The sequence below is a fragment of the Idiotropiscis lumnitzeri genome, unplaced genomic scaffold (assembly GCF_059441095.1).
Source record: "Idiotropiscis lumnitzeri isolate Australia: NSW breed Sydney's pygmy pipehorse unplaced genomic scaffold, RoL_Ilum_1.0 HiC_scaffold_102, whole genome shotgun sequence".
NCBI lineage: Eukaryota > Metazoa > Chordata > Actinopteri > Syngnathiformes > Syngnathidae > Idiotropiscis > Idiotropiscis lumnitzeri.
In genome coordinates, this window is record NW_028283640.1 from 443612 (window position 1) to 587790 (window position 144179).

Below are 144179 nucleotides of genomic sequence, written 5' to 3' on the forward strand. Positions count from 1 at the left end.
TTTGCTATGTGAGGCATTATCTCATAAGGGAAATACTGGACAATCAAATTAATGACTTCCCAGGCTTCAGGATGCCCTTTTCCACTCTATAAATGTGGAAATTTTCATTGGAAACGTTTGGTTTAGCTGTTAATGAAGTTTCGTTTTTTTAGTGCTGAAAATTCATTGTCTGCTGGCGCTGTACACTTTTTCTAAGTGTTGCAATATCTCATGAAGGAAATACTGGACAATCAAATTAATGACTTTCCAGGCTTCAGGATGCCTTTCTACACTATATAAATGTGGAAATTTACATTGGAAACGTTTGGTTTAGCTGTTATAAAAGTTTGGTTTTTTAGTGCTGTAAATGCATTTTCAGCTCGCGCTGTACACATTTGCTATGAGAGGCATTATCTCATAAGGGAAATATTGGACAATCAAATTAATGACTGCCCAGGCTTCAGGATGTCTTTTTACACTATATAAAGGTGGAAATTTACATTGGAAACGTTTAGTTTAGCTGTTAATGAAGTTTCGTTTTTTTAGTGCTGAAAATTCATTGTCTGCTGGCGCTGTACACTTTTTCTAAGTGTTGCAATATCTCATGAAGGAAATACTGGACAATCAAATTAATGACTTTCCAGGCTTCAGGATGCCTTTCTACACTATATAAAGGTAGAAATTTACATTGGAAACGTTTGGTTTAGCTGTTATAAAAGTTTGGTTTTTTAGTGCTGTAAATGCATTTTCAGCTCGCGCTGTACACATTTGCTATGAGAGGCATTATCTCATAAGGGAAATATTGGACAATCAAATTAATTACTGCCCAGGCTTCAGGATGTCTTTTTACACTATATAAAGGTGGAAATTTACATTGGAAACGTTTGGTTTAGCTGTTATAAAAGTTTGTTTTTTTAGTGCTGTAAATGCATTTTCAGCTCGCGCTGTACACATTTGCTATGAGAGGCATTATCTCATAAGGGAAATATTGGACAATCAAATTAATGGCTGCCCAGGCTTCAGGATGTCTTTTTACACTATATAAAGGTGGAAATTTACATTGGAAACGTTTAGTTTAGCTGTTAATGAAGTTTCGGTTTTTTAGTGCTGAAAATTCATTGTCTCCTGGCGCTGTACACTTTTTCTAAGTGTTGCAATATCTCATGAAGGAAATACTGGACAATCAAATTAATGACTTTCCAGGCTTCAGGATGCCTTTCTACACTATATAAAGGTGGAAATTTACATTGGAAACGTTTGGTTTAGCTGTTATAAAAGTTTGGTTTTTTAGTGCTGTAAATGCATTTTCAGCTCGCGCTGTACACATTTGCTATGAGAGGCATTATCTCATAAGGGAAATATTGGACAATCAAATTAATGACTGCCCAGGCTTCAGGATGTCTTTTTACACTATATAAAGGTGGAATTTACATTGGAAACGTTTGGTTTTGCTGTTATAAAAGTTTGGTTTTTTAGTGCTGAAAATGCATTTTCAGCTCGCACTGTACACATTTGCTATGTGAGGCATTATCTCATGAAGGAAATACTGGACAATCAAATTAATGACTTTCCAGGCTTCAGGATGCCTTTTTACACTATATAAAGGTGGAAATTTACATTGGAAACGTTTGGTTTAGCTGTTATAAAAGTTTGGTTTTTTAGTGCTGTAAATGCATTTTCAGCTCGCGCTGTACACATTTGCTATGAGAGGCATTATCTCATAAAGGAAATATTGGACAATCGAATTAATGACTGCCCAGGCTTCAGGATGCCTTTTTACACTATATAAAGTTGGAAATTTACATTGGAAACGTTTGGTTTAGCTGTTATAAAAGTTTGGTTTTTTAGTGCTGAAAATGCATTTTCAGCTCGCACTGTACACATTTGCTATGTGAGGCATTATCTCATAAGGGAAATACTGGACAATCAAATTAATGACTTCCCAGGCTTCAGGATGCCTTTTTACACTCTATAAATGTGGAAATTTACATTGGAAACGTTTGGTTTAGCTGTTAATGAAGTTTCGTTTTTTTAGTGCTGAAAATTCATTGTCTGCTGGCGCTGTACACCTTTTCTAAGTGTTGCAATATCTCATGAAGGAAATACTGGACAATCAAATTAATGACTTTCCAGGCTTCAAGATGCCTTTCTACACTATATAAAGGTGGAAATTTACATTGGAAACGTTTGGTTTAGCTGTTATAAAAGTTTGGGTTTTTAGTGCTGTAAATGCATTTTCAGCTCGCGCTGTACACATTTGCTATGAGAGGCATTATCTCATAAGGGAAATATTGGACAATCAAATTAATGACTGCCCAGGCTTCAGGATGTCTTTTTACACTATATAAAGGTGGAAATTTACATTGGAAACGTTTAGTTTAGCTGTTATAAAAGTTTGTTTTTTTAGTGCTGTAAATGCATTTTCAGCTCGCGCTGTACACATTTGCTATGTGAGGCATTATCTCATAAGGGAAATACTGGACAATCAAATTAATGACTTCCCAGGCTTCAGGATGCCTTTTTACACTCTATAAATGTGGAAATTTACATTGGAAACGTTTGGTTTAGCTGTTAATGAAGTTTCGTTTTTTTAGTGCTGAAAATTCATTGTCTGCTGGCGCTGTACTCCTTTTCTAAGTGTTGCAATATCTCATGAAGGAAATACTGGACAATCAAATTAATGACTTTCCAGGCTTCAGGATGCCTTTCTACACTATATAAAGATGGAAATTTACATTGGAAACGTTTGGTTTAGCTGTTATAAAAGTTTGGGTTTTTAGTGCTGTAAATGCATTTTCAGCTCGCGCTGTACACATTTGCTATGAGAGGCATTATCTCATAAGGGAAATATTGGACAATCAAATTAATGACTGCCCAGGCTTCAGGATGTCTTTTTACACTATATAAAGGTGGAAATTTACATTGGAAACGTTTAGTTTAGCTGTTAATGAAGTTTCGTTTTTTTAGTGCTGAAAATTCATTGTCTGCTGGCGCTGTACACTTTTTCTAAGTGTTGCAATATCTCATGAAGGAAATACTGGACAATCAAATTAATGACTTTCCAGGCTTCAGGATGCCTTTCTACACTATATAAAGGTGGAAATTTACATTGGAAACGTTTGGTTTAGCTGTTATAAAAGTTTGTTTTTTTAGTGCTGTAAATGCATTTTCAGCTCGCGCTGTACACATTTGCTATGAGAGGCATTATCTCATAAGGGAAATATTGGACAATCAAATTAATGACTGCCCAGGCTTCAGGATTCCTTTCTACACTATATAAAGGTGGAAATTTACATTGGAAACGTTTGGTTTAGCTGTTATAAAAGTTTGTTTTTTTAGTGCTGTAAATGCATTTTCAGCTCGTGCTGTACACATTTGCTATGTGAGGCATTATCTCATAAGGGAAATACTGGACAATCAAATTAATGACTGCCCAGGCTTCAGGATGTCTTTTTACACTATATAAAGGTGGAAATTTACATTGGAAACGTTTGGTTTAGCTGTTATAAAAGTTTGGTTTTTTAGTGCTGAAAATGCATTTTCAGCTCGCACTGTACACATTTGCTATGTGAGGCATTATCTCATAAGGGAAATACTGGACAATCAAATTAATGACTTCCCAGGCTTCAGGATGCCTTTTTACACTCTATAAATGTGGAAATTTACATTGGAAACGTTTGGTTTAGCTGTTAATGAAGTTTCGTTTTTTTAGTGCTGAAAATTCATTGTCTGCTGGCGCTGTACACTTTTTCTAAGTGTTGCAATATCTCATGAAGGAAATACTGGACAATCAAATTAATGACTTTCCAGGCTCCAGGATGCCTTTCTACACTATATAAAGGTGGAAATTTACATTGGAAACGTTTGGTTTAGCTGTTATAAAAGTTTGGTTTTTTAGTGCTGTAAATGCATTTTCAGCTCGCGCTGTACACATTTGCTATGAGAGTCATTATCTCATAAGGGAAATATTGGACAATCAAATTAATGACTGCCCAGGCTTCAGGATGTCTTTTTACACTATATAAGGGTGGAAATTTACATTGGAAACGTTTAGTTTAGCTGTTAATGAAGTTTCGTTTTTTTAGTGCTGAAAATTCATTGTCTGCTGGCGCTGTACACTTTTTCTATGTGTTGCAATATCTCATGAAGGAAATACTGGACAATCAAATTAATGACTTTCCAGGCTTCAGGATGCCTTTCTACACTATATAAAGGTGGAAATGTACATTGGAAACGTTTGGTTTAGCTGTTATAAAAGTTTGGTTTTTTAGTGCTGTAAATGCATTTTCAGCTCGCGCTGTACACATTTGCAATGAGAGGCATTATCTCATAAGGGAAATATTGGACAATCAAATTAATGACTGCCCAGGCTTCAGGATGTCTTTTTACACTATATAAAGGTGGAAATTTACATTGGAAACGTTTAGTTTAGCTGTTAATGAAGTTTCGTTTTTTTTAGTGCTGAAAATTCATTGTCTGCTGGCGCTGTACACTTTTTCTAAGTGTTGCAATATCTCATGAAGGAAATACTGGACAATCAAATTAATGACTTTCCAGGCTTCAGGATGCCTTTCTACACTATATAAAGGTGGAAATTTACATTGGAAACGTTTGGTTTAGCTGTTAAAAAAGTTTGGTTTTTTAGTGCTGTAAATGCATTTTCAGCTCGCGCTGTACACATTTGCTATGTGAGGCATTATCTCATAAGGGAAATACTGGACAATCAAATTAATGACTGCCCAGGCTTCAGGATGTCTTTTTACACTATATAAAGGTGGAAATTTACATTGGAAACGTTTGGTTTAGCTGTTATAAAAGTTTGTTTTTTTAGTGCTGAAAATGCATTTTCAGCTCGCACTGTACACATTTGCTATGTGAGGCATTATCTCATAAGGGAAATACTGGACAATCAAATTAATGACTTCCCAGGCTTCAGGATGTCTTTTTACACTATATAAAGGTGGAAATATACATTGGAAACGTTTAGTTTAGCTGTTATAAAAGTTTGGTTTTTTAGTGCTGTAAATGCATTTTCAGCTCGCGCTGTACACATTTGCTATGAGAGGCATTATCTCATAAGGGAAATATTGGACAATCAAATTAATGACTGCCCAGGCTTCAGGATGTCTTTTTACACTATATAAAGGTGGAAATATACATTGGAAACGTTTAGTTTAGCTGTTAATGAAGTTTCGTTTTTTTAGTGCTGAAAATTCATTGTCTGCTGGCGCTGTACACTTTTTCTAAGTGTTGCAATATCTCATGAAGGAAATACTGGACAATCAAATTAATGACTTTCCAGGCTTCAGGATGCCTTTCTACACTATATAAAGGTGGAAATGTACATTGGAAACGTTTGGTTTAGCTGTTATAAAAGTTTGGTTTTTTAGTGCTGTAACTGCATTTTCAGCTCGCGCTGTACACATTTGCTATGAGAGGCATTATCTCATAAGGGAAATATTGGACAATCAAATTAATGACTGCCCAGGCTTCAGGATGTCTTTTTACACTATATAACGGTGGAAATTTACATTGGAAACGTTTGGTTTAGCTGTTATAAAAGTTTGGTTTTTTAGTGCTGAAAATGCATTTTCAGCTCGCACTGTACACATTTGCTATGTGAGGCATTATCTCATAAGGGAAATACTGGACAATCAAATTAATGACTTCCCAGGCTTCAGGATGCCTTTTTACACTCTATAAATGTGGAAATTTACATTGGAAACGTTTGGTTTAGCTGTTAATGAAGTTTCGTTTTTTTAGTGCTGAAAATTCATTGTCTGCTGGCGCTGTACACTTTTTCTAAGTGTTGCAATATCTCATGAAGGAAATACTGGACAATCAAATTAATGACTTTCCAGGCTTCAGGATGCCTTTCTACACTATATAAAGGTGGAAATTTACATTTGAAACGTTTGGTTTAGCTGTTATAAAAGTTTGTTTTTTTAGTGCTGAAAATGCATTTTCAGCTCGCACTGTACACATTTGCTATGTGAGGCATTATCTCATAAGGGAAATACTGGACAATCAAATTAATGACTTCCCAGGCTTCAGGATGTCTTTTTACACTATATAAATGTGGAAATTTACATTGGAAACGTTTGGTTTAGCTGTTAATGAAGTTTCGTTTTTTTAGTGCTGAAAATTCATTGTCTGCTGGCGCTGTACACTTTTTCTAAGTGTTGCAATATCTCATGAAGGAAATACTGGACAATCAAATTAATGACTTTCCAGGCTTCAGGATGCCTTTCTACACTATATAAAGGTGGAAATTTACATTGGAAACGTTTGGTTTAGCTGTTATAAAAGTTTGTTTTTTTAGTGCTGTAAATACATTTTCAGCTCGCGCTGTACACATTTGCTATGAGAGGCATTATCTCATAAGGGAAATACTGGACAATCAAATTAATGACTGCCCAGGCTTCAGGATGTCTTTTTACACTATATAAAGGTGGAAATTTACATTGGAAACGTTTGGTTTAGCTGTTATAAAAGTTTGGTTTTTTAGTGCTTAAAATGCATTTTCAGCTCGCACTGTACACATTTGCTATGTGAGGCATTATCTCATAAGGGAAATACTGGACAATCAAATTAATGACTTCCCAGGCTTCAGGATGCCTTTTTACACTCTATAAAGGTGGAAATTTACATTGGAAACGTTTGGTTTAGCTGTTATAAAAGTTTGTTTTTTTCGTGCTGTAAATGCATTTTCAGCTCGCGCTGTACACATTTGCAATGAGAGGCATTATCTCATAAGGGAAATATTGGACAATCAAATTAATGACTGCCCAGGCTTCAGGATGTCTTTTTACACTATATAAAGGTGGAAATTTACATTGGAAACGTTTAGTTTAGCTGTTCATGAAGTTTCGTTTTTTTTAGTGCTGAAAATTCATTGTCTGCTGGCGCTGTACACTTTTTCTAAGTGTTGCAATATCTCATGAAGGAAATACTGGACAATCAAATTAATGACTTTCCAGGCTTCAGGATGCCTTTCTACACTATATAAAGGTGGAAATTTACATTGGAAACGTTTGGTTTAGCTGTTATAAAAGTTTGGTTTTTTAGTGCTGTAAATGCATTTTCAGCTCGCGCTGTACACATTTGCTATGAGAGGCATTATCTCATAAGGGAAATATTGGACAATCAAATTAATGACTGCCCAGGCTTCAGGATGTCTTTTTACACTATATAAAGGTGGAAATTTACATTGGAAACGTTTAGTTTAGCTGTTATAAAAGTTTGTTTTTTTAGTGCTGTAAATGCATTTTCAGCTCGCGCTGTACACATTTGCTATGTGAGGCATTATCTCATAAGGGAAATACTGGACAATCAAATTAATGACTGCCCAGGCTTCAGGATGTCTTTTTACACTATATAAAGGTGGAAATTTACATTGGAAACGTTTGGTTTAGCTGTTATAAAAGTTTGGTTTTTTAGTGCTGAAAATGCATTTTCAGCTCGCACTGTACACATTTGCTATGTGAGGCATTATCTTATAAGGGAAATACTAGACAATCAAATTAATGACTTCCCAGGCTTCAGGATGCCTTTTTACACTCTATAAATGTGGAAATTTACATTGGAAACGTTTGGTATAGCTGTTAATGAAGTTTCGTTTTTTTAATGCTGAAAATTCATTGTCTGCAGGCGCTGTACACTTTTTCTAAGTGTTGCAATATCTCATGAAGGAAATACTGAACAATCAAATTAATGACTTTCCAGGCTTCAGGATGCCTTTCTACACTATATAAAGGTGGAAATTTACATTTGAAACGTTTGGTTTAGCTGTTATAAAAGTTTGGTTTTTTAGTGCTGTAAATGCATTTTCAGCTCGCACTGTACACATTTGCTATGAGAGGCATTATCTCATAAGGGAAATATTGGACAATCAAATTAATGACTGCCCAGGCTTCAGGATGTCTTTTTACACTATATAAAGGTGGAAATTTACATTGGAAACGTTTGGTTTAGCTGTTATAAAAGTTTTGTTTTTTAGTGCTTAAAATGCATTTTCAGCTCGCACTGTACACATTTGCTATGTGAGGCATTATCTCATAAGGGAAATACTGGACAATCAAATTAATGACTTCCCAGGCTTCAGGATGCCTTTTTACACTATATAAAGGTGGAAATTTACATTGGAAACGTTTGGTTTAACTGTTATAAAAGTTTGGTTTTTTAGTGCTGAAAATGCATTTTCAGCTCGCACTGTACACATTTGCTATGTGAGGCATTATCTCATAAGGGAAATACTGGACAATCAAATTAATGACTTCCCAGGCTTCAGGATGTCTTTTTACACTATATAAAGGTGAAAATTTACATTGGAAACGTTTGGTTTAGCTGTTATAAAAGTTTGGTTTTTTAGTGCTGTAAATGCATTTTCAGCTCGCGCTGTACACATTTGCTATGAGAGGCATTATCTCATAAGGGAAATATTGGACAATCAAATTAATGACTGCCCAGGCTTCAGGATGTCTTTTTACACTATATAAAGGTGGAATTTACATTGGAAACGTTTGGTTTTGCTGTTATAAAAGTTTGGTTTTTTAGTGCTGAAAATGCATTTTCAGCTCGCACTGTACACATTTGCTATGTGAGGCATTATCTCATGAAGGAAATACTGGACAATCAAATTAATGACTTTCCAGGCTTCAGGATGCCTTTTTACACTATATAAAGGTGGAAATTTACATTGGAAACGTTTGGTTTAGCTGTTATAAAAGTTTGGTTTTTTAGTGCTGTAAATGCATTTTCAGCTCGCGCTGTACACATTTGCTATGAGAGGCATTATCTCATAAAGGAAATATTGGACAATCGAATTAATGACTGCCCAGGCTTCAGGATGCCTTTTTACACTATATAAAGTTGGAAATTTACATTGGAAACGTTTGGTTTAGCTGTTATAAAAGTTTGGTTTTTTAGTGCTGAAAATGCATTTTCAGCTCGCACTGTACACATTTGCTATGTGAGGCATTATCTCATAAGGGAAATACTGGACAATCAAATTAATGACTTCCCAGGCTTCAGGATGCCTTTTTACACTCTATAAATGTGGAAATTTACATTGGAAACGTTTGGTTTAGCTGTTAATGAAGTTTCGTTTTTTTAGTGCTGAAAATTCATTGTCTGCTGGCGCTGTACTCCTTTTCTAAGTGTTGCAATATCTCATGAAGGAAATACTGGACAATCAAATTAATGACTTTCCAGGCTTCAGGATGCCTTTCTACACTATATAAAGATGGAAATTTACATTGGAAACGTTTGGTTTAGCTGTTATAAAAGTTTGGGTTTTTAGTGCTGTAAATGCATTTTCAGCTCGCGCTGTACACATTTGCTATGAGAGGCATTATCTCATAAGGGAAATATTGGACAATCAAATTAATGACTGCCCAGGCTTCAGGATGTCTTTTTACACTATATAAAGGTGGAAATTTACATTGGAAACGTTTAGTTTAGCTGTTAATGAAGTTTCGTTTTTTTAGTGCTGAAAATTCATTGTCTGCTGGCGCTGTACACTTTTTCTAAGTGTTGCAATATCTCATGAAGGAAATACTGGACAATCAAATTAATGACTTTCCAGGCTTCAGGATGCCTTTCTACACTATATAAAGGTGGAAATTTACATTGGAAACGTTTGGTTTAGCTGTTATAAAAGTTTGGTTTTTTAGTGCTTGTAAATGCATTTTCAGCTCGCGCTGTACACATTTGCTATGAGAGGCATTATCTCATAAGGGAAATATTGGACAATCAAATTAATGACTGCCCAGGCTTCAGGATATCTTTTTACACTATATAAAGGTGGAAATTTACATTGGAAACGTTTGGTTTAGCTGTTATAAAAGTTTGGTTTTTTTAGTGCTGAAAATGCATTTTCAGCTCGCACTGTACACATTTGCTATGTGAGGCATTATCTCATAAGGGAAATACTGGACAATCAAATTAATGACTGCCCAGGCTTCAGGATGTCTTTTTACACTATATAAAGGTGGAAATTTACATTGGAAACGTTTGGTTTAGCTGTTATAAAAGTTTGGTTTTTTAGTGCTGAAAATGCATTTTCAGCTCGCACTGTACACATTTGCTATGTGAGGCATTATCTCATAAGGGAAATACTGGACAATCAAATTAATGACTTCCCAGGCTTCAGGATGCCTTTTTACACTCTATATATGTGGAAATTTACATTGGAAACGTTTGGTTTAGCTGTTAATGAAGTTTCGTTTTTTTAGTGCTGAAAATTCATTGTCTGCTGGCGCTGTACACTTTTTCTAAGTGTTGCAATATCTCATGAAGGAAATACTGGACAATCAAATTAATGACTTTCCAGGCTTCAGGATGCCTTTCTACACTATATAAAGGTGGAAATTTACATTGGAAACGTTTGGTTTAGCTGTTATAAAAGTTTGGTTTTTTAGTGCTGTAAATGCATTTTTAGCTCGCGCTGTACACATTTGCTATGAGAGGCATTATCTCATAAGGGAAATATTGGACAATCAAATTAATGACTGCCCAGGCTTCAGGATGTCTTTTTACACTATATAAAGGTGGAAATTTACATTGGAAACGTTTGGTTTAGCTGTTATAAAAGTTTGGTTTTTTTAGTGCTGAAAATGCATTTTCAGCTCGCACTGTACACATTTGCTATGTGAGGCATTATCTCATAAGGGAAATACTGGACAATCAAATTAATGACTGCCCAGGCTTCAGGATGTCTTTTTACACTATCTAAAGGTGGAAATTTACATTGGAAACGTTTGGTTTAGCTGTTATAAAAGTTTGGTTTTTTAGTGCTGAAAATGCATTTTCAGCTCGCACTGTACACATTTGCTATGTGAGGCATTATCTCATAAGGGAAATACTGGACAATCAAATTAATGACTTCCCAGGCTTCAGGATGCCTTTTTACACTCTATAAATGTGGAAATTTACATTGGAAACGTTTGGTTTAGCTGTTAATGAAGTTTCGTTTTTTTAGTGCTGAAAATTCATTGTCTGCTGGCGCTGTACACTTTTTCTAAGTGTTGCAATATCTCATGAAGGAAATACTGGACAATCAAATTAATGACTTTCCAGGCTTCAGGATGCCTTTCTACACTATATGAAGGTGGAAATTTACATTTGAAACGTTTGGTTTAGCTGTTATAAAAGTTTGGTTTTTTAGTGCTGTAAATGCATTTTCAGCTCGCGCTGTACACATTTGCTATGAGAGGCATTGTCTCATAAGGGAAATATTGGACAATCAAATTAATGACTGCCCAGGCTTCAGGATGTCTTTTTACACTATATAAAGGTGGAAATTTACATTGGAAACGTTTGGTTTAGCTGTTATAAAAGTTTGGTTTTTTTAGTGCTGAAAATGCATTTTCAGCTCGCACTGTACACATTTGCTATGTGAGGCATTATCTCATAAGGGAAATACTGGACAATCAAATTAATGACTGCCCAGGCTTCAGGATGTCTTTTTACACTATATAAAGGTGGAAATTTACATTGGAAACGTTTGGTTTAGCTGTTATAAAAGTTTGGTTTTTTAGTGCTGAAAATGCATTTTCAGCTCGCACTGTACACATTTGCTATGTGAGGCATTATCTCATAAGGGAAATACTGGACAATCAAATTAATGACTTCCCAGGCTTCAGGATGCCTTTTTACACTCAATAAATGTGGAAATTTACATTGGAAACGTTTGGTTTAGCTGTTAATGAAGTTTCGTTTTTTTAGTGCTGAAAATTCATTGTCTGCTGGCGCTGTACACTTTTTCTAAGTGTTGCAATATCTCATGAAGGAAATACTGGACAATCAAATTAATGACTTTCCAGGCTTCAGGATGCCTTTCTACACTATATAAAGGTGGAAATTTACATTGGAAACGTTTGGTTTAGCTGTTATAAAAGTTTGGTTTTTTAGTGCTGTAAATGCATTTTTAGCTCGCGCTGTACACATTTGCTATGAGAGGCATTATCTCATAAGGGAAATATTGGACAATCAAATGAATGACTGCCCAGGCTTCAGGATGTCTTTTTACACTATATAAAGGTGGAAATTTACATTTGAAACGTTTGGTTTAGCTGTTATAAAAGTTTGGTTTTTTAGTGCTGTAAATGCATTTTCAGCTCGCGCTGTACACATTTGCTATGAGAGGCATTATCTCATAAGGGAAATATTGGACAATCAAATTAATGACTGCCCAGGCTTCAGGATGTCTTTTTACACTATATAAAGGTGGAAATATACATTGGAAACGTTTAGTTTAGCTGTTAATGAAGTTTCGTTTTTTTAGTGCTGAAAATTCATTGTCTGCTGGCGCTGTACACTTTTTCTAAGTGTTGCAATATCTCATGAAGGAAATACTGGACAATCAAATTAATGACTTTCCAGGCTTCAGGATGCCTTTCTACACTATATAAAGGTGGAAATGTACATTGGAAACGTTTGGTTTAGCTGTTATAAAAGTTTGGTTTTTTAGTGCTGTAACTGCATTTTCAGCTCGCGCTGTACACATTTGCTATGAGAGGCATTATCTCATAAGGGAAATATTGGACAATCAAATTAATGACTGCCCAGGCTTCAGGATGTCTTTTTACACTATATAACGGTGGAAATTTACATTGGAAACGTTTGGTTTAGCTGTTATAAAAGTTTGGTTTTTTAGTGCTGAAAATGCATTTTCAGCTCGCACTGTACACATTTGCTATGTGAGGCATTATCTCATAAGGGAAATACTGGACAATCAAATTAATGACTTCCCAGGCTTCAGGATGCCTTTTTACACTCTATAAATGTGGAAATTTACATTGGAAACGTTTGGTTTAGCTGTTAATGAAGTTTCGTTTTTTTAGTGCTGAAAATTCATTGTCTGCTGGCGCTGTACACTTTTTCTAAGTGTTGCAATATCTCATGAAGGAAATACTGGACAATCAAATTAATGACTTTCCAGGCTTCAGGATGCCTTTCTACACTATATAAAGGTGGAAATTTACATTTGAAACGTTTGGTTTAGCTGTTATAAAAGTTTGGTTTTTTAGTGCTGTAAATGCATTTTCAGCTCGCGCTGTACACATTTGCTATGAGAGGCATTATCTCATAAGGGAAATATTGGACAATCAAATTAATGACTGCCCAGGCTTCAGGATGTCTTTTTACACTATATAAAGGTGGAAATATACATTGGAAACGTTTAGTTTAGCTGTTAATGAAGTTTCGTTTTTTTAGTGCTGAAAATTCATTGTCTGCTGGCGCTGTACACTTTTTCTAAGTGTTGCAATATCTCATGAAGGAAATACTGGACAATCAAATTAATGACTTTCCAGGCTTCAGGATGCCTTTCTACACTATATAAAGGTGGAAATTTACATTTGAAACGTTTGGTTTAGCTGTTATAAAAGTTTGTTTTTTTAGTGCTGTAAATGCATTTTCAGCTCGCGCTGTACACATTTGCTATGAGAGGCATTATCTCATAAGGGAAATATTGGACAATCAAATTAATGACTGCCCAGGCTTCAGGATGCCTTTTTACACTATATAAAGGTGGAAATTTACATTGGAAACGTTTGGTTTAGCTGTTATAAAAGTTTGTTTTTTTAGTGCTGTAAATGCATTTTCAGCTCGCGCTGTACACATTTGCTATGTGAGGCATTATCTCATAAGGGAAATACTGGACAATCAAATTAATGACTGCCCAGGCTTCAGGATGTCTTTTTACACTATATAAAGGTGGAAATTTACATTGGAAACGTTTGGTTTAGCTGTTATAAAAGTTTGTTTTTTTAGTGCTGAAAATGCATTTTCAGCTCGCACTGTACACATTTTCTATGTGAGGCATTATCTCATAAGGGAAATATTGGACAATCAAATTAATGACTGCCCAGGCTTCGGGATGTCTTTTTACACTATATAAAGGTGGAAATTTACATTGGAAACGTTTAGTTTAGCTTTTAATGAACTTTCGTTTTTTTAGTGCTGAAAATTCATTGTCTGCTGGCGCTGTACACTTTTTCTAAGTGTTGCAATATCTCATGAAGGAAATACTGGACAATCAAATTAATGACTTTCCAGGCCTCAGGATGTCTTTTTACACTATATAAAGGTGGAAATTTACATTGGAAACGTTTGGTTTAGCTGTTATAAAAGTTTGGTTTTTTAGTGCTGTAAATGCATTTTCAGCTCGCGCTGTACACATTTGCTATGAGAGGCATTATCTCATAAGGGAAATATTGGACAATCAAATTAATGGCTGCCTAGGCTTCAGGATGTCTTTTTACACTATATAAAGGTGGAAATTTACATTGGAAACTTTTAGTTTAGCTGTTAATGAAGTTTCGTTTTTTTAGTGCTGAAAATTCATTGTCTGCTGGCGCTGTACACTTTTTCTAAGTGTTGCAATATCTCATGAAGGAAATACTGGACAATCAAATTAATGACTTTCCAGGCCTCAGGATGTCTTTTTACACTATATAAAGGTGGAAATATACATTGGAAACTTTTAGTTTAGCTGTTAATGAAGTTTCGTTTTTTTAGTGCTGAAAATTCATTGTCTGCTGGCGCTGTACACTTTTTCTAAGTGTTGCAATATCTCATGAAGGAAATACTGGACAATCAAATTAATGACTGCCCAGGCTTCAGGATGTCTTTTTACACTATATAAAGGTGGAAATATACATTGGAAACTTTTAGTTTAGCTGTTAATGAAGTTTCGTTTTTTTAGTGCTGAAAATTCATTGTCTGCTGGCGCTGTACACTTTTTCTAAGTGTTGCAATATCTCATGAAGGAAATACTGGACAATCAAATTAATGACTTTCCAGGCTTCAGGATGCCTTTCTACACTATATGAAGGTGGAAATTTACATTTGAAACGTTTGGTTTAGCTGTTATAAAAGTTTGGTTTTTTAGTGCTGTAAATGCATTTTCAGCTCGCGCTGTACACATTTGCTATGAGAGGCATTGTCTCATAAGGGAAATATTGGACAATCAAATTAATGACTGCCCAGGCTTCAGGATGTCTTTTTACACTATATAAAGGTGGAAATTTACATTGGAAACGTTTGGTTTAGCTGTTATAAAAGTTTGGTTTTTTTAGTGCTGAAAATGCATTTTCAGCTCGCACTGTACACATTTGCTATGTGAGGCATTATCTCATAAGGGAAATACTGGACAATCAAATTAATGACTGCCCAGGCTTCAGGATGTCTTTTTACACTATATAAAGGTGGAAATTTACATTGGAAACGTTTGGTTTAGCTGTTATAAAAGTTTGGTTTTTTAGTGCTGAAAATGCATTTTCAGCTCGCACTGTACACATTTGCTATGTGAGGCATTATCTCATAAGGGAAATACTGGACAATCAAATTAATGACTTCCCAGGCTTCAGGATGCCTTTTTACACTCAATAAATGTGGAAATTTACATTGGAAACGTTTGGTTTAGCTGTTAATGAAGTTTCGTTTTTTTAGTGCTGAAAATTCATTGTCTGCTGGCGCTGTACACTTTTTCTAAGTGTTGCAATATCTCATGAAGGAAATACTGGACAATCAAATTAATGACTTTCCAGGCTTCAGGATGCCTTTCTACACTATATAAAGGTGGAAATTTACATTGGAAACGTTTGGTTTAGCTGTTATAAAAGTTTGGTTTTTTAGTGCTGTAAATGCATTTTTAGCTCGCGCTGTACACATTTGCTATGAGAGGCATTATCTCATAAGGGAAATATTGGACAATCAAATGAATGACTGCCCAGGCTTCAGGATGTCTTTTTACACTATATAAAGGTGGAAATTTACATTTGAAACGTTTGGTTTAGCTGTTATAAAAGTTTGGTTTTTTAGTGCTGTAAATGCATTTTCAGCTCGCGCTGTACACATTTGCTATGAGAGGCATTATCTCATAAGGGAAATATTGGACAATCAAATTAATGACTGCCCAGGCTTCAGGATGTCTTTTTACACTATATAAAGGTGGAAATATACATTGGAAACGTTTAGTTTAGCTGTTAATGAAGTTTCGTTTTTTTAGTGCTGAAAATTCATTGTCTGCTGGCGCTGTACACTTTTTCTAAGTGTTGCAATATCTCATGAAGGAAATACTGGACAATCAAATTAATGACTTTCCAGGCTTCAGGATGCCTTTCTACACTATATAAAGGTGGAAATGTACATTGGAAACGTTTGGTTTAGCTGTTATAAAAGTTTGGTTTTTTAGTGCTGTAACTGCATTTTCAGCTCGCGCTGTACACATTTGCTATGAGAGGCATTATCTCATAAGGGAAATATTGGACAATCAAATTAATGACTGCCCAGGCTTCAGGATGTCTTTTTACACTATATAACGGTGGAAATTTACATTGGAAACGTTTGGTTTAGCTGTTATAAAAGTTTGGTTTTTTAGTGCTGAAAATGCATTTTCAGCTCGCACTGTACACATTTGCTATGTGAGGCATTATCTCATAAGGGAAATACTGGACAATCAAATTAATGACTTCCCAGGCTTCAGGATGCCTTTTTACACTCTATAAATGTGGAAATTTACATTGGAAACGTTTGGTTTAGCTGTTAATGAAGTTTCGTTTTTTTAGTGCTGAAAATTCATTGTCTGCTGGCGCTGTACACTTTTTCTAAGTGTTGCAATATCTCATGAAGGAAATACTGGACAATCAAATTAATGACTTTCCAGGCTTCAGGATGCCTTTCTACACTATATAAAGGTGGAAATTTACATTTGAAACGTTTGGTTTAGCTGTTATAAAAGTTTGGTTTTTTAGTGCTGTAAATGCATTTTCAGCTCGCGCTGTACACATTTGCTATGAGAGGCATTATCTCATAAGGGAAATATTGGACAATCAAATTAATGACTGCCCAGGCTTCAGGATGTCTTTTTACACTATATAAAGGTGGAAATATACATTGGAAACGTTTAGTTTAGCTGTTAATGAAGTTTCGTTTTTTTAGTGCTGAAAATTCATTGTCTGCTGGCGCTGTACACTTTTTCTAAGTGTTGCAATATCTCATGAAGGAAATACTGGACAATCAAATTAATGACTTTCCAGGCTTCAGGATGCCTTTCTACACTATATAAAGGTGGAAATTTACATTTGAAACGTTTGGTTTAGCTGTTATAAAAGTTTGTTTTTTTAGTGCTGTAAATGCATTTTCAGCTCGCGCTGTACACATTTGCTATGAGAGGCATTATCTCATAAGGGAAATATTGGACAATCAAATTAATGACTGCCCAGGCTTCAGGATGCCTTTTTACACTATATAAAGGTGGAAATTTACATTGGAAACGTTTGGTTTAGCTGTTATAAAAGTTTGTTTTTTTAGTGCTGTAAATGCATTTTCAGCTCGCGCTGTACACATTTGCTATGTGAGGCATTATCTCATAAGGGAAATACTGGACAATCAAATTAATGACTGCCCAGGCTTCAGGATGTCTTTTTACACTATATAAAGGTGGAAATTTACATTGGAAACGTTTGGTTTAGCTGTTATAAAAGTTTGTTTTTTTAGTGCTGAAAATGCATTTTCAGCTCGCACTGTACACATTTTCTATGTGAGGCATTATCTCATAAGGGAAATATTGGACAATCAAATTAATGACTGCCCAGGCTTCGGGATGTCTTTTTACACTATATAAAGGTGGAAATTTACATTGGAAACGTTTAGTTTAGCTTTTAATGAACTTTCGTTTTTTTAGTGCTGAAAATTCATTGTCTGCTGGCGCTGTACACTTTTTCTAAGTGTTGCAATATCTCATGAAGGAAATACTGGACAATCAAATTAATGACTTTCCAGGCCTCAGGATGTCTTTTTACACTATATAAAGGTGGAAATTTACATTGGAAACGTTTGGTTTAGCTGTTATAAAAGTTTGGTTTTTTAGTGCTGTAAATGCATTTTCAGCTCGCGCTGTACACATTTGCTATGAGAGGCATTATCTCATAAGGGAAATATTGGACAATCAAATTAATGGCTGCCTAGGCTTCAGGATGTCTTTTTACACTATATAAAGGTGGAAATTTACATTGGAAACTTTTAGTTTAGCTGTTAATGAAGTTTCGTTTTTTTAGTGCTGAAAATTCATTGTCTGCTGGCGCTGTACACTTTTTCTAAGTGTTGCAATATCTCATGAAGGAAATACTGGACAATCAAATTAATGACTTTCCAGGCCTCAGGATGTCTTTTTACACTATATAAAGGTGGAAATATACATTGGAAACTTTTAGTTTAGCTGTTAATGAAGTTTCGTTTTTTTAGTGCTGAAAATTCATTGTCTGCTGGCGCTGTACACTTTTTCTAAGTGTTGCAATATCTCATGAAGGAAATACTGGACAATCAAATTAATGACTGCCCAGGCTTCAGGATGTCTTTTTACACTATATAAAGGTGGAAATATACATTGGAAACTTTTAGTTTAGCTGTTAATGAAGTTTCGTTTTTTTAGTGCTGAAAATTCATTGTCTGCTGGCGCTGTACACTTTTTCTAAGTGTTGCAATATCTCATGAAGGAAATACTGGACAATCAAATTAATGACTTTCCAGGCTTCAGGATGCCTTTCTACACTATATAAAGGTGGAAATGTACATTGGAAACGTTTGGTTTAGCTGTTATAAAAGTTTGGTTTTTTAGTGCTGTAAATGCATTTTCAGCTCGCGCTGTACACATTTGCTATGAGAGGCATTATCTCATAAGGGAAATATTGGACAATCAAATTAATGACTGCCCAGGCTTCAGGATGTCTTTTTACACTATATAAGGGTGGAAATTTACATTGGAAACGTTTGGTTTAGCTGTTATAAAAGTTTGGTTTTTTAGTGCTGAAAATGCATTTTCAGCTCGCACTGTACACATTTGCTATGTGAGGCATTATCTCATAAGGGAAATACTGGACAATCAAATTAATGACTTTCCAGGCTTCAGGATGCCTTTCTACACTATATAAAGGTGGAAATGTACATTGGAAACGTTTGGTTTAGCTGTTATAAAAGTTTGGTTTTTTAGTGCTGTAAATGCATTTTCAGCTCGCGCTGTACACATTTACTATGAGAGGCATTATCTCATAAGGGAAATATTGGACAATCAAATTAATGACTGCCCAGGCTTCAGGATGTCTTTTTACACTATATAAAGGTGGAAATATACATTGGAAACGTTTAGTTTAGCTGTTAATGAAGTTTCGTTTTTTTAGTGCTGAAAATTCATTGTCTGCTGGCGCTGTACACTTTTTCTAAGTGTTGCAATATCTCATGAAGGAAATACTGGACAATCAAATTAATGACTTTCCAGGCTTCAGGATGCCTTTCTACACTATATAAAGGTAGAAATTTACATTGGAAACGTTTGGTTTAGCTGTTATAAAAGTTTGGTTTTTTAGTGCAGTAAATGCATTTTCAGCTCGCGCTGTACACATTTGCTATGAGAGGCATTATCTCATAAGGGAAATATTGGACAATCAAATTAATGACTGCCCAGGCTTCAGGATGTCTTTTTACACTATATAAAGGTGGAAATTTACATTGGAAACGTTTAGTTTAGCTGTTATTAAAGTTTGTTTTTTTAGTGCTGTAAATGCATTTTCAGCTCGCGCTGTACACATTTGCTATGTGAGGCATTCTCTCATAAGGGAAATACTGGACAATCAAATTAATGACTGCCCAGGCTTCAGGATGTCTTTTTACACTATATAAAGGTGGAAATTTACATTGGAAACGTTTGGTTTAGCTGTTATAAAAGTTTGGTTTTTTAGTGCTGAAAATGCATTTTCAGCTCGCACTGTACACATTTGCTATGTGAGGCATTATCTCATAAGGGAAATACTGGACAATCAAATTAATGACTTCCCAGGCTTCAGGATGCCTTTTTACACTCTATAAATGTGGAAATTTACATTGGAAACGTTTGGTTTAGCTGTTATAAAAGTTTGTTTTTTTAGTGCTGAAAATGCATTTTCAGCTCGCACTGTACACATTTGCTATGTGAGGCATTATCTCATAAGGGAAATACTGGACAATCAAATTAATGACTTCCCAGGCTTCAGGATGCCTTTTTACACTCTATAAATGTGGAAATTTACATTGGAAACGTTTGGTTTAGCTGTTAATGAAGTTTCGTTTTTTTAGTGCTGAAAATTCATTGTCTGCTGGCGCTGTACACTTTTTCTAAGTGTTGCAATATCTCATGAAGGAAATACTGGACAATCAAATTAATGACTTTCCAGGCTTCAGGATGCCTTTCTACACTATATAAAGGTGGAAATTTACATTTGAAACGTTTGGTTTAGCTGTTATAAAAGTTTGGTTTTTTAGTGCTGTAAATGCATTTTCAGCTCGCGCTGTACACATTTGCTATGAGAGGCATTATCTCATAAGGGAAATATTGGACAATCAAATTAATGACTGCCCAGGCTTCAGGATGTCTTTTTACACTATATAAAGGTGGAAATTTACATTGGAAACGTTTGGTTTAGCTGTTATAAAAGTTTGGTTTTTTAGTGCTTAAAATGCATTTTCAGCTCGCACTGTACACATTTGCTATGTGAGGCATTATCTCATAAGGGAAATACTGGACAATCAAATTAATGACTTCCCAGGCTTCAGGATGCCTTTTTACACTCTATAAAGGTGGAAATTTACATTGGAAACGTTTGGTTTAGCTGTTATAAAAGTTTGTTTTTTTCGTGCTGTAAATGCATTTTCAGCTCGCGCTGTACACATTTGCAATGAGAGGCATTATCTCATAAGGGAAATATTGGACAATCAAATTAATGACTGCCCAGGCTTCAGGATGTCTTTTTACACTATATAAAGGTGGAAATTTACATTGGAAACGTTTAGTTTAGCTTTTAATGAACTTTCGTTTTTTTAGTGCTGAAAATTCATTGTCTGCTGGCGCTGTACACTTTTTCTAAGTGTTGCAATATCTCATGAAGGAAATACTGGACAATCAAATTAATGACTTCCCAGGCTTCAGGATGCCTTTTTACACTCTATAAATGTGGAAATTTACATTGGAAACGTTTGGTTTAGCTGTTATAAAAGTTTGTTTTTTTAGTGCTGAAAATGCATTTTCAGCTCGCACTGTACACATTTGCTATGTGAGGCATTATCTCATAAGGGAAATACTGGACAATCAAATTAATGACTTCCCAGGCTTCAGGATGCCTTTTTACACTCTATAAATGTGGAAATTTACATTGGAAACGTTTGGTTTAGCTGTTAATGAAGTTTCGTTTTTTTAGTGCTGAAAATTCATTGTCTGCTGGCGCTGTACACTTTTTCTAAGTGTTGCAATATCTCATGAAGGAAATACTGGACAATCAAATTAATGACTTTCCAGGCTTCAGGATGCCTTTCTACACTATATAAAGGTGGAAATTTACATTTGAAGCGTTTGGTTTAGCTGTTATAAAAGTTTGGTTTTTTAGTGCTGTAAATGCATTTTCAGCTCGCGCTGTACACATTTGCTATGAGAGGCATTATCTCATAAGGGAAATATTGGACAATCAAATTAATGACTGCCCAGGCTTCAGGATGTCTTTTTACACTATATAAAGGTGGAAATTTACATTGGAAACGTTTGGTTTAGCTGTTATAAAAGTTTGGTTTTTTAGTGCTTAAAATGCATTTTCAGCTCGCACTGTACACATTTGCTATGTGAGGCATTATCTCATAAGGGAAATACTGGACAATCAAATTAATGACTTTCCAGGCTTCAGGATGCCTTTCTACACTATATAAAGGTGGAAATGTACATTGGAAACGTTTGGTTTAGCTGTTATAAAAGTTTGTTTTTTTCGTGCTGTAAATGCATTTTCAGCTCGCGCTGTACACATTTGCAATGAGAGGCATTATCTCATAAGGGAAATATTGGACAATCAAATTAATGACTGCCCAGGCTTCAGGATGTCTTTTTACACTATATAAAGGTGGAAATTTACATTGGAAACGTTTAGTTTAGCTTTTAATGAACTTTCGTTTTTTTAGTGCTGAAAATTCATTGTCTGCTGGCGCTGTACACTTTTTCTAAGTGTTGCAATATCTCATGAAGGAAATACTGGACAATCAAATTAATGACTTTCCAGGCCTCAGGATGTCTTTTTACACTATATAAAGGTGGAAATTTACATTGGAAACGTTTGGTTTAGCTGTTATAAAAGTTTGGTTTTTTAGTGCTGTAAATGCATTTTCAGCTCGCGCTGTACACATTTGCTATGAGAGGCATTATCTCATAAGGGAAATATTGGACAATCAAATTAATGGCTGCCTAGGCTTCAGGATGTCTTTTTACACTATATAAAGGTGGAAATTTACATTGGAAACTTTTAGTTTAGCTGTTAATGAAGTTTCGTTTTTTTAGTGCTGAAAATTCATTGTCTGCTGGCGCTGTACACTTTTTCTAAGTGTTGCAATATCTCATGAAGGAAATACTGGACAATCAAATTAATGACTTTCCAGGCCTCAGGATGTCTTTTTACACTATATAAAGGTGGAAATATACATTGGAAACTTTTAGTTTAGCTGTTAATGAAGTTTCGTTTTTTTAGTGCTGAAAATTCATTGTCTGCTGGCGCTGTACACTTTTTCTAAGTGTTGCAATATCTCATGAAGGAAATACTGGACAATCAAATTAATGACTGCCCAGGCTTCAGGATGTCTTTTTACACTATATAAAGGTGGAAATATACATTGGAAACTTTTAGTTTAGCTGTTAATGAAGTTTCGTTTTTTTAGTGCTGAAAATTCATTGTCTGCTGGCGCTGTACACTTTTTCTAAGTGTTGCAATATCTCATGAAGGAAATACTGGACAATCAAATTAATGACTTTCCAGGCTTCAGGATGCCTTTCTACACTATATAAAGGTGGAAATGTACATTGGAAACGTTTGGTTTAGCTGTTATAAAAGTTTGGTTTTTTAGTGCTGTAAATGCATTTTCAGCTCGCGCTGTACACATTTGCTATGAGAGGCATTATCTCATAAGGGAAATATTGGACAATCAAATTAATGACTGCCCAGGCTTCAGGATGTCTTTTTACACTATATAAGGGTGGAAATTTACATTGGAAACGTTTGGTTTAGCTGTAAGAAAAGTTTGGTTTTTTAGTGCTGAAAATGCATTTTCAGCTCGCACTGTACACATTTGCTATGTGAGGCATTATCTCATAAGGGAAATACTGGACAATCAAATTAATGACTTTCCAGGCTTCAGGATGCCTTTCTACACTATATAAAGGTGGAAATGTACATTGGAAACGTTTAGTTTAGCTTTTAATGAACTTTCGTTTTTTTAGTGCTGAAAATTCATTGTCTGCTGGCGCTGTACACTTTTTCTAAGTGTTGCAATATCTCATGAAGGAAATACTGGACAATCAAATTAATGACTTTCCAGGCTTCAGGATGCCTTTCTACACTATATAAAGGTGGAAATTTACATTGGAAACGTTTAGTTTAGCTGTTAATGAAGTTTCGTTTTTTTAGTGCTGAAAATTCATTGTCTGCTGGCGCTGTACACTTTTTCTAAGTGTTGCAATATCTCATGAAGGAAATACTGGACAATCAAATTTATGACTTTCCAGGCTTCAGGATGCCTTTCTACACTATATAAAGGTGGAAATGTACATTGGAAACGTTTGGTTTAGCTGTTATAAAAGTTTGGTTTTTTATGCTGTAAATGCATTTTCAGCTCGCGCTGTACACATTTACTATGAGAGGCATTATCTCATAAGGGAAATATTGGACAATCAAATTAATGACTGCCCAGGCTTCAGGATGTCTTTTTACACTATTTAAAGGTGGAAATATACATTGGAAACGTTTAGTTTAGCTGTTAATGAAGTTTCGTTTTTTTAGTGCTGAAAATTCATTGTCTGCTGGCGCTGTACACTTTTTCTAAGTGTTGCAATATCTCATGAAGGAAATACTGGACAATCAAATTAATGACTTTCCAGGCTTCAGGATGCCTTTCTACACTATATAAAGGTAGAAATTTACATTGGAAACGTTTGGTTTAGCTGTTATAAAAGTTTGGTTTTTTAGTGCAGTAAATGCATTTTCAGCTCGCGCTGTACACATTTGCTATGAGAGGCATTATCTCATAAGGGAAATATTGGACAATCAAATTAATGACTGCCCAGGCTTCAGGATGTCTTTTTACACTATATAAGGGTGGAAATTTACATTGGAAACGTTTAGTTTAGCTGTTATTAAAGTTTGTTTTTTTAGTGCTGTAAATGCATTTTCAGCTCGCGCTGTACACATTTGCTATGTGAGGCATTCTCTCATAAGGGAAATACTGGACAATCAAATTAATGACTGCCCAGGCTTCAGGATGTCTTTTTACACTATATAAAGGTGGAAATTTACATTGGAAACGTTTGGTTTAGCTGTTATAAAAGTTTGGTTTTTTAGTGCTGAAAATGCATTTTCAGCTCGCACTGTACACATTTGCTATGTGAGGCATTATCTCATAAGGGAAATACTGGACAATCAAATTAATGACTTCCCAGGCTTCAGGATGCCTTTTTACACTCTATAAATGTGGAAATTTACATTGGAAACGTTTGGTTTAGCTGTTAATGAAGTTTCGTTTTTTTAGTGCTGAAAATTCATTGTCTGCTGGCGCTGTACACTTTTTCTAAGTGTTGCAATATCTCATGAAGGAAATACTGGACAATCAAATTAATGACTTTCCAGGCTTCAGGATGCCTTTCTACACTATATAAAGGTGGAAATTTACATTTGAAACGTTTGGTTTAGCTGTTATAAAAGTTTGGTTTTTTAGTGCTGTAAATGCATTTTCAGCTCGCACTGTACACATTTGCTATGAGAGGCCTTATCTCATAAGGGAAATATTGGACAATCAAATTAATGACTGCCCAGGCTTCAGGATGTCTTTTTACACTATATAAAGGTGGAAATTTACATTGGAAACGTTTGGTTTAGCTGTTATAAAAGTTTGGTTTTTTAGTGCTTAAAATGCATTTTCAGCTCGCACTGTACACATTTGCTATGTGAGGCATTATCTCATAAGGGAAATACTGGACAATCAAATTAATGACTTCCCAGGCTTCAGGATGCCTTTTTACACTCTATAAAGGTGGAAATTTACATTGGAAACGTTTGGTTTAGCTGTTATAAAAGTTTGTTTTTTTCGTGCTGTAAATGCATTTTCAGCTCGCGCTGTACACATTTGCAATGAGAGGCATTATCTCATAAGGGAAATATTGGACAATCAAATTAATGACTGCCCAGGCTTCAGGATGTCTTTTTACACTATATAAAGGTGGAAATTTACATTGGAAACGTTTAGTTTAGCTTTTAATGAACTTTCGTTTTTTTAGTGCTGAAAATTCATTGTCTGCTGGCGCTGTACACTTTTTCTAAGTGTTGCAATATCTCATGAAGGAAATACTGGACAATCAAATTAATGACTTTCCAGGCCTCAGGATGTCTTTTTACACTATATAAAGGTGGAAATTTACATTGGAAACGTTTGGTTTAGCTGTTATAAAAGTTTGGTTTTTTAGTGCTGTAAATGCATTTTCAGCTCGCGCTGTACACATTTGCTATGAGAGGCATTATCTCATAAGGGAAATATTGGACAATCAAATTAATGGCTGCCTAGGCTTCAGGATGTCTTTTTACACTATATAAAGGTGGAAATTTACATTGGAAACTTTTAGTTTAGCTGTTAATGAAGTTTCGTTTTTTTAGTGCTGAAAATTCATTGTCTGCTGGCGCTGTACACTTTTTCTAAGTGTTGCAATATCTCATGAAGGAAATACTGGACAATCAAATTAATGACTTTCCAGGCTTCAGGATGCCTTTCTACACTATATAAAGGTGGAAATGTACATTGGAAACGTTTGGTTTAGCTGTTATAAAAGTTTGGTTTTTTAGTGCTGTAAATGCATTTTCAGCTCGCGCTGTACACATTTGCTATGAGAGGCATTATCTCATAAGGGAAATATTGGACAATCAAATTAATGACTGCCCAGGCTTCAGGATGTCTTTTTACACTATATAAGGGTGGAAATTTACATTGGAAACGTTTGGTTTAGCTGTTATAAAAGTTTGGTTTTTTAGTGCTGAAAATGCATTTTCAGCTCGCACTGTACACATTTGCTATGTGAGGCATTATCTCATAAGGGAAATACTGGACAATCAAATTAATGACTTTCCAGGCTTCAGGATGCCTTTCTACACTATATAAAGGTGGAAATGTACATTGGAAACGTTTGGTTTAGCTGTTATAAAAGTTTGTTTTTTTAGTGCTGTAAATGCATTTTCAGCTCGCGCTGTACACATTTACTATGAGAGGCATTATCTCATAAGGGAAATATTGGACAATCAAATTAATGACTGCCCAGGCTTCAGGATGTCTTTTTACACTATATAAGGGTGGAAATTTACATTGGAAACGTTTAGTTTAGCTGTTATTAAAGTTTGTTTTTTTAGTGCTGTAAATGCATTTTCAGCTCGCGCTGTACACATTTGCTATGTGAGGCATTCTCTCATAAGGGAAATACTGGACAATCAAATTAATGACTGCCCAGGCTTCAGGATGTCTTTTTACACTATATAAAGGTGGAAATTTACATTGGAAACGTTTGGTTTAGCTGTTATAAAAGTTTGGTTTTTTAGTGCTGAAAATGCATTTTCAGCTCGCACTGTACACATTTGCTATGAGAGGCATTATCTCATAAGGGAAATATTGGACAATCAAATTAATGACTGCCCAGGCTTCAGGATGTCTTTTTACACTATATAAAGGTGGAAATATACATTGGAAACGTTTAGTTTAGCTGTTAATGAAGTTTCGTTTTTTTAGTGCTGAAAATTCATTGTCTGCTGGCGCTGTACACTTTTTCTAAGTGTTGCAATATCTCATGAAGGAAATACTGGACAATCAAATTAATGACTGCCCAGGCTTCAGGATGTCTTTTTACACTATATAAAGGTGGAAATTTACATTGGAAACGTTTGGTTTAGCTGTTATAAAAGTTTGTTTTTTTAGTGCTTAAAATGCATTTTCAGCTCGCACTGTACACATTTGCTATGTGAGGCATTATCTCATAAGGGAAATACTGGACAATCAAATTAATGACTTCCCAGGCTTCAGGATGCCTTTTTACACTCTATAAAGGTGGAAATTTACATTGGAAACGTTTGGTTTAGCTGTTATAAAAGTTTGTTTTTTTCGTGCTGTAAATGCATTTTCAGCTCGCGCTGTACACATTTGCAATGAGAGGCATTATCTCATAAGGGAAATATTGGACAATCAAATTAATGACTGCCCAGGCTTCAGGATGTCTTTTTACACTATATAAAGGTGGAAATTTACATTGGAAACGTTTAGTTTAGCTGTTAATGAAGTTTCGTTTTTTTTAGTGCTGAAAATTCATTGTCTGCTGGCGCTGTACACTTTTTCTAAGTGTTGCAATATCTCATGAAGGAAATACTGGACAATCAAATTAATGACTTTCCAGGCTTCAGGATGCCTTTCTACACTATATAAAGGTGGAAATTTACATTGGAAACGTTTGGTTTAGCTGTTATAAAAGTTTGGTTTTTTAGTGCTGTAAATGCATTTTCAGCTCGCGCTGTACACATTTGCTATGAGAGGCATTATCTCATAAGGGAAATATTGGACAATCAAATTAATGACTGCCCAGGCTTCAGGATGTCTTTTTACACTATATAAAGGTGGAAATTTACATTGGAAACGTTTGGTTTAGCTGTTATAAAAGTTTGGTTTTTTAGTGCTGTAAATGCATTTTCAGCTCGCGCTGTACACATTTGCTATGTGAGGCATTATCTCATAAGGGAAATACTGGACAATCAAATTAATGACTGCCCAGGCTTCAGGATGTCTTTTTACACTATATAAAGGTGGAAATTTACATTGGAAACGTTTGGTTTAGCTGTTATAAAAGTTTGTTTTTTTAGTGCTGAAAATGCATTTTCAGCTCGCACTGTACACATTTGCTATGTGAGGCATTATCTCATAAGGGAAATACTGGACAATCAAATTAATGACTTCGCAGGCTTCAGGATGCCTTTTTACACTCTATAAATGTGGAAATTTACATTGGAAACGTTTGTTTTAGCTGTTAATGAAGTTTCGTTTTTTTAGTGCTGAAAATTCATTGTCTGCTGGCGCTGTACACTTTTTCTAAGTGTTGCAATATCTCATGAAGGAAATACTGGACAATCAAATTAATGACTTTCCAGGCTTCAGGATGTCTTTTTACACTATATAAAGGTGGAAATTTACATTGGAAACTTTTAGTTTAGCTGTTAATGAAGTTTCGTTTTTTTAGTGCTGAAAATTCATTGTCTGCTGGCGCTGTACACTTTTTCTAAGTGTTGCAATATCTCATGAAGGAAATACTGGACAATCAAATTAATGACTTTCCAGGCCTCAGGATGTCTTTTTACACTATATAAAGGTGGAAATATACATTGGAAACTTTTAGTTTAGCTGTTAATGAAGTTTCGTTTTTTTAGTGCTGAAAATTCATTGTCTGCTGGCGCTGTACACTTTTTCTAAGTGTTGCAATATCTCATGAAGGAAATACTGGACAATCAAATTAATGACTGCCCAGGCTTCAGGATGTCTTTTTACACTATATAAAGGTGGAAATATACATTGGAAACTTTTAGTTTAGCTGTTAATGAAGTTTCGTTTTTTTAGTGCTGAAAATTCATTGTCTGCTGGCGCTGTACACTTTTTCTAAGTGTTGCAATATCTCATGAAGGAAATACTGGACAATCAAATTAATGACTTTCCAGGCTTCAGGATGCCTTTCTACACTATATAAAGGTGGAAATGTACATTGGAAACGTTTGGTTTAGCTGTTATAAAAGTTTGGTTTTTTAGTGCTGTAAATGCATTTTCAGCTCGCGCTGTACACATTTGCTATGAGAGGCATTATCTCATAAGGGAAATATTGGACAATCAAATTAATGACTGCCCAGGCTTCAGGATGTCTTTTTACACTATATAAGGGTGGAAATTTACATTGGAAACGTTTGGTTTAGCTGTTATAAAAGTTTGGTTTTTTAGTGCTGAAAATGCATTTTCAGCTCGCACTGTACACATTTGCTATGTGAGGCATTATCTCATAAGGGAAATACTGGACAATCAAATTAATGACTTTCCAGGCTTCAGGATGCCTTTCTACACTATATAAAGGTGGAAATGTACATTGGAAACGTTTGGTTTAGCTGTTATAAAAGTTTGGTTTTTTAGTGCTGTAAATGCATTTTCAGCTCGCGCTGTACACATTTACTATGAGAGGCATTATCTCATAAGGGAAATATTGGACAATCAAATTAATGACTGCCCAGGCTTCAGGATGTCTTTTTACACTATATAAAGGTGGAAATATACATTGGAAACGTTTAGTTTAGCTGTTAATGAAGTTTCGTTTTTTTAGTGCTGAAAATTCATTGTCTGCTGGCGCTGTACACTTTTTCTAAGTGTTGCAATATCTCATGAAGGAAATACTGGACAATCAAATTAATGACTTTCCAGGCTTCAGGATGCCTTTCTACACTATATAAAGGTAGAAATTTACATTGGAAACGTTTGGTTTAGCTGTTATAAAAGTTTGGTTTTTTAGTGCAGTAAATGCATTTTCAGCTCGCGCTGTACACATTTGCTATGAGAGGCATTATCTCATAAGGGAAATATTGGACAATCAAATTAATGACTGCCCAGGCTTCAGGATGTCTTTTTACACTATATAAAGGTGGAAATTTACATTGGAAACGTTTAGTTTAGCTGTTATTAAAGTTTGTTTTTTTAGTGCTGTAAATGCATTTTCAGCTCGCGCTGTACACATTTGCTATGTGAGGCATTCTCTCATAAGGGAAATACTGGACAATCAAATTAATGACTGCCCAGGCTTCAGGATGTCTTTTTACACTATATAAAGGTGGAAATTTACATTGGAAACGTTTGGTTTAGCTGTTATAAAAGTTTGGTTTTTTAGTGCTGAAAATGCATTTTCAGCTCGCACTGTACACATTTGCTATGTGAGGCATTATCTCATAAGGGAAATACTGGACAATCAAATTAATGACTTCCCAGGCTTCAGGATGCCTTTTTACACTCTATAAATGTGGAAATTTACATTGGAAACGTTTGGTTTAGCTGTTATAAAAGTTTGTTTTTTTAGTGCTGAAAATGCATTTTCAGCTCGCACTGTACACATTTGCTATGTGAGGCATTATCTCATAAGGGAAATACTGGACAATCAAATTAATGACTTCCCAGGCTTCAGGATGCCTTTTTACACTCTATAAATGTGGAAATTTACATTGGAAACGTTTGGTTTAGCTGTTAATGAAGTTTCGTTTTTTTAGTGCTGAAAATTCATTGTCTGCTGGCGCTGTACACTTTTTCTAAGTGTTGCAATATCTCATGAAGGAAATACTGGACAATCAAATTAATGACTTTCCAGGCTTCAGGATGCCTTTCTACACTATATAAAGGTGGAAATTTACATTTGAAACGTTTGGTTTAGCTGTTATAAAAGTTTGGTTTTTTAGTGCTGTAAATGCATTTTCAGCTCGCGCTGTACACATTTGCTATGAGAGGCATTATCTCATAAGGGAAATATTGGACAATCAAATTAATGACTGCCCAGGCTTCAGGATGTCTTTTTACACTATATAAAGGTGGAAATTTACATTGGAAACGTTTGGTTTAGCTGTTATAAAAGTTTGGTTTTTTAGTGCTTAAAATGCATTTTCAGCTCGCACTGTACACATTTGCTATGTGAGGCATTATCTCATAAGGGAAATACTGGACAATCAAATTAATGACTTCCCAGGCTTCAGGATGCCTTTTTACACTCTATAAAGGTGGAAATTTACATTGGAAACGTTTGGTTTAGCTGTTATAAAAGTTTGTTTTTTTCGTGCTGTAAATGCATTTTCAGCTCGCGCTGTACACATTTGCAATGAGAGGCATTATCTCATAAGGGAAATATTGGACAATCAAATTAATGACTGCCCAGGCTTCAGGATGTCTTTTTACACTATATAAAGGTGGAAATTTACATTGGAAACGTTTAGTTTAGCTTTTAATGAACTTTCGTTTTTTTAGTGCTGAAAATTCATTGTCTGCTGGCGCTGTACACTTTTTCTAAGTGTTGCAATATCTCATGAAGGAAATACTGGACAATCAAATTAATGACTTCCCAGGCTTCAGGATGCCTTTTTACACTCTATAAATGTGGAAATTTACATTGGAAACGTTTGGTTTAGCTGTTATAAAAGTTTGTTTTTTTAGTGCTGAAAATGCATTTTCAGCTCGCACTGTACACATTTGCTATGTGAGGCATTATCTCATAAGGGAAATACTGGACAATCAAATTAATGACTTCCCAGGCTTCAGGATGCCTTTTTACACTCTATAAATGTGGAAATTTACATTGGAAACGTTTGGTTTAGCTGTTAATGAAGTTTCGTTTTTTTAGTGCTGAAAATTCATTGTCTGCTGGCGCTGTACACTTTTTCTAAGTGTTGCAATATCTCATGAAGGAAATACTGGACAATCAAATTAATGACTTTCCAGGCTTCAGGATGCCTTTCTACACTATATAAAGGTGGAAATTTACATTTGAAGCGTTTGGTTTAGCTGTTATAAAAGTTTGGTTTTTTAGTGCTGTAAATGCATTTTCAGCTCGCGCTGTACACATTTGCTATGAGAGGCATTATCTCATAAGGGAAATATTGGACAATCAAATTAATGACTGCCCAGGCTTCAGGATGTCTTTTTACACTATATAAAGGTGGAAATTTACATTGGAAACGTTTGGTTTAGCTGTTATAAAAGTTTGGTTTTTTAGTGCTTAAAATGCATTTTCAGCTCGCACTGTACACATTTGCTATGTGAGGCATTATCTCATAAGGGAAATACTGGACAATCAAATTAATGACTTTCCAGGCTTCAGGATGCCTTTCTACACTATATAAAGGTGGAAATGTACATTGGAAACGTTTGGTTTAGCTGTTATAAAAGTTTGTTTTTTTCGTGCTGTAAATGCATTTTCAGCTCGCGCTGTACACATTTGCAATGAGAGGCATTATCTCATAAGGGAAATATTGGACAATCAAATTAATGACTGCCCAGGCTTCAGGATGTCTTTTTACACTATATAAAGGTGGAAATTTACATTGGAAACGTTTAGTTTAGCTTTTAATGAACTTTCGTTTTTTTAGTGCTGAAAATTCATTGTCTGCTGGCGCTGTACACTTTTTCTAAGTGTTGCAATATCTCATGAAGGAAATACTGGACAATCAAATTAATGACTTTCCAGGCCTCAGGATGTCTTTTTACACTATATAAAGGTGGAAATTTACATTGGAAACGTTTGGTTTAGCTGTTATAAAAGTTTGGTTTTTTAGTGCTGTAAATGCATTTTCAGCTCGCGCTGTACACATTTGCTATGAGAGGCATTATCTCATAAGGGAAATATTGGACAATCAAATTAATGGCTGCCTAGGCTTCAGGATGTCTTTTTACACTATATAAAGGTGGAAATTTACATTGGAAACTTTTAGTTTAGCTGTTAATGAAGTTTCGTTTTTTTAGTGCTGAAAATTCATTGTCTGCTGGCGCTGTACACTTTTTCTAAGTGTTGCAATATCTCATGAAGGAAATACTGGACAATCAAATTAATGACTTTCCAGGCCTCAGGATGTCTTTTTACACTATATAAAGGTGGAAATATACATTGGAAACTTTTAGTTTAGCTGTTAATGAAGTTTCGTTTTTTTAGTGCTGAAAATTCATTGTCTGCTGGCGCTGTACACTTTTTCTAAGTGTTGCAATATCTCATGAAGGAAATACTGGACAATCAAATTAATGACTGCCCAGGCTTCAGGATGTCTTTTTACACTATATAAAGGTGGAAATATACATTGGAAACTTTTAGTTTAGCTGTTAATGAAGTTTCGTTTTTTTAGTGCTGAAAATTCATTGTCTGCTGGCGCTGTACACTTTTTCTAAGTGTTGCAATATCTCATGAAGGAAATACTGGACAATCAAATTAATGACTTTCCAGGCTTCAGGATGCCTTTCTACACTATATAAAGGTGGAAATGTACATTGGAAACGTTTGGTTTAGCTGTTATAAAAGTTTGGTTTTTTAGTGCTGTAAATGCATTTTCAGCTCGCGCTGTACACATTTGCTATGAGAGGCATTATCTCATAAGGGAAATATTGGACAATCAAATTAATGACTGCCCAGGCTTCAGGATGTCTTTTTACACTATATAAGGGTGGAAATTTACATTGGAAACGTTTGGTTTAGCTGTAAGAAAAGTTTGGTTTTTTAGTGCTGAAAATGCATTTTCAGCTCGCACTGTACACATTTGCTATGTGAGGCATTATCTCATAAGGGAAATACTGGACAATCAAATTAATGACTTTCCAGGCTTCAGGATGCCTTTCTACACTATATAAAGGTGGAAATGTACATTGGAAACGTTTAGTTTAGCTTTTAATGAACTTTCGTTTTTTTAGTGCTGAAAATTCATTGTCTGCTGGCGCTGTACACTTTTTCTAAGTGTTGCAATATCTCATGAAGGAAATACTGGACAATCAAATTAATGACTTTCCAGGCTTCAGGATGCCTTTCTACACTATATAAAGGTGGAAATTTACATTGGAAACGTTTAGTTTAGCTGTTAATGAAGTTTCGTTTTTTTAGTGCTGAAAATTCATTGTCTGCTGGCGCTGTACACTTTTTCTAAGTGTTGCAATATCTCATGAAGGAAATACTGGACAATCAAATTTATGACTTTCCAGGCTTCAGGATGCCTTTCTACACTATATAAAGGTGGAAATGTACATTGGAAACGTTTGGTTTAGCTGTTATAAAAGTTTGGTTTTTTATGCTGTAAATGCATTTTCAGCTCGCGCTGTACACATTTACTATGAGAGGCATTATCTCATAAGGGAAATATTGGACAATCAAATTAATGACTGCCCAGGCTTCAGGATGTCTTTTTACACTATTTAAAGGTGGAAATATACATTGGAAACGTTTAGTTTAGCTGTTAATGAAGTTTCGTTTTTTTAGTGCTGAAAATTCATTGTCTGCTGGCGCTGTACACTTTTTCTAAGTGTTGCAATATCTCATGAAGGAAATACTGGACAATCAAATTAATGACTTTCCAGGCTTCAGGATGCCTTTCTACACTATATAAAGGTAGAAATTTACATTGGAAACGTTTGGTTTAGCTGTTATAAAAGTTTGGTTTTTTAGTGCAGTAAATGCATTTTCAGCTCGCGCTGTACACATTTGCTATGAGAGGCATTATCTCATAAGGGAAATATTGGACAATCAAATTAATGACTGCCCAGGCTTCAGGATGTCTTTTTACACTATATAAGGGTGGAAATTTACATTGGAAACGTTTAGTTTAGCTGTTATTAAAGTTTGTTTTTTTAGTGCTGTAAATGCATTTTCAGCTCGCGCTGTACACATTTGCTATGTGAGGCATTCTCTCATAAGGGAAATACTGGACAATCAAATTAATGACTGCCCAGGCTTCAGGATGTCTTTTTACACTATATAAAGGTGGAAATTTACATTGGAAACGTTTGGTTTAGCTGTTATAAAAGTTTGGTTTTTTAGTGCTGAAAATGCATTTTCAGCTCGCACTGTACACATTTGCTATGTGAGGCATTATCTCATAAGGGAAATACTGGACAATCAAATTAATGACTTCCCAGGCTTCAGGATGCCTTTTTACACTCTATAAATGTGGAAATTTACATTGGAAACGTTTGGTTTAGCTGTTAATGAAGTTTCGTTTTTTTAGTGCTGAAAATTCATTGTCTGCTGGCGCTGTACACTTTTTCTAAGTGTTGCAATATCTCATGAAGGAAATACTGGACAATCAAATTAATGACTTTCCAGGCTTCAGGATGCCTTTCTACACTATATAAAGGTGGAAATTTACATTTGAAACGTTTGGTTTAGCTGTTATAAAAGTTTGGTTTTTTAGTGCTGTAAATGCATTTTCAGCTCGCACTGTACACATTTGCTATGAGAGGCCTTATCTCATAAGGGAAATATTGGACAATCAAATTAATGACTGCCCAGGCTTCAGGATGTCTTTTTACACTATATAAAGGTGGAAATTTACATTGGAAACGTTTGGTTTAGCTGTTATAAAAGTTTGGTTTTTTAGTGCTTAAAATGCATTTTCAGCTCGCACTGTACACATTTGCTATGTGAGGCATTATCTCATAAGGGAAATACTGGACAATCAAATTAATGACTTCCCAGGCTTCAGGATGCCTTTTTACACTCTATAAAGGTGGAAATTTACATTGGAAACGTTTGGTTTAGCTGTTATAAAAGTTTGTTTTTTTCGTGCTGTAAATGCATTTTCAGCTCGCGCTGTACACATTTGCAATGAGAGGCATTATCTCATAAGGGAAATATTGGACAATCAAATTAATGACTGCCCAGGCTTCAGGATGTCTTTTTACACTATATAAAGGTGGAAATTTACATTGGAAACGTTTAGTTTAGCTTTTAATGAACTTTCGTTTTTTTAGTGCTGAAAATTCATTGTCTGCTGGCGCTGTACACTTTTTCTAAGTGTTGCAATATCTCATGAAGGAAATACTGGACAATCAAATTAATGACTTTCCAGGCCTCAGGATGTCTTTTTACACTATATAAAGGTGGAAATTTACATTGGAAACGTTTGGTTTAGCTGTTATAAAAGTTTGGTTTTTTAGTGCTGTAAATGCATTTTCAGCTCGCGCTGTACACATTTGCTATGAGAGGCATTATCTCATAAGGGAAATATTGGACAATCAAATTAATGGCTGCCTAGGCTTCAGGATGTCTTTTTACACTATATAAAGGTGGAAATTTACATTGGAAACTTTTAGTTTAGCTGTTAATGAAGTTTCGTTTTTTTAGTGCTGAAAATTCATTGTCTGCTGGCGCTGTACACTTTTTCTAAGTGTTGCAATATCTCATGAAGGAAATACTGGACAATCAAATTAATGACTTTCCAGGCTTCAGGATGCCTTTCTACACTATATAAAGGTGGAAATGTACATTGGAAACGTTTGGTTTAGCTGTTATAAAAGTTTGGTTTTTTAGTGCTGTAAATGCATTTTCAGCTCGCGCTGTACACATTTGCTATGAGAGGCATTATCTCATAAGGGAAATATTGGACAATCAAATTAATGACTGCCCAGGCTTCAGGATGTCTTTTTACACTATATAAGGGTGGAAATTTACATTGGAAACGTTTGGTTTAGCTGTTATAAAAGTTTGGTTTTTTAGTGCTGAAAATGCATTTTCAGCTCGCACTGTACACATTTGCTATGTGAGGCATTATCTCATAAGGGAAATACTGGACAATCAAATTAATGACTTTCCAGGCTTCAGGATGCCTTTCTACACTATATAAAGGTGGAAATGTACATTGGAAACGTTTGGTTTAGCTGTTATAAAAGTTTGTTTTTTTAGTGCTGTAAATGCATTTTCAGCTCGCGCTGTACACATTTACTATGAGAGGCATTATCTCATAAGGGAAATATTGGACAATCAAATTAATGACTGCCCAGGCTTCAGGATGTCTTTTTACACTATATAAGGGTGGAAATTTACATTGGAAACGTTTAGTTTAGCTGTTATTAAAGTTTGTTTTTTTAGTGCTGTAAATGCATTTTCAGCTCGCGCTGTACACATTTGCTATGTGAGGCATTCTCTCATAAGGGAAATACTGGACAATCAAATTAATGACTGCCCAGGCTTCAGGATGTCTTTTTACACTATATAAAGGTGGAAATTTACATTGGAAACGTTTGGTTTAGCTGTTATAAAAGTTTGGTTTTTTAGTGCTGAAAATGCATTTTCAGCTCGCACTGTACACATTTGCTATGAGAGGCATTATCTCATAAGGGAAATATTGGACAATCAAATTAATGACTGCCCAGGCTTCAGGATGTCTTTTTACACTATATAAAGGTGGAAATATACATTGGAAACGTTTAGTTTAGCTGTTAATGAAGTTTCGTTTTTTTAGTGCTGAAAATTCATTGTCTGCTGGCGCTGTACACTTTTTCTAAGTGTTGCAATATCTCATGAAGGAAATACTGGACAATCAAATTAATGACTGCCCAGGCTTCAGGATGTCTTTTTACACTATATAAAGGTGGAAATTTACATTGGAAACGTTTGGTTTAGCTGTTATAAAAGTTTGTTTTTTTAGTGCTTAAAATGCATTTTCAGCTCGCACTGTACACATTTGCTATGTGAGGCATTATCTCATAAGGGAAATACTGGACAATCAAATTAATGACTTCCCAGGCTTCAGGATGCCTTTTTACACTCTATAAAGGTGGAAATTTACATTGGAAACGTTTGGTTTAGCTGTTATAAAAGTTTGTTTTTTTCGTGCTGTAAATGCATTTTCAGCTCGCGCTGTACACATTTGCAATGAGAGGCATTATCTCATAAGGGAAATATTGGACAATCAAATTAATGACTGCCCAGGCTTCAGGATGTCTTTTTACACTATATAAAGGTGGAAATTTACATTGGAAACGTTTAGTTTAGCTGTTAATGAAGTTTCGTTTTTTTTAGTGCTGAAAATTCATTGTCTGCTGGCGCTGTACACTTTTTCTAAGTGTTGCAATATCTCATGAAGGAAATACTGGACAATCAAATTAATGACTTTCCAGGCTTCAGGATGCCTTTCTACACTATATAAAGGTGGAAATTTACATTGGAAACGTTTGGTTTAGCTGTTATAAAAGTTTGGTTTTTTAGTGCTGTAAATGCATTTTCAGCTCGCGCTGTACACATTTGCTATGAGAGGCATTATCTCATAAGGGAAATATTGGACAATCAAATTAATGACTGCCCAGGCTTCAGGATGTCTTTTTACACTATATAAAGGTGGAAATTTACATTGGAAACGTTTGGTTTAGCTGTTATAAAAGTTTGGTTTTTTAGTGCTGTAAATGCATTTTCAGCTCGCGCTGTACACATTTGCTATGTGAGGCATTATCTCATAAGGGAAATACTGGACAATCAAATTAATGACTGCCCAGGCTTCAGGATGTCTTTTTACACTATATAAAGGTGGAAATTTACATTGGAAACGTTTGGTTTAGCTGTTATAAAAGTTTGTTTTTTTAGTGCTGAAAATGCATTTTCAGCTCGCACTGTACACATTTGCTATGTGAGGCATTATCTCATAAGGGAAATACTGGACAATCAAATTAATGACTTCGCAGGCTTCAGGATGCCTTTTTACACTCTATAAATGTGGAAATTTACATTGGAAACGTTTGTTTTAGCTGTTAATGAAGTTTCGTTTTTTTAGTGCTGAAAATTCATTGTCTGCTGGCGCTGTACACTTTTTCTAAGTGTTGCAATATCTCATGAAGGAAATACTGGACAATCAAATTAATGACTTTCCAGGCTTCAGGATGCCTTTCTACACTATATAAAGGTGGAAAATTTACATTGGAAACGTTTGGTTTAGCTGTTATAAAAGTTTGGTTTTTTAGTGCTGTAAATGCATTTTCAGCTCGCGCTGTACACATTTGCTATGAGAGGCATTATCTCATAAGGGAAATATTGGACAATCAAATTAATGACTGCCCAGGCTTCAGGATGTCTTTTTACACTATATAAAGGTGGAAATTTACATTGGAAACGTTTAGTTTAGCTGTTAATGAAGTTTCGTTTTTTTTAGTGCTGAAAATTCATTGTCTGCTGGCGCTGTACACTTTTTCTAAGTGTTGCAATATCTCATGAAGGAAATACTGGACAATCAAATTAATGACTTCCCAGGCTTCAGGATGCCTTTTTACACTCTATAAATGTGGAAATTTACATTGGAAACGTTTGGTTTAGCTGTTAATGAAGTTTCGTTTTTTTAGTGCTGAAAATTCATTGTCTGCTGGCGCTGTACACTTTTTCTAAGTGTTGCAATATCTCATGAAGGAAATACTGGACAATCAAATTAATGACTTTCCAGGCTTCATGATGCCTTTCTACACTATATAAAGGTGGGAATTTACATTGGAAACGTTTGGTTTAGCTGTTATAAAAGTTTGGTTTTTTTAGTGCTGTAAATGCATTTTCAGCTCGCGCTGTACACATTTGCTATGAGAGGCATTATCTCATAAGGGAAATATTGGACAATCAAATTAATGACTGCCCAGGCTTCAGGATGTCTTTTTACACTATATAAAGGTCGAAATTTACATTGGAAACGTTTAGTTTAGCTGTTATAAAAGTTTGTTTTTTTAGTGCTGTAAATGCATTTTCAGCTCGCGCTGTACACATTTGCTATGTGAGGCATTATCTCATAAGGGAAATACTGGACAATCAAATTAATGACTGCCCAGGCTTCAGGATGTCTTTTTACACTATATAAAGGTGGAAATTTACATTGGAAACGTTTGGTTTAGCTGTGATAAAAGTTTGGTTTTTTAGTGCTGAAAATGCATTTTCAGCTCGCACTGTACACATTTGCTATGTGAGGCATTATCTCATAAGGGAAATACTGGACAATCAAATTAATGACTTCCCAGGCTTCAGGATGCTTTTTTACACTCTATAAATGTGGAAATTTACATTGGAAACGTTTGGTTTAGCTGTTAATGAAGTTTCGTTTTTTTAGTGCTGAAAATTCATTGTCTGCTGGCGCTGTACACTTTTTCTAAGTGTTGCAATATCTCATGAAGGAAATACTGGACAATCAAATTAATGACTTTCCAGGCTTCAGGATGCCTTTCTACACTATATAAAGGTGGAAATTTACATTTGAAACGTTTGGTTTAGCTGTTATAAAAGTTTGGTTTTTTAGTGCTGTAAATGCATTTTCAGCTCGCGCTGTACACATTTGCTATGAGAGGCATTATCTCATAAGGGAAATATTGGACAATCAAATTAATGACTGCCCAGGCTTCAGGATGTCTTTTTACACTATATAAAGGTGGAAATTTACATTGGAAACGTTTGGTTTAGCTGTTATAAAAGTTTGGTTTTTTAGTGCTTAAAATGCATTTTCAGCTCGCACTGTACACATTTGCTATGTGAGGCATTATCTCATAAGGGAAATACTGGACAATCAAATTAATGACTTCCCAGGCTTCAGGATGCCTTTTTACACTCTATAAAGGTGGAAATTTACATTGGAAACGTTTGGTTTAGCTGTTATAAAAGTTTGTTTTTTTCGTGCTGTAAATGCATTTTCAGCTCGCGCTGTACACATTTGCAATGAGAGGCATTATCTCATAAGGGAAATATTGGACAATCAAATTAATGACTGCCCAGGCTTCAGGATGTCTTTTTACACTATATAAAGGTGGAAATTTACATTGGAAACGTTTAGTTTAGCTGTTAATGAAGTTTCGTTTTTTTTAGTGCTGAAAATTCATTGTCTGCTGGCGCTGTACACTTTTTCTAAGTGTTGCAATATCTCATGAAGGAAATACTGGACAATCAAATTAATGACTTTCCAGGCTTCAGGATGCCTTTCTACACTATATAAAGGTGGAAATTTACATTTGAAACGTTTGGTTTAGCTGTTATAAAAGTTTGGTTTTTTAGTGCTGTAAATGCATTTTCAGCTCGCGCTGTACACATTTGCTATGAGAGGCATTATCTCATAAGGGAAATATTGGACAATCAAATTAATGACTGCCCAGGCTTCAGGATGTCTTTTTACACTATATAAAGGTGGAAATTTACATTGGAAACGTTTGGTTTAGCTGTTATAAAAGTTTGGTTTTTTAGTGCTGAAAATGCATTTTCAGCTCGCGCTGTACACATTTGCTATGAGAGGCATTATCTCATAAGGGAAATATTGGACAATCAAATTAATGACTTCCCAGGCTTCAGGATGCCTTTTTACACTCTATAAATGTGGAAATTTACATTGGAAACGTTTGGTTTAGCTGTTAATGAAGTTTCGTTTTTTTAGTGCTGAAAATTCATTGTCTGCTGGCGCTGTACACTTTTTCTAAGTGTTGCAATATCTCATGAAGGAAATACTGGACAATCAAATTAATGACTTTCCAGGCTTCAGGATGCCTTTCTACACTATATAAAGGTGGAAATTTACATTGGAAACGTTTGGTTTAGCTGTTAATGAAGTTTCGTTTTTTTTAGTGCTGAAAATTCATTGTCTGCTGGCGCTGTACACTTTTTCTAAGTGTTGCAATATCTCATGAAGGAAATACTGGACAATCAAATTAATGACTTTCCAGGCTTCAGGATGCCTTTCTACACTATATAAAGGTGGAAATTTACATTGGAAACGTTTGGTTTAGCTGTTATAAAAGTTTGGTTTTTTAGTGCTGTAAATGCATTTTCAGCTCGCGCTGTACACATTTGCTATGAGAGGCATTATCTCATAAGGGAAATATTGGACAATCAAATTAATGACTGCCCAGGCTTCAGGATGTCTTTTTACACTATATAAAGGTGGAAATTTACATTGGAAACGTTTGGTTTAGCTGTTATAAAAGTTTGTTTTTTTAGTGCTGTAAATGCATTTTCAGCTCGCGCTGTACACATTTGCTATGAGAGGCATTATCTCATAAGGGAAATATTGGACAATCAAATTAATGGCTGCCCAGGCTTCAGGATGTCTTTTTACACTATATAAAGGTGGAAATTTACATTGGAAACGTTTAGTTTAGCTGTTAATGAAGTTTCGTTATTTTAGTGCTGAAAATTCATTGTCTGCTGGCGCTGTACACTTTTTCTAAGTGTTGCAATATCTCATGAAGGAAATACTGGACAATCAAATTAATGACTTTCCAGGCTTCAGGATGCCTTTCTACACTATATAAAGGTGGAAATTTACATTGGAAACGTTTGGTTTAGCTGTTATAAAAGTTTGTTTTTTTAGTGCTGTAAATGCATTTTCAGCTCGCACTGTACACATTTGCTATGTGAGGCATTATCTCATAAGGGAAATACTGGACAATCAAATTAATGACTTCCCAGGCTTCAGGATGCCTTTTTACACTCTATAAATGTGGAAATTTACATTGGAAACGTTTGGTTTAGCTGTTAATGAAGTTTCGTTTTTTTAGTGCTGAAAATTCATTGTCTGCTGGCGCTGTACACTTTTTCTAAGTGTTGCAATATCTCATGAAGGAAATACTGGACAATCAAATTAATGACTTTCCAGGCTTCAGGATGCCTTTCTACACTATATAAAGGTGGAAATTTACATTGGAAACGTTTGGTTTAGCTGTTATAAAAGTTTGGTTTTTTAGTGCTGTAAATGCATTTTCAGCTCGCGCTGTACACATTTGCTATGAGAGGCATTATCTCATAAGGGAAATATTGGACAATCAAATTAATGACTGCCCAGGCTTCAGGATGTCTTTTTACACTATATAAAAGTGGAAACTTACATTGGAAACGTTTGGTTTAGCTGTTATAAAAGTTTGTTTTTTTAGTGCTGTAAATGCATTTTCAGCTCGCACTGTACACATTTGCTATGAGAGGCATTATCTCAAAAGGGAAATATTGGACAATCAAATTAATGATTGCCCAGGCTTCAGGATGTCTTTTTACACTATATAAGGGTGGAAATTTACATTGGAAACGTTTAGTTTAGCTGTTAATGAAGTTTCGTTTTTTTAGTGCTGAAAATTCATTGTCTGCTGGCGCTGTACACTTTTTCTAAGTGTTGCAATATCTCATGAAGGAAATACTGGACAATCAAATTAATGACTTTCCAGGCGTCAGGATGCCTTTCTACACTATATAAAGGTGGAAATGTACATTGGAAACGTTTGGTTTAGCTGTTATAAAAGTTTGGTTTTTTTAGTGCTGTAAATGCATTTTCAGCTCGCGCTGTACACATTTGCTATGAGAGGCATTATCTCATAAGGGAAATATTGGACAATCAAATTAATGACTGCCCAGGCTTCAGGATGTCTTTTTACACTATATAAAGGTGGAAATATACATTGGAAACGTTTAGTTTAGCTGTTAATGAAGTTTCGTTTTTTTAGTGCTGAAAATTCATTGTCTGCTGGCGCTGTACACTTTTTCTAAGTGTTGCAATATCTCATGAAGGAAATACTGGACAATCAAATTTATGACTTTCCAGGCTTCAGGATGCCTTTCTACACTATATAAAGGTGGAAATTTACATTGGAAACGTTTGGTTTAGCTGTTATAAAAGTTTGTTTTTTTAGTGCTGTAAATACATTTTCAGCTCGCGCTGTACACATTTGCTATGAGAGGCATTATCTCATAAGGGAAATATTGGACAATCAAATTAATGACTGCCCAGGCTTCAGGATGTCTTTTTACACTATATAAAGGTGGAAATCTACATTGGAAACGTTTGGTTTAGCTGTTATAAAAGTTTGGTTTTTTAGTGCTTAAAATGCATTTTCAGCTCGCACTGTACACATTTGCTATGTGAGGCATTATCTCATAAGGGAAATACTGGACAATCAAATTAATGACTTCCCAGGCTTCAGGATGCCTTTTTACACTCTATAAAGGTGGAAATTTACATTGGAAACGTTTGGTTTAGCTGTTATAAAAGTTTGTTTTTTTCGTGCTGTAAATGCATTTTCAGCTCGCGCTGTACACATTTGCAATGAGAGGCATTATCTCATAAGGGAAATATTGGACAATCAAATTAATGACTGCCCAGGCTTCAGGATGTCTTTTTACACTATATAAAGGTGGAAATTTACATTGGAAACGTTTAGTTTAGCTGTTAATGAAGTTTCGTTTTTTTTAGTGCTGAAAATTCATTGTCTGCTGGCGCTGTACACTTTTTCTAAGTGTTGCAATATCTCATGAAGGAAATACTGGACAATCAAATTAATGACTTTCCAGGCTTCAGGATGCCTTTCTACACTATATAAAGGTGGAAATTTACATTTGAAACGTTTGGTTTAGCTGTTATAAAAGTTTGTTTTTTTAGTGCTGTAAATGCATTTTCAGCTCGCGCTGTACACATTTGCTATGAGAGGCATTATCTCATAAGGGAAATATTGGACAATCAAATTAATGACTGCCCAGGCTTCAGGATGTCTTTTTACACTATATAAAGGTGTAAATTTACATTGGAAACGTTTGGTTTAGCTGTTATAAAAGTTTGTTTTTTTAGTGCTGAAAATGCATTTTCAGCTCGCACTGTACACATTTGCTATGTGAGGCATTATCTCATAAGGGAAATACTGGACAATCAAATTAATGACTTCCCAGGCTTCAGGATGCCTTTTTACACTCTATAAATGTGGAAATTTACATTGGAAACGTTTGGTTTAGCTGTTAATGAAGTTTCGTTTTTTTAGTGCTGAAAATGCATTGTCTGCTGGCGCTGTACACTTTTTCTAAGTGTTGCAATATCTCATGAAGGAAATACTGGACAATCAAATTAATGACTTTCCAGGCTTCAGGATGCCTTTCTACACTATATAAAGGTGGAAATTTACATTGGAAACGTTTGGTTTAGCTGTTAATGAAGTTTCGTTTTTTTTAGTGCTGAAAATTCATTGTCTGCTGGCGCTGTACACTTTTTCTAAGTGTTGCAATATCTCATGAAGGAAATACTGGACAATCAAATTAATGACTTTCCAGGCTTCAGGATGCCTTTCTACACTATATAAAGGTGGAAATTTACATTGGAAACGTTTGGTTTAGCTGTTATAAAAGTTTGGTTTTTTAGTGCTGTAAATGCATTTTCAGCTCGCGCTGTACACATTTGCTATGAGAGGCATTATCTCATAAGGGAAATATTGGACAATCAAATTAATGACTGCCCAGGCTTCAGGATGTCTTTTTACACTATATAAAGGTGGAAATTTACATTGGAAACGTTTGGTTTAGCTGTTATAAAAGTTTGTTTTTTTAGTGCTGTAAATGCATTTTCAGCTCGCGCTGTACACATTTGCTATGAGAGGCATTATCTCATAAGGGAAATATTGGACAATCAAATTAATGGCTGCCCAGGCTTCAGGATGTCTTTTTACACTATATAAAGGTGGAAATTTACATTGGAAACGTTTAGTTTAGCTGTTAAAATGAAGTTTCGTTTTTTTAGTGCTGAAAATTCATTGTCTGCTGGCGCTGTACACTTTTTCTAAGTGTTGCAATATCTCATGAAGGAAATACTGGACAATCAAATTAATGACTTTCCAGGCTTCAGGATGCCTTTCTACACTATATAAAGGTGGAAATTTACATTGGAAACGTTTGGTTTAGCTGTTATAAAAGTTTGTTTTTTTAGTGCTGTAAATGCATTTTCAGCTCGCACTGTACACATTTGCTATGTGAGGCATTATCTCATAAGGGAAATACTGGACAATCAAATTAATGACTTCCCAGGCTTCAGGATGCCTTTTTACACTCTATAAATGTGGAAATTTACATTGGAAACGTTTGGTTTAGCTGTTAATGAAGTTTCGTTTTTTTAGTGCTGAAAATTCATTGTCTGCTGGCGCTGTACACTTTTTCTAAGTGTTGCAATATCTCATGAAGGAAATACTGGACAATCAAATTAATGACTTTCCAGGCTTCAGGATGCCTTTCTACACTATATAAAGGTGGAAATTTACATTGGAAACGTTTGGTTTAGCTGTTATAAAAGTTTGGTTTTTTAGTGCTGTAAATGCATTTTCAGCTCGCGCTGTACACATTTGCTATGAGAGGCATTATCTCATAAGGGAAATATTGGACAATCAAATTAATGACTGCCCAGGCTTCAGGATGTCTTTTTACACTATATAAAAGTGGAAATTTACATTGGAAACGTTTGGTTTAGCTGTTATAAAAGTTTGTTTTTTTAGTGCTGTAAATGCATTTTCAGCTCGCACTGTACACATTTGCTATGAGAGGCATTATCTCATAAGGGAAATATTGGACAATCAAATTAATGACTGCCCAGGCTTCAGGATGTCTTTTTACACTATATAAGGGTGGAAATTTACATTGGAAACGTTTAGTTTAGCTGTTAATGAAGTTTCGTTTTTTTAGTGCTGAAAATTCATTGTCTGCTGGCGCTGTACACTTTTTCTAAGTGATGCAATATCTCATGAAGGAAATACTGGACAATCAAATTAATGACTTTCCAGGCTTCAGGATGTCTTTTTACACTATATAAGGGTGGAAATTTACATTGGAAACGTTTAGTTTAGCTGTTAATGAAGTTTCGTTTTTTTAGTGCTGAAAATTCATTGTCTGCTGGCGCTGTACACTTTTTCTAAGTGTTGCAATATCTCATGAAGGAAATACTGGACAATCAAATTAATGACTTTCCAGGCTTCAGGATGCCTTTCTACACTATATAAAGGTGGAAATTTACATTTGAAACGTTTGGTTTAGCTGTTATAAAAGTTTGGTTTTTTAGTGCTGTAAATGCATTTTAAGCTCGCGCTGTACACATTTGCTATGAGAGGCATTATCTCATAAGGGAAATATTGGACAATCAAATTAATGACTGCCCAGGCTTCAGGATGTCTTTTTACACTATATAAAGATGGAAATTTACATTGGAAACGTTTGGTTTAGCTGTTATAAAAGTTTGGTTTTTTAGTGCTGAAAATGCATTTTCAGCTCGCACTGTACACATTTGCTATGTGAGGCATTATCTCATGAAGGAAATACTGGACAATCAAATTAATGACTTCCCAGGCTTCAGGATGCCTTTTTACACTCTATAAATGTGGAAATTTACATTGGAAACGTTTGGTTTAGCTGTTAATGAAGTTTCGTTTTTTTAGTGCTGAAAATTCATTGTCTGCTGGCGCTGTACACTTTTTCTAAGTGTTGCAATATCTCATGAAGGAAATACTGGACAATCAAATTAATGACTTTCCAGGCTTCAGGATGCCTTTCTACACTATATAAAGGTGGAAATTTACATTGGAAACGTTTGGTTTAGCTGTTAATGAAGTTTCGTTTTTTTTAGTGCTGAAAATTCATTGTTGCTGGCGCTGTACACTTTTTCTAAGTGTTGCAATATCTCATGAAGGAAATACTGGACAATCAAATTAATGACTTTCCAGGCTTCAGGATGCCTTTCTACACTATATAAAGGTGGAAATTTACATTGGAAACGTTTGGTTTAGCTGTTAATGAAGTTTCGTTTATTTTAGTGCTGAAAATTCATTGTCTGCTGGCGCTGTACACTTTTTCTAAGTGTTGCAATATCTCATGAAGGAAATACTGGACAATCAAATTAATGACTTTCCAGGCTTCAGGATGCCTTTCTACACTATATAAAGGTGGAAATTTACATTGGAAACGTTTGGTTTAGCTGTTATAAAAGTTTGGTTTTTTAGTGCTGTAAATGCATTTTCAGCTCGCGCTGTACACATTTGCTATGAGAGGCATTATCTCATAAGGGAAATATTGGACAATCAAATTAATGACTTTCCAGGCTTCAGGATGCCTTTCTACACTATATAAAGGTGGAAATTTACATTGGAAACGTTTGGTTTAGCTGTTATAAAAGTTTGTTTTTTTAGTGCTGTAAATGCATTTTCAGCTCGCGCTGTACACATTTGCTATGAGAGGCATTATCTCATAAGGGAAATATTGGACAATCAAATTAATGACTGCCCAGGCTTCAGGATGTCTTTTTACACTATATAAGGGTGGAAATTTACATTGGAAACGTTTAGTTTAGCTGTTAATGAAGTTTCGTTTTTTTAGTGCTGAAAATGTATTTTCAGCTCGCACTGTACACATTTGCTATGTGAGGCATTATCTCATAAGGGAAATACTGGACAATCAAATTAATGACTTCCCAGGCTTCAGGATGCCTTTTTACACTCTATAAATGTGGAAATTTACATTGGAAACGTTTGGTTTAGCTGTTAATGAAGTTTCGTTTTTTTAGTGCTGAAAATTCATTGTCTGCTGGCGCTGTACACTTTTTCTAAGTGTTGCAATATCTCATGAAGGAAATACTGGACAATCAAATTAATGACTTTCCAGGCTTCAGGATGCCTTTCTACACTATATAAAGGTGGAAATTTACATTTGAAACGTTTGGTTTAGCTGTTATAAAAGTTTGTTTTTTTAGTGCTGTAAATGCATTTTCAGCTCGCGCTGTACACATTTGCTATGAGAGGCATTATCTCATAAGGGAAATATTGGACAATAAAATTAATGACTGCCCAGGCTTCAGGATGTCTTTTTACACTATATAAAAGTGGAAATTTACATTGGAAACGTTTGGTTTAGCTGTTATAAAAGTTTGTTTTTTTAGTGCTGTAAATGGATTTTCAGCTCGCACTGTACACATTTGCTATGAGAGGCATTATCTCATAAGGGAAATATTGGACAATCAAATTAATGACTGCCCAGGCTTCAGGATGTCTTTTTACACTATATAAGGGTGGAAATTTACATTGGAAACGTTTAGTTTAGCTGTTAATGAAGTTTCGTTTTTTTAGTGCTGAAAATTCATTGTCTGCTGGCGCTGTACACTTTTTCTAAGTGTTGCAATATCTCATGAAGGAAATACTGGACAATCAAATTAATGACTTTCCAGGCTTCAGGATGTCTTTTTACACTATATAAGGGTGGAAATTTACATTGGAAACGTTTAGTTTAGCTGTTAATGAAGTTTCGTTTTTTTAGTGCTGAAAATTCATTGTCTGCTGGCGCTGTACACTTTTTCTAAGTGTTGCAATATCTCATGAAGGAAATACTGGACAATCAAATTAATGACTTTCCAGGCTTCAGGATGCCTTTCTACACTATATAAAGGTGGAAATTTACATTTGAAACGTTTGGTTTAGCTGTTATAAAAGTTTGGTTTTTTAGTGCTGTAAATGCATTTTAAGCTCGCGCTGTACACATTTGCTATGAGAGGCATTATCTCATAAGGGAAATATTGGACAATCAAATTAATGACTGCCCAGGCTTCAGGATGTCTTTTTACACTATATAAAGATGGAAATTTACATTGGAAATGTTTGGTTTAGCTGTTATAAAAGTTTGGTTTTTTAGTGCTGAAAATGCATTTTCAGCTCGCACTGTACACATTTGCTATGTGAGGCATTATCTCATGAAGGAAATACTGGACAATCAAATTAATGACTTCCCAGGCTTCAGGATGCCTTTTTACACTCTATAAATGTGGAAATTTACATTGGAAACGTTTGGTTTAGCTGTTAATGAAGTTTCGTTTTTTTAGTGCTGAAAATTCATTGTCTGCTGGCGCTGTACACTTTTTCTAAGTGTTGCAATATCTCATGAAGGAAATACTGGACAATCAAATTAATGACTTTCCAGGCTTCAGGATGCCTTTCTACACTATATAAAGGTGGAAATTTACATTGGAAACGTTTGGTTTAGCTGTTAATGAAGTTTCGTTTTTTTTAGTGCTGAAAATTCATTGTCTGCTGGCGCTGTACACTTTTTCTAAGTGTTGCAATATCTCATGAAGGAAATACTGGACAATCAAATTAATGACTTTCCAGGCTTCAGGATGCCTTTCTACACTATATAAAGGTGGAAATTTACATTGGAAACGTTTGGTTTAGCTGTTAATGAAGTTTCGTTTTTTTTAGTGCTGAAAATTCATTGTCTGCTGGCGCTGTACACTTTTTCTAAGTGTTGCAATATCTCATGAAGGAAATACTGGACAATCAAATTAATGACTTTCCAGGCTTCAGGATGCCTTTCTACACTATATAAAGGTGGAAATTTACATTGGAAACGTTTGGTTTAGCTGTTATAAAAGTTTGGTTTTTTAGTGCTGTAAATGCATTTTCAGCTCGCGCTGTACACATTTGCTATGAGAGGCATTATCTCATAAGGGAAATATTGGACAATCAAATTAATGACTTTCCAGGCTTCAGGATGCCTTTCTACACTATATAAAGGTGGAAATTTACATTGGAAACGTTTGGTTTAGCTGTTATAAAAGTTTGTTTTTTTAGTGCTGTAAATGCATTTTCAGCTCGCGCTGTACACATTTGCTATGAGAGGCATTATCTCATAAGGGAAATATTGGACAATCAAATTAATGACTGCCCAGGCTTCAGGATGTCTTTTTACACTATATAAGGGTGGAAATTTACATTGGAAACGTTTAGTTTAGCTGTTAATGAAGTTTCGTTTTTTTAGTGCTGAAAATGTATTTTCAGCTCGCACTGTACACATTTGCTATGTGAGGCATTATCTCATAAGGGAAATACTGGACAATCAAATTAATGACTTCCCAGGCTTCAGGATGCCTTTTTACACTCTATAAATGTGGAAATTTACATTGGAAACGTTTGGTTTAGCTGTTAATGAAGTTTCGTTTTTTTAGTGCTGAAAATTCATTGTCTGCTGGCGCTGTACACTTTTTCTAAGTGTTGCAATATCTCATGAAGGAAATACTGGACAATCAAATTAATGACTTTCCAGGCTTCAGGATGCCTTTCTACACTATATAAAGGTGGAAATTTACATTTGAAACGTTTGGTTTAGCTGTTATAAAAGTTTGGTTTTTTAGTGCTGTAAATGCATTTTCAGCTCGCGCTGTACACATTTGCTATGAGAGGCATTATCTCATAAGGGAAATATTGGACAATCAAATTAATGACTGCCCAGGCTTCAGGATGTCTTTTTACACTGTATAAAGGTGGAAATATACATTGGAAACGTTTAGTTTAGCTGTTAATGAAGTTTCGTTTTTTTAGTGCTGAAAATTCAGTCTGCTGGCGCTGTACACTTTTTCTAAGTGTTGCAATATCTCATGAAGGAAATACTGGACAATCAAATTAATGACTTTCCAGGCTTCAGGATGCCTTTCTACACTATATAAAGGTGGAAATTTACATTTGAAACGTTTGGTTTAGCTGTTATAAAAGTTTGGTTTTTTAGTGCTGTAAATGCATTTTCAGCTCGCGCTGTACACATTTGCTATGAGAGGCATTATCTCATAAGGGAAATATTGGACAATCAAATTAATGACTGCCCAGGCTTCAGGATGTCTTTTTACACTATATAAAGGTGGAAATTTACATTGGAAACGTTTGGTTTAGCTGTTATAAAAGTTTGGTTTTTTAGTGCTGTAAATGCATTTTCAGCTCGCGCTGTACACATTTGCAATGTGAGGCATTATCTCATAAGGGAAATACTGGACAATCAAATTAATGACTGCCCAGGCTTCAGGATGTCTTTTTACACTCTATAAAGGTGGAAATTTACATTGGAAACGTTTGGTTTAGCTGTTATAAAAGTTTGTTTTTTTAGTGCTGAAAATGCATTTTCAGCTCGCACTGTACACATTTGCTATGTGAGGCATTATCTCATAAGGGAAATACTGGACAATCAAATTAATGACTTCCCAGGCTTCAGGATGCCTTTTTACACTCTATAAATGTGGAAATTTACATTGGAAACGTTTGGTTTAGCTGTTAATGAAGTTTCGTTTTTTTAGTGCTGAAAATTCATTGTCTGCTGGCGCTGTACACTTTTTCTAAGTGTTGCAATATCTCATGAAGGAAATACTGGACAATCAAATTAATGACTTTCCAGGCTTCAGGATGCCTTTCTACACTATATAAAGGTGGAAATTTACATTTGAAACGTTTGGTTTAGCTGTTATAAAAGTTTGTTTTTTTAGTGCTGTAAATGCATTTTCAGCTCGCGCTGTACACATTTGCTATGAGAGGCATTATCTCATAAGGGAAATATTGGACAATCAAATTAATGACTGCCCAGGCTTCAGGATGTCTTTTTACACTATATAAAGGTGGAAATATACATTGGAAACGTTTAGTTTAGCTGTTAATGAAGTTTCGTTTTTTTAGTGCTGAAAATTCATTGTCTGCTGGCGCTGTACACTTTTTCTAAGTGTTGCAATATCTCATGAAGGAAATACTGGACAATCAAATTAATGACTTTCCAGGCTTCAGGATGCCTTTCTACACTATATAAAGGTGGAAATTTACATTTGAAACGTTTGGTTTAGCTGTTATAAAAGTTTGGTTTTTTAGTGCTGTAAATGCATTTTCAGCTCGCGCTGTACACATTTGCTATGAGAGGCATTATCTCATAAGGGAAATATTGGACAATCAAATTAATGACTGCCCAGGCTTCAGGATGTCTTTTTACACTATATAAAGGTGGAAATTTACATTGGAAACGTTTGGTTTAGCTGTTATAAAAGTTTGGTTTTTTAGTGCTGAAAATGCATTTTCAGCTCGCACTGTACACATTTGCTATGTGAGGCATTATCTCATAAGGGAAATACTGGACAATCAAATTAATGACTTCCCAGGCTTCAGGATGCCTTTTTACACTCTATAAATGTGGAAATTTACATTGGAAACGTTTGGTTTAGCTGTTAATGAAGTTTCGTTTTTTTAGTGCTGAAAATTCATTGTCTGCTGGCGCTGTACACTTTTTCTAAGTGTTGCAATATCTCATGAAGGAAATACTGGACAATCAAATTAATGACTTTCCAGGCTTCAGGATGCCTTTCTACACTATATAAAGGTGGAAATTTACATTGGAAACGTTTGGTTTAGCTGTTATAAAAGTTTGGTTTTTTAGTGCTGTAAATGCATTTTCAGCTCGCGCTGTACACATTTGCTATGAGAGGCATTATCTCATAAGGGAAATATTGGACAATCAAATTAATGGCTGCCCAGGCTTCAGGATGTCTTTTTACTCTATATAAAGTTGGAAATTTACATTGGAAACGTTTGGTTTAGCTGTTATAAAAGTTTGTTTTTTTAGTGCTGAAAATGCATTTACAGCACGAAAAAAACAAACTTTTATAACAGCTAAACCAAACGTTTCCAATGTAAATTTCCACATTTATATAGTGTAAAAAGGCATCCTGAAGCCTGGGAAGTCATTAATTTGATTGTCCAGTATTTCCCTTATGAGATAATGCCTCACATAGCAAATGTGTACAGCGCGAGCTGAAAATGCATTTACAGCACTAAAAAACCAAACTTTTATAACAGCTAAACCAAACGTTTCCAATGTAAATTTCCACCTTTATATAGTGTAAAAAGACATCCTGAAGCCTGGGCAGTCATTAATTTGATTGTCCAATATTTCCCTTATGAGATAATGCCTCTCATAGAAAATGTGTACAGCGCGAGCTGAAAATGCATTTACAGCACTAAAAAACCAAACTTTTATAACAGCTAAACCAAACGTTTCCAATGTAAATTTCCACCTTTATATAGTGTAAAAAAACATCCTGAAGCCTGGGCAGTCATTAATTTGATTGTCCAATATTTCCCTTATGAGATAATGCCTCTCATAGCAAATGTGTACAGCGCGAGCTGAAAATGCATTTACAGCACTAAAAAACCAAACTTTTATAACAGCTAAACCAAACGTTTCCAATGTAAATTTCCACCTTTATATAGTGTAGAAAGGCATCCTGAAGCCTGGAAAGTCATTAATTTGATTGTCCAGTATTTCCTACATGAGATATTGCAACACTTAGAAAAAGTGTACAGCGCCAGCAGACAATGAATTTGCAGCACTAAAAAAACGAAACTTCATTTACAGCTAAACCAAACGTTTCCAATGTAAATTTCCACATTTATATAGTGTAAAAAGGCATCCTGAAGCCTGGGAAGTCATTAATTTGATTGTCCAGTATTTCCCTTATGAGATAATGCCTCACATAGCAAATGTGTACAGCGCGAGCTGAAAATGCATTTACAGCACTAAAAAAACAAACTTTTATAACAGCTAAACTAAACGTTTCCAATGTAAATTTTCACCTTTATATAGTGTAAAAAGACATCCTGAAGCATGGGCAGTCATTAATTTGATTGTCCAATATTTCCCTTATGAGATAATGCCTCTCATAGCAAATGTGTACAGCGCGAGCTGAAAATGCATTTACAGCACTAAAAAACCAAACTTTTATAACAGCTAAACCAAACGTTTCCAATGTAAATTTCCACCTTTATATAGTGTAGAAAGGCATCCTGAAGCCTGGAAAGTCATTAATTTGATTGTCCAGTATTTCCTTCATGAGATATTGCAACACTTAGAAAAAGTGTACAGCGCCAGCAGACAATGAATTTGCAGCACTAAAAAAACGAAACTTCATTAACAGCTAAACCAAACGTTTCCAATGTAAATTTCCACCTTTATATAGTGTAAAAAGATATCCTGAAGCCTGGGCAGTCATTAATTTGATTGTCCAATATTTTCCTTATGAGATAATGCCTCTCATAGCAAATGTGTACAGCGCGAGCTGAAAATGCATTTACAGCACTAAAAAACCAAACGTTAGGAGTGTTTCCTTACACTTAGATACGTTTATACTGTGTATATTTGCATGCTTTTTCTGAATGTCTGCTGCTAATGTTATACATTAACGGCTACATTACGCCGCCGACTCTGTGTGATCTATATCTTTGCTGCTGTAACACCTCAAATTTCCCCATTGTGGGACTAATAAAGGACATCTTATCTTATCTTATCTTATCTTATCTTATGTTTATAACAGCTAAACCAAACGTTTCCAATGTAAATTTCCACCTTTATATAGTGTAAAAAGGCATCCTGAAGCCTGGAAAGTCATTAATTTGATTGTCCAGTATTTCCTTCATGAGATATTGCAACACTTAGAAAAAGTGTACAGCGCCAGCAGACAATGAATTTGCAGCACTAAAAAAACGAAACTTCATTAACAGCTAAACCAAACGTTTCCAATGTAAATTTCCACATTTATATAGTGTAAAAAGGCATCCTGAAGCCTGGGAAGTCATTAATTTGATTGTCCAGTATTTCCTTCATGAGATATTGCAACACTTAGAAAAAGTGTACAGCGCCAGCAGACAATGAATTTGCAGCACTAAAAAAACGAAACTTCATTAACAGCTAAACCAAACGTTTCCAATGTAAATTTCCACATTTATATAGTGTAAAAAGGCATCCTGAAGCCTGGGAAGTCATTAATTTGATTGTCCAGTATTTCCCTTATGAGATAATGCCTCACATAGCAAATGTGTACAGCGCGAGCTGAAAATGCATTTACAGCACTAAAAAAACTAACTTTTATAACAGCTAAACTAAACGTTTCCAATGTAAATTTCCACCTTTATATAGTGTAGAAAAGACATCCTGAAGCCTGGGCAGTCATTAATTTGATTGTCCAATATTTCCCTTATGAGATAATGCCTCACATAGCATTTACAGCACTAAAAACCAAACTTTTATAACAGCTAAACCAAACGTTTCCAATGTAAATTTCCACCTTTATATAGTGTAGAAAGGCATCCTGAAGCCTGGAAAGTCATTAATTTGATTGTCCAGTATTTCCTTCATGAGATATTGCAACACTTAGAAAAAGTGTACAGCGCCAGCAGACAATGAATTTTCAGCACTAAAAAAACGAAACTTCATTAACAGCTAAACCAAACGTTTCCAATGTAAATTTCCACATTTATATAGTGTAAAAAGGCATCCTGAACCCTGGGAAGTCATTAATTTGATTGTCCAGTATTTCCCTTATGAGATAATGCCTCACATAGCAAATGAGTACAGCGCGAGCTGAAAATGCATTTACAGCACTAAAAAACCAAACTTTTATAACAGCTAAACCAAACGTTTCCAATGTACATTTCCACCTTTATATAGTGTAAAAAGGCATCCTGAAGCCTGGGAAGTCATTAATTTGATTGTCCAGTATTTCCCTTATGAGATAATGCCTCACATAGCAAATGTGTACAGTGCGAGCTGAAAATGCATTTACAGCACGAAAAAAACAAACTTTTATAACAGCTAAACCAAACGTTTCCAATGTCAATTTCCACATTTATATAGTGTAAAAAGGCATCCTGAAGCCTGGGAAGTCATTAATTTGATTGTCCAGTATTTCCCTTATGAGATAATGCCTCACATAGCAAATGTGTACAGCGCGAGCTGAAAATGCATTTACAGCACTAAAAAACCAAACTTTTATAACAGCTAAACCAAACGTGTCCAATGTAAATTTCCACCTTTATATAGTGTAGAAAGGCATCCTGAAGCCTGGAAAGTCATGAATTTGATTGTCCAGTATTTCCTTCATGAGATATTGCAACACTTAGAAAAAGTGTACAGCGCCAGCAGACAATGAATTTGCAGCACTAAAAAAACGAAACTTCATTTCCAGCTAAACCAAACGTTTCCAATGTAAATTTCCACATTTATATAGTGTAAAAAGGCATCCTGAAGCCTGGGAAGTCATTAATTTGATTGTCCAGTATTTCCCTTATGAGATAATGCCTCACATAGCAAATGTGTACAGCGCGAGCTGAAAATGCATTTACAGCACTAAAAAAACAAACTTTTATAACAGCTAAACTAAACGTTTCCAATGTAAATTTTCACCTTTATATAGTGTAAAAAGACATCCTGAAGCCTGGGAAGTCATTAATTTGATTGTCCAGTATTTCCCTTATGAGATAATGCCTCACCATAGCAAATGTGTACAGCGCGAGCTGAAAATGCATTTACAGCACTAAAAAACCAAACTTTTATAACAGCTAAACCAAACGTTTCCAATGTAAATTTCCACCTTTATATAGTGTAAAAAGGCATCCTGAAGCCTGGGAAGTCATTAATTTGATTGTCCAGTATTTCCCTTTTGAGATAATGCCTCACATAGCAAATGTGTACAGCGCGAGCTGAAAATGCATTTACAGCACTAAAAAACCAAACTTTTATAACAGCTAAACCAAACGTTTCCAATGTAAATTTCCACCTTTATATAGTGTAAAAAGGCATCCTGAAGCCTGGGAAGTCATTAATTTGATTGTCCAGTATTTCCCTTATGAGATAATGCCTCACATAGCAAATGTGTACAGCGCGAGCTGAGAATGCATTTACAGCACTAAAAAAACAAACTTTTATAACAGCTAAACCAAACGTTTCCAATGTAAATTTCCACCTTTATATAGTGTAGAAAGGCATCCTGAAGCCTGGAAAGTCATTAATTTGATTGTCCAGTATTTCCTTCATGAGATATTGCAACACTTAGAAAAAGTGTACAGCGCCAGCAGACAATGAATTTGCAGCACTAAAAAAACGAAACTTCATTAACAGCTAAACCAAACGTTTCCAATGTAAATTTCCACATTTATATAGTGTAAAAAGGCATCCTGAAGCCTGGGAAGTCATTAATTTGATTGTCCAGTATTTCCTTCATGAGATATTGCAACACTTAGAAAAAGTGTACAGCGCCAGCAGACAATGAATTTGCAGCACTAAAAAAACGAAACTTCATTAACAGCTAAACCAAACGTTTCCAATGTAAATTTCCACATTTATATAGTGTAAAAATGCATCCTGAAGCCTGGGAAGTCATTAATTTCTTTGTCCAGTATTTCCTTCATGAGATACAGCAACACTTAGAAAAAGTCTGTGTGACAGCCTGGAGAGACTGCTGACAGGAGGGAATAGACCCCACTGGGGCTGACATGGGCTAGCTACCCATGCTGGCAGTCTCTGACACTGTGTTCAGTTTGTTGGAGACACCCGCCAAGTGCTACAGAAAGTCTACAAAGAATGACACCCCTACAGCCTGCGAGAGCGGGGGCGCAAGATGGCTCAATGACTGACCACACGGTTACAGACCTAGGAACAAACATGACTACGAGCAAGAACACGGTGCATGACACAATGGCAGCAGGACACTCACTTCAGGTCTGCACCTGTGGCTGGGCAAAAGTAACATCAGTTACAGGGTTGAAGATCCACCAAGGAAAGAAGCGGTGTTTGGGAAAGCCGAGTCAAGGGCCTCGCATTGACCAATACTTCTTACGAAGTAATGCGTCAAATCAGTCGAGTGAAGCACAGCGACGGGAAAAAAACCAAAGTTCGCAGAGCATCAGCCCCCCTGTCACTGAGGAGGGTATTATAAACACAGAATTGCAGGAGGTAGAACCCACCCAGCCACAGAGACCTCCCAAAGAGAACAAGATCAAAGGGCACAGACAGAGTGTGAGGTGGCCCAAAACTATTGAGAAGAGAGAGTGGGAAACCGTCAATAACGACCTGGTGAAAATGTTGGAGCAACAAGTGGGCACTGCAGAGAGAAAGCTGGAACACATCGGTGACATCATCTACCACTATGGAGAGGAGCGCTTTGGAGTGAACAGCTGGAAAACCACCAACAAAATACCACCACCAACCAAACCTAGGAGGCAACAAGAGATAGAGAGACTGATCAGGGAAAGAAGGGACCTGCGGAAACAGTGGAGAAAAGCCTCTGATCCAGAGAGAGAAGGTCTCATGCTGCTCCATGGGGACATCAAGCTCCGGTTGAAAACCTTACGAAGAGCAGAGAACTTGAGGAAACTTCGCAGGAAGAAGGAACACACAAGAACCCTGTTCTATAAAAATCCCTTCAAGTTTGTCAAAGATCTCTTCGCTAAGGACAAAAGCGGGTTCCTGCAAACTTCAAAGAAGGAACTTGAAGAGCACCTGGAAAAGGTCTACCAAGACACGAAAAGGCATGAACAGCTAGCCATCCCACATGATATCCCCCCCATTCGACCACCAGAGGTCAACATCGAGACCGGCCCTCCAAAATGGAAAGAAGTGGAGAACATGGTGGGCGTGCAAGATCAGGATCTGCACCAGGACCAAATGGAGTGTCATATAAGCTCTACAAGAACTCACCAGATGTCCTACGCTATCTTTGGAGGCTAATGAGAATCGTCTGGCAGAAGGGGATAATACCAAAGGCATGGCGAAGGGCTGGAGGTGTACTAATTCCAAAAGAGAAGGACGCAGATATCAGTCAATTTCGGCCAATCAGCCTTCTCAACGTTGAAGGGAAAATCTTTTTCAGCGTCTTGACACACACCACCTACCTGGAGAAAAAACGAGTACATTGACACAACCGTACAAAAGGCTGGAATTTCTGGATTCTCTGGCTGCTTGGAGCACACCAGCATGATCTGGCATCAGATTCAAGCAGCGAAGAAGAACAAAGGGGATCTTCATGTCATCTTTCTCGACCTAGCCAATGCCTTTGGTTCAGTTCCGCATAGCCTTCTCTGGGAGTCCTTCAACTTCTTCCGCGTTCCAACATCCATCACTACCTTGGTAAAATCCTACTTTGAAGACCTGCAGCTGTGCTTCACAACACCCGACTTCAAAACATCATGGCAGCAAGTAGAAGTAGGCATCATGGCAGGTTGCACGATCTCACCCCTGGCCTTTACAATGGCCATGGAGGTCATCATCAGGGCCTCAAAATGGGTGGCGGGGTGAGCGAACCAGGAACGGGATCCGCCTTCCACCGTCCGAGTATATATGGACGACATGACCACTCTGACCACCACTGCAGCTTGCACCAGGCGGCTACTTGGTAAGCTGCAGGAAAACATCAGCTGGGCCCGGATGAAAATCAAGCCGAACAAGTCACGTAGCATCTCGATAATCAAGGGAGAGCTAAAAGACGTGAAGTTCTGCATTGGTGACGAACCAATACCAACGGTGGCAGAACAACCTGTCAAAAGCCTGGGCAGATGGTATGACTCAAGTCTTAAGGATAAAAACCAGGTGCAGCAGCTAAGACAGGATATCATCAACGACCTGAACAACATCAACAAGACTCCACTACCAGGGAAGCTCAAGCTCTGGTGTCTGCAATTTGGGCTTCTCCCTCTCGTGATGTGGCCACTCACTGTCTACGAGGTCCCACTAACAACTGTGGAGAAGATGGAGCGAGCCATCACAGTATATGTGAAACAGTGGCTTGGTGTCCCACGCTGTCTGAATAACATCAGCCTCTATGGCAAAGGAGTCCTCGAACTGCCCATCACAAGTCTCACTGAAGAATACAAGTGCTCTAAAGTGAGACTACAGATGACGCTGACGGACTCCAGAGACCGGACCATCAGTGAAACGGCACCACCCCTGTCAACTGCACGGAAATGGACACCATCCAGTGCAGTGCAGCATGCCACAGCAGCCCTGAGGCACAGCGATATTGTGGGACACGTCCAGAGGGGAAGAGGAGGCTTTGGCCTTACAGCAAGCAAACCAACTTGGTGTAAGGCCTCAACCGCAGAGAGGAAAAAAATGGTCGTGGAGGAGGTGCGCCGCCAGGAAGAGGCTGAAAGGTCTGCAAAGGCTGTCTCGCTTGCCAAGCAGGGACAGTGGATGAGGTGGGAAGGCCTGGAGAAAAGAAAGCTTGGCTGGAGGGATCTCTGGGAGATGGAAGCTAGCAACATCAGCTTCATCATCAGAGCTACCAATGACGTGCTGCCATCCCCAAAAAACCTCCACCAGTGGTATGGCGAAGATCCAACCTGTGCCCTCTGCCCAACACCAGCAACTCTCAAACACATCCTGACTGGTTGTAAGACCAGCCTCACACAAGGCCGCTATACCTGGAGGCACAACCAGGTCCTCAAGAGCTTGGCAGCAGTGCTTGAAAGCAGGAGAACTACCATCAACTCCTTGCCCTTAAGAGCCACCACTACCATTACAGCACCAAAATTTGTCCGAGAGGGACAGGAAAAGCCCAACCATCCTTTTCTCAAGCCAGAAGTTGGTCAGCTAACCAAGGCTCGGGATTGGAAGATGCTGGTCGATATAGGTCAGCAACTAATCTTCCCAGCAGAGATTGCAACCACCACCCTAAGGCCAGACTTAGTGCTGTGGTCCCATTCATTGAAGACTGTCTACATTGCAGAGCTCACAGTCCCGTGGGAAAATGCAGTTGAAGAGGCCTATGAGCGTAAGAAGTTGCGCTACACTGAACTGGCGGCGGACGCACAACAACGAGGGTGGAAAGCCAAGGTCTATCCCGTCGAAGTTGGATGCAGAGGGTTTCTGGCCTCATCAACCATCAAGCTGCTGAAAGACCTGGGAATCCATGGACAGGCTCTGCGGCACACAGTCAGATCGCTCTCTAAAGCGGCTGAAAGAAGCAGCCAGTGGATCTGGATGAAGAGGAAGGACCCCTACTGGGCTCATAGATCAGCAACATGACCCCCGTCCCCCCTCCCCATCCCACCACTAATCTGCGTCATCCCACTTGAGTACCCAGGGCAGAACCATCCACCACAGTTAATTGGGCATGGGACATAAGCGCGGGCGTGATCAACCGGCCGCTGGCCACCATCGATGAGGGTGTCTAGTGATAAAGGCCGAAACACCCAGTGATTTGATGGAACACTACTGACGATGTGTCCCAAATTGACATCTTTCCCATTCCAACCATGAGACACAACCCCCATGCCACTCTCCATAGCAAGCCTAACCTCATGAGAATACCATCTATCGGCACAATGGACAGTTTACCATCACGTCCATGTTTTTATGATTCTGCTATGTGAGGCATTATCTCATAAGGGAAATACTGGACAATCAAATTAATGACTGTCCAGGCTTCAGGATGTCTTTTTCCACGATATAAAGGTGGAATCTTTCATTGGAAACGTTTGGTTTAGCTGTTATAGAAGTTTGGGTTTTTATTGTGCTGCAAATGCATTTTCAGCTTGCGCTGTGCACATTTGCAAAGTGAGGCAATATCTCATAAGGGAAATACTGGACAATCAAATTAATGACTGTCCAGTCTTCAGTATGTCAGTTTACACTATATAAAGGAAGAAATTTACATTGGAAACGTTGAATTAAGCTGTTATAGAAATGTGGTAGTTTAGTACTGCAAATGCATTTTCAGCTCGCGCTGTACACATTTTCTAAGTGAAGCATTATCTCATGAGGGAAAGACTGGACAATCAAATTAATGACTGTCCAGTCTTCAGTATGTCAGTTTACACTATTGTTAGGTTGAAGATATATTTTATCCCATATTTTACTCTATTAGTATTGCAAAAGAATTGTTCCACAGCGTGACCTATGTTTGACCATATGGATGAGAAGACTTCAAGAGAAGCGGATGCCTGAAGACAGGATCAACGTCTACAACATCAAAGGAGGTGTGCCGAGACACACCTCTGAACCAAAAGGACTGAGACTTTAGTGCCAGAGCACTAAAAGGCATATCTGCCTTTTCAATCAGTAAATGACTGCCATTGATGTCTGTCTTTCCTCTTGTGTCTGAAATGTTTACATGTTCCTGCTGGTGCTCCCCCCTTCGTTCCTTAGTGCAAATACATTGTATTGTTTAGGGACTTCCCAAATAAAATAGAGGGCTCGGCGGAGTGTGCTCCAGAACGAAGTTGGAGATGTAACTGAGCACACCTCCGTTCGTTCTCCTCGCGAGTAAAAGATCAACTCTTGTCTTCCTTTCATTCATTTTGCCTTTGTTCAGTGAATGCTTAGGTGATTGAACCTGACATTATTTTGGTCCTTCGAGCGGGAAGCCAAGATACCTGAGGATTCCAGCGGGTGTGGTGAACTCCAGAAAGACCATGGCCATGGCAGGCTCACTAGAGAGAGCCTAAAAATCCTTTTCCAGGACTGGACCTCACCCCACCAGCTGGGATCTGACGGTTGACGGCGATCCAATGGAGGGAAGACAACAGTGGTGAGATATTTTTTTTTAGGGGGGAAGTGACTGACTGGAGGTCATTGCGCGTTAAGAATAAATAAATAAGTGTTCAGAATAAATAAATGAGCATTAAGAATAAATAAATAAAAATAAAACATAAAAAAGAAAAAAAAGCAAAGAAAGACATGAAGTAGAGATGAAATAAGAAAAGAGAAAGAAAGAAAGATAGATAGAGAAAAGAGAAAGAAATTGTGTATAGATAAGAAATCCTGTGCATACTAGTCGATGGCAGGTCCATGAAGGACAGTGGAGTGAGAAATAAAAAAACCCTGTGAATACTAGTCAATGGCAGGTATATGACGGCGGAGTCCGAGAAATTCCGTGGAGAAAGTAGGACGGCGGAGTCTGTGTGTACACTTAAATTCCGTGTGTGAATGTTTGCGCAAACCGTATGTAAAGTGAGTGAACGGTGTGATTGGGGATTACAAATACCACTTGGTATTTTATCCGATGTAATACAGTAGGGTTGTACACAGCAGACTGGTGTGGATGCAAAGGCAATAATTCTCCACCTGAAAAGGTTGATTTGAGAATTACCACAACAGGAAATTTGAGTTGCTGTCCTACTGATGAGAAACCAGTTTTTAGAACACCTTAGGTGTTGACAAACTGGTCCAAATTTTCTAAAATGGGGATATTAGGTAGTAAAATAAAACCCAGGGATACGCTGCAGTGTAGAGATTGGAAGTTCATCGAAAAACAGGATCCTGATAAAACTCAGTATTTAGATACATGGATAACTGAACATGGCTTTAATGGTCAGTTAAATACACAAAAAATAGCCGCATTGCAGGGATCAATCATAGGAAAGACGAAAAAGACCCCAAAAAGATGAAGAAAAATGGCTTTGAGGAAACAGAATATTGGATGAGGGTAGCCTTAAAAAGAGAAGAGGGATACAGGAAACAAAAAGAGAATGAAAACAAAATAAGCAAAGGAAAGGAATGCGAAAAGTCAGATAGAGCAAATTACACTGAAATAGGAAGAGTAAAACAAAAGGATGATGAGACTTTTGAGCAACACAAAGTGAGAATGACAGCTGTGTTTAAAAATCACAGCGGGCTACAGGAAAATGGTAATGTAAATGGGCCATTTCAACAGCAGTTGAAGAATGCTTTACATGCAGGCTCAAGAGAGGTAATTCATAAGTGGGTAAATAAACATTTCATTTGCCTGCCAACAGGTACCCTGGAGGAGTATGTAAATCACGCCCTCCATGCTGAGAAGATAGAAAATAAAAAGAAGCAGAGGTCTATAGACAGGACAGGTCAGGTAGGACAGGTAGGACAGGAGGTCTTTTATCGAGGTGGAAAGGGCCTAGGTAGCTTTAGAGGACAAAGGGGCAGACGACAGAGAGGAGGAAGAATAGGAAGAGGAGCAAACAGGCAAAATACATCAGGCTGCTGGCGTTGTGGTAAAGAAGGCCATATAGCAAGAGATTGCCCTGAGAAAAAGCAACCTTCAGCATGACTAGGATAGGAAGCATCTAAACAGGATTTAGAGGCTGATCAAGGAACAGATGAGTTTCTAGATGAAGAGGTCCTCCTAAATTTACAAGAGATATTGGCCTTTGATGAAATAACTGAGCTGAAATAACCTTATTGGTAAATGGGTCACCAATTACCTTTTTATGTGACACTGGTGCATGTAGGATTGCTTGTAATAAATTAATTCCAAATGATAGAGCAAGAGAAATGTGTCATAGTCAGATTTGCAAGTGGAAAACTGTCTAGAGTAACAGAATTAGAACCTGTGTGGTTGAGGGACCCAGAAGGACACTGAGTTGGTTGCATGAATTGAAATTAGGTTTACTTTTACAGAACAATGAGAGCCCAAGTTGTGGGGATGTGATTAATTTACAGAAAAAGATTATTGATGGCACAATTTATACTTACATGATCCGACAGACAAGGTATATCATTCTGATGATGGGTTTTACTTAATTGTATACTTGTGTCTTTTTCAGAAAGAGAGGAGTAGGTGTTGTGAAATCTTAATTGAATGAAGAAGTGAGCATGAGAAACCCTTGTAGGAGCATAGGTGTTTCCTGATTTTGTAGTTTTTGATTTGATACCTTGATAGTTTTGAGTGGCTTTGGTAAGGCTACAGTGAATTTGGAAAATTAAAAAAAAAAAAGGAGTGAGGAAAGTTTGACAGAGGGCAATGGGTATTGGTGTAATCGTAACTCATGAGTGTGCTGTAACAAAGAGTTAACAGCTCTTTGAAGTTAGATGCTCGTTCCCAAGTAGGGGGAGGAAGTCAGAGAGAGAGTTTGGTGATTGAAGAAGGTGTGACTTGAACAAATGAATAAGGATAAGAATTAGGTTCTGCTGTAAGGATGATTTGAAGAAATAAATATGTTATGTTTCATACTTCAGTTGATGATCTTTCTATTAAGGTAACTGTAGTTAGTAACTGGAATGAAATGCACAGATGGAAATGACACGGAAAAAAAAGATGGTAATTTGATAAGAAGGGCTAGTATTTACATTAGAAATAGAAATAGAAATAGAAATCCCTTTATTGTCATTGTACTCAAGTGTGCAACGAGATTAGAGGGCTCCCCTCTCCAGTGCAATACAACAATAATACAGACAAATATATAAATTAGATAAATAAATAAGACTGAATAGGGCATATAGAAACACATCACAATGCTGTTTTGCAAGGTTAGGGTGGTCTCGTGTGTGTGTGAGAGTTCAGTATGGAGATGGCTCTCGGAAAGAAACTGTTTCTCAGTCTATTGGTCCTTGATTTGATGCATCTGTAGCGCCTGCCAGAGGGCAACAGGTCGAACAGGTGTGAGTTTGGGTGGGTATTGTCTTTGACGATGTTGAGAGCCCTTCTGAGGCACCGGGCGGTGTAGATGTCCGACAGCGAGGGGAGAGGGCAGCCAATAATCCTTTGCGCTGTTTTGACTGTCCTCTGGAGCCTCACTCTGTCCGCCTCAGTGCAGCCGCTGTACCAGGTGGAGACAGAGTACGTCAGCAGGCTCTCGATGGACGAGTGGTAGAAGGCCAGCAGCAGCTTCCTGTCCAGGTTGAATTTCCTGAGGACTCTCAGGAAGTGCAGACGTTGGCGGACCTTCTTTACCACTGCTGTGGTGTTGTGACTCCAAGAAAGGTCATCGGAGATCTGTACTCCCAGGAACTTGAACGTGTGGACCCTCTCCACACACACGCCTTCGATGCAGAGGGGGGGCGGCAGCGTCTTGTTCCTCCTGAAGTCGACGACAATCTCCTTTGTTTTAGCAGAGTTAAGGTGCAGTCTGTTGTCCTTGCACCAAGTTGTCAGTCTCTTTACCTCCTCTCTGTAGGCTGTCTCGTAACCTTCCGAGATCAGACCGACCACTGTCGTGTCGTCAGCAAACTTGACGATGGTGTTGTTGCCGTGGGCCGGGCTGCAGTCGTAGGTGTAGAGGGCGTACAGGAGAGGGCTCAGCACGCATCCTTGGGGGGAACCGGTGCTCAGCATGAGGGTGGAGGACGTGTAGGGGCCGAGCAACACAGTCTGGGGTCTGTTGGTCAGAAAGTCCTTAATCCAGATGCGTGTGAGGGCAGGGAGGCCGAGAGTGTCCAGTTTGGCGACGAGGATGTCTGGGATGATCGTGTTGAATGCCGAGCTGTAGTCCACAAAGAGCATCCTTGCATAGCTCCGCTGTTGTTCCAGGTGGCCCAGTACAACATGCAGAGCAGTGTCGATGGCGTCCTCAGTGGATCTGTTAGCCCGGTATGCAAACTGGTAGGGGTCCAGAGTGGGAGGAAGGCAGTCCCTGATGTGCTGGAGAACCAGCCTCTCGAAGCACTTCATAATGACTGGTGTGAGAGCAACAGGACGGTAGTCATTCAGGTGGACGGCTGGTGACTTTTTGGGGACAGGAATAATGGTGGAGGTTTTCAAGCAGGAGGGGATGACTGCCTGAGCCAGGGAGCGGTTGAAGATCCTGCAGAAAACATGTGACAGTTGGTGGGCACATGCTCTGAGGACCTTGCCTGGTATTCCGTCGGATCCAGTAGCTTTTCCTGGGGTTGACCGTGTTCCTCTACGATGAGTGGGGGGGAGTTGGAGCTTGAAGTGCGGGGGTGTGATGGTTGGGGCGAGTCAAAGCGAGCGAAGAAGCAGTTAAGCTCCTCTGCCAGCGATGCACTCGGGTCTACAGAGGTCGTGCTGCTGCCACGGAAGTTGGTGATGCTCCGTAGACCCTGCCACACCTCCCGTGGTCTGTTACTGGCAAGGTGGGCCTCCAGCCTCCCCTTGTAGGTTGCCTTTGCTAGCTTGATGCCTTTGCTCAGGTCAGCACGAGCCACCCTGTACTGGGCTTTGTCGCCTGACCTGAAGGCAGCGTCACGGGCCTTGAGGAGAGCGCGAACCCTGCTGGACATCCAGGGCTTCGCATTTGGGAAGGTCCGTATAGTCTTTTGTTGGGACACAGTTTCCATGCAGAACTTGATGTAGTCCAGTACACAATGCGTGTAGACATCAAGGTCCTGATGATCAAAGAGGTCCCAGTTTGTGTCATGAAAGCAGTCCTGTAATTCACTCATGGCGTCGTCACGCCAGGTTTTCACAGTCTTTGTGGTAGGCCTGAATCTGCGCCTGAGAGGGGTGTACGCAGGTGCGAGCTGCAAGGACAGGTGGTCTGACTGGCCGAGGGGGGCGAGTGGGAGGGCTCTGTATGCGTGCTTGATGTTCGAGTACACATGGTCGAGAGTGTTGTCTCCCCTCGTCGGGCACTTGACATGCTGGTGAAACTCTGGGAGTACAGTCTTTAAATTGGCCTTATTAAAGTCTCCCGCTACAATGTGACCGCCATCAGGGTGCGCCCGCTGATGTTTATTGATGACGCACGCGAGTAGCGAGAGCGCCATGCTAGTGCTAGCGTCGGGAGGGATGTAAACAGCTGTGAGAATCACTACCGTTAGCTCCCTCGGGAGAAAATAAGGCCGGCATTTAACGGACATGAACTCGATGTCGGGGGAAGAGTGCTTCTCGACGATCGTGCTATCGCCGCACCAGTTCTCATGCACGTAAACACAGAGCCCCCCGCCCCTCCTCTTACCGGTGTCCCTCGTCCGATCCGCGCGATGTAGCGAGCGCCCGGCCAGCTGGATGCTAGCGTCGGGGACGTCTGCGTGCAGCCAGGTTTCCGTGACGACGATCACACTGCTATCGCGCACATAGCGGTTTCCCAGGATTTGTAATCCCAGGTCGTCGATTTTGTGGACCACGGATCTGGCGTTGGTGAGGTGCAGACTCGGTAGTGGTTGCCTATGGGGCTGCCGTCGCAGCCGTTGCAAGACACCGGACCTGCAGCCTCGCTTCTGCTTCCTCTCTCTGCGTCGCCTGCGCCGCCTCCCGGTCCCGATGACCAGCCACGGTGAGCCGGGCAGCCTCGCCAGTTTGTTCGGAATTTTGCGATCATAGCAAAATTCCTCTGTGATGGTTATTTCGCATCGATATCCAATGTTCACGATGTCCTGGCGGGTATATCGATGTTGTGCCTCAGTTGATGCCAATAAGAGCAAGCAAACACTAATAAAAAGTAATAAGGAGCACTGTGAGGGGGAGCTGTTAGCCGCTGCGTCCATGCGCGCCGCCATCTTAACATCCAAGGAATTAAAGCAGAGAAGAAATTAGAGACTACAAATAACATTGATGTGTACTTGTTCACTTTGAGGTAGAACTGGTTGAAGTAAAATGAGTCATAAAGTTAGAAAAATAGGAAATAAAAATAAAATTAACATGCTTAAGATTAACAAATTATTGTAAAGTCTGAGTTCCAAATTATGCAGAAATTACTGTGCCACTGAGTAAAATGATGAATGAGGAAAACCTCTAAATGACATTGTCCTTACACTGGACTGATAAAGCATATTCAGCTTTTGTGAAAGGAAACAAGTGTTCGTATTAAGTAAACAAGTGTTCGTATTAAGTATGGCACTGACCCTTTGTCCAGATGCAAAAGGCCTTAGTTTTAGTGTAGAAACATGGAGATAAGATGAAACCAATCGCATACTTCTATTCCAAACTAGACAACGTAGAATGTGCATTGAAGCACTGCATGAGAACAGTTAATGCAGTATCTATTGCTGTAGATATAAGATTAAGATAAAGATGGTCTTTTATTAGTCCCACAATCTGGAAATTGCAGAAACAAGTGCAACCATAGTTTTGTTCCATCCTCTGGTTTTGAGAGTACCACGTGCGGTTTCTGCATTGCTTTTGCTGATGAACATGACGTTTTTGTCACCGGCGGGACATTTATAGTGTATGAATACATTGTTATCAAAACCACATCTGATTATAGAGAGATGTACAACATTAAACCCGGCTGTCATTATTATGTCAGGAGGATGGTACAAAACTAGATTGTTATGAGTTAGTAGAAAAAAGTAACCAAAAGTAAAGATTCGCCTTCAGAAAACGGAGAAGTGCTATTTGTAGATGGAAATAAATAAATAAATAAATAAATAAAATACTGTAGTTGTATCAAATGACACTGGGAAAAAGAACTTAGCAGTTACTCCTCAAATTACTCAGCTCATGCAACAGAATTAGTATCTTAAACAAAAGCGTGTAAACTAAAGAGAGTAAATTGTGTTACTATTTACACATATAGTCGTCTTAAAATGTGTAGCGCATACATTGCATAAGTGTTTTCCTTGAATACACATTGCAGACAATACAGCTAAAGAAGCTGTTGCGGACATACACGTTTTAGTGATAGAAGTCCCAAAGTTAAACAAAGGCTTTGGAGGAAAATGGTGTAACATCGCTACGTGATCTCTGTATGACCAAACAATAATCTTTACAAATGGGCTGCTATATTGAGTCATGGGATAACACATGTCTCAACAGGGGAAATGGTGCATCAGATATTACGTTATTATACGGCTTACGGCTTTAATGCTTATTCGAAACATTTTTGTAGGGCATGTTTAACGTGTGCGAAACACAATTCACAAGGTAATTTGAGTCCACGCAGAGGACGCTTTCCTACACCACAATATCCATTTCAAATTATTCATATGGACTTATTTGATAAAAACCAAAGTGAAGAAAAAAAATAAAATAAATGTTTGGTCATCATAGATGTGAATTCGAAATGGTTAGAACTCTTTCTAACCAACAAATCCAGATGCATTGACAGTGGCAAAAGTACTTTGTAAGGATATCATTCCGAGATATGGTATTCCTGAAAATAATAAACAGTGATAATAGTACCCATTTTGTTAACTAACTTGTGAAAGAGATAGGAATGTTTCACGTTGATTTGAAAGATAATTGTGCTTACCACCCTCAAAGCTCTGGATTGGTGAAAAGAATGAACAAAAAAAAAAAAAGTGAAAAGGCTATGCATTGAGGAAACGGGGAGGCAGTGGACACAGTGTATGGAAATTAGTAAAACTGTTTGTAAAAACGACAAGCACTGTGACTTTCCATTGAATGTTATGCGAGTCGCCTCTCTGTCCACTTTTAAACCTCGCTTGAAGATGAATATTCGGGCCTTTGACTCAGCATGAGACTGTTGCTGTTCTGTTGTTTTTCTGGTATCTACTGTAAATGTGTTTATGTGAGTTAATTTGAGTTATATACAGAGAGTTGCACTGTATTGTATTTCATTGTATTTAGGACCGAGACGTTGTAAAACATTGTTTGGAAGGCCTTATAGAATACCTCAAATTTAAGAACAAATGGGAAATAGATGCTGAAGCAACTTTAGCTGACTACATGTGAAAAGTGTTAGAAAAACAAAGACAGGCACAAATTTAGAGTGGTGAGGATCTTTCTGTCTCCTAGCAGGGCACTAAACTAGTGGAGCCAGGAGACTGGATGCTTGAAAGAAGTTTGAAGATAAGACATATGTAATTACCCAAGGGGGAATGCCATGTTTAGTTTTATTGACAGCTCTCACAGCTGTAAATATAGTAGAAGAGTCAACATTGGTTCATTTGACACATGTAAAAAGGTCATTTTGGTTGAAATCTCCTACAAAGGAGATGAGCGGAAGTCTGATGATAGGGTGGTCTTATTTCATAAGACACCAGACTAAGTAGAGGGGATATTTCAGACAAAATGACCCTGAAGTGGTTAAAAGCAGCTGTTCTATGTTGGATGTATACAATTTTATTCTGATATTTTTGTTGTTGTGTTATATGTGGGAACAACCCAGAGTTACATAAACAAACTATGATGTGACTATAGTACAATACCAACAGTAAGAATCCCAATTACTAATCAAAATGGATTTGCAAACACCAAGCAGATAATTGAAAAAAAAAAAAGTGATGGGACATATTTGTGGAGCTTGGACGACATGTTGATAGATTTGAGTTGGAACCATGAGTAATACTCAAGTGGGCAACTATTGGTCCACAGAACAAAGTTACAGGAGAAAGTCTGTACTTTCGTGAAAAGATAGCAATTGGACAACGAGATATCCAAAATAAGCAAATGAAATTGTATTATTGATATTATATTAATGCTTATCTTGATAATACATGTATGGATTGGGTCAGCGTGTATCCTGTGACTAGAGTTGATGTAGATGAACATGTTTTCTATGATAGTTGCTCTTGAAAATTTAAATAGCATTAATGTTGCTGACAGAGCTAAGCGGTTAGGAATCTTTTCACCACCACTGTGTCTGGTTTTGATAGTGGTTGAAATAAACTTCAATCACTATCAAGAGGGGAAATCTGGTGGTGGTGTGGATATGATAGATCATTTGATAAATCACCCAAAAATGTAAAAGGTTTTGAGACTTAGTGCATATCTGTATGTGTTTTTCATAACTAGGCCCTGCTTATAAATTATTGGTAGTTTCTGGAGAGTGCCATTTCACAAAATGTAATTGATTGATCGTAAATGGTATGTTTTATATTGTTTGTTAATAAACTGTGTGAACTGTCCAATGTCATGACAGGACATCGGTGACGTTAAAAAAGAGAAAGCAGAGTATCACGGCAAAAAAAAATAAATAAATGATTCAACATACATGGAAGCCATCGGTGTTCTCCTTAGTGTAAGTAAGTAAGTAAGTGTAAATTAACAGATCAAGTAACAGGATTTGAGTCCTCGAACGAAGAACAAAGAACGCAGACAGGTCAACTGCATCATCACAACGTGCAAAAATTAGGTAATTGGACGCAAAGTGGGTTTGAAACTGTGCATGAACGGCTATCAACCAATCTCTAATGGCATTCCGAAACAGGATGACTGTTGATGTATTGTTGAATGAGAGAGGTGGTGTTTGTGCTATGTTCGGTGAACAATGTTGCACATTTATTCCCAACAACACAGCGGTGGGTGGTCGTCTAACCAGGGCCATAGAGGTCTCAGGACTCTTCATGGTAAAATGAAAGGACAACTGGTCTGTGTATATATATATATATACACATATATATATATATATATATATATATATATTTGTTACTTTGGAATAAAGACATTAAATTGATGTAATTTTGTTTTAGAAAAATGCTGTAGTTTTTTTCTCTGAATACAACCTACAAACGGTTAAAAAGGACATTCTGAAATGGTTTTTTTTTGGGCTATCAAATATTTAGTTTGACACTCAAACCGCACACTATTCGTGTCAATTTGTTTGGTTCTATCTCCATGAGTATTTTTTTGTGGTGTGCATCAAAAGCGTGTTTTAACTTACTTAGGTAAGACAGGTTTAGTGGAGAGATGAGGCCAAACAGCATCACACATCTATGTGCAAGAGATGGCAACTGACAAAGAACCTTCACACCTACAATAACTGCCCCGATGTAATGTGGTGGCTGAAGATCCTCTTCCTCCCGGACAACAAACACCACCATGGTGCACTTGGCAGGCTCTTGATCCAATTCATCCTACAGACCACCATGATAAAAGACAAATTCATTAGAGTTATTTAGATGAAATTTTTTTCCACCATGAAAAAAAAACAAACAACATATATATGTGTGTGTGTGTGTGTGTGTGTGTGTGTGTGTATATATATATATATATATATTTTTTTTTTTTTTTTTGGAAGCATCTTTCAGGACACTCAAGGCCGCTGTACAGAGTAAAATACGAAAGTAAAAACACAAATACGGGTAGAAACACCAACACGTAAATCAAGCAGGATAAAATACAATAAAGTGGATGAGGGACATATCTGGAATTGGAGAGAGTAATTAAGGCGGAACAGATTGGTTTTGAGTTTAGTTTTAAACACAGGGAGGGTGGTGCAATTACAGAGGTCAGGTGGAGAGAGTTCCAGAGCTGGAGAACCGAATCGCTGAAGGCTCTGTCCCCCATGGTGGCAGGCAAGGGGTGGAGTGAGGAGGATGAAGACCGGAGAGCGCGGGATGGAGTGGGAATATGGATGATGTCTGAAAGGTAGGGAGGGGCGAGGTTGTGAAGAGATTTGAAAGTCATGTGTCATGTCATTATCCACACCGCTTATCCGGTACAGGGTCACGGGAGGGTGCTGGAGCCTATCCCAGCTGACTACGGGCGAAAGGCGCACTACACCCTGAACTGGTCGCCAGCCATAGATTTGAAAATATATAGAAGAATTTTGAAAATGATTTGTTGATTGACTGGAAGCCAGTGGATCTGCTGAAGGATGGGGGGTTGATGTGATAGGTGGAAGGTGATTGGAATCCATTGCACATCCTTGAGGCACCCTAAAGCTCCCGTATGTCTGTCACTGAGTCTTGAATTTTTACTTAGTAAACTGAATTTGAGCATATGCAGTATTGAATTTTTGGTGAGGAGACCTTTTTTTTGAGGAATTAAAAACGCATTTTAAAGTCCTACATTCAAGTTTATTGGGATATAGTTCTTAACAAAAACATTATGATCGAAAAATTCAGAATCAAATTAAAAATATACAATTTATGTAATTCGAATTCAGTTTTTCAATTCAATAATTCAGTGTTCAATTCAAAACATTCAGGTTTCAATTCAAATATCAAAGTTAAGATATTCACATTCAAATAACCAATATTCAGATTTAGTTTCAAGTGGGACAAATATCAGACCATAGTCCAGCAATTAATCCAAACTCTGTGTCAAATTAAGTGATGATTGTACTGCCTTTATTATTTTAGAGGAGGAGTAATACCTGCTGCTGTATCTTCTAGTGCTGGACGATTAATCAAAATTTAAATCGTGATTTAGATTTCTTAATTTTGAAAATGTTCTAATTGAGGGAAAAATGTTTCAGATTAAGAAAGAGTTCAAACAAATTACATATGTTCAATTTGAGAGAACCTGGCTAACCAAGATGGAACTTTACACCCTGGAATTGAAGGAGATACTTGGAAAAAAAGGCCGAGTTACTGGCACTGAAATAAGACCTATGCTCAGTTCACTCAGTCATGTAAGAGGGTTGTGTTTTATTACTGCAAATATAATTTGCATCAAACTATTTTGGATAAGTCCATCATAAGCATTAACAGAATAAAACAATAAAAGATCTGTTAGAGCTTATGGATATCTTGCTATTTTTTTTATTTAAAGTTGAGATGCACTTTTTGGGATGTAAGCAATGCATATGTGAGCTTTTATTTATTTAAGACACTTAATCATCTTGTGTCTTTTTAAATAGCAAAACGTTGAAGCTGGAAGGCATAATCCATTCCTTGATGAAATTCCTCGGACAGTCTGCAGAGGAACTCATCACGGACTACCAGGTAAATTACAACAGTATTACGTTTTTAAAGCTGCAATTAACTCATAGACTGTGCAGCAAACATTTTTATTTGTCACAATATTCAAATAAATTAATTGCTGCCAGTATGTGACCTGCTCTGGCTAAAGGGTTGGCATTTGGCAAAGGTTACTTTCGGGTAATTGACAAAATAAATCAGAAGGTCCAAAGTTTCGATTTTGAGATTTCGACAAAAATCCTATCCTTGAGGTTGAGGTTTCTATTTTAATTTCCGTTTTCATTGCCCTTTTTATTTATTTTTTGATTCTCATATATGCTGTTATAAACATGTAATGCAGATTGCAAATACTGTCACATATCACTGGTGTCCGGCTGAAACATGTTGTCATAATTTGAGTAATTTCATGTTTTTCTAGATCTAATCTATTGGTCAATCCACACGAGTGGGTGTTACTTGTAAATATTACTGACCAATCTCAAATGTTGAAAATGGTTTGCTCTCTTTGGATGATGCAGTGTTAATGATTGCAAAAACGTGCCATTGGAAGTCTCCTGCAAGGTGAAGATTCTGGAGCTTCTTGGATACTGCCTGAAGACAGCGATATTCAGAACTATAAAAAGCAAACACAAATTTGGGACATTATGCACCTAACCATGGATGTATATGCTCTTTCAGGAAGTCAGCAGAGAACAAGCAAAAGAGGACCAGGCCAAGCAAGTACTGAAGGTCTATGTCAGGGGTGTCAAACTCATTTTTATGGACGGGCCACATCGTAGTTGTGGTTTCCCTCAGAGGGACTGTGAACCCATATAAATTGATTGGAAAGCCAGTTTTGAAATCAGAAGCTAGTAAGTAATTGTTCAACAATTTTTCAATTTATTTTAAAAGGGGAGGATTGGTAACAAATAATTGGCAATATCTCATATCTCAGTGTTGTTGTGAAGAAAATATGCTAGAAACAGGAAGTTGATGCAGATGATTTGCCCTTTGCGGGCAACATAAAATTAGGTTGTGGGCCAGATCTGGCCCCGGGCCTTGAGTTTGACACACGTACTCTATGTCTTCCAAGCAAGTGAGGGACAAGAAGACACATCCCATGCCTCTGTTTCCATTGTTGCTTAAGAAAATGAGGTTGTGGAAATGTTGCCAGTCTCCTGCTCATGGGAATTAACTATGCGCTGAACTTACTAAATTTGCAGTACCCGTTTGAGGTGCATCAGAAGCTCTTTCTTGAGATAGATGGCCTGAAACTTGCACTCGGAGTCCATTCCCTGACTCTCCATTGAATGTTAGGCAAGCCCCCTCTCTGTCCACTTTTAAAACGTTTTGAAGACACATTTTTATTCTTTAGCTTTCGACTCAACATGTGACTGTCGTTGTTCTTCTTGTATCTACTGTACGTGTTTTAATTTGTGTTCTAATTTCCTGCTAATTTATACAACACCGTATGAAAAACACTTTGTTACAGCTCCAACTATTATAATTGCAAGTTATTTGTACATGGGTATTTCTTGTTTCGTGGACTAATACTGTGCGCAAATGCAAATGCTCGGCCTTTTATCACAAAAAATGTCCGAAGGGCAAGATCTTAATTCCTCCTCTAATATAAAACCTTCCCGAAGAACAAATCGTATAATTCTAACTTGCTAGATTTAGTCCAATGCACGATACATTTAGGCTAACTCGACGTCGCTCCAGTCAGTAAAGCACGCTTTATAGTTCACCAAAATGCATACCGTGAAATTCTTACCTTGTTTATGCGACGAGGATATTATCCCGTAAGGAGTTACACTGACGCTGTACTGCTTCTTTTTGTATTTCTCTGTTCAGGTCGTCCCTCCCGCATTTCGCCCAAAGTCAGACGGGATAGGCGGCAGCACCTCCCCGCAAGCCAGTACAAGATAGGCGGTGTGGAAGATAAAGATAACACGTCCCTCCGTTTGGATCGGGTATTGTGTTTTCTTTAGAGCTTTTGGTTCGTGTGCACTGTGCAACACAGTCTGAGCGCAAATACAAATGCTCGGCCTTTTATAAATAAAAAAAAAATCCGAAGAACAAGACCATCCTCGTCTAATATAAAACCTTCCCGATGAACGAACCTTATAAAACTTGCCCTCCGTCACAGCAAAACCATTTCTGCAACAATTTCATAATCCATTTGTAAAAAGACAACGGTAAGATTTCGTCCAGTGTACGATCAGTTTAAGCAAACTGGGTTTAGCTAGTCAGTAAAACACTCTTTATAGTGTAGCAACGTTAGTAACGCTAAATTCTTACCTAGTTTATGAGACGAGTGCTGTACTTGACTATTTTTTGTAATTTATTATTATTATTTTTTTTTTAATGCTTTATAGAGCAAATTGCACCTATGACAGTTGTTATTACCACAGAAGCCATCTCAAATGGTTGCAAACTCTGAGGGTGACTTTGAACCGGAAGTCCCGCCTCAATCGTCATCTGATTGACAGCGGAATCCTGGAGCCAGAGAAGAGAAAAGAATCAGACACGAAGTTGAAGAAGCGAAAAAAAATAAACATCGAATCTCCAAGTTCTCGCAACGAGGGTGACTGTTGGGGTCTGGAGAAGTGACCGGGAGATGGAGAGCCCCGTATTTTGGTCTTGGTAAGAGGGTAACTCACTTGATGTTGACGAGGGAACCTATGCCGCTATGCTATATACCGACGTGAGAAAACTACGGCCCGGGGGCCACATGCGGCCCGTTAAACGTTTTAATCCGGCCCGCCGAATTTGAAAAAAAAAAAAAAAAACCTTGTTAATGTTTTATTTTCAAAATAGTGTGGTTTTTCAAAGACAAGCTTTTGTTCACTTTCATTTAAAATTAAATGTATTTTTTTTCTCAGATGAGATGAGGTTACCAAAACACTCCATCCATCTGCTCCTGGTCCAGCCCCTCTGTCAAATTTTAGAACCCATTGTGGCCCGCCAATAAAAAAGTTTTCCCACCCCTGCTATATACTATAAGCTATGTTAATGTCGTCAGGCCATTATAGAGTATTTCTTCTGACATTTTGAAGGAGAAATAATACTCAACGTTTTATTTTTTTATGATGTTTGAGGCATTCTGACTGAAATACAGTTCAATTGAGGTTACCAGTAGTCATTTCCATTACCTGTCAATGTAAATTAGAATGTAACTTACTACATTGAACCCTCGGTTATCGCGGTTAATGGGGACCGAGACCACCCGCGAAAACTGAAAATCCGCGAAGTAGCGGCGCACCTTCAAAAATGCTTAAAAAAAAAAAAGTGCGAAGTAGCGGCGCACCTTCAAAAATGCTTTTAAAAAAAAGTGCGAAGTAGCGGCGCACCTTCAAAAATGCTTAAAAAAATAAATAAATAAAATAATAATATATATATATATATATATATATATATACGGGTAGAGAGAGAGAGGGTGAAATTCATGTTATAACAAAAAAAAAAATTATTAAAACATTTTTTTATTCCCCAGCCATTATTTTTGTATTTATTCAATTACTTCTTTTTGTATTTATTTAATTACTTCGACTTTTACCTGCTGGTACGCCGTCCGGTGTGCCCTGGCATTCTTCATTTATTTATTCATTTATTCATTCATAACTGACAGCCTCGCGCTCCGCTCATGCCCGGGCGGAAGGTGTTCCTCTTCGGCTTAACAACCACGCACGCCGGCCGGTCTCCTCCGGAGCTCTCGCACGGTCCCGAACGGAGCGAAATGTCGCCCCGCTAGTGCCCGGGCGGAAGTTGTTCCTCTTCGGCTTAACTGCCACGCACGCTGGCCGGAGCTCTGGTACGGTCCGAACCGCGCGAAACGTCGCCCCAAATCGTGCCCGGGGGAACGTGCTCTTCTTTGTCCACTCTCCTCTTCGCCCACGTTCTTCTTCGGCGGACGCCGGCCGTCTAACCACTCCAGCGCCCCGTCGTGCCGCTCGGCGAAACTACAATGCCCCCGAATATTTTTTAGACCCGCGAAGCACTGAACCCGCGAAAGGTGAACCGCGAAGTAGCGAGGGTTCACTGTATTGCAACCAGATACCTATAAAATGTCATTTAATTTGCACTGTTTTGATCGCCACTGTTTTGCTCATTGAACAACAAATGAAAAGATGAATCATACACAGTGTTTGTAAAGATAATTGTCAATGTTTTATTAAATGAAATTCCAATGTAAAATTGTGTAATATTGTGTTATATAATGGGTCTACAACATACATTTCTCACAGACAAGTAGAGCTTTTTCTCATGAAATGTGTTGAAAAAAAACTAACATTTGAACATTGTTTTGCGTTACAACATCCGTGTTTACTGGTCATAAATTATTAACTTAAGTTTAATATACACTACACGAGCTGGGTAGCCACCACGCCTCAACCACCATAACAAGTTCGCTAACCCTTTAAGTCGAACGAGGTAGCTAACATATCGGGTTCAATTTGTACCAAAAATATGCTGTTGTGCCTTGTGTCTCTGTATATGTCGTCATGACGTGTCATTTGACAAAGCCTTGTGTCGATGTTAGTTGTCGATGTAACAGTCTATGTTAGATGTCAATGTATGTCTATGTTAGATCTCAATGTGTCGATGTTAGATGTCAATCTATGTGTCTATATTAGATGTGTTTATGTTAGATGTCTATGTAAATGTTTGTTAGATGTCGATGTGTGTAAGATGTCTATGTAGAGGTTGGTTAGATGTCGATGTCTATGTAAATGTTTATGATGGATGTCGATGTGTCTGTTAGATGTCCGTGTTTGTTAGATGTGATTGTAATGGTTTATGTTATAGACGTCAATGTAAGTGTCAATGTTAGATGCCCATGCATGTTTGTTAGATGTCGATATATGTGTCATTGTTACATTTCAACGTAAATGTTGTTCGTGCAAGTTTCCAGTCCTCCAGCCACGTGACATCATGCGCGTCAAAGTGATAACTCGTACATTTCACGGAGGGAAAAAAAACAGACACCATTGGTAGTTTTGACCGGGAAAAAAAAAATCATTTATTTTTTTCGAACACCTCATGTCTCTTTCAGCGTAAGAATAAACATGACACGACCAAAATAAAATATACCAACACAGGCAAATATTTAAGGAGCACTCAAGAGATACACTTCAGCTCATTTAATCCCACCTATTTTTACTAACGCAAACCCTTCAATTCTAGCGCCCACAGAATAGTGTGCTATAATGCTATAAAAATATGGAGCCTTTACCTGACAGCGTTTGAATATAACTGAATTCCCATTGCTCACGAAAAACTGAGAAACTAAGAACAAACATTTCAAGCACAAGCTTGACTTGACTTCAACAGTTCTATTTTTTCTTTTGTGACAGCTCAGACATCAAAATAATGCTTTCCTTCTATAAAATAAAAACAGCATGACAAAAGGTGCTGAAATAAACTATATACGGAAGTGCGTGAGTGACAGTGTGTGCATGTGTTTTTGCAACGCATGTGTACACCCCGCCATACAAATTACACAATTCGTTGGGTATGTGGTATACACTTAAAAACAATTGCCTTGGAGCAAGTGAACACAACACGTCTCACACTGTATACATGCTGTAGAAGGGCTGGGCGATATGACCTCAAATCAATATCGCGAGAAATCGAGCAATTTTACCTCGATAACGATAAATGCACAATAAATTCCCACGTGGACTAAAATCAAAATAAATGCAGGAATTGCATATTGACTGTTTTTTTTATTGACCAACTGGTACACTTTACTTTCAATGAAAAATAAAAGTACAAAAATCATTTGTATGAACATTCCAAATAGCTTGCAGGGTTCGCGGTTAACTTTAAAAACTGCTTGCCCATAGGGCAAGTGCCACTAAAATTTGCCTTGCCCGAGTGGCCAAATTACTTGCCCGACTTGGGCAAGTGACAATTTTTTTTCTCTAAGAATAAAATGTTTATGGTTGTAAAATGTGCGCCACAAATGTAAATAAACATATAATCTGATAAGCATAAATTAATCTTGTTTTCATCATCAACCATGAAACCCTACTCACAAGAGCAAATGTATCATCCTGTGCAGTTATTGAAAATGTTAATTGTAGTTTTAATAATTAACAAATCTGCATGTTAAATTGGGAAAATGATATTACAGCAATCCAGATGATCAATTTTAAGTCCAGGAGAGCGTATTAATTGAGGAATCACATGAGTAAATTATGAGTGTGGCAAATTTGTGTATTCCTTTAAGACCAGTGCCTGTGGTGCTGCCTCCATAAGTTTCATAGCATAAACAGAACACAGTCACTGACACTATGTCAGGTCACATCATGGAGCTAATGAATTAACAGCCAATAATCAAATATTACTCCCTTCCTTACTCACAACTGAATTGTCTACTTAAAAATATTCGAGCTATTTTAGTCATGTCAGAGGAATCCGAAATGTTCGGATTTGAACGAACTCGTCGCCACTCGTAAACATGCGTAGAAGGTAAGAAAACTTCCGGCTGTCAATTTTCGGCCAAAATATCGTAGGTTTTTGTTGTGTTTTTCAAACTTCAAATGAGGATGCTACGACAGCGAGTTCCAATACTGCGGGATTTATTGACGTCCACTTTAACTCGACATTCACTGAACTAACTGATCCCCGTAGCGCCCGCCCATTACCCCCGATAAGGCCAATGGACCATACCAAAACATAAGGGGTTGTCTGGGTTAAACCATCACCATACAGTGCACACAAACAGATCACACCACCGTTTTCGTCAAAATTAAAGATATTTGGCTGCTTTAAAAAATGCTTGCCCGGTCGGGCAAGTTGCCCATAATTTTACCTTGCCCGTGGCCAAATTTCACTTGCCCCGGGCAATCGGGAAGCGGTTAACCGCGAACCCTGAGCTTGCTTTGCATGACTTGAACAATGTCACAAAGAAAAAGGGTACCTCTTGCGAAATCTTTTTCTGCAAATAGATTGCGCCAAGATGCTCTCATGATGTAAATAATGGCAAATAAAAAAACGCGAAATAAAATGAAAGAAAATGTCAATGCAAGCCAAATAAACAAGTGGGTATTATCGGGGAAAATGTGCCGTCTCGAGTACTCTGCTGCGCAGTCGCCACTTGTCATCTATGTAATGCACAGTTAGGCTCAATCAGGGATCCATGTTGCGACCCGACCACAAGTCGGATGTAGATGCAAAATGCTTGACATGTCTAAGCTCCCGGCCCGATGTAGTCCATATCGGGAAATACGGCTTTCATGAAGCGTTTAAATCCTGTGCGCGCCACGTAACTAGAGGAGCTTTATCTTTAGCTATGTGCTAAGCTATCGCGTCCACCTCTGAGACGTTCTCTCGTATGGTGTCGCCTCCGTTCATGGGCTGTTGTCACTTGTCGAACCTTGCTTCTCACTTTGAACTTTCAGCACAGCATGGTTGTGTTGTGGGTGGTGAGAAAGCTTCTGGATTTGAATCGCCAGCAACGAGAGCGACAGACGGGTGGAGTCACATGACTAGAGGCGCTGTAGCGGTCTTAAAGGGGCATGAACATTGCCGCAGACAAAAGGCTTTTCTTTTTTTATTCATCGAATTTACCGACATGGGCAAAATGATTTCGGTCATTGTAATAAATTTCGGTAACGGTAAATTTTCGGTTTATCGCCCAGCCCTATGCTGTAGCATGGCTTTTTTTGCCGTGGGTGTCAAATATTTTACTTTGTTTTCAGAGTGCTTACAGACCTCTTGGTTTTGCCTCAAAATAATTGTCTGCAAAGCAGTCTGTGCCATCCGCATCATTGATGTGCAGGAGTAGCTTGTTGGTAATAAATAGCTGCAAGAAGTCCGCTGTTTGCCGCAGCATCCAGTGGTCCAGCGCTCGCAGTGAAAGTCTTGTCTGGCAGCCCGAACCATCCCCAAACATTTCGAGATGCACGTCCACTAAATTCCAGAAATATAAACATGGACAAACTTGACATTCTTCCAGATTCTGTCTCTTTGCATTGTTTTGAAGTTACTCCTGCAACTTTTCCACTTCTTCGATCCTCCCCATTGTCTGAAAAAGAAGTGTATATTTTGATTTGAAATAATGACCTCAACATACCAATACATTTGTTTATCATCTGAACTGGATTATTTTGAAACAACATTTGGGTTGGACATCTGGGATTTGTTGTTGTGTATATTCAGAGTAATCCTTTTCTTGTATATAGCTAAAGCAATAGTCGCTGGCCTTGAAAATGGGTACAAGACTTGACCAAATTAAGATGCCATAAGGTCTAATTTGCCCCTTCTCTACCACAACTGATTTAGAGGCCATTAGTAACAGATTTGAGAAGACCACTTTTAAAGATATGAAGCCAGAGCTCGGCACCGGACCCATTTTAATTATTTATTATAATTTTAATGTATTATTGAGCAAATGACACAATATGTCAGTAGTGATTACCACAGAAGTCATGTCAAAATAGTGCAAATTCTGAGGTCGACTTCAAATCAGACAGGCGGAGACGAGCGCCAGAGAAGAGATGAGAATCAGAAGAGATGTTGAAGAAGCTAATAACAAAAAAAACAAAAAAACACATCAAATCTCCATGTAGTAGCAACGGGGATGGCTCATGGGGTCAGGAGAAGTGAGCGGGAGATGGGGAGTATGAGGTGCCGTTGGGGACAAAAGTCAGGAATCGCTTCACACTTCTGAAATGCACTCTTACACACCAGTGAAATTGTTGTTGCTCATGCATACTTATGAAACGCTATCATACATACGAGTGAAACGCTCTCATACACACTAGTGAAATAGTTGTTGCTCATACACTCGTCAAATGCGCTCATACACATAGGTGAAACATTCTCATACACACCAGTGAAAGGCGCTCAGGCACAATTGTGAAATTATTGTTATTCATAAATACAACTGAAACATGCTCATGCCCATACACGAGTGAAATGCTTTCATACAAACACCCACACTGTTGAAAATGCTGTCATGAACACAAGATCGCTTACAAATACTAAAATGTAAAAATTAATCATTTATTTAGCAGGGATGCATGGTGGGCGACTTGTTAGCACGATGGTCTCACAATGCAGAGGTCGCGGGATTGATTCCGGCTTTCCTGTTTGGAGTTTGCATGTTTCCCACACGCCTGCGTGGGTTCTCCGGTTTCCTCCCACATTCCAAACACATGCATGGCAGGTTGTTTGGACACCCTAAATTGGTGTGAGTGTGAGCGCGGATGGTTGTTTGTCTTTGTGTGACCTGCGATTGGCTGGCAACCAGTTTAGGGTGTACCCCACCTACTGCCCCAAGATAGCTGGGATAGGCTCCAGCACCCCCTGCAATCCTTGTGAGGAGAAGCCGTACAGATAATGGATGGTGGGATGGCATTCATAATGGACGGCCGCCACGGTGGGCGACTTGTGAGCACGATGGTCTCACAATGCAGAGGTTGTGGGATCGATTCCGGCTCCGGCCTTCCTGTGTAGAGTTTGCATGTTCTCCCAAGCCTGCGTAGTTTTCTCTGAGTTCGCCAGTTTCCTCGCACATTGCAAAAACATGCATCCATTTACTCTGATGCCAATGTTTTCTGTACCTTATGGCAGATTTTTCTCTTTGCCGAAGACTATTAGCACTTGTAGAGCGAGGACCTGTGCCACAGTCGTCAACTGCACCCTAAAATCAGATCATTTTGTATTTTAGACATTACACACTACACAGTTAAAGATGGTCCAAAAAAGAAAAATGGATTAATGTATTTCAACTTACATAATACTCTTTAAAGAGCTGACCAGCTCATTCCCAGAGGTACGTATTGGGGCGTATTGGTCGTCTTTACAGAAGACTCCAGGAGGTAACTCAGGTTTGACCTTCAGCCACAACAGAGTGTTGGGTGTGAGTGCTTCCAAGTCGTTGAGGTCGGAAGATGTCCTTGTGATAGGCCTGCTGTTTATAACTGCTTCAGCCTCACCAAGCAAGGTATATTGACTTTCTTCACCCGAAATTTGTTCTTTTACAGTGACATTCAGGATTTTTCCCACAGACCAAATAAGTCGCTCACAGCTTCCTCCGTGGTGGGAACCTGCTGGGGGATTGCTATGCCACTGAATACCTTTTTGCAGCAAGTGTTTCTCGATTTACTTAGTGTTCCATTCTTTGATTGATTTCTTCATTTCACTGTCAGCTGATCTAAAGTTGGTTCCGTTATCAGAATACATCTCTCTCACTTGTCCTCTTCTGACAAGAAATCTTCGGATTGCGTTGAGACAAGCATCTGTGTCACGTGAAGATGCAATTTCCAGATGTACGGCTCGTACAGCGAAACATGTAAAAATCACGCCGTATCTCTTTACTTGTCCTCTAACCCTACTTACTTAGAATGGACCAAAATAATCAACGCCAATTCTCTTGAAAGGCGGATCGTCAGGTAGCACTCTTCTGATGACTCTAGCAGCTCGAGGTATCCAAAACTGTTGATGCAGATTAGCCATCATGTGGTTCCTTCCAACGTGAGCTGTAATCTCATGAATGTATCTCAGGACTAGCTTTGTGTTATGTGAATCCTTGGCAAGATGGCTTGCTGTTTTGCTGTTTCAGGCATGGCTGCGTGGCTCAACTGTCCACCAACCCTCATGACACCATCTTGAAGTACTATATTGAACTTGTAAAGTGGGCTACTTTTCTTCACCCTTTTTTGTTTTTCAAATATGGCTAAATCTTTTTTGAAACTTCGCCTTTGACAGTATTTCACAAGTTCTCTTTCTGCTTTATCCAAGTCGTCGCAGGTCAAATACTTTCCTTTGACAGTTCTCTTGAATAAATTCATCTTGCCTTCTTCACCTAATGTGATTAACTCCTTTCTATTTTCCTTTACTCTGTCAGTAAGTCTTTCAGCTTTAGAAACCAGGCTACGGCCTGCTTCAATGCTGTCCAAGACGAATAATGGTTCATCCACTGGCCCAGAGAATCTTTGTGCTTCAGTGACTGAATTACATGCACTTGAGTCACTCATTTGACCTCCAGGTCATTAATTGGTAATTTGAAGTGGTTTTTGTGTTTAACTAAATTCCTGGACACTGCCTGATTTTTTTCAGAGCTGTACAACCACTAGAAAGGGTGGTTCCCACAATGTGAGTTTTGCTCAGGTGGCCCAACAATGTCAAAAAAAACAAGTAGGGGTGTGTGTGTGTGTTTGTATAAGCTACATGTTGGGGACCAACATCGGACAGCACACCCACTGTAGGGGACCAAAATTTTTGTGGGGACCAAAAATCTGGGCCCCACAAAAAAGAGCATTGAATTCAGTGATAAGAAGCTCAGGGGGAGGTCCTGTCAAAGTTTCAGGGCTTCCCAGGAAGGTCACAAAAACAAGACGAGTGTGCTAGAAATGTGTGTGCGGAAAAATTACTCAGGATCGCTGTCTAGTGGTCGGTCCCGGTACTGCACTTACGCACACTTCACACACTCGGCTGGTCTGCGCATGTGCAGGACAGTCTGCTTTTTGTCAGGCAGCCACCCTCCCCTCCCCCACAGCCCAACCCGAAAAATTGAGATGTTAGTTAAGTATTTATTCCTATTATTGAGTGAGATTACATATTTTTACTTGGCAGCTGGCACAACAGCTAAGCTTGGAGCACAGTTATTGCAAAATAAAATAAATAAACAGTAACAACAATAACGATTGTTAATATTGTTATACTTTATAGCGTAACCTATTTATACTAATTTTCTGTATGCAATTTCAAGTGCAACTAATATAGTTGTGCATATAGATAGCCACCAAACTCCATACATTAGATAAAAATAAGAGCCACGATGTTAACCAATTAACAGTTCAAGAAAAAAGCAGACATCCAAGAACTTGCTTTGTTACTTTTGCGTGGCCAGAACTACAAACCCCAAAGCAGAGCAAACCCAAAACATCAGAGAAAGTACAATACTTTTGTCAAGGAGTGGTGCTGCTGCTTTGCGATCGCTGCCACCATAGTGAACGCACTCCCACATTCGTGCACACGCACACATGCCACACACCTGTTTTCCACGTCCTGTCAGTCCACTCAGTCGGTCCGCATTTATTTCGTTGGTCAGCCATCACGGTTGGGTGCGCACTAGATCGCTGTTAAACCATCTTCTACGCCACAGTCCTCGTGTTCAACAAACATTTCTCCCGAATTCGCCTACCATGCACAACTCTCCACTTTCAAACCGAGCGCCGCTGTTACTTCCGGGTTTTTAGCGCCAAGCACTTGACGCTAGCGTGTGACGTCATGGCGAAATACTAGGTTTTAAAATAAAAATTTTCTTTTTTTTGTACAGTCTAAGTGCATGGGGTTATGATAGATCGAATGAGTATACCTTTATGTACTCACTAACATTTATGTTGATCATAAAATGTTGTTTTGATGAAGAAAACTGTTATTTTTTAGAATCAATTGGCTTAGGGCACTTGGGCAAACTACGGCCCGGGGGCCACTTGTGGCCCGTTAAACGTTTCAATCCAGCCCCCCAAACTTGAAAAAAATTAAATGAATAAGCCTTGTTAATGGTTTATTTTCTAAATACTGTGGTTTTTCAAAGACATATATATTGTTGGAATGCTTTTGTTCACTTTCGTTTAAAATTAAATGTATTTTAGGACTCATTGTGCCCCCCCCCCCTCCCAATCAAAAAGTTTGCCCATCCCTGGCATAGTGGATGGGCCGAGGAGTTTAAAAGGCACACATCATGCATTTTTCAGTCAGTTTTAGCCAGGGCTTGGTATGGGGAAGACCAGCTGGTTTACATGTAATCATTAAATTTTCCCAAGTTTTATTTAAGTTAATTGGACAAAACAAAAAAACGCAATATTCTTCTGCCAGAGAGTATGTAATATTCTTCTGCCATTTTATTGTAGAGGGCCATTTTGAGCCCCTAACAATATTATTCAACCAAGAGATCATGAGTCGTCGCCCACTTACTTTCTGAAGTCAGCTGGGATGTCACGGCTGTGACCCTCGTGAGGATAAAGTGGTTCAGATGGAAAAGTAGGACTAAGGGCTTTTTCTCAGGTTTCCATGCGCAAATCCATGTATATTAGGTTAATTGGAGACTCTAAATTCTCTACTCATCAAATGACATTCGTGACCCTGATGGATAGATAAAATAGATTATTAATCTGCCATGGGAAGTCCAAGGTGTCTGGTAGAAAGAAATGCATTCATACACTCATTACACAGTCAACCAAGCAAAGACACAAAGCCTAGGGCAGGGGCGGGCAAACTTTTTGATTGGAGGACCACAATGGGTTCTAAAATATGACAGAGGGGCCGGACCAGGAGCAGATGGATGGAGTGTTTTGGAAACCTCACCTCATCTGAGAAAAAAAATACATTTAATTTTATATGAAAGTGAATAAAAGCATTCCAACAATAATATTTGTCTTTGAAAACCACAGTGTTTAGAAAATAAAACATTAACAAGGTTTATTCATTAAATTTTTTTCAAGTTCGGCGGCCCGGATTAAAACTTTTAACGGGCCGCATGTGGCCCCCGGGCCGTAGTTTGCCCTCGCCTGGCCTAGGGCATAAACACATACATGTAATATCCAATCCGCTTATTCTCACAAGGATAGCGTGCTGGAGCCTACCCAGCTGTCAACGGGCAGTAGGCGGGGCACACCCTGAAGTGGTTGCCAGCCAATCGCAGGGCACGCAAAGACGAACAACCATCTGCGCTCAAACTCACTCACAAATGCAACCTCCACACAGGAAAGCTGGGTCCCGGGATCGAACCCTGCACCTTGGGACTGCGAGCCGGATGTCCTAACCAGTCTTAACTCATTAAATACCAGCCATTTTCACTGGAGCAACCCACTCAATCCCAGAGTTTTCCTGGGTTTTGACTAATATTGCAAGGCCCACAGAATATTGTATTCTAATGCTATATAGACATGGAGCACACCCGAAGAAAGATGAGACTCTCTTCTTTCAACAGAAAAAAAATGTTTGTTCCTATCTTTTTCCATTCTTGAACAATCGGCATTTGAAAATAGCTAAATTTCATGAAAACTCCAATCCCTGGGGAAAAAACTGAGAAAATGAGCTTTTTGTAAACTGATGCATTTTGACCATAATTTGAACTTTGACACTATTATTTATGGCTTTTATGACACCTCTAACATCTAAATAATGCATGCCTTCTATAAAATAAAAAAAAGCACAAAAAATATGTTTTTGATAAAATAAATTTATTTGCACATAACACTAAACGACTGAACTGTTGAACTATGTACAAAAATGAAATACATCAGTGTCATACATACTTTTTTTTTGTGTGATATAAAATAAAACAGTTGCCTTGATGCAAGGGCACACAACATAGTTCACACCACATTCTTGTTTCACTCCGTTTGCCTTTGCGCAAACAGACCCGACACTTTCGTTGTGGTCTGGCTTTGCTGGTCCGTGGAAAATAGGCGAGCTTGTGTTTGTCCACTGGGGTTTGTGTGAAAATAATTGTCTGGGAAGTGATTGCTGGCATCCGCGATGTGCTGCAGAAGCTCATCCGTGAGAAACAGCTGCAGGAAATCAGCTGGCTCCTCAGACTCCAAATGGGCAGCGGCATTCAGTGGTCCAGGGGTTGCTGTAAAGTCGATTTTCCTCGGTTGCCATCCAGTGTGACGCCATCCGGAACCACTGCTTCCTGATGCACAACCTGTAAATTACAGAAATATAAACAATTGGAAATATATATTTATTGCTGCATTTTATTGCTGGCGTGTGAAGTTTCATATTATAATTTACCTTTCTTTACACCAACAAGACGAGGAGGAACTTTCTTGCCGCGGGATGCACAATCTGTGAATTTTAGAAAGTATGCATGATTACCACACCATTCAGTATTGTTGTTTCCTCGTCGGGGAGGAGATACGCTCGCGTCTAACTGCACATTTATGCGACATTTTCTGCCCGCAAGATGCATGATATGTACAATAAAAGCATGAGGGGTAAAACCACATGTTCAATGGTAACTTGCGAGCGCTTACCTCCTCGTTCGGGGGGATCTGGTGAGGACTCTCAGCTGCTTTGGCTATTGTCCGAAGGCAGGCGATGCAGGCCGCAAGGCACGCGCACCCTCTTTAGACGCCTGTTTGTTGAGACGACGACGAAGCGTCATCCTCTCAACCAAAGCGTCTCCATCGCCTTGATGCTTTTAGGAAGCTTTTTTTTTTTTACAAAAAAGCATTCCTCGATCGTCATTTGCTTGGAGGATTTCATTGCTAACGCTACTAATGCGACTGCTGCTAGTGCTGCCGATGCTGCTGCTACCCACGCTGCTCTCCGCACTTATAAGTCTACCCCAGGATCCCGCCCCCCATTTGTACCTCTGGCGCAGATTCAAGGCGGATCTTTTGCACCTCTGCCCCCTGCTGGGTGATTTTTACATGATTCACAATGCGGACAAGGCTGATTCTCAGTCAGAGGTTGCATCAGACCCTTATGTACACTATGACGTAAAAAAGACAGGAAACGAATATAAACATATAGATGTCTTCAGGTACCGACTCTTTATGTACATGTGAAGTTTTGGATTTTTAGCAGCATGTGCATGAGAGTTATTAAGCATTTTGTCCATTGCGGCGAAGGAAATCTTAAGTGAAAACTTTGAAGCCCCGCCCCCGTCATATAGTATTTCGGAAACAAAAGATTTTAGCCCCAGTGTTTGTCCCAGGTCTTAAGATGCTACAGACAGAATTTTAAGGCAATCAGATGAAGCCTTTAGGATCAGGGTGCAAAAGAATGACCCCTGTAAACATGGAAAAAAGGGCAAAAGTCGGACTTTCAAAAATTCATAACTCACTTCCTGTTCATATTAGACGTTAAAATATCAAATTTTTCGCCATGCCCGATGAGACTGCCAAGTTTGGTGAGTTTTTGTGCATGTTTCGGGGGTCAAAAATGCGATCGAACAATCGGAAAAATAATAATAATAATAATTTCAACAAAAACAATAGCGACTTCGCAGCGGTCGCTGCTCAGGCCCTAATAATAATAATAATAATAATAATAAAAGTAATAATATTTTCTACAAAAACATTAGGGACCTCGCAGCCGTCGCAGCTCGGGCCCTAATAACAATTTCTACAAAAACAATAGCGACTTCGCAGCGGTCGCTGCTCAGGCCCTAATAATAATAATAATAATAATAATAAAAGTAATAATAATTTCCACAAAAACAATGGGGACCTCGTAGCGGTTGCTGCTCGGGCCCTAATAATAATTTCTACATAAACAATAGGGACCTCGCCGCGGTCGCTGCTCGGGCCCCAATAATAATTTCTACACAAAGTCCATTGTGGTGACCCGCCCCTTTTAAGTAAATTCAAAATGGCCGACTTCCTGTAAAACCTAGCTCATTGCTCCAAGAGACTTTTTTGTAGGTCTTGGTCTTATACATACAGTGAACCCTCGCTACTTCGCGGTTCACCTTTCGCGGGTTCAGTGCTTCGCGGGTATAAAAAATATTCGGGGGCATTGTAGTTTCGCCGAGCGGCACGACGGGCGCTGGAGCGGTTAGACGGCCGGCGTGCGCCGAAGAAGAGCGTGGGCGAAGAGGAGAGTGGACGAAGAAGAGCACGTTCCCCCGGACACGATCGGTGGCGACGTTTCGCGCGGTTCGGACCGTACCAGGGCTCCGGCCGGCGTGCGTGGCAGTTAAGCCGTAGAGGAGCACCGTCCCCGGGCACGGGCGGTGCCAAGCGGCCCCTAAGTTTAACCGAATGGAAGCTCTGGAGGAGGAGGGCATGCTCGCGTCACAGTAAGCCGAAGAGGAGCACCTTCCCCGGGCACGGGCGGTTCCAAGCGGCCCCTAAGTTTAACCAAATGGAAGCTCCGGAGGAGGAGGGCATGCTCGCGTCACAGTAAGCCGAAGAGGAGCACCTTCGCCGGGCACGGGCGGTTCCAAGCGGCCCCTAAGTTTAACCGAATGGAAGCTCCGGAGGAGGCGGGCATGCTCGCGTCACAGTAAGCCGAAGAGGAGCACCTTCCCCGGGCACGGGCGGTGCCAAGCGGCCCCTAAGTTTAACCGAATGGAAGCTCCGGGGGAGGAGGGCGGGCGTGTGTCACAGTTAAGCCGAATTGGAACACCTCTTCCGCCCGGGCACGAACGGAGCGCGAAGCTGTCAGTTATGAATGAATAAATGAATAAATAAATAAATAAATAAAGAATGCCACCTTTCATTTCACAGGGAACACCGGACGGCGTACCAGCAGGTAAAAGTCGGAGTAATTAAATAAATACAAAAAGAATGGCTGGGGAATAAAAAAATAATATGTTTTAATAATAATTTGGTTTTTTTGTTATAACATGAATTTCACTCTCTCTCTCTCTCTCTCCCCGTATATATATATATATATATATATATATATATATATATATTTATTATATATATTGTATTTTCTTTTAAGCATTTTTGAAGGTGCGCCGCTACTTCGCGGATTTTCAGTTTCCGCGGGTGGTCTCGGTCCCCATTAACCGCGATAACCGAGGGTTCACTGTACTCCATAAAATTTACAAAAAGCGAGGTGAAACACTCAACCAGGGCTGCATTTTTGAACATTTCTCGAGGGCCATGGCGAGCCATTTAAAAAAAGCTGCACAACTAACGTATAAAATATTGATAAATTTGCTCTGCCTGATGTGTGTGTCAAGTTTCACGAGTTGTCGTTCATATTTAGAACCTCATAATCAGCGTTGTTTTATTGCCAAACAGTGCAATGCCACTCCCACAACTTTTCACGAAAAAGGATGAATTTCGTATTGTGACATCCTCATGGCCGAAACAGTCCTCCGAGCATATATGAGGGCGACCTTGTTGAGTTGCACGGAGAAAAACATCCAAGAAAATAACTTGTATTAGCTTTTACCAGTTGGTGGCGCTACTACTACGATGAAAAATAAGTTGGTAGATGTCTTCAGGGCTGAAGTATCCTCAAATGTGTACAACTTCGAGAAGATAGGATCATCTGAGTCATGTTGCCGGAGCTTTTGTTGCCACAATGTACAATCGGACTTTTCAGCACCGTAATAGCCACGCCTTTTGCCAAAACGTCACAAAACTCGGCAGAGAGTAAGATCATTGTCTTGAGTCTTTTCTGACTAATTTTCAGTCGGATTCGTCAAAAGGGCACGGTGCAGTACGTGAAAATTAAAATAAAAACAAATTTTTGATTCCACTTGGCGGCGCTGTGTGTATAACAAAATAATAACATTAAGATGTCTTCAGGTCGGGACATTTTATTTACAGGTGAAGGTTTGGATTTTTAGGAGCATGTGCAGGGGAGTTATTAAGCATTCATTTATTTGTATTAGGTTCATTTTGTCTTCTTATTATTGATATTTGACAGATTCATTAAAAGCAGACAATTATGTTTTCGGTAAATTTTTTACCTGACATGTTTCGGCGAGTCTTTCGCCTTCTTCAGAGTGTCGCATGATGGTGTCTTGAGACCCGTCTTTATCAGCTGATGTTCCATGAGGGTGTGACTCACCTGTCAAAAAAATGAAAAATCAGAGCAGTAAAAGAACAAGCACAACATGAACATTACAAATCAGCAATCACTGACCACTGCAAAAGGGAAAACCACATCATGGACCGGGAGAAGGGCAGGGTCATCCGCACAGAAGAGAACAAACAACAGCGCTGGATCAGAGAGGCCATTGAGATCTGCAAGCAAGGCATAAAAACCATGAACAGAGACAAGGGAGCCTTCATCCTCTCTACCACCTGGACCAGCATCTTGGCGGAGTTAACGGACAGCGGGGGGCGTGACTTGCCTTCATTCTTGTGACAGGTAAGTCACGCCCTCATGGAACATCAGCTGATAAAGACGGGCCACAAGACACCATCATGTGACACTCTGAAGAAGGCGAAAGACTTTCGTATTGTGACATCCTCAAGGCCTAAACACTCATCCGAGCAAATATAAGGTAGATTTTGTTAACCTGCCCGGAGAAAAACATCAACGAAAATAATTTGTATTTGTTTTAACCAGTTGGTGGCGCTACCACTGCGATCAAAAATAAGTTGGCAGCCGTCTTCAGGGCCTGAATATCCTCAAATGTGAAAAATTTCGAGAAGATGGATCATCTGAATCATTTTGCAGGAACTTTTGTTGCCACGGAGAATAATCAGACTCTGCGGCACCGTAATAGCCACGCCCTTCGAAGGAAAGTCACAAAAATAGGGATAGAGTAAGATCAATGTCTTGAGTCTTTTCTAGCCAATTTTCAATCGGATTCGTTAAAAGGGCACCGTGCAGTACGTCAAAATGTAAAAAATGATATTGATTGGCGCAAGGTGTATAACTGAATATAAACATATAGATGTCTTCAGGTACCGACTCTTTATGTACATGTGAAGTTTTGGATTTTTAGCAGCATGTGCAAGAGAGTTATTAAGCATTTTGTCCATTGCGGCGAAGGAAATCTTAAGTGAAAACTTTGAAGCCCCGCCCCCGTCATATAGTATTTCGGAAACAAAAGATTTTAGCCCCAATTTTAGCCCCAGTGTTTGTCCCAGGTCTTAAGATGCTACAGACAGAATTTTAAGGCAATCAGATGAAGCCTTTAGGATCAGGGTGCAAAAGAATGACCCCTGTAAACATGCAAAAAAGGGCAAAAGTCGGACTTTCAAAAATTCATAACTCACTTCCTGTTCATATTAGACGTTTAAAATATCAAATTTCTCGCCATGCCCGATGAGACTGCCAAGTTTGGTGAGTTTTTGTGCATGTTTCGGGGGTCAAAAATGCAATCGAACAATCGGAAAAATAATAATAATAATAATTTCTACAAAAACAACAGGGACTTCGCAGCGGTCGCTGCTCAGGCCCTAATAATAATAATAATAATAATAATAAAAGTAATAATATTTTCTACAAAAACAATAGGGACCTCGCAGCCGTCGCAGCTCGGGCCCTAATAACAATTTCTAGAAAAACAATAGGGACCTCGCAGCGGTCACTGCTCGGGCCCTAATAATAATTTCCACAAAAACAATGGGGACCTCGTAGCGGTCGCTGCTCGGGCCCTAATAATAATTTCTACAAAAACAATAAGGGACCTCGCTGCGGTCGCTGCTCGGGCCCCAATTATAATTTCTACACAAAGTCCATTGTGGTGACCCGCCCCCTTTTAAGTAAATTCAAAATGGCCGACTTCCTGTAAAACCTAGCTCATTGCTCCAAGAGACTTTTTTGTAGGTCTTGGTCTTATACATACAGTGAACCCTCGCTACTTGGCGGTTCACCTTTCGCGGGTTCAGTGCTTCGCGGGTCTAAAAAATATTCGGGGGCATTGTAGTTTCGCCGAGCGGCACGACGGGGCGCTGGAGCGGTTAGACGGCCGGTGTGCGCCGAAGAAGAGCGTGGGCGAAGAGGAGAGTGGACGAAGAAGAGCACGTTCCCCCGGACACGATCGGTGGCGACGTTTCGCGCGGTTCGGACAGTACCAGAGCTCCGGCCGGCGTGCGTGGCAGTTAAGCCGTAGAGGAGAACCTTCCCCGGGCACGGGCGGTGCCAAGCGGCCCCTAAGTTTAACCGAATGGAAGCTCCGGAGGAGGAGGGCATGCTCGCGTCACAGTAAGCCGAAGAGGAGCACCTTCCCCGGGCACGGGCGATTCCAAGCGGCCCCTAAGTTTAACCGAATGGAAGCTCCGGAGGAGGAGGGCATGCTCGCGTCACAGTAAGCCGAAGAGGAGCACCTTCCCCGGGCACGGGCGGTGCCAAGCGGCCCCTAAGTTTAACCGAATGGAAGCTCCGGGGGAGGAGGGCGGGTGTGTGTCACAGTTAAGCCGAATTGGAGCACCTCTTCCGCCCGGGCACGAGCGGAGCGCGAAGCTGTCAGTTATGAATGTATAAAAGAATAAATAAATAAATGAATAAAGAATGCCACCTTTCATTTCACAGGGCACACCGGACGGCGTACCAGCAGATAAAAGTCGGAGTAATTAAATAAATACAAAAAGAATGGCTGGGGAATAAAAAAATAATACGTTTTAATAATAATTTGGTTTTTTTGTTATAACATGAATTTCACTCTCTCTCTCCCCGTATATATATATATATATATATATATATATATATATTTATATATTTATTATATATATTGTATATTTTTTTAAGCATTTTTGAAGGTGCGCCGCTACTTCGCGGATTTTCAGTTTTCGCGGGTGGTCTCTGTCCCCATTAACCGCGATTACCGAGGGTTCACTGTACTCCATAAAATTTACAAAAAGCGAGGTGAAACACTCAACCAGGGCTGCTTTTTTTAACATTTCTCGAGGGCCATGGCGAGCCATTTCAAAAAAGCTGCACAACTAACGTATAAAATATTGATAAATTTGCTCGGCCTGATGTGTGTGTAAAGTTTCACGAGTTGTCGTTCATATTTAGAACCTCATAATCAGCGTTGTTTTATTGCCGAACAGTGCAATGCCACTCCCACAACTTTACACGAAAAAGGACGAATTTCGTATTGTGACATCCTCATGGCCGAAACAGTCATCCGAGCATATATGAGGGCGGCCTTGTTGAGTTGCACGGAGAAAAACATCCAAGAAAATAACTTGTATTAGCTTTTACCAGTTGGTGGCGCTACTACTACGATGAAAAATAAGTTGGTAGATGTCTTCAGGGCTGAAGTATCCTCAAATGTGTACAACTTCGAGAAGATAGGATCATCTGAGTCATGTTGCCGGAGCTTTTGTTGCCACAGAGTACAATCTGACTTTTCAGCACCGTAATAGCCACGCCTTTTGCCAAAACGTCACAAAATTCGGCAGAGAGAAAGATCATTGTCTTGAGTCTTTTCTGACTAATTTTCAGTCGGATTTGTCAAAAGGGCACCGTGCAGGATGTGAAAATTAAAATAAAAACACATTTTTGATTCCACTTGGCGGCGCTGTGTGTATAACAAAATAATAACATTAAGATGTCTTCAGGTCGGGACGTTTTATTTACAGGTGAAGGTTTGGATTTTCAGGAGCATGTGCAGGGGAGTTATTAAGCATTCATTTATTTGTATTAGGTTCATTTTGTCTTCTTATTATTGATATTTGACTGATTCATTAAAAGCAGACAATTATGTTTTAGGTTAATTTTTTACCTGACATGTTTCGGCGAGTCTTTCGCCTTCTTCAGAGTGTCGCATGATGGTGTCTTGAGACCCGTCTTTATCAGCTGATGTTCCATGAGGGTGTGACTTACCTGTCAAAAAAATGAAAAATCAGAGCAGTAAAAGAACAAGCACAACATGAACATTACAAATCAGCAATCACTGACCACTGCAAAAGGGAAAACCACATCATGGACCGGGAGAAGGGCAGGGTCATCCGCACCGAAGAGAACAAACAACAGCGCTGGATCAGAGAGGCCATTGAGATCTGCAAGCGAGGCATAAAAACCATGAACAGAGACAAGGGAGCCTTCATCCTCTCTACCACCTAGAGCAGCATCTTGGCGGAGTGAACGGACAGCGGGGGGTGTGACTTGCCTTCATTCTTGTGACAGGTAAGTCACGCCCTCATGGAACATCAGCTGATAAAGACGGGTCACAAGACACCATCATGTGACACTCTGAAGAAGGCGAAAGACTTTCGTATTGTGACATCCTCAAGGCCTAAACACTCATCCGAGCAAATATAAGGTAGATTTTGTGAACCTGCCCGGAGAAAAACATCAACGAAAATAATTTGTATTTGTTTTAACCAGTTGGTGGCGCTACCACTGCGATCAAAAATAAGTTGGCAGCCGTCTTCAGGGCCTGAATATCCTCAAATGTGAAAAATTTCGAGAAGATGGATCATCTGAATCATTTTGCAGGAACTTTTGTTGCCACGGAGAATAATCAGACTCTGCGGCACCGCAATAGCCACGCCCTTCGAAGGAAAGTCACAAAAATAGGGATAGAGTAAGATCAATGTCTTGAGTCTTTTCTAGCCAATTTTCAATCGGATTCGTGAAAAGGGCACCGTGCAGTACGTCAAAATGTAAAAAATGTTATTGATTGGCGCAAGGTGTATAACAGAATATAAACATATAGATGTCTTCAGGTACCGACTCTTTATGTACATGTGAAGTTTTGGATTTTTAGCAGCATGTGCAGGAGAGTTATTAAGCATTTTGTCCATTGCGGCGAAGGAAATCTTAAGTGAAAACTTTGAAGCCCCGCCCCCGTCATATAGTATTTCGGAAACAAAAGATTTTAGCCCCAGTGTTTGTCCCAGGTCTTAAGATGCTACAGACAGAATTTTAAGGCAATCAGATGAAGCCTTTAGGATCAGGGTGCAAAAGAATGACCCCTGTAAACATGCAAAAAAGGGCAAAAGTCGGACTTTCAAAAATTCATAACTCACTTCCTGTTCATATTAGACGTTAAAATATCAAATTTCTCGCCATGCCCGATGAGACTGCCAAGTTTGGTGAGTTTTTGTGCATGTTTCGGGGTCAAAAATGCGATCGTACAATCGGAAAAATAATAATAATAATAATTTCTACAAAAACAACAGGGACTTCGCAGCGGTCGCTGCTCAGGCCCTAATAATAATAATAATAATAATAATAAAAGTAATAATATTTTCTACAAAAACAATAGGGACCTCGCAGCCGTCGCAGCTCGGGCCCTAATAACAATTTCTAGAAAAACAATAGGGACCTCGCAGCGGTCACTGCTCGGGCCCTAATAATAATAATAATAATAATTTCCACAAAAACAATGGGGACCTCGTAGCGGTCGCTGCTCGGGCCCTAATAATAATTTCTACATAAACAATAGGGACCTCGCCGCGGTCGCTGCTCGGGCCCCAATAATAATTTCTACACAAAGTCCATTGTGGTGACCCGCCCCCTTTTAAGTAAATTCAAAATGGCCGACTTCCTGTAAAACCTAGCTTATTGCTCCAAGAGACTTTTTTGTAGGTCTTGGTCTTATACATACAGTGAACCCTCGCTACTTCGCGGTTCACCTTTCGCGCGTTCAGTGCTTCGCGGGTATAAAAAATATTCGGGGGCATTGTAGTTTCGCCGAGCGGCACGACGGGGCGCTGGAGCGGTTAGACGGCCGGCGTGCGCCGAAGAAGAGCGTGGGCGAAGAGGAGAGTGGACGAAGAAGAGCACGTTCCCCCGGACACGATCGGTGACGACGTTTCGCGCGGTTCGGACCGTACCAGAGCTCCGGCCGGCGTGCGTGGCAGTTAAGCCGTAGAGGAGCAATTTCCCCGGGCACGGGCGGTGCCAAGCGGCCCCTAAGTTTAACCGAATGGAAGCTCCGGAGGAGGAGGGCATGCTCGCGTCACAGTAAGCCGAAGAGGAGCACCTTCCCCGGGCACGGGCGGTTCCAAGCTGCCCCTAAGTTTAACCGAATGGAAGCTCCGGAGGAGGAGGGCATGCTCGCGACACAGTAAGCCGAAGAGGAGCACCTTCCCCGGGCACGGGCGGTGCCAAGCGGCCCCTAAGTTTAACCGAATGGAAGCTCCGGGGGAGGAGGGTGGGCGTGTGTCACAGTTAAGCCGAATTGGAGCACCTCTTCCGCCCGGGCACGAGCGGAGCGCGAAGCTGTCAGTTATGAATGAATAAATGAATAAATAAATAAATAAATAAAGAATGCCACCTTTCATTTCACAGGGCACACCGGACGGCGTACCAGCAGGTAAAAGTCGGAGTAATTAAATAAATACAAAAAGAATGGCTGGGGAATAAAAAAATAATACGTTTTAATAATAATTTGTTTTTTTTGTTATAACATGAATTTCACTCTCTCTCTCCCCGTATATATATATATATATACATATATATATATATATATATATATATATATATATATGTATATATATATATATATATATATATATATATATATATATATATATATATATATATATGTATATATATATATTTATATATATATATATATTGTATTGTTTTTTTTAAGCATTTTTGAAGGTGCGCCGCTACTTCGCGGATTTTCAGTTTTCGCGGGTGGTCTCTGTCCCCATTAACCGCGATAACCGAGGGTTCACTGTACTCCATAAAATTTACAAAAAGCGAGGTGAAACACTCAACCAGGGCTGCTTTTTTGAACATTTCTCGAGGGCCATGGCGAGCCATTTAAAAAAAGCTGCACAACTAACGTATAAAATATTGATAAATTTGCTCTGCCTGATGTGTGTGTAAAGTTTCACGAGTTGTCGTTCATATTTAGAACCTCATAATCAGCGTTGTTTTATTGCCGAACAGTGCAATGCCACTCCCACAACTTTTCACGAAAAAGGACGAATTTCGTATTGTGACATCCTCATGGCCGAAACAGTCATCCGAGCATATATGAGGGCGACCTTGTTGAGTTGCACAGAGAAAAACATCCAAGAAAATAACTTGTATTAGCTTTTACCAGTTAGTGGCGCTACTACTACGATGAAAAATAAGTATGTAGATGTCTTCAGGGCTGAAGTATCCTCAAATGTGTACAACTTGTGTACACGGGCGGTTCCAAGCGGCCCCTAAGTTTAACCGAATGGAAGCTCCGGAGGAGGAGGGCATGCTCGCGACACAGTAAGCCGAAGAGGAGCACCTTCCCCGGGCACGGGCGGTTCCAAGCGGCCCCTAAGTTTAACCGAATGGAAGCTCCGGAGGAGGAAGGCATGCTCGCGACACAGTAAGCCGAAGAGGAGCACCTTCCCCGGGCACGGGCGGTGCCAAGCGGCCCCTAAGTTTAACCGAATGGAAGCTCCGGGGGAGGAGGGTGGGCGTGTGTCACAGTTAAGCCGAATTGGAGCACCTCTTCCGCCCGGGCACGAGCGGAGCGCGAAGCTGTCAGTTATGAATGAATAAATGAATAAATAAATAAATAAATAAAGAATGCCACCTTTCATTTCACAGGGCACACCGGACGGCGTACCAGCAGGTAAAAGTCGGAGTAATTAAATAAATACAAAAAGAATGGCTGGGGAATAAAAAAATAATACGTTTTAATAATAATTTGTTTTTTTTGTTATAACATGAATTTCACTCTCTCTCTCCCCCCGTATATATATATATATATATATATATATATATATATATATATGTACAACTTCGAGAAGATAGGATCATCTGAGTCATGTTGCCGGAGCTTTTGTTGCCACAAAGTACAATCGGACTTTTCAGCACCGTAATAGCCACGCCTTTTGCCAAAACGTCACAAAATTCGGCAGAGAGTAAGATCATTGTCTTGAGTCTTTTCTGACTAATTTTCAGTCGGATTCGTCAAAAGGGCACCGTGCAGTACGTGAAAATTAAAATAAAAACACATTTTTGATTCCACTTGGCGGCGCTGTGTGTATAACAAAATAATAACATTAAGATGTCTTCAGGTCGGGACGTTTTATTTACAGGTGAAGGTTTGGATTTTTAGGAGCATGTGCAGGGGAGTTATTAAGCATTCATTTATTTGTATTAGGTTCATTTTGTCTTCTTATTATTGATATTTGACTGATTCATTAAAAGCAGACAATTATGTTTTAGGTTAATTTTTTACCTGACATGTTTCGGCGAGTCTTTCGCCTTCTTCAGAGTGTCGCATGATGGTGTCTTGAGACCCGTCCGTCTTTATCAGCTGATGTTCCATGAGGGTGTGACTTACCTGTCAAAAAAATGAAAAATCAGAGCAGTAAAAGAACAAGCACAACATGAACATTACAAATCAGCAATCACTGACCACTGCAAAAGGGAAAACCACATCATGGACCGGGTGAAGGGCAGGGTCATCCGCACCGAAGAGAACAAACAACAGCGCTGGATCAGAGAGGCCATTGAGATCTGCAAGCGAGGCATAAAAACCATGAACAGAGACAAGGGAGCCTTCATCCTCTCTACCACCTGGAGCAGCATCTTGGCGGAGTGAACGGAAAACGGGGGGTGTGACTTGCCTTCATTCTTGTGACAGGTAAGTCACGCCCTCATGGAACATCAGCTGATAAAGACAGGTCACAAGACACCATCATGTGACACTCTGAAGAAGGCGAAAGACTTTCGTATTGTGACATCCTCAAGTCCTAAACACTCATCCGAGCAAATATAAGGTAGATTTTGTGAACCTGCCCGGAGAAAAACATCAACGAAAATAATTTGTATTTGTTTTAACCAGTTGGTGGCGCTACCACTGCGATCAAAAAGAAGTTGGCAGCCGTCTTCAGGGCCTGAATATCCTCAAATGTGAAAATTTTCGAGAAGATTGATCATCTGAATCATTTTACAGGAACTTTTGTTGCCACGGAGAATAATCAGACTCTGCGGCACCGCAATAGCCACGCCCTTCGAAGGAAAGTCACAAAAATAGGGATAGAGTAAGATCAATGTCTTGAGTCTTTTCTAGCCAATTTTCAATCGGATTCGTTAAAAGGGCACCGTGCAGTACGTCAAAATGTAAAAAATGATATTGATTGGCGCAAGGTGTATAACAGAATATAAACATATAGATGTCTTCAGGTACCGACTCTTTATGTACATGTGAAGTTTTGGATTTTTAGCAGCATGTGCAGGAGGGTTATTAAGCATTTTGTCCATTGCGGCGAAGGAAATCTTAAGTGAAAACTTTGAAGCCCCGCCCCCGTCATATCGTATTTCGGAAACAAAAGATTTTAGCCCCAGTGTTTGTCCCAGGTCTTAAGATGCTACAGACAGAATTTTAAGGCAATCAGATGAAGCCTTTAGGATCAGGGTGCAAAAGAATGACCCCTGTAAACATGCAAAAAAGGGCAAAAGTCGGACTTTCAAAAATTCATAACTCACTTCCTGTTCATATTAGATGTTAAAATATCAAATTTCTCGCCATGCCCGATGAGACTGCCAAGTTTGGTGAGTTTTTGTGCATGTTTCGGGGGTCAAAAATGCGATCGAACAATCGGAAAAATAATAATAATAATAATTTCTACAAAAACAACAGGGACTTCGCAGCGGTCGCTGCTCAGGCCCTAATAATAATAATAATAAAAGTAATAATATTTTCTACAAAAACAATAGGGACCTCGCAGCCGTCGCAGCTCGGGCCCTAATAACAATTTCTAGAAAAACAATAGGGACCTCGCAGCGGTCACTGCTCGGGCCCTAATAATAATAATAATAATAATTTCCACAAAAACAATGGGGACCTCGTAGCGGTCGCTGCTCGGGCCCTAATAATAATTTCTCCATAAACAATAGGGACCTCGCCGCGGTCGCTGCTCGGGCCCCAATAATAATTTCTACACAAAGTCCATTGTGGTGACCCGCCCCTTTTAAGTAAATTCAAAATGGCCGACTTCCTGTAAAACCTAGCTCATTGCTCCAAGAGACTTTTTTGTAGGTCTTGGTCTTATACATACAGTGAACCCTCGCTACTTCGCAGTTCACCTTTCGCGGGTTCAGTGCTTCGCGGGTATAAAAAATATTCGGGGGCATTGTAGTTTCGCCGAGCGGCACGACGGGGCGCTGGAGCGGTTAGACGGCCGGCGTGCGCCGAAGAAGAGCGTGGGCGAAGAGGAGAGTGGACGAAGAAGAGCACGTTCCCCCGGACACGATCGGTGGCGACGTTTCGCGCGGTTCGGACCGTACCAGAGCTCCGGCCGGCGTGCGTGGCAGTTAAGCCGTAGAGGAGCACCTTCCCCAGGCACGGGCGGTGCCAAGCGGCCCCTAAGTTTAATGGAATGGAAGCTCCGGAGGAGGAGGGCATGCTCGCGTCACAGTAAGCCGAAGAGGAGCACCTTCCCCGGGCACGGGCGGTTCCAAGCGGCCCCTAAGTTTAACCGAATGGAAGCTCCGGAGGAGGAGGGCATGCTCGCGACACAGTAAGCCGAAGAGGAGCACCTTCCCCGGGCACGGGCGGTGCCAAGCGGCCCCTAAGTTTAACCGAATGGAAGCTCCGGGGGAGGAGGGTGGGCGTGTGTCACAGTTAAGCCGAATTGGAGCACCTCTTCCGCCCGGGCACGAGCGGAGCGCGAAGCTGTCAGTTATGAATGAATAAATGAATAAATAAATAAATAAATAAAGAATGGCACCTTTCATTGCAGAGGGCACACCGGACGGCGTACCAGCAGGTAAAAGTCGGAGTAATTAAATAAATACAAAAAGAATGGCTGGGGAATAAAAAAATAAAACGTTTTAATAATAATTTGTTTTTTTTGTTATAACATGAATTTCACTCTCTCTCTCCCCGTATATATATATATATATATATATATTGTATTTTTTTTTTAAGCATTTTTGAAGGTGCGCCGCTACTTCGCGGATTTTCAGTTTTCGCGGGTGGTCTCGGTCCCCATTAACCGCGATAACCGAGGGTTCACTGTACTCCATAAAATTTACAAAAAGCGAGGTGAAACACTCAACCAGGGCTGCTCTGCATGTTGTGCTGGGCCACCTGGAACAACAGCGGAGCTATGCAAGGATGCTCTTTGTGGACTACAGCTCGGCATTCAACACGATCATCCCAGACATCCTCGTCGCCAAACTGGACACTCTCGGCCTCCCTGCCCTCACACACATCTGGATTAAGGACTTTCTGACCAACAGACCCCAGACTGTGTTGCTCGGCCCCTACACGTCCTCCACCCTCATGGTGAGCACCGGTTCCCCCCAAGGATGCGTGCTGAGCCCTCTCCTGTACGCCCTCTACACCTACGACTGCAGCCCGGCCCACGGCAACAACACCATCGTCAAGTTTGCTGACGACACGACAGTGGTCGGTCTGATCTCGGAAGGTGACGAGACAGCCTACAGAGAGGAGGTAGGGAGACTGACAACTTGGTGCAAGGACAACAGACTGCACCTTAACTCTGCTAAAACAAAGGAGATTGTCGTCGACTTCAGGAGGAACAAGACGCTGCCGCCCCCCCTCTGCATCGAAGGCGTGTGTGTGGAGAGGGTCCACACGTTCAAGTTCCTGGGAGTACAGATCTCCGATGACCTTTCTTGGAGTCACAACACCACAGCAGTGGTAAAGAAGGTCCGCCAACGTCTGCACTTCCTGAGAGTCCTCAGGAAATTCAACCTGGACAGGAAGCTGCTGCTGGCCTTCTACCACTCGTCCATCGAGAGCCTGCTGACGTACTGTGTCTCCACCTGGTACAGCGGCTGCACTGAGGCGGACAGAGTGAGGCTCCAGAGGACAGTCAAAACAGCGCAAAGGATTATTGGCTGCCCTCTCCCCTCGCTGTCGGACATCTACACCGCCCGGTGCCTCAGAAGGGCTCTCAACATCGTCAAAGACAATACCCACCCAAACTCACACCTGTTCGACCGGTTGCCCTCTGGCAGGCGCTACAGATGCATCAAATCAAGGACCAATCGACTGAGAAACAGTTTCTTTCCGAGAGCCATCTCCATACTGAACTCTCACACACACACGAGACCACCCTAACCTTGCAAAACAGCATTGTGATGTGTTTCTATATGCCCTATTCAGTACTGAATTCCATTGCACTGTCTTATTTATTTATCTAATTTATATATTGTCTGTATTATTGTTGTATTGCACTGGAGAGGGGAGCCCTCTAATCTCGTTGCACACTTGAGTACAATGACAATAAAGGGATTTCTATTTCTATTCTATTCTTTTTTTAACTTTTCTCGAGGGCCATGGCGAGCCATTTCAAAAAAGCTGCACAACTAACGTATAAAATATTGATAAATTTGCTCTGCCTGATGTGTGTGTAAAGTTTCACGAGTTGTCGTTCATATTTAGAACCTCATAATCAGCGTTGTTTTATTGCCGAACAGTGCAATGCCACTCCCACAACTTTACACGAAAAAGGACGAATTTCGTATTGTGACATCCTCATGGCCGAAACAGTCATCCGAGCATATATGAGGGCGGCCTTGTTGAGTTGCACGGAGAAAAACATCCAAGAAAATAACTTGTATTAGCTTTTACCAGTTGGTGGCGCTACTACTACGATGAAAAATAAGTTGGTAGATGTCTTCAGGGCTGAAGTATCCTCAAATGTGTACAACTTCGAGAAGATAGGATCATCTGAGTCATGTTGCCGGAGCTTTTGTTGCCACAAAGTACAATCGGACTTTTCAGCACCGTAATAGCCACGCCTTTTGCCAAAACGTCACAAAATTCGGCAGAGAGTAAGATCATTGTCTTGAGTCTTTTCTGACTAATTTTCAGTCGGATTCGTCAAAAGGGCACCGTGCAGTACGTGAAAATTAAAATAAAAACACATTTTTGATTCCACTTGGCGGCGCTGTGTGTATAACAAAATAATAACATTAAGATGTCTTCAGGTCGGGACGTTTTATTTACAGGTGAAGGTTTGGATTTTCAGGAGCATGTGCAGGGGAGTTATTAAGCATTCATTTATTTGTATTAGGTTCATTTTGTCTTCTTATTATTGATATTTGACTGATTCATTAAAAGCAGACAATTATGTTTTAGGTGAATTTTTTACCTGACATGTTTCGGCGAGTCTTTCGCCTTCTTCAGAGTGTCGCATGATGGTGTCTTGAGACCCGTCTTTATCAGCTGATGTTCCATGTGGGTGTGACTTACCTGTCAAAAAAATGAAAAATCAGAGCAGTAAAAGAACAAGCACAACATGAACATTACAAATCAGCAATCACTGACCACTGCAAAAGGGAAAACCACATCATGGACCGGGAGAAGGGCAGGGTCATCCGCACCGAAGAGAACAAACAACAGCGCTGGATCAGAGAGGCCATTGAGATCTGCAAGCGAGGCATAAAAACCATGAACAGAGACAAGGGAGCCTTCATCCTCTCTACCACCTGGACCAGCATCTTGGCGGAGTGAACGGACAGCGGGGGGCGTGACTTGCCTTCATTCTTGTGACAGGTAAGTCACGCCCTCATGGAACATCAGCTGATAAAGACGGGTCACAAGACACCATCATGTGACACTCTGAAGAAGGCGAAAGACTTTCGTATTGTGACATCCTCAAGGCCTAAACACTCATCCGAGCAAATATAAGGTAGATTTTGTTAACCTGCCCGGAGAAAAAAATCAACGAAAATAATTTGTATTTGTTTTAACCAGTTGGTGGCGCTACCACTGTGATCAAAAATAAGTTGGCAGCCGTCTTCAGGGCCTGAATATCCTCAAATGTGAAAAATTTCGAGAAGATGGATCATCTGAATCATTTTGCAGGAACTTTTGTTGCCACGGAGAATAATCAGACTCTGCGGCACCGTAATAGCCACGCCCTTCGAAGGAAAGTCACAAAAATAGGGATAGAGTAAGATCAATGTCTTGAGTCTTTTCTAGCCAATTTTCAATCGGATTCGTTAAAAGGGCACCGTGCAGTACGTCAAAATGTAAAAAATTATATTGATTGGCGCAAGGTGTATAACAGAGTATAAACATATAGATGTCTTCAGGTACCGACTCTTTATGTACATGTGAAGTTTTGGATTTTTAGCAGCATGTGCAGGAGAGTTATTAAGCATTTTGTCCATTGCGGCGAAGGAAATCTGAAGTGAAAACTTTGAAGCCCCGCCCCCGTCATATAGTATTTCGGAAACAAAAGATTTTAGCCCCAATTTTAGCCCCAGTGTTTGTCCCAGGTCTTAAGATGCTACAGACAGAATTTTAAGGCAATCAGATGAAGCCTTTAGGATCAGGGTGCAAAAGAATGACCCCTGTAAACATGCAAAAAAGGGCAAAAGTCGGACTTTCAAAGATTCATAACTCACTTCCTGTTCATATTAGACGTTAAAATATCAAATTTCTCGCCATGCCCGATGAGACTGCCAAGTTTGGTGAGTTTTTGTGCATGTTTCGGGGGTCAAAAATGCAATCGAACAATCGGAAAAATAATAATAATAATAATTTCTACAAAAACAACAGGGACTTCGCAGCGGTCGCTGCTCAGGCCCTAATAATAATAATAATAATAATAATAATAAAAGTAATAATATTTTCTACAAAAACAATAGGGACCTTGCAGCCGTCGCAGCTCGGGCCCTAATAACAATTTCTAGAAAAACAATAGGGATCTCGCAGCGGTCACTGCTCGGGCCCTAATAATAATAATAATAATAATTTCCACAAAAACAATGGGGACCTCGTAGCGGTCGCTGCTCGGGCCCTAATAATAATTTCTACAAAAACAATAGGGACCTCGCCGCGGTCGCTGCTCGGGCCCCAATTATAATTTCTACACAAAGTCCATTGTGGTGACCCGCCCCCTTTTAAGTAAATTCAAAATGGCCGACTTCCTGTAAAACCTAGCTCATTGCTCCAAGAGACTTTTTTGTAGGTCTTGGTCTTATACATACAGTGAACCCTCGCTACTTGGCGGTTCACCTTTCGCGGGTTCAGTGCTTCGCGGGTCTAAAAAATATTCGGGGGCATTGTAGTTTCGCTGAGCGGCACGACGGGGCGCTGGAGCGGTTAGACGGCCGGTGTGCGCCGAAGAAGAGCGTGGGCGAAGAGGAGAGTGGACGAAGAAGAGCACGTTCCCCCGGACACGATCGGTGGCGACGTTTCGCGCGGTTCGGACAGTACCAGAGCTCCGGCAGGCGTGCGTGGCAGTTAAGCCGTAGAGGAGAACCTTCCCCGGGCACGGGCGGTGCCAACCGGCCCCTAAGTTTAACCGAATGGAAGCTCCGGAGGAGGAGGGCATGCTCGCGTCACAGTAAGCCGAAGAGGAGCACCTTCCCCGGGCACGGGCGATTCCAAGCGGCCCCTAAGTTTAACCGAATGGAAGCTCCGGAGGAGGAGGGCATGCTCGCGTCACAGTAAGCCGAAGAGGAGCACCTTCCCCGGGCACGGGCGGTGCCAAGCGGCCCCTAAGTTTAACCGAATGGAAGCTCCGGGGGAGGAGGGCGGGTGTGTGTCACAGTTAAGCCGAATTGGAGCACCTCTTCCGCCCGGGCACGAGCGGAGCGCGAAGCTGTCAGTTATGAATGTATAAAAGAATAAATAAATAAATGAATAAAGAATGCCACCTTTCATTTCACAGGGCACACCGGACGGCGTACCAGCAGATAAAAGTCGGAGTAATTAAATAAATACAAAAAGAATGGCTGGGGAATAAAAAAATAATACGTTTTAATAATAATTTGGTTTTTTTGTTATAACATGAATTTCACTCTCTCTCTCCCCGTATATATATATATATATATATATATATATATATATATATATATATATATATATATATATATATATATATATTTATATATTTATTATATATATTGTATATTTTTTTAAGCATTTTTGAAGGTGCGCCGCTACTTCGCGGATTTTCAGTTTTCGCGGGTGGTCTCTGTCCCCATTAACCGCGATTACCGAGGGTTCACTGTACTCCATAAAATTTACAAAAAGCGAGGTGAAACACTCAACCAGGGCTGCTTTTTTTAACATTTCTCGAGGGCCATGGCGAGCCATTTCAAAAAAGCTGCACAACTAACGTATAAAATATTGATAAATTTGCTCGGCCTGATGTGTGTGTAAAGTTTCACGAGTTGTCGTTCATATTTAGAACCTCATAATCAGCGTTGTTTTATTGCCGAACAGTGCAATGCCACTCCCACAACTTTACACGAAAAAGGACGAATTTCGTATTGTGACATCCTCATGGCCGAAACAGTCATCCGAGCATATATGAGGGCGGCCTTGTTGAGTTGCACGGAGAAAAACATCCAAGAAAATAACTTGTATTAGCTTTTACCAGTTGGTGGCGCTACTACTACGATGAAAAATAAGTTGGTAGATGTCTTCAGGGCTGAAGTATCCTCAAATGTGTACAACTTCGAGAAGATAGGATCATCTGAGTCATGTTGCCGGAGCTTTTGTTGCCACAGAGTACAATCTGACTTTTCAGCACCGTAATAGCCACGCCTTTTGCCAAAACGTCACAAAATTCGGCAGAGAGAAAGATCATTGTCTTGAGTCTTTTCTGACTAATTTTCAGTCGGATTTGTCAAAAGGGCACCGTGCAGGATGTGAAAATTAAAATAAAAACACATTTTTGATTCCACTTGGCGGCGCTGTGTGTATAACAAAATAATAACATTAAGATGTCTTCAGGTCGGGACGTTTTATTTACAGGTGAAGGTTTGGATTTTCAGGAGCATGTGCAGGGGAGTTATTAAGCATTCATTTATTTGTATTAGGTTAATTTTGTCTTCTTATTATTGATATTTGACTGATTCATTAAAAGCAGACAATTATGTTTTAGGTTAATTTTTTACCTGACATGTTTCGGCGAGTCTTTCGCCTTCTTCAGAGTGTCGCATGATGGTGTCTTGAGACCCGTCTTGATCAGCTGATGTTCCATGAGGGTGTGACTTACCTGTCAAAAAAATGAAAAATCAGAGCAGTAAAAGAACAAGCACAACATGAACATTACAAATCAGCAATCACTGACCACTGCAAAAGGGAAAACCACATCATGGACCGGGAGAAGGGCAGGGTCATCCGCACCGAAGAGAACAAACAACAGCGCTGGATCAGAGAGGCCATTGAGATCTGCAAGCGAGGCATAAAAACCATGAACAGAGACAAGGGAGCCTTCATCCTCTCTACCACCTAGAGCAGCATCTTGGCGGAGTGAACGGACAGCGGGGGGTGTGACTTGCCTTCATTCTTGTGACAGGTAAGTCACGCCCTCATGGAACATCAGCTGATAAAGACGGGTCACAAGACACCATCATGTGACACTCTGAAGAAGGCGAAAGACTTTCGTATTGTGACATCCTCAAGGCCTAAACACTCATCCGAGCAAATATAAGGTAGATTTTGTGAACCTGCCCGGAGAAAAACATCAACGAAAATAATTTGTATTTGTTTTAACCAGTTGGTGGCGCTACCACTGCGATCAAAATAAGTTGGCAGCCGTCTTCAGGGCCTGAATATCCTCAAATGTGAAAAATTTCGAGAAGATGGATCATCTGAATCATTTTGCAGGAACTTTTGTTGCCACGGAGAATAATCAGACTCTGCGGCACCGTAATAGCCACGCCCTTCGAAGGAAAGTCACAAAAATAGGGATAGAGTAAGATCAATGTCTTGAGTCTTTTCTAGCCAATTTTCAATCGGATTCGTTAAAAGGGCACCGTGCAGTACGTCAAAATGTAAAAAATGATATTGATTGGCGCAAGGTGTATAACAGAATATAAACATATAGATGTCTTCAGGTACCGACTCTTTATGTACATGTGAAGTTTTGGATTTTAGCAGCATGTGCAGGAGAGTTATTAAGCATTTTGTCCATTGCGGCGAAGGAAATCTTAAGTGAAAACTTTGAAGCCCCGCCCCCGTCATATAGTATTTCGGAAACAAAAGATTTTAGCCCCAATTTTAGCCCCAGTGTTTGTCCCAGGTCTTAAGATGCTACAGACAGAATTTTAAGGCAATCAGATGAAGCCTTTAGGATCAGGGTGCAAAAGAATGACCCCTGTAAACATGCAAAAAAGGGCAAAAGTCGGACTTTCAAAAATTCATAACTCACTTCCTGTTCATATTAGACGTTTAAAATATCAAATTTCTCGCCATGCCCGATGAGACTGCCAAGTTTGGTGAGTTTTTGTGCATGTTTCGGGGGTCAAAAATGCAATCGAACAATCGGAAAAATAATAATAATAATAATTTCTACAAAAACAACAGGGACTTCGCAGCGGTCGCTGCTCAGGCCCTAATAATAATAATAATAATAATAATAAAAGTAATAATATTTTCTACAAAAACAATAGGGACCTCGCAGCCGTCGCAGCTCGGGCCCTAATAACAATTTCTAGAAAAACAATAGGGACCTCGCAGCGGTCACTGCTCGGGCCCTAATAATAATAATAATAATAATTTCCACAAAAACAATGGGGACCTCGTAGCGGTCGCTGCTCGGGCCCTAATAATAATTTCTACAAAAACAATAGGGACCTCGCCGCGGTCACTGCTCGGGCCCTAATAATAATAATAATAATAATTTCTACATAAACAATAGGGACCTCGCCGCGGTCGCTGCTCGGGCCCCAATAATAATTTCTACACAAAGTCCATTGTGGTGACCCGCCCCTTTTAAGTAAATTCAAAATGGCCGACTTCCTGTAAAACCTAGCTCATTGCTCCAAGAGACTTTTTTGTAGGTCTTGGTCTTATACATACAGTGAACCCTCGCTACTTCGCGGTTCACCTTTCGCGGGTTCAGTGCTTCGCGGGTATAAAAAATATTCGGGGGCATTGTAGTTTCGCCGAGCGGCACGACGGGCGCTGGAGCGGTTAGACGGCCGGCGTGCGCCGAAGAAGAGCGTGGGCGAAGAGGAGAGTGGACGAAGAAGAGCACGTTCCCCCGGACACGATCGGTGGCGACGTTTCGCGCGGTTCGGACCGTACCAAGGCTCCGGCCGGCGTGCGTGGCAGTTAAGCCGTAGAGGAGCACCGTCCCCGGGCACGGGCGGTGCCAAGCGGCCCCTAAGTTTAACCGAATGGAAGCTCCGGAGGAGGAGGGCATGCTCGCGTCACAGTAAGCCGAAGAGGAGCACCTTTGCCGGGCACGGGCGGTTCCAAGCGGCTCCTAAGTTTAACCGAATGGAAGCTCCGGAGGAGGCGGGCATGCTCGCGTCACAGTAAGCCGAAGAGGAGCACCTTCCCCGGGCACGGGCGGTGCCAAGCGGCCCCTAAGTTTAACCGAATGGAAGCTCCGGGGGAGGAGGGCGGGCGTGTGTCACAGTTAAGCCGAATTGGAACACCTCTTCCGCCCGGACACGAACGGAGCGCGAAGCTGTCAGTTATGAATGAATAAATGAATAAATAAATAAATAATTAAAGAATGCCACCTTTCATTTCACAGGGAACACCGGACGGCGTACCAGCAGGTAAAAGTCTGAGTAATTAAATAAATACAAAAAGAATGGCTGGGGAATAAAAAAATAATACGTTTTAATAATGATTTGTTTTTTTTGTTATAACATGAATTTCACTCTCTCTCTCCCCGTATATATATATATATATATATATATATATATATATATATATATATATATATATATTGTATTTTTTTTTTAAGCATTTTTGAAGGTGCGCCGCTACTTCGCGGATTTTCAGTTTTCGCGGGTGGTCTCGGTCCCCATTAACCGCAATAACCGAGGGTTCACTGTACTCCATAAAATTTACAAAAAGCGAGGTGAAACACTCAACCAGGGCTGCTCTGCATGTTGTGCTGGGCCACCTGGAACAACAGCGGAGCTATGCAAGGATGCTCTTTGTGGACTACAGCTCGGCATTCAACACGATCATCCCAGACATCCTCGTCGCCAAACTGGACACTCTCGGCCTCCCTGCCCTCACACGCATCTGGATTAAGGACTTTCTGACCAACAGACCCCAGACTGTGTTGCTCGGCCCCTACACGTCCTCCACCCTCATGGTGAGCACCGGTTCCCCCCAAGGATGCGTGCTGAGCCCTCTCCTGTACGCCCTCTACACCTACGACTGCAGCCCGGCCCACGGCAACAACACCATCGTCAAGTTTGCTGACGACACGACAGTGGTCGGTCTGATCTCGGAAGGTGACGAGACAGCCTACAGAGAGGAGGTAGGGAGACTGACAACTTGGTGCAAGGACAACAGACTGCACCTTAACTCTGCTAAAACAAAGGAGATTGTCGTCGACTTCAGGAGGAACAAGACGCTGCCGCCCCCCCTCTGCATCGAAGGCGTGTGTGTGGAGAGGGTCCACACGTTCAAGTTCCTGGGAGTACAGATCTCCGATGACCTTTCTTGGAGTCACAACACCACAGCAGTGGTAAAGAAGGTCCGCCAACGTCTGCACTTCCTGAGAGTCCTCAGGAAATTCAACCTGGACAGGAAGCTGCTGCTGGCCTTCTACCACTCGTCCATCGAGAGCCTGCTGACGTACTGTGTCTCCACCTGGTACAGCGGCTGCACTGAGGCGGACAGAGTGAGGCTCCAGAGGACAGTCAAAACAGCGCAAAGGATTATTGGCTGCCCTCTCCCCTCGCTGTCGGACATCTACACCGCCCGGTGCCTCAGAAGGGCTCTCAACATCGTCAAAGACAATACCCACCCAAACTCACACCTGTTCGACCGGTTGCCCTCTGGCAGGCGCTACAGATGCATCAAATCAAGGACCAATCGACTGAGAAACAGTTTCTTTCCGAGAGCCATCTCCATACTGAACTCTCACACACACACGAGACCACCCTAACCTTGCAAAACAGCATTGTGATGTGTTTCTATATGCCCTATTCAGTACTGAATTCCATTGCACTGTCTTATTTTCTTATCTAATTTATATATTGTCTGTATTATTGTTGTATTGCACTGGAGAGGGGAGCCCTCTAATCTCGTTGCACACTTGAGTACAATGACAATAAAGGGATTTCTATTTCTATTCTATTCTTTTTTTAACTTTTCTCGAGGGCCATGGCGAGCCATTTCAAAAAAGCTGCGCAACTAACGTATAAAATATTGATAAATTTGCTCTGCCTGATGTGTGTGTCGTTTCACGAGTTGTCGTTCATATTTAGAACCTCATAATCAGCGTTGTTTTATTGCCAAACAGTGCAATGCCACTCCCACAACTTTTCACGAAAAAGGATGAATTTCGTATTGTGACATCCTCATGGTCGAAACAGTCCTCCGAGCATATATGAGGGCGACCTTGTTGAGTTGCACGGAGAAAAACATCCAAGAAAATAACTTGTATTAGCTTTTACCAGTTGGTGGCGCTACTACTACGATGAAAAATAAGTTGGTAGATGTCTTCAGGGCTGAAGTATCCTCAAATGTGTACAACTTCGAGAAGATAGGATCATCTGAGTCATGTTGCCGGAGCTTTTGTTGCCACAAAGTACAATCAGACTTTTCAGCACCGTAATAGCCACGCCTTTTGCCAAAACGTCACAAAACTCGGCAGAGAGTAAGATCATTGTCTTGAGTCTTTTCTGACTAATTTTCAGTCGGATTCGTCAAAAGGGCACGTTGCAGTACGTGAAAATTAAAATAAAAACAAATTTTTGATTCCACTTGGCGGCGCTGTGTGTATAACAAAATAATAACATTAAGATGTCTTCAGGTCGGGACATTTTATTTACAGGTGAAGGTTTGGATTTTTAGGAGCATGTGCAGGGGAGTTATTAAGCATTCATTTATTTGTATTAGGTTCATTTTGTCTTCTTATTATTGATATTTGACAGATTCATTAAAAGCAGACAATTATGTTTTCGGTAAATTTTTTACCTGACATGTTTCGGCGAGTCTTTCGCCTTCTTCAGAGTGTCGCATGATGGTGTCTTGAGACCCGTCTTTATCAGCTGATGTTCCATGAGGGTGTGACTTACCTGTCAAAAAAATGAAAAATCAGAGCAGTAAAAGAACAAGCACAACATGAACATTACAAATCAGCAATCACTGACCACTGCAAAAGGGAAAACCACATCATGGACCGGGAGAAGGGCAGGGTCATCCGCACAGAAGAGAACAAACAACAGCGCTGGATCAGAGAGGCCATTGAGATCTGCAAGCGAAGCATAAAAACCATGAACAGAGACAAGGGAGCCTTCATCCTCTCTACCACCTGGACCAGCATCTTGGCGGAGTGAACGGACAGCGGGGGGCGTGACTTGCCTTCATTCTTGTGACAGGTAAGTCACGCCCTCATGGAACATCAGCTGATAAAGACGGGTCACAAGACACCATCATGTGACACTCTGAAGAAGGCGAAAGACTTTCGTATTGTGACATGCTCAAGGCCTAAACACTCATCCGAGCAAATATAAGGTAGATTTTGTTAACCTGCCCGGAGAAAAACATCAACGAAAATAATTTGTATTTGTTTTAACCAGTTGGTGGCGCTACCACTGCGATCAAAAATAAGTTGGCAGCCGTCTTCAGGGCCTGAATATCCTCAAATGTGAAAGATTTCCAGAAGATGGATCATCTGAATCATTTTGCAGGAACTTTTGTTGCCACGGAGAATAATCAGACTCTGCGGCACCGTAATAGCCACGCCCTTCGAAGGAAAGTCACAAAAATAGGGATAGAGTAAGATCAATGTCTTGAGTCTTTTCTAGCCAATTTTCAATCAGATTCGTTAAAAGGGCACCGTGCAGTACGTCAAAATGTAAAAAATGATATTGATTGGCGCAAGGTGTATAACTGAATATAAACATATAGATGTCTTCAGGTACAGACTCTTTATGTACATGTGAAGTTTTGGATTTTTAGCAGCATGTGCAGGAATGTTATTAAGCATTTTGTCCATTGCGGCGAAGGAAATCTTAAGTGAAAACTTCGAAGCCCCGCCCCCGTCATATAGTATTTCGGAAACAAAAAATTTTAGCCCCAGTGTTTGTCCCAGGTCTTCAGATGCTACAGACAGAATTTTAAGGCAATCAGATGAAGCCTTTAGGATCAGGGTGCAAAAGAATGACCCCTGTAAACATGCAAAAAAGGGCAAAAGTCGGACTTTCAAAAATTCATAACTCACTTCCTATTCATATTAGTCATTAAAATATCAAATTTTTTGCCATGCCCGATGAGACTGCCAAGTTTGGTGAATTTTTGTGCATGTTTCGGGGGTCAAAAATGCAATCGAACAATCGGAAAAATAATAATAATAATAATTTCTACAAAAACAATAGGGACTTCGCAGCGGTCGCTGCTCAGGCCCTAATAATAATAATAATGACAAGGTTGCTGTTCGGCCGCAGCCGACAGCGTTTGGTGGACTCTAAAAACGCTGACCAGGAAAGGAGGTTTCGACAAGATGTTTATTGTGTCCGGCAGCAAGCAATTAATCCACACAGAACCTACTGCATGAATCTGCAGGGGAGCTAAATAGAGGCAGATCTCGTAACTTACACCCGAGACGAAAACAGACAACGAAAAGCGCTGGTGGGCGCAGCCGCACCAGGAAAGAAGAACGAACACTAAACTTAAAGCGCTTGCAAGGCAAGGAAAATACATAAACGAGAATGGCTTACCGCGAAAGGGAAAGCAAAGTCCAATGAGCGAAAATGCAAACAGAAAGCGAGCCGGCGAATAGCTGAGGCTGAGGATCAAACGAACAAACAACACACGGAGCAAGAAGGGCAGAATCAAAACGTGAACCATGAGCATGAGTGTCGCAGGATAATAATCCGACACCGGTTGTTTCCCGGCGGCGGCTTAAGTAGTCCCGTAATTAGTGGCGTGATCGGAATCAGCTGCGGGGCTCGTCCGCGCGTTTCTCCCAGCTGGTACGGCGCGCGCCGGGGGGAAACGCCCACTCGCTGAAAGCAGGTAAACAAAGCACGGATCGTAACAGTACCCCCCCCTTAACGGACGCCCCTTGGCGGACCACCTGGTTTTGAAGGGTGAGCGCGGTGATAGTCGTGGATGAGGTCGGGACACAGGACCCAGGAGCGGGGAACCCACTGACGATCCTCCGGGCCATATCCCTCCCAGTCGACCAGGTATTGGAAGCCCCTTCCCCTGCGCCTGGAGTCTAGGATCTCCCGAACCTTGTATGCTGGTGCCCCGTCGATGATCTCTGGAGGAGGTGGGGGGGCGGAGGGCGGAACCATGTCGCAGGTAGGTGCCGGCTTGATCAGTGAGACGTGGAAAACCGGGTGAATCCTCATGGTGGGGGGCAGCCTTAGTCGGACGGAGACGGGGTTAATGATGGCTTCTACTTCGAACGGGCCCACGTACCTTGGGCCCAGCTTCCAGGAAGATGCCGCCAAGTTGAGGTCCCGGGTGGACAGCCACACCTGGTCCCCGGGTTGGTAGTCGGGAGCCGGTCGCCGGCGGCGGTCCGCGATGCGCCGATTTCGTTCAGCTGTCCGGGAGAGGGCCGCCCTAGTCTCCTTCCATAGCCTGTGGGCCCGCTTAAGGTGGCGCTGGACCGAGGGGATTTCTTCCTTGCCGGCCTGGGTGGGGAACAGCGGTGGCTGGTACCCGTAGGCGGTCATGAAGGGCGACCGCCCGGTGGCTGACGAGACCAGGGTGTTGTGGGAGTACTCTACCCAGGGCAGGTGATCGACGCAGGTCGAGGGCTGGCTGTGGCAAACGCATCGGAGGGCTGCCTCAAGGTCCTGGTTAGCCCTCTCGGATTGACCGTTGGACTGTGGGTGATAGCCCGACGACAGGCTTGGCGTGGCCCCCAGTGACCGGCAAAACAGCTTCCAGACCCTGGAGACAAATTGTGGGCCGCGGTCAGACACCAGATCGTCCGGAACCCCGTGCAATCTCACCACGTGCTGGACGAGAAGGTTGGCCGTCTGCAGGGCGGAGGGAAGCTTGGGCAGGGCGACGAAGTGGGCTGCCTTGGAGAATCGGTCCACCACCGTCAGGATGACTGTCTTCCCTCTGGATGCGGGAAGACCTGTGACGAAGTCCAGTGCAAGGTTGGACCAGGGGCGGGCAGGGATGGGCAAGGGGTGCAGTAGTCCCGCTGGTGGTTGGTGGGAGGACTTGTTGGCGGCGCAGGAGGGGCATGCTCGAATATAGTCTGTGACGTCGGCCTTCAGTGAAGGCCACCAGAAGCGTTGCCCGATTAGGCCCAGGGTGCGGCGAATGCCCGGGTGACAGGCCAGCTTGGACGCGTGACCCCAGGTGATCACTTCTCCTCGGAGCTGCGCTGGAACGTAGAGGCGGCCCGCGGGGCATCCGGCCGGGGCGCCGGTCTCCTCCTGCGCCTCTCGAATCTGCTGCTCGAATTTCCATTGTAGGGCCCCCACCAGACGATGAGCCGGGACCACGCTGGGCGGGCCCCCCTTCTCCTCTTCTTCCCCGGAGTCGTGGATACGGGACAGGGCGTCGGGCTTGGTGTTCCGAGAGCCGGGGCGGAAGGTGAGTGTGTAGTTGAATCTACTCAGCAGGAGTGACCAACGTGCTTGCCGGGGGTTGAGTCTTTTCATGGAGCTGATGAAGGACAGGTTCTTGTGGTCCGTGTAGACCATAAAGGGCTCCGGGGTACCCTCCAACCAGTGGCGCCACTCCTGAAGTGCCAGGACCACGGCCAGCAACTCCCGGTTTCCCACGTCATAGTTGGCTTCCGCCGGAGAGAGGCGGCGGGAGAAGAAGGCGCAGGGATGGAGCTTCTGGTCGACCGGGGAGCGCTGGGATAAGACGGCCCCCACCCCTGAATCGGATGCGTCCACCTCTACAATAAAGGAGAGCTCAGGGTTAGGGTGGTGCAGAACCGGCGGATTGGTAAACGCCCTCTTAAGGTTTGCGAACGCGGCCTCGGCCTGACTATCCCACGCGAAACGGATCTTGGTGGAGGTCAGGCGGGTTAGTGGCAGAGCCTGACGGCTATAGTCCCTGATAAAGCGCCGGTAAAAGTTTGCAAAGCCGAGAAAACGCTGGAGCTGTTTACGCGTCGTTGGCGTCGGCCAATCCACTACCGCGCTCGTCTTGGCGGGATCAGCACGGAGCTGTCCGCCCTCTACAATGAACCCGAGAAATTGGACCGAGGGCTGGTGAAAGTCGCACTTTTCGGCCTTTACGTAAAGGCGGTTCTCGAGCAGGCGTTGTAGGACGGTTCGGACATGCTGCTGGTGCTCGTGAGCGGAGCGAGAGAAAATAAGAATGTCGTCGAGGTAAACAAAGCAGATAACATTAAGCAAATCTCTTAGGACATCGTTTATCAGCGCTTGAAAAACCGCGGGTGCGTTTGACAGACCGAAAGGCATGACCAAGTATTCGAAGTGGCCTAACGGGGACTTGAAAGCCGTCTTCCATTCATCCCCTTCCCGAATGCGGACCAAATGATAAGCACTGCGGAGGTCTAATTTAGTGAAGATGGTCACGGATTGCAGGGGGGCGAAGGCGGAGTCTAACAGAGGGAGCGGATAGCGGTTCTTGATCGTTATTTCATTTAAGCCCTTGTAGTCGACGCAGGGCCGGAGCGTCTTGTCTTTCTTTTCTACAAAGAATAAGCCGGCGCCCACCGGTGACTTGGAAGGCCTAATTAAACCTGCAGCCAAGCACTCAGTAATATACTCCTTCATGGCTGCCTGCTCGGGCTGGGAGACCTTGTAAAGGCGGGCTGACGGAAGGACCGCGTTTGGGATCAAGTCGATAGCGCAATCGTAGGGGCGGTGAGGCGGCAGGCACTTGGCGCGCTCCTTGCAAAAAACCGCGCTGAGGTTGTGGTAGATCTCGGGGACGTTCTCGAGGTTCGGTTTCTTAATGGGGTCGGGCCTAACCTTTAACCCCTCTTCGGCGGACCCCAAGCAGCGGGCATAGCAGAAGGTTCCCCAATTCAAGATCGACAATCGTTCCCAATCTATCACTGGATTGTGCGCCCTCAGCCAGGGAAGGCCAAGGACGAGCGGAGCGGATCTAGAGGGCATGACCAAAAACGACCGCCGTTCGACGTGGTTACCCGAGATCTTAAGCGACAGCGGCTCAGTCAGTCGGCGGATGGCCGCCAGGACGCGACCGTTGAGGTCGTACAAGGACTCGGCCTGCTCCAGTTCAGTCACTGCGCATCCGAGCTCGGCCACCAGGCCGGCATCGATAAAACAGTCGTCTGCTCCCGAGTCGATCAAAGCGCGCACGCGGACGGTTGAGTTCGCGCCCGAGATCTCCCCCTCGATCTCCATTCTCAACGCGACCCGGGAGTTACCGTCCCCCCGTCCTGGAGCCCCGACGCCGGGCGGCTCCTGTCCGGGACGGGTTACCGGGGGAAGGTCGGCCGCGCACTCACAGTGGGCGACGCTGTCGGATGACGAGTCACGGCGAGTAGCTTTCTTGGGGCATGAAGCCACGCGATGACCCTGGAGACCGCAGTAGAAGCACGCCCCCGTTCTCCGGCGGCGCTCCCGCTCGAGTGGGACCAGGCGTCCCGCGCCCAACTGCATCGGCTCCTCAGCGGCTGCTGGCTCAGGAACCCGGAAGGCGGCTGGGTCGGCCCAGTGCTGTTCGGCCACCCTCTCGCGGCGGCGCTCTCGCAGGCGGTTGTCCAGCCGGATCGCCAGGGAGATGAGCTCCTCCAGCGACGAGGAGTCCTCTCGCACGGCCAGCTCGTCTTTGAGTACGGAGGTCAATCCCCGCCGGAAGATCGTCCGCAGGGCGCAGTCGTCGAAGCCGCTCTCCGCAGCCTTAATGCGGAAGCCAATGGAGTACTCCGCGACCGATCGGGACCCCTGGGTGTAGTCCAATAGTTCGGCACCCGCCTCCTTTCCCCTGATCGGGTGGTGGAAAACCCGCTGGAACTCCTCCAGGAAAGCGGGGAGTGACGACCGAATTTCCGGGCGAGCGACACTCACGGCCATGGCCCACGCACTCGCTTGGCCAGTCAGGAGACTCATCATGAACGCAATCTTAGAGCTATCGCGGGCGTACGTGAGGGGTTGCTGGTCGAAAATCAACCGGCAGTGGTGGACAAAAACGCCGCAAAGGCCGGGCTCGCCACCATAGCGGCTGGGGTGGGGCAGGCTGGGTTCTCTAATCGGCAGCCCCGGTGGGGGCGCGCCGGACGCCGCGGCGCCCGGGTCTGAGCCGGGAACGAACGAGGGACCCAAACGAGCATCGTAAGTCTCTAGGTGTCGTGCCATGCGCTCGATCGCTTCGCGCAGGGCCGCGAGCTCATTGCCCTGTTGACCGACTAAGCGTCCTTGATTGGCCACAGCTGTCACGATCCGATCGCGGTCAGCAGAGTCCATGGTCGGATTATTCTGACAAGGTTGCTGTTCGGCCGCAGCCGACAGCGTTTGGTGGACTCTAAAAACGCTGACCAGGAAAGGAGGTTTCGACAAGATGTTTATTGTGTCCGGCAGCAAGCAATTAATCCACACAGAACCTACTGCATGAATCTGCAGGGGAGCTAAATAGAGGCAGATCTCGTAACTTACACCCGAGACGAAAACAGACAACGAAAAGCGCTGGTGGGCGCAGCCGCACCAGGAAAGAAGAACGAACACTAAACTTAAAGCGCTTGCAAGGCAAGGAAAATACATAAACGAGAATGGCTTACCGCGAAAGGGAAAGCAAAGTCCAATGAGCGAAAATGCAAACAGAAAGCGAGCCGGCGAATAGCTGAGGCTGAGGATCAAACGAACAAACAACACACGGAGCAAGAAGGGCAGAATCAAAACGTGAACCATGAGCATGAGTGTCGCAGGATAATAATCCGACACCGGTTGTTTCCCGGCGGCGGCTTAAGTAGTCCCGTAATTAGTGGCGTGATCGGAATCAGCTGCGGGGCTCGTCCGCGCGTTTCTCCCAGCTGGTACGGCGCGCGCCGGGGGGAAACGCCCACTCGCTGAAAGCAGGTAAACAAAGCACGGATCGTAACAAATAATAATAAGAGAAGATAAGATAAGATGTCCTTTATTAGTCCCACAATGGGGAAATTTGAAAGTAATAATATTTTCTACAAAAACAATAGGGACCTCGCAGCCGTCGCAGCTCGGGCCCTAATAACAATTTCTAGAAAAACAATAGGGACCTCGCAGCGGTCACTGCTCGGGCCCTAATAATAATAATAATAATAATTTCCACAAAAACAATGGGGACCTCGTAGCGGTCGCTGCTCGGGCCCTAATAATAATTTCTACATAAACAATAGGGACCTCGCCGCAGTCGCTGCTCGGGCCCCAATAATAATTTCTACACAAAGTCCATTGTGGTGACCCGCCCCTTTTAAGTAAATTCAAAATGGCCGACTTCCTGTAAAACCTAGCTCATTGCTCCAAGAGACTTTTTTGTAGGTCTTGGTCTTATACATACAGTGAACCCTCGATACTTCGCGGTTCACCTTTCGCGGGTTCAGTGCTTCGCGGGTATAAAAAATATTCAGGGGCATTGTAGTTTCGCCGAGCGGCACGACGGGCGCTGGAGCGGTTAGACGGCCGGCGTGCGCCGAAGAAGAGCGTGGGCGAAGAGGAGAGTGGACGAAGAAGAGCACGTTCCCCCGGACACGATCGGTGGCGACGTTTTGCGCGGTTCGGACCGTACCAGAGCTCCGGCCGGCGTGCGTGGCAGTTAAGCCGTAGAGGAGCACCTTCCCCGGGCACGGGCGGTGCCAAGCGGCCCCTAAGTTTAACCGAATGGAAGCTCCGGAGGAGGAGGGCATGCTCGCGTCACAGTAAGCCGAAGAGGAGCACCTTCCCCGGGCACGGGCGGTTCCAAGCGGCCCCTAAGTTTAACCAAATGGAAGCTCCGGAGGAGGAGGGCATGCTCGCGTCACAGTAAGCCGAAGAGGAGCACCTTCGCCGGGCACGGGCGGTTCCAAGCGGCCCCTAAGTTTAACCGAATGGAAGCTCCGGAGGAGGCGGGCATGCTCGCGTCACAGTAAGCCGAAGAGGAGCACCTTCCCCGGGCACGGGCGGTGCCAAGCGGCCCCTAAGTTTAACCGAATGGAAGCTCCGGAGGAGGAGGGCATGCTCGCGTCACAGTAAGCCGAAGAGGAGCACCTTCGCCGGGCACGGGCGGTTCCAAGCGGCCCCTAAGTATAACCGAATGGAAGCTCCGGAGGAGGCGGGCATGCTCGCGTCACAGTAAGCCGAAGAGGAGCACCTTCCCTGGGCACGGGCGGTGCCAAGCGGCCCCTAAGTTTAACCGAATGGAAGCTCCGGAGGAGGCGGGCATGCTCGCGTCACAGTAAGCCGAAGAGGAGCACCTTCCCCGGGCACGGGCGGTGCCAAGCGGCCCCTAAGTTTAACCGAATGGAAGCTCCGGGGGAGGAGGGCGTGCGTGTGTCACAGTTAAGCCGAATTGGAACACCTCTTCCGCCCGGGCACGAACGGAGCGCGAAGCTGTCAGTTATGAATGAATAAATGAATAAATAAATAAATAAATAAAGAATGCCACCTTTCATTTCACAGGGCACACCGGACGGCGTACCAGCAGGTAAAAGTCGGAGTAATTAAATAAATACAAAAAGAATGGCTGGGGAATAAAAAAATAATACGTTTTAATAATAATTTGTTTTTTTTGTTATAACATGAATTTCACTCTCTCTCTCTCTCTGTATATATATATATATATCTATATATATATATCTATATATATATATATATATATATATATATTTATTATATATATTGTATTTTTTTTTAAGCATTTTTGAAGGTGCGCCGCTACTTCGCGGATTTTCAGTTTCCGCGGGTGGTCTCGGTCCCCATTAACCGCGACAACCGAGGGTTCACTGTACTCCATAAAATTTACAAAAAGCGAGGTGAAACACTCAACCAGGGCTGCTTTTTTGAACATTTCTCGAGGGCCATGGCGAGCCATTTCAAAAAAGCTGCACAACTAACGTATAAAATATTGATAAATTTGCTCTGCCTGATGTGTGTGTAAAGTTTCACGAGTTGTCGTTCATATTTAGAACCTCATAATCAGCGTTGTTTTATTGCCGAACAGTGCAATGCCACTCCCACAACTTTTCACGAAAAAGGATGAATTTCGTATTGTGACATCCTCATGGCCGAAACAGTCATCCGAGCATATATGAGGGCGACCTTGTTGAGTTGCACGGAGAAAAACATCCAAGAAAATAACTTGTATTAGCTTTTACCAGTTGGTGGCGCTACTACTACGATGAAAAATAAGTTGGTAGATGTCTTCAGGGCTGAAGTATCCTCAAATGTGTACAACTTCGAGAAGATAGGATCATCTGAGTCATGTTGCCGGAGCTTTTGTTGCCACAAAGTACAATCGGACTTTTCAGCACCGTAATAGCCACGCCTTTTGCCAAAACGTCACAAAATTCGGCAGAGAGTAAGATCATTGTCTTGAGTCTTTTCTGACTCATTTTCAGTCGGATTCGTCAAAAGGGCACCGTGCAGTACGTGAAAATTAAAATAAAAACACATTTTTGATTCCACTTGGCGGCGCTGTGTGTATAACAAAATAATAACATTAAGATGTCTTCAGGTCGGGACGTTTTATTTACAGGTGAAGGTTTGGATTTTTAGGAGCATGTGCAGGGGCGTTATTAAGCATTCATTTATTTGTATTAGGTTCATTTTGTCTTCTTATTATTGATATTTGACTGATTCATTAAAAGCAGACAATTATGTTTTAGGTTAATTTTTTACCTGACATGTTTCGGCGAGTCTTTCGCCTTCTTCAGAGTGTCGCATGATGGTGTCTTGAGACCCGTCTTTATCAGCTGATGTTCCATGTGGGTGTGACTTACCTGTCAAAAAAATGAAAAATCAGAGCAGTAAAAGAACAAGCACTGTCAGGACTCGCCGGTCGGCGAGGAGGAGGTGGACCCAAAAGGCGAGGAGGCAGAGAGGTCAGTAACGTGAAGGGAATTTATTAACTGAAACAACCAGGGCAAACAATGTGGCAGGGTGAAAAATAACAAAAGACAAACTTAACGTGACTAGACTGGGAGGCAGGGCGAGGAACAACACTGAAAGACGGGAACGAAGAGGGGAACCAGAGCATGAACATGAACAAAGAGCAGAACGTGAACAAAGGTGGTCGTGGCTGTCCGTGATTTTCGGCAATGACCCGACACTGGGTTGAGAGCATGGAAGGCTTAAGTAGTCCGGTAATCAGGGGAGCAGATGGGGAGCAGGTGTGTGATCATTGATGAGGAGCAGGTGCGTGGCTGGTGAGGGCGAGGTGCTGAGGGGAAACGCCCCTGCTCAGCTGATCAAAACAGACAGGAAAAGGCACATGGCAGGAAGGAGGGGAGAAAATAACAACAAAAACAATAACAAAAACCGCATGCATATGAAAACAATAACAAAAGGCTGTCATGCCTGACGCGGATCATGACAGTACCCCCCCCTCAAGGGACGGATTCCAGACGTCCCAAAAAAAAGGAAAAGAAAAGAAAAGGAAAACCATGTCCAAGAACGAGGGTGGGCGGAAGGGGTCGGGAGGTGGGTCAACGACCCGTGATCGAGACCGGTCTGGCGGATTCCCGGGAGGCCAGACCAGCGAGTCTTTTCGTGACCCTTCAGGGGGCCGTGAGGGTGGCCAGGCCAGTGCGTCCCATTGGGGCCATTCAGGCGGACGTCCGGAACGACCCGAACGCCACATGAAGTCCGCTGATGGAGCTGGGGCGAGGAGCGGCGGCAGGCCATGGAACGTCGCCGAGTCAGGAACGTGGCGCGGCGGCTAGTCGTTGAACCCTGCCGAGACAGGAACGTGGAGCGGCGGCAGATTGTCGAGCCCCGCCGAGACAGGAACGTGGAGCGGCGGCTGGTCGTCGAGCCCCGCCGAGACAGGAACGCGGAGCGGCGGCTGGTCGTCGAGCCCCGCCGAGACAGGAACGCGGAGCGGCGGCTGGTCGTCGAGCCCCGCCGAGTCAGGAACGCGGAGCGGCGGCTGGTCGTCGAGCCCCGCCGAGTCAGGAACGTGGAGCGGCGGCTGGTCGTCGAGCCCCGCCGAGACAGGAACGCGGGGCGGCGGCTGGTCGTCGAGCCCCGCCGAGTCAGGAACGTGGAGCGGCGGCTGGTCGTCGAACCCCGCCGAGTCAGGAACGTGGAGCGGCGGCTGGTCGTCGAGCGTCGTCGAGACAGGAACGTGGAGCGGCGGCTGGTCGTCGAGCCCCGCCGAGGCGGGAGCGTGGAGCGGCGGCTGGTCGTCGAGCGTCGCCGAGACCGGAACGTGGAGCGACGGCTGGTCGTCGAACCCCGCCGCGTCAGGAACGTGGAGCGGCGGCTGGTCGTCGAACACCGCCGAGACCGGAACGTGGGGCGGCGGCCCATCGTTGAACCCCGCCGACACAGGAACGCGGAGCGACGGCTGGTCGTCGATCCCTGCCGAGACAAGAACATGGAGCGGCGGTGGGTCGTCGTCCACCGCCGAGGCAGGAACCAAGAGCGGCCGCGGGCCGTCGAGCGCCGCCGGGGCCAAGGCGAGCAGTGGCGACGGGTCGTCGGATGCTGCCGCGGCCAGAGCGGGGCGCGGTGGTGGGTCCTCGTGCGTCGCCGAGACTGAGGCGTGACGCGGCGGCGGACCGTCGTCCATCGCGGGCACCGGGAGCGGCGGCTGGTCGTCGACCCCTGCCGAGACAAGAATGTGGAGCGGCGGTGGGTCGCCGTCCACCGCCGAGGCAGAAACCAGGAGCGGCCGTGGGTCGTCGAGCGCTGCCGGAGCCAAGGCGAGCAGTGGCGTCGGGTCGTCGGATGCTGCCGAGGCCAGAGCGGGGTGCGATGGTGGGTCGTCGTGCGTCGCCGAGGCTGAGGCGTGACTCGGCGGCGGACCGTCGTCCATCGCAGGCACCGGGACCGGGAGCGGCGGCGCTTCATCAGGCGCCGCTGGGACCGATACGGCAGGCGACTGCTCGTCGTCCACCACGGGTGCAGGGACCGGGAGTGACGGCTGCGGGCCGTGTTCTGCCAAAACGTGAGCTTGGAGCGGAGGCAAGGCGTGCCCCACCGGAACATGGGCTTGGGACGGACGCACAACGTGCTCCGCCGGAACGTGAGCTTGGGACGGACGCGCAGCGTGCTCCTCCTGAACGTGAACCTGGGTCGGAAGCAGGGTGTGCTTCCCCTGAACGTGGACTTGGGACGGACGCACAACGTGCTCCACCTGAACGTGAGCTTGGGACGGACGCACAGCGTGCTCCGCCTGAACGTGAACTAGGGACGGACGCCGGACGGGCTCCGCGTGAACGTGAACTTGGGTCGGGGGCAGGATGTGCTCCGCCTGAACGTGAACTTGGTTCGGGCGCACAGCGTGCTCCGCTGGATCGGGAGCTGGGATCGCCATTGGGGCCCCGGGACGGGGCTCGGCCGCTGACGGGGAGCCGGGACACGGCTCAGCAGCTGGCGGGGAGCCGGGACTGGGCTCAGCAGCTGGCGGGAAGCCGGGACTGGGCTCAGCAGCTGGCGGGGAGCCGGGACTGGGCTCAGCAGCTGGCGGGAAGCCGGGACTGGGCTCAGCAGCTGGCGGGGAGCCGGGACTGGGCTCAGCAGCTGGCGGGGAGCCGGGACAGGGCTCAGCAGCTGGCGGGGAGCCGGGACAGGGCTCAGCAGCTGGCGGGGAGCCGGGACAGGGCTCAGCAGCTGGCGGGGAGCCGGGACAGGGCTCAGCAGCTGGCGGGGAGCCGGGACAGGGCTCAGCAGCTGGCGGGGAGCCGGAACGGGGCTCAGCCGCCTTCGAGGAGTCGGCACGGGACTCTGGAGGCTGCGGCTCGCATGGAGGCGGCGGGGTCCGTGCAGCGGGAGCTGCATTGGTCACTGCTGCAGGCGTGGAGGCGACAGCGGGCCGGGTGCAGCAGTCGATCCGGGCACAGCCGAACCGGGGGCCCTGATCCCTGTCAGCCTGCCGCCATAGGGAATCAGGAAAACGGGAGACCTGAGGGACCGTGACTGCGGGGGCTGGTGAACGCGAGCTAGGAGACGCCAGGGGAGCGTGATCCGGTGCTGAAACTGATGGTGAACGATGTGCGCGACGTGACCGTGACTTCCGGGATTTGGGACGTGAAGCGCGCGAGGGGGAGTGGGAGGTGGTCGCGAAAAACTCAAATGGCTCGGGGGGAGGAAGGTGACGGCTCAAAAATAACTCCGCGTTGCGCTGAGCGACTAAGAGAGTGGCAATATATTCAAAATCATAGTCGTGATCTGGATCGGAAAAAATGTGAGGGGCAAGGTGCTCAAAATCAAACTCGTGACCGGACTTACTCGAACCGTGAGGGGGTGAAAGGGCTTGGTGCTCAAAATCGTCCTCGTAATCCGAATCTATGATCAGGTGAGGGGGTATGACAGGCTGGTAATCGGTGCTGTAATCGGGGGGCAAAAGGGGAGAAACAGACGTCGAGCGGAAAATGGAACCTACTTGAAGGACACGGGGTTGGTCGGCAGGCTGAGGGGGGTTGTCCGTCCGGCGGCGTCCATGACGCCGCCGTGAGCCTCTCGCTGGGTCCTTCTTTGGTCGGGTCATTCTGTCAGGACTCGCCGGTCGGCGAGGAGGAGGTGGACCCAAAAGGCGAGGAGGCAGAGAGGTCAGAAACGTGAAGGGAATTTATTAACTGAAACAACCAGGGCAAACAATGTGGCAGGGTGAAAAATAACAAAAGACAAACTTAACGTGACCAGACTGGGAGGCAGGGCGAGGAACAACACTGAAAGACGGGAACGAAGAGGGGAACCAGAGCATGAACATGAACAAGGAGCAGAACGTGAACAAAGGTGGTCGTGGCTGTCCGTGATTTTCGGCAATGACCCGACACTGGGTTGAGAGCATGGAAGGCTTAAGTAGTCCGGTAATCAGGGGAGCAGATGGGGAGCAGGTGTGTGATCGTTGATGAGGAGCAGGTGCGTGGCTGGTGAGGGCGAGGTGCTGAGGGGAAACGCCCCTGCTCAGCTGATCAAAACAGACAGGAAAAGGCACATGGCAGGAAGGAGGGGAGAAAATAACAACAAAAACAATAACAAAAACCGCATGCATATGAAAACAATAACAAAAGGCTGTCATGCCCGACGCGGATCATGACAAGCACAACATGAACATTACAAATCAGCAATCACTGACCACTGCAAAAGGGAAAACCACATCATGGACCGGGAGAAGGGCAGGGTCATCCGCACCGAAGAGAACAAACAACAGCGCTGGATCAGAGAGGCCATTGAGATCTGCAAGCGAGGCATAAAAACCATGAACAGAGACAAGGGAGCCTTCATCCTCTCTACCACCTGGAGCAGCATCTTGGCGGAGTGAACGGACAGCGGGGGCGTGACTTGCCTTCATTCTTGTGACAGGTAAGTCACGCCCTCATGGAACATTAGCTGATAAAGACGGGTCACAAGACACCATCATGTGACACTCTGAAGAAGGCGAAAGACTTTCGTATTGTGACATCCTCAAGGCCTAAACACTCATCCGAGCAAATATAAGGTAGATTTTGTTAACCTGCCCGGAGAAAAAAATCAACGAAAATAATTTGTATTTGTTTTAACCAGTTGGTGGCGCTACCACTGCGATCAAAAATAAGTTGGCAGCCGTCTTCAGGGCCTGAATATCCTCAAATGTGAAAAATTTCGAGAAGATGGATCATCTGAATCATTTTGCAGGAACTTTTGTTGCCACGGAGAATAATCAGACTCTGCGGCACCGTAATAGCCACGCCCTTCGAAGGAAAGTCACAAAAATAGGGATAGAGTAAGATCAATGTCTTGAGTCTTTTCTAGCCAATTTTCAATCGGATTCGTTAAAAGGGCACCGTGCAGTACGTCAAAATGTAAAAAATGATATTGATTGGCGCAAGGTGTATAACAGAATATAAACATATAGATGTCTTCAGGTACCGACTCTTTATGTACATGTGAAGTTTTGGATTTTTAGCAGCATGTGCAGGAGAGTTATTAAGCATTTTGTCCATTGCGGCGAAGGAAATCTTAAGTGAAAACTTTGAAGCCCCGCCCCCGTCATATAGTATTTCGGAAACAAAAGATTTTAGCCCCAATTTTAGCCCCAGTGTTTGTCCCAGGTCTTAAGATGCTACAGACAGAATTTTAAGGCAATCAGATGAAGCCTTTAGGATCAGGGTGCAAAAGAATGACCCCTGTAAACATGCAAAAAAGGGCAAAAGTCGGACTTTCAAAAATTCATAACTCACTTCCTGTTCATATTAGACGTTTAAAATATCAAATTTCTCGCCATGCCCGATGAGACTGCCAAGTTTGGTGAGTTTTTGTGCATGTTTCGGGGGTCAAAAATGCAATCGAACAATCGGAAAAATAATAATAATAATAATTTCTACAAAAACAACAGGGACTTCGCAGCGGTCGCTGCTCAGGCCCTAATAATAATAATGATAATAATAATAAAAGTAATAATATTTTCTACAAAAACAATAGGGACCTCGCAGCCGTCGCAGCTCGGGCCCTAATAACAATTTCTAGAAAAACAATAGGGACCTCGCAGCGGTCACTGCTCGGGCCCTAATAATAATAATAATAATAATTTCCACAAAAACAATGGGGACCTCGTAGCGGTCGCTGCTCGGGCCCTAATAATAATTTCTACATAAACAATAGGGACCTCTCAGCGGTCGCTGCTCGGGCCCCAATAATAATTTCTACACAAAGTCCATTGTGGTGACCCGCCCCCTTTTAAGTAAATTCAAAATGGCCGACTTCCTGTAAAACCTAGCTCATTGCTCCAAGAGACTTTTTTGTAGGTCTTGGTCTTATACATAGAGTGAACCCTCGCTACTTGGCGGTTCACCTTTCGCGGGTTCAGTGCTTCGCGGGTCTAAAAAATATTCGGGGGCATTGTAGTTTCGCCGAGCGGTACGACGGGGCGCTGGAGCGGTTAGACGGCCGGTGTGCGCCGAAGAAGAGCGTGGGCGAAGAAGAGAGTGGACGAAGAAGAGCACGTTCCCCCGGACACGATCGGTGGCGACGTTTCGCGCGGTTCGGACAGTACCAGAGCTCCGGCCGGCGTGCGTGGCAGTTAAGCCGTAGAGGAGAACCTTCCCCGGGCACGGGCGGTGCCAAGCGGCCCCTAAGTTTAACCGAATGGAAGCTCCGGAGGAGGAGGGCATGCTCGCGTCACAGTAAGCCGAAGAGGAGCACCTTCGCCGGGCACGGGCGGTTCCAAGCGGCCCCTAAGTTTAACCGAATGGAAGCTCCGGAGGAGGCGGGCATGCTCGCGTCACAGTAAGCCGAAGAGGAGCACCTTCCCCGGGCACGGGCGGTGCCAAGCGGCCCCTAAGTTTAACCGAATGGAAGCTCCGGGGGAGGAGGGCGGGCGTGTGTCACAGTTAAGCCGAATTGGAACACCTCTTCCGCCCGGGCACGAACGGAGCGCGAAGCTGTCAGTTATGAATGAATAAATGAATAAATAAATAAATAAATAAAGAATGCCACCTTTCATTTCACAGGGCACACCGGACGGCGTACCAGCAGGTAATAGTCGGAGTAATTAAATAAATACAAAAAGAATGGCTGGGGAATAAAAAAATAATACGTTTTAATAATAATTTGGTTTTTTTGTTATAACATGAATTTCACTCTCTCTCTCTCTCTCTGTATATATATATATATATATATATATATATATATATATATATATATATATATATATACATATATATATATATATATATATTTATTATATATATTGTATTTTTTTTTTAAGCATTTTTGAAGGTGCGCCGCTACTTCGCGGATTTTCAGTTTCCGCGGGTGGTCTCGGTCCCCATTAACCGCGACAACCGAGGGTTCACTGTACTCCATAAAATTTACAAAAAGCGAGGTGAAACACTCAACCAGGGCTGCTTTTTTGAACATTTCTCGAGGGCCATGGCGAGTCATTTAAAAAAAGCTGCACAACTAACGTATAAAATATTGATAAATTTGCTCTGCCTGATGTGTGTGTCAAGTTTCACGAGTTGTCGTTCATATTTAGAACCTCATAATCAGCGTTGTTTTATTGCCGAACAGTGCAATGCCACTCCCACAACTTTTCACGAAAAAGGATGAATTTCGTATTGTGACATCCTCATGGACGAAACAGTCCTCCGAGCATATATGAGGGCGACCTTGTTGAGTTGCACGGAGAAAAACATCCAAGAAAATAACTTGTATTAGCTTTTACCAGTTGGTGGCGCTACTACTACGATGAAAAATAGGTTGGTAGATGTCTTCAGGGTTGAAGTATCCTCAAATGTGTACAACTTCGAGAAGATAGGATCATCTCAGTCATGTTGCCGGAGCTTTTGTTGCCACAAAGTACAATCGGACTTTTCAGCACCGTAATAGCCACGCCTTTTGCCAAAACGTCACAAAACTCCGCAGAGAGTAAGATCATTGTCTTGAGTCTTTTCTGACTAATTTTCAGTCGGATTCGTCAAAAGGGCACCGTGCAGTACGTGAAAATTAAAATAAAAACTAATTTTTTATTCCACTTGGCGGCGCTGTGTGTATAACAAAATAATAACATTAAGATGTCTTCAGGTCGGGACATTTTATTTACAGGTGAAGGTTTGGATTTTTAGGAGCATGTGCAGGGGAGTTATTAAGCATTCATTTATTTGTATTAGGTTCATTTTGTCTTCTTATTATTGATATTTGACAGATTCATTAAAAGCAGACAATTATGTTTTAGGTAAATTTTTTACCTGACATGTTTCGGCGAGTCTTTCGCCTTCTTCAGAGTGTCGCATGATGGTGTCTTGAGACCCGTCTTTATCAGCTGATGTTCCATGAGGGTGTGAATTACCTGTCAAAAAAATGAAAAATCATAGCAGTAAAAGAACAAGCACAACATGAACATTACAAATCAGCAATCACTGACCACTGCAAAAGGGAAAACCACATCATGGACCGGGAGAAGGGCAGGGTCATCCGCACCGAAGAGAACAAACAACAGCGCTGGATCAGAGAGGCCATTGAGATCTGCAAGCGAGGCATAAAAACCATGAACAGAGACAAGGGAGCCTTCATCCTCTCTACCACCTGGAGCAGCATCTTGGCGGAGTGAACGGACAGCGGGGGGCGTGACTTGCCTTCATTCTTGTGACAGGTAAGTCACGCCCTCATGGAACATCAGCTGATAAAGACGGGTCACAAGACACCATCATGTGACACTCTGAAGAAGGCGAAAGACTTTCGTATTGTGACATCCTCAAGGCCTAAACACTCATCCGAGCAAATATAAGGTAGATTTTGTTAACCTGCCCGGAGAAAAACATCAACGAAAATAATTTGTATTTGTTTTAACCAGTTGGTGGCGCTACCACTGCGATCAAAAATAAGTTGGCAGCCGTCTTCAGGGCCTGAATATCCTCAAATGTGAAAAATTTCGAGAAGATGGATCATCTGAATCATTTTGCAGGAACTTTTGTTGCCACGGAGATTAATCAGACTCTGCGGCACCGTAATAGCCACGCCCTTCGAAGGAAAGTCACAAAAATAGGGATAGAGTAAGATCAATGTCTTGAGTCTTTTCTAGCCAATTTTCAATCGGATTCGTTAAAAGGGCACCGTGCAGTACGTCAAAATGTAAAAAATTATATTGATTGGCGCAAGGTGTATAACTGAATATAAACATATAGATGTCTTCAGGTACCGACTCTTTATGTACATGTGAAGTTTTGGATTTTTAGCAGCATGTGCAGGAGAGTTATTAAGCATTTTGTCCATTGCGGCGAAGGAAATGTTAAGTGAAAACTTCGAAGCCCCGCCCCCGTTCATATAGTATTTCGGAAACAAAAAATTTTAGCCCCAGTGTTTGTCCCAGGTCTTAAGATGCTACAGACAGAATTTTAAGGCAATCAGATGAAGCCTTTAGGATCAGGGTGCAAAAGAATGACCCCTGTAAACATGCAAAAAAGGGCAAAAGTCCTTAAAATGTAAATTTTAGTGCTGTAAATGCATTTTCAGCTCGCGCTGTACACATTTGCTATGAGAGGCATTATCTCATAAGGGAAATGTTGGACAATCAAATTAATGACTGCCCAGGCTTCAGGATGTCTTTTTACACTATATAAATGTGGAAATTTACTTTGGAAACGTTTGGTTTAGCTGTTAATGAAGTTTCGTTTTTTTAGTGCTGAAAATTCATTGTCTGCTGGCGCTGTACACTTTTTCTAAATGTTGCAATATCTCATGAAGGAAATACTGGACAATCAAATTAATGACTTTCCAGGCTTCAGGATGCCTTTCTACACTATATAAAGGTGGAAATGTACATTGGAAACGTTTGGTTTAGCTGTTATAAAAGTTTGGTTTTTTAGTGCTGTAAATGCATTTTCAGCTCGCGCTGTACACATTTGCTATGAGAGGCATTATCTCATAAGGGAAATGTTGGACAATCAAATTAATGACTGCCCAGGCTTCAGGATGTCTTTTTACACTATATAAAGGTGGAAATTTACATTGGAAACGTTTGGTTTAGGTGTTATAAAAGTTTGGTTTTTTAGTGCTGAAAATGCATTTTCAGCTCGCACTGTACACATTTGCTATGTGAGGCATTATCTCATAAGGGAAATACTGGACAATCAAATTAATGACTTCCCAGGCTTCAGGATGCCTTTTTACACTCTATAAATGTGGAAATTTACATTGGAAACGTTTGGTTTAGCTGTTAATGAAGTTTCGTTTTTTTATTGCTGAAAATTCATTGTCTGCTGGCGCTGTACACTTTTTCTAAGTTTTGCAATATCTCATGTAGGAAATACTGGACAATCAAATTAATGACTTTCCAGGCTTCAGGATGCCTTTCTACACTTTATAAAGGTGGAAATTTACATTGGAAACGTTTGGTTTAGCTGTTATAAAAGTTTGGTTTTTTAGTGCTGTAAATGCATTTTCAGCTCGCGCTGTACACATTTGCTATGAGAGGCATTATCTCATAAGGGAAATATTGGACAATCAAATTAATGACTGCCCAGGCTTCAGGATGCCTTTCTACACTATATAAAGGTGGAAATTTACATTGGAAACGTTTGGTTTAGCTGTTATAAAAGTTTGTTTTTTTAGTGCTGTAAATGCATTTTCAGCTCGCGCTGTACACATTTGCTATGTGAGGCATTATCTCATAAGGGAAATACTGGATAATCAAATTAATGACTGCCCAGGCTTCAGGATGTCTTTTTACACTATATAAAGGTGGAAATTTACATTGGAAACGTTTGGTTTAGCTGTAATAAAAGTTTGGTTTTTTAGTGCTGAAAATGCATTTTCAGCTCGCACTGTACACATTTGCTATGTGAGGCATTATCTCATAAGGGAAATACTGGACAATCAAATTAATGACTTCCCAGGCTTCAGGATGCCTTTTTACACTCTATAAATGTGGAAATTTACATTGGAAACGTTTGGTTTAGCTGTTAATGAAGTTTCGTTTTTTTAGTGCTGAAAATTCATTGTCTGCTGGCGCTGTACACTTTTTCTAAGTGTTGCAATATCTCATGAAGGAAATACTGGACAAACAAATTCATGACTTTCCAGGCTTCATGATGCCTTTCTACACTATATAAAGGTGGAAATTTACATTGGAAACGTTTGGTTTAGCTGTTATAAAAGTTTGGTTTTTTAGTGCTGTAAATGCATTTTCAGCTCGCGCTGAACACATTTGCTATGAGAGGCATTATCTCATAAGGGAAATATTGGACAATCAAATTAATGACTGCCCAGGCTTCAGGATGTCTTTTTACACTATATAAAGGTGGAAATTTACATTGGAAACGTTTGGTTTAGCTGTTATAAAAGTTTGGTTTTTTAGTGCTGAAAATGCATTTTCAGCTCGCACTGTACACATTTGCTATGTGAGGCATTATCTCATAAGGGAAATACTGGACAATCAAATTAATGATTTCCCAGGCTTCAGGATGCCTTTTTACACTCTATAAATGTGGAAATTTACATTGGAAACGTTTGGTTTAGCTGTTAATGAAGTTTCGTTTTTTTAGTGCTGAAAATTCATTGTCTGCTGGCGCTGTACACTTTTTCTAAGTGTTGCAATTTCTCATGAAGGAAATACTGGACAATCAAATTAATGACTTTCCAGGCTTCAGGATGCCTTTCTACACTATATAAAGGTGGAAATTTACATTGGAAACGTTTGGTTTAGCTGTTATAAAAGTTTGGTTTTTTAGTGCTGTATATGCATTTTCAGCTCGCGCTGTACACATTTGCTATGAGAGGCATTATCTCATAAGGGAAATATTGGACAATCAAATTAATTACTGCCCAGGCTTCAGGATGTCTTTTTACACTATATAAAGGTGGAAATTTACATTGGAAACGTTTAGTTTAGCTGTTAATGAAGTTTCGTTTTTTTAGTGCTGAAAATTCATTGTCTGCTGGCGCTGTACACTTTTTCGAAGTGTTGCAATATCTCATGAAGGAAATACTGGACAATCAAATTAATGACTTTCCAGGCTTCAGGATGCCTTTCTACACTATATAAAGGTGGAAATGTACATTGGAAACGTTTGGTTTAGCTGTTATAAAAGTTTGGTTTTTTAGTGCTGTAAATGCATTTTCAGCTCGCGCTGTACACATTTGCTATGAGAGGCATTATCTCATAAGGGAAATATTGGACAATCAAATGAATGACTGCCCAGGCTTCAGGATGTCTTTTTACACTATATAAAGGTGGAAATTTACATTGGAAACGTTTGGTTTAGCTGTTATAAAAGTTTGGTTTTTTAGTGCTGAAAATGCATTTTCAGCTCGCACTGTACACATTTGCTATGTGAGGCATTATCTCATAAGGGAAATACTGGACAATCAAATTAATGACTTCCCAGGCTTCAGGATGCCTTTTTACACTCTATAAATGTGGAAATTTACATTGGAAACGTTTGGTTTAGCTGTTAATGAAGTTTCGTTTTTTAGTGCTGAAAATTCATTGTCTGCTGGCGCTGTACACTTTTTCTAAGTGTTGCAATATCTCATGAAGGAAATACTGGACAATCAAATTAATGACTTTCCAGGCTTCAGGATGCCTTTTTACACTATATAAAGGTGGAAATTTACATTGGAAACGTTTGGTTTAGCTGTTATAAAAGTTTGGTTTTTTAGTGCTGTAAATGCATTTTCAGCTCGCGCTGTACACATTTGCTATGAGAGGCATTATCTCATAAGGGAAATATTGGACAATCAAATTAATGACTGCCCAGGCTTCAGGATGTCTTTTTACACTATATAAAGGTGGAAATTTACATTGGAAACGTTTGGTTTAGCTGTTATAAAAGTATGGTTTTTTAGTGCTGAAAATGCATTTACAGCACGAAAAAAACAAACTTTTATAACAGCTAAACCAAACGTTTCCAATGTAAATTTCCACATTTATATAGTGTAAAAAGGCATCCTGAAGCCTGGGAAGTCATTAATTTGATTGTCCAGTATTTCCCTTATGAGATAATGCCTCACATAGCAAATGTGTACAGCGCGAGCTGAAAATGCATTTACAGCACTAAAAAAACAAACTTTTATAACAGCTAAACTAAACGTTTCCAATGTAAATTTCCACCTTTATATAGTGTAAAAAGACATCCTGAAGCCTGGGCAGTCATTAATTTGATTGTCCAATATTTCCCTTATGAGATAATGCCTCTCATAGAAAATGTGTACAGCGCGAGCTGAAAATGCATTTACAGCACTAAAAAACCAAACTTTTATAACAGCTAAACCAAACGTTTCCAATGTAAATTTCCACCTTTATATAGTGTAAAAAAACATCCTGAAGCCTGGGCAGTCATTAATTTGATTGTCCAATATTTCCCTTATGAGATAATGCCTCTCATAGCAAATGTGTACAGCGCGAGCTGAAAATGCATTTACAGCACTAAAAAACCAAACTTTTATAACAGCTAAACCAAACGTTTCCAATGTAAATTTCCACCTTTATATAGTGTAGAAAGGCATCCTGAAGCCTGGAAAGTCATTAATTTGATTGTCCAGTATTTCCTACATGAGATATTGCAACACTTAGAAAAAGTGTACAGCGCCAGCAGACAATGAATTTGCAGCACTAAAAAAACGAAACTTCATTTACAGCTAAACCAAACGTTTCCAATGTAAATTTCCACATTTATATAGTGTAAAAAGGCATCCTGAAGCCTGGGAAGTCATTAATTTGATTGTCCAGTATTTCCCTTATGAGATAATGCCTCACATAGCAAATGTGTACAGCGCGAGCTGAAAATGCATTTACAGCACTATAAAAACAAACTTTTATAACAGCTAAACTAAACGTTTCCAATGTAAATTTTCACCTTTATATAGTGTAAAAAGACATCCTGAAGCATGGGCAGTCATTAATTTGATTGTCCAATATTTCCCTAATGAGATAATGCCTCTCGTAGCAAATGTGTACAGCGCGAGCTGAAAATGCATTTACAGCACTAAAAAACCAAACTTTTATAACAGCTAAACCAAACGTTTCCAATGTAAATTTCCACCTTTATATAGTGTAGAAAGGCATCCTGAAGCCTGGAAAGTCATTAATTTGATTGTCCAGTATTTCCTTCATGAGATATTGCAACACTTAGAAAAAGTGTACAGCGCCAGCAGACAATGAATTTGCAGCACTAAAAAAACGAAACTTCATTAACAGCTAAACCAAACGTTTCCAATGTAAATTTCCACCTTTATATAGTGTAAAAAGATATCCTGAAGCCTGGGCAGTCATTAATTTGATTGTCCAATATTTTCCTTATGAGATAATGCCTCTCATAGCAAATGTGTACAGCGCGAGCTGAAAATGCATTTACAGCACTAAAAAACCAAACTTTTATAACAGCTAAACCAAACGTTTCCAATGTAAATTTCCACAATTATATAGTGTAAAAAGGTCTCCTGAAGCCTGGGAAGTCATTAATTTGATTGTCCAGCATTTCCATTATGAGATAATGTCTCACATAGCAAATGTGTACAGCGCGAGCTGAAAATGCATTTACAGCACTAAAAAACCAAACTTTTATAACAGCTAAACCAAACGTTTACAATGTAAATTTCCACCTTTATATAGTGTAAAAAGGCATCCTGAAGCCTGGAAAGTCATTAATTTGATTGTCCAGTATTTCCTTCATGAGAAAATGCAACACTTAGAAAAAGTGTACAGCGCCAGCAGACAATGAATATGCAGCACTAAAAAAACGAAACTTCATTAACAGCTAAACCAAACGTTTCCAATGTAAATTTCCACATTTATATAGTGTAAAAAGGCATCCTGAAGCCTGGGAAGTCATTAATTTGATTGTCCAGTATTTCCCTTATGAGATAATGCCTCACATAGCAAATGTGTACAGCGCGAGCTGAAAATGCATTTACAGCACTAAAAAAACAAACTTTTATAACAGCTAAACTAAACGTTTCCAATGTAAATTTCCACCTTTATATAGTGTAAAAAGACATCCTGAAGCCTGGGCAGTCATTAATTTGATTGTCCAATATTTCCCTTATGAGATAATGCCTCTCATAGCAAATGTGTACAGCGCGAGCTGAAAATGCATTTACAGCACTAAAAAACCAAACTTTTATAACAGCTAAACCAAACGTTTCCAATGTAAATTTCCACCTTTATATAGTGTAGAAAGGCATCCTGAAGCCTGGAAAGTCATTAATTTGATTGTCCAGTATTTCCTACATGAGATATTGCAACACTTAGAAAAAGTGTACAGCGCCAGCAGACAATGAATTTGCAGCACTAAAAAAACGAAACTTCATTTACAGCTAAACCAAACGTTTCCAATGTAAATTTCCACATTTATATAGTGTAAAAAGGCATCCTGAAGCCTGGGAAGTCATTAATTTGATTGTCCAGTATTTCCCTTATGAGATAATGCCTCACATAGCAAATGTGTACAGCGCGAGCTGAAAATGCATTTACAGCACTAAAAAAACAAACTTTTATAACAGCTAAACTAAACGTTTCCAATGTAAATTTTCACCTTTATATAGTGTAAAAAGACATCCTGAAGCATGGGCAGTCATTAATTTGATTGTCCAATATTTCCCTAATGAGATAATGCCTCTCATAGCAAATGTGTACAGCGCGAGCTGAAAATGCATTTACAGCACTAAAAAACCAAACTTTTATAACAGCTAAACCAAACGTTTCCAATGTAAATTTCCACCTTTATATAGTGTAGAAAGGCATCCTGAAGCCTGGAAAGTCATTAATTTGATTGTCCAGTATTTCCTTCATGAGATATTGCAACACTTAGAAAAAGTGTACAGCGCCAGCAGACAATGAATTTGCAGCACTAAAAAAACGAAACTTCATTAACAGCTAAACCAAACGTTTCCAATGTAAATTTCCACCTTTATATAGTGTAAAAAGATATCCTGAAGCCTGGGCAGTCATTAATTTGATTGTCCAATATTTTCCTTATGAGATAATGCCTCTCATAGCAAATGTGTACAGCGCGAGCTGAAAATGCATTTACAGCACTAAAAAACCAAACTTTTATAACAGCTAAACCAAACGTTTCCAATGTAAATTTCCACAATTATATAGTGTAAAAAGGTCTCCTGAAGCCTGGGAAGTCATTAATTTGATTGTCCAGCATTTCCATTATGAGATAATGTCTCACATAGCAAATGTGTACAGCGCGAGCTGAAAATGCATTTACAGCACTAAAAAACCAAACTTTTATAACAGCTAAACCAAACGTTTACAATGTAAATTTCCACCTTTATATAGTGTAAAAAGGCATCCTGAAGCCTGGAAAGTCATTAATTTGATTGTCCAGTATTTCCTTCATGAGAAAATGCAACACTTAGAAAAAGTGTACAGCGCCAGCAGACAATGAATATGCAGCACTAAAAAAACGAAACTTCATTAACAGCTAAACCAAACGTTTCCAATGTAAATTTCCACATTTATATAGTGTAAAAAGGCATCCTGAAGCCTGGGAAGTCATTAATTTGATTGTCCATTATTTCCCTTATGAGATAATGCCTCACATAGCAAATGTGTACAGCGCGAGCTGAAAATGCATTTACAGCACTAAAAAAACAAACTTCATTAACAGCTAAACCAAACGTTTCCAATGTAAATTTCCACCTCTATATAGTGTAAAAAGGTCTCCTGAAGCCTGGTAAGTCATTAATTTGATTGTCCAGTATTTCCCTTATGGGATAATGCCTCACATAGCAAATGTGTACAGCGCGAGCTGAAAATGCATTTACAGCACTAAAAAACCAAACGTTAGGAGTGTTTCCTTACACTTAGATACGTTTATACTGTGTATATTTGCATGCTTTTTCTGAATGTCTGCTGCTAATGTTATACATTAACGGCTACATTACCCCGCCGACTCTGTGTGATCTATATCTTTGCTGCTGTAACACCTCAAATTTCCCCATTGTGGGACTAATAAAGGACATCTTATCTTATCTTATCTTATCTTATCTTATGTTTATAACAGCTAAACCAAACGTTTCCAATGTAAATTTCCACCTTTATATAGTGTAAAAAGGCATCCTGAAGCCTGGAAAGTCATTAATTTGATTGTCCAGTATTTCCTTCATGAGATATTGCAACACTTAGAAAAAGTGTACAGCGCCAGCAGACAATGAATTTGCAGCACTAAAAAAACGAAACTTCATTAACAGCTAAACCAAACGTTTCCAATGTAAATTTCCACATTTATATAGTGTAAAAAGGCATCCTGAAGCCTGGGAAGTCATTAATTTGATTGTCCAGTATTTCCTTCATGAGATATTGCAACACTTAGAAAAAGTGTACAGCGCCAGCAGACAATGAATTTGCAGCACTAAAAAAACGAAACTTCATTAACAGCTAAACCAAACGTTTCCAATGTAAATTTCCACATTTATATAGTGTAAAAAGGCATCCTGAAGCCTGGGAAGTCATTAATTTGATTGTCCAGTATTTCCCTTATGAGATAATGCCTCACATAGCAAATGTGTACAGCGCGAGCTGAAAATGCATTTACAGCACTAAAAAAACTAACTTTTATAACAGCTAAACTAAACGTTTCCAATGTAAATTTCCACCTTTATATAGTGTAAAAAAGACATCCTGAAGCCTGGGCAGTCATTAATTTGATTGTCCAATATTTCCCTTATGAGATAATGCCTCACATAGCATTTACAGCACTAAAAACCAAACTTTTATAACAGCTAAACCAAACGTTTCCAATGTAAATTTCCACCTTTATATAGTGTAGAAAGGCATCCTGAAGCCTGGAAAGTCATTAATTTGATTGTCCAGTATTTCCTTCATGAGATATTGCAACACTTAGAAAAAGTGTACAGCGCCAGCAGACAATGAATTTTCAGCACTAAAAAAACGAAACTTCATTAACAGCTAAACCAAACGTTTCCAATGTAAATTTCCACATTTATATAGTGTAAAAAGGCATCCTGAACCCTGGGAAGTCATTAATTTGATTGTCCAGTATTTCCCTTATGAGATAATGCCTCACATAGCAAATGAGTACAGCGCGAGCTGAAAATGCATTTACAGCACTAAAAAACCAAACTTTTATAACAGCTAAACCAAACGTTTCCAATGTACATTTCCACCTTTATATAGTGTAAAAAGGCATCCTGAAGCCTGGGAAGTCATTAATTTGATTGTCCAGTATTTCCCTTATGAGATAATGCCTCACATAGCAAATGTGTACAGTGCGAGCTGAAAATGCATTTACAGCACGAAAAAAACTAACTTTTATAACAGCTAAACCAAACGTTTCCAATGTCAATTTCCACATTTATATAGTGTAAAAAGGCATCCTGAAGCCTGGGAAGTCATTAATTTGATTGTCCAGTATTTCCCTTATGAGATAATGCCTCACATAGCAAATGTGTACAGCGCGAGCTGAAAATGCATTTACAGCACTAAAAAACCAAACTTTTATAACAGCTAAACCAAACGTGTCCAATGTAAATTTCCACCTTTATATAGTGTAGAAAGGCATCCTGAAGCCTGGAAAGTCATGAATTTGATTGTCCAGTATTTCCTTCATGAGATATTGCAACACTTAGAAAAAGTGTACAGCGCCAGCAGACAATGAATTTGCAGCACTAAAAAAACGAAACTTCATTTCCAGCTAAACCAAACGTTTCCAATGTAAATTTCCACATTTATATAGTGTAAAAAGGCATCCTGAAGCCTGGGAAGTCATTAATTTGATTGTCCAGTATTTCCCTTATGAGATAATGCCTCACATAGCAAATGTGTACAGCGCGAGCTGAAAATGCATTTACAGCACTAAAAAAACAAACTTTTATAACAGCTAAACTAAAGGTTTCCAATGTAAATTTTCACCTTTATATAGTGTAAAAAGACATCCTGAAGCCTGGGAAGTCATTAATTTGATTGTCCAGTATTTCCCTTATGAGATAATGCCTCACCATAGCAAATGTGTACAGCGCGAGCTGAAAATGCATTTACAGCACTAAAAAACCAAACTTTTATAACAGCTAAACCAAACGTTTCCAATGTAAATTTCCACCTTTATATAGTGTAAAAAGGCATCCTGAAGCCTGGGAAGTCATTAATTTGATTGTCCAGTATTTCCCTTTTGAGATAATGCCTCACATAGCAAATGTGTACAGCGCGAGCTGAAAATGCATTTACAGCACTAAAAAACAAACTTTTATAACAGCTAAACTAAACGTTTCCAATGTAAATTTCCACCTTTATATAGTGTAAAAAGACATCCTGAAGCCTGGGCAGTCATTAATTTGATTGTCCAATATTTCCCTTATGAGATAATGCCTCTCATAGAAAATGTGTACAGCGCGAGCTGAAAATGCATTTACAGCACTAAAAAACCAAACTTTTATAACAGCTAAACCAAACGTTTCCAATGTAAATTTCCACCTTTATATAGTGTAAAAAAACATCCTGAAGCCTGGGCAGTCATTAATTTGATTGTCCAATATTTCCCTTATGAGATAATGCCTCTCATAGCAAATGTGTACAGCGCGAGCTGAAAATGCATTTACAGCACTAAAAAACCAAACTTTTATAACAGCTAAACCAAACGTTTCCAATGTAAATTTCCACCTTTATATAGTGTAGAAAGGCATCCTGAAGCCTGGAAAGTCATTAATTTGATTGTCCAGTATTTCCTACATGAGATATTGCAACACTTAGAAAAAGTGTACAGCGCCAGCAGACAATGAATTTGCAGCACTAAAAAAACGAAACTTCATTTACAGCTAAACCAAACGTTTCCAATGTAAATTTCCACATTTATATAGTGTAAAAAGGCATCCTGAAGCCTGGGAAGTCATTAATTTGATTGTCCAGTATTTCCCTTATGAGATAATGCCTCACATAGCAAATGTGTACAGCGCGAGCTGAAAATGCATTTACAGCACTATAAAAACAAACTTTTATGACAGCTAAACTAAACGTTTCCAATGTAAATTTTCACCTTTATATAGTGTAAAAAGACATCCTGAAGCATGGGCAGTCATTAATTTGATTGTCCAATATTTCCCTAATGAGATAATGCCTCTCATAGCAAATGTGTACAGCGCGAGCTGAAAATGCATTTACAGCACTAAAAAACCAAACTTTTATAACAGCTAAACCAAACGTTTCCAATGTAAATTTCCACCTTTATATAGTGTAGAAAGGCATCCTGAAGCCTGGAAAGTCATTAATTTGATTGTCCAGTATTTCCTTCATGAGATATTGCAACACTTAGAAAAAGTGTACAGCGCCAGCAGACAATGAATTTGCAGCACTAAAAAAACG